At 49.6% G+C, this 144,179-nt stretch overlaps 2 protein-coding genes and 2 long non-coding RNA genes across 4 annotated transcripts; 1 reads left to right on the top strand and 3 right to left on the bottom strand.

The window, feature by feature from the left end:
* Positions 1-41,316: 41,316 nt before the first annotated feature.
* LOC144341491 (uncharacterized) lies at positions 41,317-43,434 on the bottom strand. The gene is made up of 2 exons (XM_078005049.1): positions 43,275-43,434; positions 41,317-42,238 (listed from the first exon to the last, which is right to left on the bottom strand). The coding sequence occupies exons 1-2, from the start codon at positions 43,384-43,386 to the stop codon at positions 42,042-42,044; spliced, it is 309 nt and encodes a 102-aa protein (XP_077861175.1). The 5' UTR covers positions 43,387-43,434; the 3' UTR covers positions 41,317-42,041.
* A 35,049-nt stretch (positions 43,435-78,483) lies between these two features.
* LOC144341488 (SH3 domain and tetratricopeptide repeat-containing protein 1-like) lies at positions 78,484-87,919 on the bottom strand. Its single transcript, XM_078005048.1, has 5 exons — positions 87,769-87,919; positions 83,729-83,851; positions 82,867-83,023; positions 81,710-81,906; positions 78,484-78,882 (listed from the first exon to the last, which is right to left on the bottom strand). Exons 3-4 carry the CDS (start codon positions 83,000-83,002, stop codon positions 81,803-81,805), a joined length of 240 nt encoding a protein of 79 aa, XP_077861174.1. The 5' UTR covers positions 83,003-83,023; positions 83,729-83,851; positions 87,769-87,919; the 3' UTR covers positions 78,484-78,882; positions 81,710-81,802.
* A 1,214-nt stretch (positions 87,920-89,133) lies between these two features.
* LOC144341490 (uncharacterized) lies at positions 89,134-130,499 on the bottom strand. The gene is made up of 3 exons (XR_013418458.1): positions 130,277-130,499; positions 127,125-127,259; positions 89,134-89,275 (listed from the first exon to the last, which is right to left on the bottom strand). It is a non-coding gene; the product is annotated as an uncharacterized LOC144341490 (long non-coding RNA).
* On the top strand, positions 129,600-142,198 carry LOC144341489 (uncharacterized). Its single transcript, XR_013418457.1, has 3 exons — positions 129,600-129,837; positions 138,608-138,734; positions 139,410-142,198. It is a non-coding gene; the product is annotated as an uncharacterized LOC144341489 (long non-coding RNA).
* The last annotated feature ends 1,981 nt before the right edge of the window (positions 142,199-144,179 follow it).

Genomic DNA, 144,179 nt, shown 5'->3' with positions numbered 1-144,179 from the left:
TGCCTGCAACAGGGAAGGCTTTTCCAACCCAACACAACCCAGCGGCCCTGAGACACGCCCCTAATGAATCGTCTGCAAACTCCATCTTCCATAAAAACAGTATTGAAAATGAGCTTACTCCAACCCAATCCGGGTACCGAGACAGGCTTGCCTTAACGAATTGTCTGCAAACTCCATCTTCCATTAAAAACAGTACTGAAAATGAGCATATTACCACTTTTTAAAAATTACTGTAAAGTGGACAGTGTTCAGTTCTGTGGATTTCGGCACAAATATTCCCATCATCATCATCATCACACAAGCAGAACAGTCCCACAGCCCCAGACCCACTCACGAGACCTCATAAGCACACCCGCCCATTCCCAGCAATCACCGTCTCCATGTTCTCCATTCCCACTGGTCTGTCTTTTGTGAGTATTGTCGGAGGGGCAGGTCACAGCACAGCAGGCTCAGCCTGTCTCTTTCCTGGGCATCGTGCCTGGAGGTGCACCCAGGGTGTCCTGTTATCAGCAGCCCCCGGCCTCGGGGCTGCTGGGTGTTTATTATTCCATGTATGGCTGCGGCACATTGTAACCTGTTTTGGGCAACTATAGACAGTGCTATTAACATCTGGGCAGTTTTTCTTGAACATCAGCTTCTGTTTCTCGAGGGTAAATACCCAGGAGTGGGGTCACCAGGCCCCACGTTTATGTGAGATCAGTTTTGTAAGAAACCGCCAAGTTGTCTGCACCGTGCTGAACCCCAGCATCGCACAGGAGTCCCGACTGCCTGTCCTCACCAGCACCTGGGGCTGTCGGAAGACCTTAGGTGCTCCAGCAGGGGTGTGAACAAATTCACTGCGGCTTCGGTGCACATCTCGGTGCAACCAGTCATGCTGAAGGTCATTTCAGATGCTTTCGGGCCATCCTCCCATCCTTCTCAGTGAAGCATCTGTTCAGGTCTCTGCCCACTTTTAAGTCAGGTGGTTTGTTCTCTGTCATGAGCCATGGGAGTCCTGTGCATTCTGGATACAAGTCCTTTGCTGGCTGCATGGTTCATAGACATCTTTTCCCCCTCTATAGAAAATGTGTCTCTTCAATACCCTAGGGGTGTCTTTTACATTAAAAGTTTAATTTTGATGAGTCTTACCCTACTTGTTTTCTTCCTTGATTATGGATAATGGTATCATGGCTAAGAGCTCTAACCCTAGGTGTTGACAATTTCCGTTTCTTCTACAGGTTTTGTAGTTTGGCATTTTACATTCAGGGCTATGGTCTACCTTAATTTTCATACAGGAATTTCTCCTTGTTTTCACTCTTTTGCATATGGCTGTCCCATAATTCCAGCAAAATTTGTTGAAAAGACTCAAATTCCACTGAATTGCTTTTGCGTCTTTGGGTCTGTTCTGGACTCCACTCTGTCAGCTGACCCGTGTGTCTTCCTGAGCATAATTTACAACTTTAGTGGCCATCTCTGTGAAAAAAGTAATTCTGTCTGGAAGCAAAAACCACATCAGAAATGCTCTAAATAAGATTCTTCCTCTTGTCAGGAGAGCAAAGCCACTGCCCTAAGCAGAGGTGAGGCCTCAACAGCTCCCAGACAAAACCTTAACACACAATGGGGAACGCAATTCATTTCAAGATAGTTACCAAGGGCCACAACCTGAGACCAGCGTAGCCATGAAAACTGCAATAATTTCACAACAGAATGAAATTCATAAAGAACCACTGAGAAGCGTGTGATAAGTTACATAAATCACCGTACCTTAAATTCTGACGGTTGACTAGAACAGAAGTAGCTTCACGGTACAGTTCAAACAGGAGAAAGGTAGGTAGGGGTGGTTTCCACACCACACAGGGCCTGCAGGAAAGGGACTCTCTTCCTCTAAACGGGAGATCCCGGGAGTGGTGTGATAAACCACGGTGACAGGCATGGAACTGTGCAAGCCGGAGTCGCGGCCTGGGCCCCACCACGGAGCCTGTGTCCATGAACGATGAGGCTCGACTGTGAGGCTGGAGGCAACTGAGGCAGTTATCAGGGGACAAGAAAATGAGCGCACGGTGTGAGGCAAAGGTCTGAAACTGGGCAGCAACTTCGAGTCAAGTTGGACAAACGGACTCAAAATACAGGTTCTAAAAACACCACAGCGAACTGTTCCTCGGCCCTGGAAAGGCTAAGTGACTAATGTCCAACACTGAGCATCTGCTACCAGAGACGACCCTGGTGATGCAAGGCCCAGCTCCTCCGAACCCGCGCAGAACCTCAGCGAGGAACTTTGCTGGTATCTTACGGCATATCGACATGTTCCTTTAAAATCTGGTATTTCATCAACAATGCAGGTGCCAGCTTTGACTCATTCACATTTCAATTAAACAAATGTGACCACGCCAGGTAAGAGTTTACTACAATCTTTAAACAGAGCCAGAAGCTACAGTTTGCTCCTACACAACACCACGTCTCTGCAAGTTTGATGGGTTTATTACTTTCCATGTCTTCACTTGCCTAGTGCTAGAAAGCAGATTAAAAACAGAAGGAACCCAGAAACACTACTGAATGAGACTCAAATATCTTGCAATCATCCTGATGAGATGTTTATTAAACAGAAATGTTCTTACCTGTAGAAAGCAGCACACATATCAACACGCACCTAGAACTGTCGCCAGCATTCCAGATCATCTTCCCTTCCACGGCCACAGTGCAGGGCGATGGACCACGCACACCTGCAGACCCACGGAAAGCGGGGTGACACAGCCGATTCTTGTAGCGAGCAGGCCAGGGTGCACTCAAAGTGCATCTCTTTCCAGAGGGCCGCCACAGAAAGTTACACATTTATTCCACGGTTTAGCGGCGCTGCACCAAACATTTCTGTAAGATTCTCTAAGCAAGCCTTTCCTTCTGCCTAAAATGGCCCAACAAACTGAAAAAGCTCTTGGAGCTGGCAAAGACTTCAATATCTCCTTAACTACTGTCATGCGCGTCCATGTGAAGAGAGCACCAAACAGGCTTTGTGAGCGCAACATGGCTGTTTATTTCACCTGGGTGCAGGCGGGCTGAGTCTGAAAAGAGTCAGCGAAGGGACGTAAGTGTGGGGCCGTTTTATAGGATTTGGATAGGTAAAGGAAAATTACAGTCAAAGGGGGGTTGTTCTCTGGCGGGCAGGAGTGGGGGTCACAAGGTGCTCAGTGGGGGAGCTTTTTGAGCCAGGATGAGCCAGGAAAAGGAATTTCACAAAATATCATCGCTTAAGGCAAGGACTGGCCATTTTCACTTCCTTTGTGGTGGAATGTCATCAGTTAAGTCGAGGCTGGGCATTTGCACTTCTTTTGTGATTCTTCAGTTACTTCAGGCCATCTGGGCACATATACGTGCAAGTCACAGGGGATGCGATGGCTTGGCTTGGGCTCAGAGGCCTGACAATTAGAGTCTTCAGTTTTAAGGTGTGGGGTAAGATCATATAATCCCCAACTAGGCTCCTGATGTTGTGTGTGGCATCCAGCAACAGCACGTTCCATTCCTGGATTAAATTTGAGTCAAGAGTCCACAATGAGAACGATTTCTGGTGAATGAAACACCAGGCAGGAGGGCGATTCCGCTGGGCAGCTCTTCACACACAGCCCAGGAGCTGGGGGGAGACGAAGAGGCCGACTCGCGTCCACCGTGCTCATGCCCCCTTCTAATGCCCCCAACTCCTAGAGGCCAGGACCCAAGGGAAATCTGACCTGAAAATGGGCAAACCCTCACTTTGGCAGAGGGACAGGGATTCGGGGCCACACCTTGACCTCAGAGCAACACAAGTGCAGACACAGCACCCCAGAACACCCTCCCCACCCAAATTCAAGGAAGAAAACCATCGCCCCGCCCCCTTGCGGAAACCCCCAGCTGCTTGAGCAGATGCCTGCCGCGCACCGTGTGCAGCCTCTCCCGTCCACGTTCCGGTCTCAGCACCTGTGCCTCAGCCCTGGCACTGCTCGCCACACCCACAGGTGTGTCAGGAGAGGCAGGTCCGAAGGTCTCCACTACACCAAAGCCTGTAAAGCCAGGGGACCGCTCCCTCCAGCAGGAGTCCAGAAGCAGTGACTGCAATAGCATCACGGCATGAGAATTCTCCCCTCGGTCTCCGAGTCTCCAGTCTGTTGCCCACCAGGGTCTTCTGCCAACGGCGAGGCCCAAGCTGGGCGTCACATTTGGTTCTGACCATTTCCCTTGTCAAGATCAATACTGCAAATATATCCAATTCATCCTGTCACTAAAAATGAAATAATCCGCTATCTCCATCACAGATGACACAGTCAGGTTTCCATCACTGGGGTGGTTTTTTTGTTTTTTGTTTTTTTTGACATGGAGTTTCTGCTCTGTCACCCAGGGTGGAGTGCAGTGGTGCGATCTGGGCTCACTGCAACCTCTGCCTCCCGGGTACAAGTGATTCTCCTGCCTCAGCCTCCCAAGTAGCTGGGATTATAGGTGCCTGTCACCATGCCCGGATAATTTTCATATTTTCAGTACAGACGGGGTTTCACCATGTTGTCCAGGCTGGTCTCGAACTCCTGACCTCAGGTGATCCACCTGCCTCATCCTCTCAAAGTGCTGGAATTACAGGCCTAAGCCACCATGGCCTGCCGTTACTGGTGTAATTTCTAAGCCGCTCTCTCACACCCACTCCCTTTTTTTTTTCTTTTTTTAAACCAGCTCTATGGCTATATTTTTTCCAAGAGAACCCGTTACCCATTTGAAGTACAAATAAGACACCATGTTTAAAAACCAAAAATGCCAATTTACGTAGAAGTCTCCAAATACCCAGTCTATTTGAGCCTTGAGAATAAGATCAAGCTGTTGGCTGAATACAACTTCCCTTTCCATCTGTCTGCCTATTAGACACAAGGACAAAGCCACGAGCTAGGGACATAAAGGCAGCAACCACCAAGGCAGCCGAGACTCCAAATAATAGCTCGAAGGACCAACACAAAGGTACCACACCCTGCACGCCCTCCTCTCCTTCCGTTTCAGAACTTCCAGAGGATGAAACAGGGACCTCCTCAGACATCCCACGGTGCAGGCGGCCAGAGGGGAAGGCGGCGGCAGCCTGAATGAGGCCACCGGGAAATCACATTCCACAAACAGAAATTCTCCATGTGCTTTACATCCTCTGTCTCTGAAGAGCTATGCCAGTCTAACAGTCGCTAGAAAACCTTATTCAAGTGTCATTTCACATTTCAAGCAAAAAAAACAGTGGTGGGGCATGAGGGAAAAACATAGCCATGTGTTCTGGGGTATTAAAAATAAGTTTTCTTCTGTTATAAATGTATAATTATACATTCTCAGATTTCTGTATAATTGATATGCTTCCTAATTAGCAGACATAGTAATAAAAAGTGAATTCCCGAGTGTAAGATCGGAGGACCCATTCACATGGCTTCAGGTTCTGCTACTGTGTTTCAACTTAAGAAAATGGTTCTGTGTATTGGTAACAAGGTGTGAGTGTCTGTGTGGCTGTAATCAGGGTTCATGTTGGCTCCCTAGCAGAGGATGTTATACTGTTACATTATCTTCTACAAAAAATCCTGAAAAAATGAAGGCTGAATAGACATACACACCCTCCCAAAATAATCCAAATGTCCATCGATATGACAAACAGATGAATTACAGTTTCCATCATGGAATATTCCTCAGCAGTCAAAACAAAGTATAGCCACAGGTTCCAACTAGGATAAAGAAAACCTTTTAAACACGTTTAAAGTGAACTGACGAGGCGGAATTCCTCAATTACAGACATCGGCTCCAAAAGGGTACAGTTCTGAATCCTGTGATGTAGAATTAGTTAGCAACCCTGTTTAGGGACACATCTAGAAAAAAGCAAAATAATGACTACACAATTTTACATTCTTTGTAAATTATAACTACCATGAAAATTCTAAAAATGTGAAAATCTTCCCAACTTTCCTTTGACAAGCTTCAAAATAAATACCCTGGCATTGCTTGCGACACTCACAGGTGTGCCAAAATAATTGAAAATATACCCAAGTTAATAGAATCAAAACTTGAAGATGTATGAGTGGTCCCTGCCTCGCTATCTCTACATCGTGTAGAAATTTAAGAGCACGTAGTGGCACTGCAATGCAAGGCTCAAACCAACTGGGTATTTGGAAACTTCTGTGCAAAATGACCTTTTTTGGTTTTTAAACATCGTGTTATTTGTACTTCAAACAGGTAACTGTTTGGTTCCCTTGCAAAAAATACAGCCATAAACCTGGTTTAAAAAAAAAAAATACGAGAGTGGGTATGAGAGACAGTAGCTTAGAAATTTTACCAGTAACGGTAGGGAGCAGTGGTTCATGCCTGTAATCCCAGCACTTTGAGAGGCAGGACCCACAGGGTCTTTGAGGGCACCAGTCTCCTCTGTTGCCTTCCTGCCCGACTGACCCCAGGATATTCACTGGGTTTCCATCCTTGTCTCATTCAACATCCCCCCCAAGGGTAGCCTTCATCCTCATCTGGGGCTCAACTCTGCCCAATTTCCTAAATCTCTGCCTTCAGAGCCTGAAAACACCCACGCCCAAGGTAACCCTAGGTCCACTTTTACCCTAGAGAGTCCTGATTTTATCTGTTTCCCCAGCATCACTTTAGTGATAATTTATCCTGTAAATTCCAACTGCCTTCACACCTCACTCCCGCTGTCTCCCAGCAGACCCCACTCAGACGCACCTGCCCCAGACCCCACACCCACGTCTGTGCATGCTGCCCTGCTCTGCCCCTGTGGGAACCACCTCTCTTTCTTGAGGAATCAGCTGGCGATCATCTCCTTGTGGAGGACTTCCCTGACTCCAACCCTCTCCAGCAAAGGCAGAAGCCGTCCTCGGTACTTCCCCCAAAATTCAGGTCAAGTACGAAGATGGTGCAGATGCTAGCTGTGCCTGGGATGCCATGGGCAGGGTCCCCAGATGCTCTGCACATGGACCGGGGCACAGCCTGAACACAGCAAGTGCTACAGAAATAAAACCGACATGCGCTGACCTCGATAGGGCCTCCTTCACCATCTACATCTGTCTCCCCTCTGGACAGTAAAATCCACAAGACAGGGAGGGCTTGTCTCACTCATCTTCAAACTCCCAGGGTCACCCTGGCAGGTAAAGGGGACTCAAATGTCTTCTGAAGGAAGCCGCTGGTTAGCTGCCAAGTTAAAGGGCCTCTGAAAATCAGAGCTCTGCATAGGAGTCCAGCACACTTTATGATGAATGACTCCAACCACGGCAGAACTCGCCGTGGAACCAGTGCTGACCAATTCAGGGTTTGTTCACTGTTTCTCAGTTCATTAGCATAACTCACTCTAACAGAGCAGCCACGCACAGATCCTCGGACATCTACACAGAGTGGGATGATGGAGCCGAGTCACGTGAACGTCCCGTTGTAGACTGGGAGACACCGGTCAGACACGGACCCAGGGAGAGTGCAGACCTCGCGTTAAATGGGCTCCGTGTAAACAGCACTCCCTGCCAGGTCCTTTCCTATCTGCACAGCTTCTACAAATTCAACTCTCGCACCTGACACCTAAGAATACTGCATACCCCCATGTGAACCCCCCACTTACCTCCCAAAATGACCCGGCATGGCCGAGTACAAACCATTTCAACATAAGGGAACTGGAGGGCATGTGGGGCTTTCCCGAGTCCCAGCTGCCTCCTGACTGGAGGGTCCAATGCTTCAGTGAAGGGGGGGTCTCTTCGGCCCCCTCAGCGTCAAGAAAACCCATGTTCACTTTCTCAAGACCACACACAACCGAGTCACAAAGCAGGGCGGAACCTCGACTATCCGGATTCAGGTCATGTCGAGTTTACGAGCTGCTGCTGTGAACACTGCAGGAAATGATGAGCCTGATTCCGGCTTTGACCTCGAGAAAGTGAAACTAATTTCACTTTCCGGGCCCAACTTCAAAGGCCCGCAAAGCCAGAGAAGGCAGAGGAGATGGAACACGCTCTCACCCCAGACCTGCTGCAAGGACGCACTTCTCAGATGTGTTCCAAGGTGCACAGCGTGTCCGGTGCCTGTTCAACTCCACTGACCTGCAGGTCTTCTATGTGGCATCAGCCTCCTGGGCACTGGGGGCAAGAGGTATAATGGCAAGTCCCCTCTGCAGCAAAGATGAGGTCCAGGAACCCAACACAATAGAACTGACCTTTTTCTGACAGTCTTAAAACAGAAGGAAAATACTGTACAGCCAACGTCCCCTCAGGCAGGTTTATTTACCTGTGACTCACAGGCCATGACAGACAATTTCAGGTTCTTACCGATTCCTATTTTCCCCATCCAGGAAGCCTTTCTTTTTCAGCTGAGGCTTGTGGCTACGGACACTAACGACACCAAAATCAGAGTACGCAGGTGCAGTCAAGTCATATGAATTCTCCACTAGAATATGCACAAATGTTCATCAGCAAATCTGATCTTTGCTTTACCTCCTCCTCCCATGATCTAAAAAGGAGTTCACCACACACACCCCACTTCGAAAACATAATTCATACTCGCATTCAATTCTGGGCATTCGGAATAGACCTAATGGGGAATTAAACCTCTCCTCCAACCCATTACTTAGTCTCCTTAGAGGATGAAGGATTTTGCATAACACAAGGCAGCATATAAAATATCTTGTATAGAAACATACTTTCAAGTGGTCCTCATTATAATAATTCAACTAATATACAAAGGACCCAACACACAGCACAATGTCTATTAGAAGAATGATTAATTTGTTTCCCTAAAAATCCTAATATCTACACAGAGAAAATGCCCTATACACATTTTATCATTCTTTACAAGTATAGTCATACAAACAAAGGAGTATCACAAAAGCAAAAGAACACATTTGGTTTGACTTGCAGTTCTAAATTTAATATAAAATTGCTAAAACCACCAAGACAAACATGACTATGAAATATTTAACGATCTTCACCTAAATTCAAGTCATCATTCAACCACCAATACCTCTGCTCTCCTTACAGGAACTTTCCAAAAGTAAATTCTGGAATTAACAGGACAAATTTTTCTGGTGATATAAATTAGGAATAAATTGGTGGAAGGCTGTTTCCTTGGCTGTCAAACTTTTCCTCAATATTTTGTAAAATAAAAGCATCAAACCAATCTTTACTTTAACTTACAATCTATCAAGCAATACTGGAGCAAGCTTTAAATATTAGCCACATTCTGTCAGGGCTGACTAACGTTAAATCAGCATCAGTCTCATGTTTTGCAGCATCCGCAGCTCGTCTTCTCAAAACCACTTAAGATTTCATAATTAACTCAATTAAACAATGGAATTCATCCCCTTGATCTTTGACATGAAGGGACAATTTTCCCCCAAAATAGTACCTCTTTCCTTTACATGATTTAATCTGTGGTTAGAGTATTTAACAGGATTTCTTTCCTTCTTAGAAAATAAAATATACACCTTTCCAATAGGAAAAACACTAAATTATAATGCTATATCTTAATCAGGTCCATAGTTTTTTTTTTTCTTTTTTTTTTTTTTAAGTTAAAAAAAGAACCTAACAGCATCTTTGGACCTTATGTGAGGTAGTGTCCAGGGTCACTGGGACCCCTGCTTGGTCAGTGCAGCCGGGTACCAATTAAAGACAGAAACCAAGCGTTCAAATCCACTTTCCAACGGTTCATCCTAGTGGAAGCCAAGGGCACAAAGGAATGCGGCATTCCACAGAGGGCTTTGGGGATAGGCTGCTTGAGAACATCAAAGTGGCTCATGTCCCCTGAATATGAAGCCAGTGACTGCTCCCAGCTTCAATGCAGCACCATCCACAGAAGCCAAGGTCCGGAATCACCTGAGTGCCTGTCAACAGGGGATGAAGGGAACATGGCCCGAACATACACAGGAGCAATACTCCACCACACAGCGGAGAGCCCTGTCATCCGAGACAGCATGGATGGAGCTGGAGGACACTGCGTTAAGCAAACGAGCCAAGCAAAGAAACGGTGCATGTTCTCACTCATAAGCAGGAGTTGAGAGCAGATCTCATGGAGGCCAAGAGTAGGTGGTCAACAGGGCCCAGCAGAGCTCACTCATAAGCAGGATGGGCAGAGGCTGGCAACGGGCACAAACACACAGCCTAATGGGAGCACAAGACCTACTATTGGTAAATCAGCAGGGGGATGGCAGTGGGTCATCTACTGTGTATTATCAAAACAGCTAGGAGAGAATAACTTGAACATTACCAGCACAAGGAAAAGAAAATATTTCAAGTGAAAGACATCCCAAGTACCCAGATTTGATTAATATAGGGATGAATCAAGATATCACATACACTCAGAAAATACGTACATATATTATGTATCAACAAAAACAAAAACCAATGACAGAACCATTTGGGAAGCACATGCAGGAGAAGAATGGGAAGCCTGACGTGGTGTGGCTGTGTGTCCCCACCCAAATCTCATGCTGAACTCTAACCCTGTGTTGGAGGTGGGCCCTGGTGGGAGGTGATTGACTTATGGGGGTGGTTTCTTATGGTTGAGCACAATCCCCCAAGTGTTGTCCTCATGATAGTTCTCCTGAGATCTGGTTGTTTGGAGGTGCATGACACCTTCCCCTTCACTCTCTCTCCTCTTCCAGCCATGTGAAGACATGCCTGCCTCCCCTTCACCTTCCACCATGATTGTAAGTTTCCCCAGATGTAGAAGCCTGTACAGCCCACAGAACTGTATGCCGATTAAACCTTTTTTCCTTATTACCCAGCCTCAGGTAGTTCTTTATAGCAGTGGAAGAACGGTACAGTCCTCAGGACCAGCAATGTTTTCCTTCTACCCAGTGGCCAACAAGGGTCCCACACCCTAGCGGGTTTTCCAACGCCTTTGCCAGAATGCTGAGGCTGTTTTGGGGATACTAACTTTCCCCATCTCTGGCAAACCAGATGGGCCATCCTATTTGCCTCTTACCTTTCTCAGAGAAACCCCACCTCTGAAACAGCCTCCGCCAGGGGCCTCCTTCAGCAGCAGCAAAGCTGAGTATTCCTTGCACTTCCCTTCTTCTGAACAACTAAACATCTTAAGCTTGTTTTTCCATCTTTCCAGCTCATTGAAAAAAAAAATATTCTTGTGCTTTCTATTTTCCTCACACACACACACATAGAAGAGAAGAGGTGTGAAGTCAGGGGCTCTGGTTTTCCCGGATCTGAGCCTGGCCCTCAAACACTAGTCGAATTCATACTAACACGATAACCAGAGGCAGAAATGCAAATATCCCCACCACTTCAAATACCCTAAGGATCTAACAGGCCGAATGGCCCATGTAAATATGGTTTGTGCTGGGCCATTCAACTGGTGTCCAAATGCCTGTCCAAGCGGGCTCTTTAATTTTGGGACTTTTCAGACAGCTGTTTTGTTGTTGTTGTTGTTCTGTTTTGTTTTTATTAAAGGGATCTATTACAGTTACAATCAAGAATATCCCAGGCCGAGTGTGGTGGCTCATGCCTGTAATCCCAGCACATTGGGAGGCCAAGGTGAGCAAATCACCTGAGGTGAGGAGTTCAAGACCAGCCTGGTCAACATGTTGAAACCCTGTCTCTACTAATAGAAAAATGAACAAGCCATGGTGGCAGGCACTTATAATCCCAGCTACTCAGGAGGCTGAGGCAGGAGAATGGTGTGAACCAGGAGGTGAGGCTGTAGTGAGCCAAGATCATGCCACTGCATTCCAGCCTGGGCAACACAGCAAGACTGTCTCAAAAAAATAAAAGTGAACCAACACGCCCACTTAGTTCTTCACCAACGTCAGATACATCAGTTAAAAGAAAAATAGTATGAAAGCATGTTTTTAAATTTCAGTGTTCAATTTAACCATATCTTTTAAGAAGATATGAAGACAGAATTTCCCCAAGGATCTGTGGAGAAAAAAGGAGTTAAGAAAATTTTAAAACCTCAGGAGAAAAACAAGTATGGGGTAAGACCTCGAGGCAAAACTTTTTCTTTGCACTTTGATTTCAAAAGAACAGAGATGCCCAAAATATGAACTCTCTCATCTGCATTTTATATTCCTCTATGTCCTCTGAAAGGCTGGAGATGGGATCCCAGGTTCCAAAGTGCCTGGCCACGGCTCACATCAGGCGGCATCTTTCACAGCCTTTTACCCCCCGACTGTGTCTGGAGAGCTCTGTGGCCCAATTTACACAAATAGGTCCTAATTTACACACGTTCATCACTTTGAACAAAGTCTCAAGAAATGAGACAAATATTGACACTCCACAGAAGCAAGTATTCTCTTCCAAAAAGTCAATTGTCAGGTTCCCATGAGCCAGATAACTTGGTTACAGAAAGCACTGGCTGATTACTGGTTTAGTGTTAAATGCGTTTAAAATGTTAAGTGATCCGGCGCCCCTCCCAGTGGGTGGGCGCGTTGAGCTGGCTGCAGTAGTGATGCACACTGACCACGTTCTTTCCTTTGGTTTTACTTCAAGCAGCGCACCCTACACTCAGGAAGAAATCATAGGATGGCATCGAGGTCTAGGACAGTTCTAAGGAGAGCTGCAGGCCAACCTCCTTGTCTGCAAATAGTCTCTCATTTCAGAGGAAATCACTCAACAGAGTTCATAACACGTGAATTTCAAAAATTTGTTTTTCCAATTTCATCCCATTAGAACTTTTGAAGAACAGATGTACAGCTGCTCCAAGTCAATGAGAGGACACTCGGACAGTCCCTCACAGGTCCCACGGCCTCCGCCTCCCACCTAGAAAACGTCAGCTCAAGCCGATCACAGCACAGTGCGATTTTCTGTAAATAATGTGCACGCCTGCATCTGAGCTGAGATGTGAATGTCTGGAATGTGCCTGCCAGACCCAGGAGAAACTGCAGCAGCTGTGGGGACACAAGCCTCTAAGCATCCGATTTGGAGGGAACTCAAGGCAACTAAAACTAGTTCCACTGGTTTTTCTTGGCAAGGCTTGACCAGGCAAACTGTTGTCACTGTTGCTAATTCATGGTAATTGGGATGGGGACTTAACAGGAAGTAATTAGAGCAATTACAGAATTTGCTACTCAATTACAATGGCACAGATTCCTGAGAATGGAAGAACTGTTGCCCAGGAATAGAGCTCAACAGGTCCTCCCCATGCCCCGGGAAACATGGCATTTCCACCCACCCCTGCTTTGTTCCCCTGGCCACCACCCTCCTGATCTTGGCCATCTGATGGCATCACTCCCCACAGCTGGAAACACCTGACTTCTTGTCACCCTCCCATCTGCCCTGCCTTCCTCCAGCCCAGCACACTCAGGGATGCCCACATACAGGACCAGGAAACCAGGGTTACCCTAAACCAGTGCCTGCATTCAAAGTCCTCCACAGCAGGACAATCAGCAATGGCCAATACTCCCAGAACCTTCCACCTCAAAACGGGAGCACATTTGGATTCAAGTTGACAACACTGCATTCTCTTTGCAATGTACACACGGAGGCATGTCAGGTTCCACCTAAAGCTATCATCAGGTTCCACGCTGGCCAGGAGCCCAAGCCTAGTCACTCTGCATGATCTCAATTCACCACCCACAGAGAAGCCTGCAGTTTTCTTCTGGTGCACGGTGTGGATGGTGGATGCATTTCCCCTAAAGACTTGGAGACGGGAGCCTGGCCAAGGAGGCCAGTCAGCAAGGCCCGGACGTGCCCCTCTGCTGTCTACACACAGTACCCAAGTCTAGCAGTGCTGACTCCGTGGTGGGATCCATCTGGGCCTGCAGAGGACCCGGGGCACAGAAACCATGCAGCCTGGCTGCCACCAGAGGCCTAAGGCATCCCCACAAGGCTCTCCAGCCAAGGTGTCCTCACCACAGGCAGAACCATGCAAGAGAACTGCCTGCTGAACCGGAAACGTCCCAATCTGCTCAGCCAACACAGAAAGACAACAGCCACCTACAGCTGCTGAGCCCCAACATGTGGCCACTGGGCCTGAAGGGCTGAATCTGGAATTCAATCTGTGATGTTCTTTTCAAATGTGTTTAGCTATGTAATCAAATCTTTATTCTAATTAAATTTAAAGGATCCACTGGCTATGGGCTCCCTTGTTGGGCATCACAGCTCCAGGGAGTAAGAATGGGAAGGAGAGGCCCAGAGCCTCTCTGCATTCTCCACGCTAATTCAACACGTCATCATAAGGAAAGGCACTCCAGCAGGAGAGGTGTACACGGGAAGAACTGGGTTGGCCCCGACACAAGTATGACCCCCATGGCATCACAGCTGCCTCAGCCAACAGGCAAAAGACAATGATGCCCACCTGGACAGGCCACCGGATGTGATGACGCACCCCAAGCCCTAGTCCCACAGCAGCCAGAGACCACCCGCTGCTCGTCCCAGGTAAAACAGGCAGAGCTGCCCGAGCCCTCAAAATGTGGATTAAGGGAATTCCCGTGATTCCCACGACACACATGACACTCCTCGCAGACAGACACAGGCTTTGCTGTGAAAATGCAGAGGACGGTGCAGTCCCTAGGTAGGCTGCTTCTTCCAATGATCGGGGAAGAAACCAGATCCATTTCCTTGTAGGAGAATCATTTGTACCATGATTAGACAGAAGACAGAAGGTGGCTGATGTTACCAAATCACCAAGCACCACACGGCTGCTTCTTCAAGGAGGACCTGGAAACTTGCAGCCACCCGTGTAGAGGCCGCCGTGTTTATAATGGAGACACGGGTGACTGAGGTCTGGCTTCCTCAGGGAAGCTAAATTTGAACTTTCACCACTGAGGAATCGGTTATTTACAGTCATTCATCCTCAATGCAGAAGAGGGCTCAAGAAACTGTGCCACACTTCAACACTCAGGGTTAGGGTCAGGGCCAAATTCACAAGTTTTACAAAATGTATTTACTTGGGATGTCAGAAGAGATGTAGCTTCACAAACCCCCCCAACCAAGGGATTGCTTAGCCCCTTCACCAGTGGATCTCACCAACGGATGACACATCCACACCTCGTCCATGGCAGCACAGAAAACCACTTGGAAGACAGCCACTCCCACCAAGCTTCCTGGCTTTGGTGTTTTAAATCTACATCTCATACATGAGATTACACTCCTCCAAACAACAGACATTGCGACTGTCATTTCACCCAAAAGGGCTTCAGGAAATGACACGTGGCCCAGGCGCCAGAGGTCGCCGGCCGCCTTACTCTAGCCTAATTTCTTTGTGCCTGTATGGAGGCTTCACAGATACAGCCCAGTCACATTAATGAGCCTATGAGAAGCTCAGGGCATAGACGAACTCAGTGCTGAATTTTTCCACATTTATCACTCTTTTGTTTTATCCAGAAGACAGCTGAGAAAAGCTGGGGCAGATCATCTCCTCGAGTGTAATGACTCCAGCCACTTTTCTTCACCCCAGGTCACCTCTGTCACACACTTTTGAGAAACCAAAGCAATTCTGTTCTCTTCACTCTGGGTTCCAAGAACCAAATTCCTCCGTTTTATCAATCAGATTATCAAGCAGCCATTTGTAATCTGGAATGCAATCTGATACAAAATTTAAAATTAATTTAGGTTGCCGTAATAGCTCCTATTTACGTTATAGACAAGGCATGAATGAAAACTAATCTGTTTGTTCATAGGACCAATTTTGTAAACAAACCAATTACTCAAGCAATGATTGTCTTCAGTCAGATGCAAATTTGCTCATAAAAGATTTTCCAGTAGGAATTTTTAAATCCATGGTCTGTATTTCCTGAGCGTGTCTCTGTACCTCCCTGAGTGCACAGCAGGACTTCCCAGGGCATCCCATCAGCAGGCCCATTGAACAGAGTAAGCCCGCAGCCCCCAGCCCAGGAATCAAGTCCGAGCCCCAGCAGCCCCTCATCCAGGCGGGGCTTCCTCACCCAGCACAGCACCCAGAGGTCTTCCAGGTTTAATGCCACATGTGCATGGAAAATAGAGTCCTGGAAGGAGCACAGTGGACATTCTACAAATGCAAATTCCCTCCTGGAACAGCCCAGCAACCCTCTGTACCTTCCTCAAAGTACCCACACCAGGCAGGCGTAGAGAGTCTAATGAAGTGCCTAGGAATCAGCTTTTAACATGATTCTGATGAATAAAAAAGTTTGAGAGGCCGGTCAGCTAGAGGCTACCATGGCCTCCACTCATTTGCAGGCTCTGAAGAGACACAGATTCAGGTAACAGGCCAGACAGGACAAGGATGGGGGTGGAGGGCAAATTCCATGGACCACCAACCACCCCACCATCCCCACTGAAACTGATTTAAGGAGAGGCAAAGCCACGGAGAAAAGATGGCCGCACCACGCGAGGAACTGAGATTTCACCTAAAGCGCGCAGTATGTGGCTGAGGGTGAAGGTTGGACAAGCCAGGAGCACAGAACGGGGTTCACAGGCCCAGAGGCGCCCCCCACACACAGACCCCGCGCAGATCTCCCAAGCACTGCCTGTGTCTCCTGCCTGGTTTATTTCCTGCCCCCCTTCTACTGTGTTGGTTTCTCAGCCGTCCCCTGAAATGCACGACTTCCACCCCCCACCACCACACACCCCTCTCTACAAACTTGGTGGACTGAAAACAGCAGGGGTGGGTTAAGAGGTGGGCTCTGGGGCCAATGTCCTGCCTGAGACATTAGTTCCACCCCACCCAGCTGCGATGTGAGCCCCGGAGATTTCTCAAATGAGATGGGAAGGTAACTGAACCCACTTCCCAGGGCGGCTGTGGAGACTGAGATCACATATAGCCACACCTCAGCGTCCAGCACACGTGGGACCCCAGCCGTGTTGCTCCTGATGGGACTCCCTCTATGCCCCCTCTGCTACCAGAGCCAACTCCCAGCAGTAGCTGTGGAGGGTGCGTCCTCTATTCTCACTCCACTCACCTCCCATCGCTCCACGCAGTGACCTGTCACGCAGCGGCCACCAGCAAACCTGGCCCCACTGGAAAACCGACCCCCACCCCCCCACACTTTTGGAGTCTTCCACTTGCAGTTCCAAAGCAGGCAGAGAAACTGCCCTCAAGGGCGCTCACCTGTTCCTTATTGCACGTAATGACCTGCCACGCAGGACCACCAGCAAACCTAGCTCCACCATCCAGGCTCCAGTGGATAACCGAACCCCTACCCCCCACCTTGGGGTGTCTTCCACTTGCGGTTCTGAAGGGAGCTGAGAAACCGCCCTCAAGGGCAGTCACCTATTCCTTATTGCACGTAATTACCTGCCACCCAGGGCCACCAGCAATCCTGGCTCCACCATCCAGGTTCTGGTGGGTAACTGCCCCCCTCCCCCGCTTCTTCCTGCGATGTCTGGGAGGCTCAAACTGCCCTCCAAGGGCACTCATCTGTTCCTTATTGCACTAATACCTCGTTTACAGAAATCCACTTTGACTTCCAGCACTGCAGGTGTGACAATTTAGGAATCCTGCTTGCTTGCAAGCTCCAAGAACTTGAGGTCACGTCCACCCCACCAGCATCCCAGAGACCCAGCACTGTCCCACTGTGTTTAAAATTCCAAAATACTCCTTCAAAATGCTGTTGGCATTTGGTTTGCACATAAATTGCTAAAATCCATCAAGTGAAATATCTTCAACGGTTTGATTCAGTCCTAACATGTGAGTTACACATCTGTCAAGTTGTAAAGCCTCGTGCATTTATAACATTTTACGTATGGTCAAATGGTTCATTAATATAAATTATGAGAATCTCTAAGAAACAGGTTTTTTTTCTGGCATTAGATGACCAAAGGAAAACTGGGTTCTGGCTGGCTTGCGGGCCTGTAGGGGCAGACATATCTGCTGACACAACCAAGCTCCTTCCCACTGATGTGGCCTCATCCCAGGCCCCTGACCCACATCCCCACAGCCCCCTGGAGGAGCAAGCTGACCTGCCCACATTTCTCAAATGCACAGCTGTTGCTCACACTGCAGATGGAGCTCAAGGCACGAGCAGGCCACCACGCTAAAAATACCACGCAGCGTCCACGCCAGGTGACGGTGGTTTTCACTCCATCCCAAAGCCCCATGTATGAGTTTACAGCCGTGACTACTAAATGGATTTTTAGAACCTTAACATACTTTGTTTGCTTTTATGCAACAAAGTTAAAAGACTATCACTCAGATATAAGCTCTGAAACTGTGGAATAATTATTTGGGAACAGAGCCTCTGCCACATCAGGATAAGTACTTGGGACAACACCCTGTGACCTTGGTCCACACAAACCCATCCAGACCAGAGGCCTCCCGCACTGCTCTGGAATTTCTGGAATTTCTGTAAAGGAGGTATTAGTGCAGAAAGGAACCGATGGGTGCCCTTGGAGGGCAGTTTCTGAGCCTCCCAGCCACACGGCCACATTAAGGCTGAAGCCGCCCCACCTCCAGAAACACTGTCACTCACTGAGGTGTGCCTGGCTTCTCCCTTTTTCCAGAACTCAACAAAATCTGAAAGGACAGGTCTGTGTAGAAAAACACAAACTACTTGCGATTCCTCTTCCCAGTTCAGGCTTCAGGAAGCTCATTTCAGCTCTCACCGTGTTCTGACTGTGGCTTGGTTGACATAATAAAGTCAGAATTCTAGTCCCCGTGTCCTGGGCGGTGTGGCAGGCATACATACCTTCAGTCACATGAGGAAAGGCGAGGTGAGCTCCCTTCCTTCAGTAAAACTGCACAGTTCCCCGAACCCTGATATCATCCCCCTCACGCCACTGTGAACACCTGGACAGAGCACATTTCAATGCGTGCACCTTCCTGGGCTAGTTTTCTATTTCTCCACTAAATCACCCCAAATTTAGCGCCCTAAACACTGACTTATTTTGTCCCATTTCTGGAAGCTGGAGTCCAAAACAGGTCCCACCAGCTAACTTCGAGGTGTCGACAGGGCTGGCTCTGGGGGAGCGACTGTCTCTTTGCCTCCCATAGCCTCTAGAGTCTTCTTCATCCCCTTGTCCATAGGGCATCCACTGTCTTCAGGACCCACAGGGGCCCTGGTGGCCCCTCAACAGGAAGACGCAGAAATGTCAGGAGCCCGGGCTCCAGTGCTAGGGCCAAGCCTCCCCCACCCTCCCAGCTCCTCACGCACTCCCATGCGAGCTAATATAGATTCCACTTTAGTGTCACCAGTGTAAGTGCCCAGCTGTGAACTGGTTAACCTTGCCCACACAGACCCCGGGAATAAACTCACAGGCCATGGACCATTCCACAAGCAATGACTGACCACCTGCTCGGGGACAGCCATGGCCCAGCAGAGCCCTCTGGTGCCTCCCCGTGGGCTCAAGGACCGGTGGCCAGTGTCTGCAGCACCAGAGGGCCCTGGATAAAAAAGACAGCTCCCATGTCGGGAGGCACCCGCCCGCAGTTGGGTTCCCGGTACTTTAAGTAGCCCAGGTGGACAAGCCGCGCCGCGTGCAACTCCATCACCAGAATAACGACTGCACGTGGTGAGTGCACGGGTGGCCACCCTTCAGTCCAGCTGGCCGTTCTAAGCACATCACCGCCATGATGCCCAATCAGACTCAGCTGCTGGCACAGTCCAGGCATTGGCCCCCCAAGAACATTCTGGATCACAATTCACAGTAGTGATTGTGATCAGGGCCACACGTGGCTGAATGTATTTACAAGAGGACGCCATACCAATCTGGCTGGACTAAGAGCATTTCCAACTGTATATTCTTACAACACCATTTTATTTGTACTTTATTAAATTGTTGTGGTTTTTTCTGCCTATCTACTTTATGGGAGTGTTTCTTGTTCTTATGACTGCAGTGATACTTCAAGCTACAACTCTGAATGTGTAAAATTAGTTTGGAAGGCACCTTATCGTTAAACATTTCACAAGCAAGCAGTCAGGGGCACCTAACCCGGAGGTCTGTTTTCTTCTCTGAGCCAAACCTACATTGGACTCACAGAAAATGGCAAACAGAGAGCGGCTGGATCTCCAGTACCCATTCCTAGGGGGCCTCCTGGGGAGCAGATATGGAAGGAGAAGCCCTGGGCAATGGCATCGTCATACTAAAGAAAAGTGCCTTTGGGTAAACGTAAGCACCAGACTTAAGAGATTAAGCAAACCATGAAAAGAAACCACTAACCACAGCTTTTCCAAAACAGAACTAAACTCCCTTTAGTTTCAATTGGAAAAGCAGAAGTGATGATCAGGATACAAAAAAAATGACAAAGTATGTGAACACAGGAGAATGAACAAGGAAGGGCCACTGTCTCTTCCTGTGTCAGTGGGAGCATCGAATCTAAGCTGGATTTAGAAGGTTGTTACTTTGGACTGAAAGTTATCTCCAACCCCAGTTAGTAAGCAAGTGGAGCAGAACGCTTCAATTATTTCAAAGTTTAGCAGCAAAGCTCTGCAACTCTCAAAACCTTTTTAATCGGTGTGAATGTTAAAGTGACTCAATCTGTTGGCTGGAGTATCTAATGGCTTAGCCACGGGGTCATGTTGGAAAATTATTCCAATTGCTTTTGTTTTTCCTACTGAAGATGGATTTGAACATTCTTGTAGTTTGCAGTTGGCTCGTTCTGATGTTTGGTCCTGAGGAGGCCCAAGTACCTGGAGAAGAAGAATCTGAAACCTCAAGACACTCGAGTGCTGTCTGGGGAGATGGAGACCCCAACCCGAGGTCCACTGACAGACTCAGCACGGGCGCAGGGCCACCCGACGCAAGGGCTACGTATTTGCCACTTACAAAACAACATAAGCACCCACCCTCAGGTGTGCACACACGTTCTGTACACGCTCACGTCTGTCCGTGCCAACACCAGCACACACCCCCAGGTGTGCACACACGCTCTGTACACGCTCACGTCTGTCCGTGCCAATACCAACACACAACCCCGAGGTGTACACACACGCTCTGTACACATCTGTCCCAGCCAACACCAGCACACATCCCCAGGGGTACATACATGCTCTGTACACGCTCACGTCTGTCCATGTCAACAACAGCACACACCCCCGATGTGTGCACACATGCTCTGTACACATCTGTCCCTGCCAATGCCAGCACACACTCTGTATGCACTCACATCTATCCCTACCAATGCCAGCATACACCACCGAGGTGTGCACACACGCTCTGTACACGCTCACATCCCTCCCTGCCAATATGAGCACACACCCCCAGGGGAGCACACACGCTCTGCACATACTCATGTCTGTCCCTGCAGCCTGAGTCAAATAGTCACAGAGAGGCAGAAGAGGAGGAAGAAGGATGCGATGCGCACTGAGGTCCTGGGCCGGTTCCCCTCCCTACCTCGGGAGACACCCCTCACGTGATCCTGCCATCACTCACCCTTCCGCCTCCATCATCCCACATGGATCAGGAGGACGCCCACTGCACAGAGCTGTGATGAGCATGAACAGAAGATGGCAAGAGCTCATGCCAAGGTGCTGAGCACGGGGCCTATGGAGTGCTTCTTTCTGCTGTGGCTGACATCATCAAACAAGAGGCTGATACGGCTTCCAGACAGAAAGTCACTCGCTGAGACACTGAAACGTGTGACCTAGGAGCCTGTGAAGGTCGAAGAACAAACTAACAAACCAAACGGTTTTGTTTGTTTTTCAAACACCACAGCCTGTTTTTTCTTTTTTTTTCTTTTTCTTTTTTTTTTTTTTAGACGGAGTCTCGCTCTGTGGCCCGGGCTGGAGTGCAGTGGTCGGATCTCAGCTCACTGCAAGCCCCGCCTCCTGGGTTTACGCCATTCTCCTGCCTCAGCCTCCAGAGTAGCTGGGACTACAGTCACCCGCCACTTGCCCGGCTAGTTTTTTTTGTATTTTTTAGTAAAGGCGTGGTTTCACCGTGTTAGCCAGGATGGTCTCGATCTCCTGACCTCATGATCCGCCTGTCACGGCCTCCCAAAGTGCTGGGATTACAGGATGGAGCCACCGTGCCCGGCCCTTTTTTCTTCCAAGAGGAGGGGCTGCGCTGCCGGGAGGCAGTGCTTTGAGCTCTAATGGATGGAACACTGCTAACCAGAGAAGGTGGAGAGAGGGCACCCGTCTGAGAGGATGAAGAGGCAGCAAAGCACAGCTGGCCTCGGGGAACCGGAAGCCACAGAGACATCAGGCTGGGTGCTGCTGTCTGCGGGCCACTGTCTGGGGGACTGTACTGGGCCTGGAGGGACATCCCTGACACTCTCCACCGGATGCCAGGGGCACCCCCAGCCCCAGGTGAGAACCACGGATCCCATGGTGAATGAGGCCAGCCTGTGGGAAGTGGGGCTGGGACAGCTCTGCACAGCTTAATAGAAAAGTTGGGTTCTATTTTGTGGGGCTTTGGTGACACCAATGGCTGGTCAGTGCTGTCCGTCAGGAAGTGATTTGATGACAGGCTAGAGAAGCGGCTGCCAAGGCCAGCGGGGCACTCGCTGCCTGGGTCCAAGGAAAAGGAAATAAAGGCTGGCGATGTGACAGTGTGAGGAACACAGAGGGAAGGAACTGGTGGAGACACAGGGCTGGCCCTGCACAGGGCTACGAGCAGTTACCCGGGGGTTGTCCTATTAATTCTTCTCACGGCACCACGAGGCAGCTGTGAGGATCCCTCTCCTGAGGACAGAACTGCTCCAGAACCACACAGCGAGGATCCACAGAAGCAAGATCCAGGCCAGCTCCACAGCGGGCGATCTTGACCCCTCACCCGTGGTCCTGAGGCAGGGATCAGAGCCCCCTGGACACACAGACCCTCCCAGGAACTGCAGGAAGGGGAAGCAGAAGCCCTGGACCAGCGGCAGGACCCAGGGTTTCTGCCCTCCAGGTCACATGGGGACCAGCCACTGCACAGGTGAACACACGGTGCTTTAACCTGCGCTGGGGAAAGGAGCCCTCGCTCTCAGGGTGGAGACCGCAGCTCGATCGGGCCGCCCTCCCTGCTGGGCACAGCCTGAGCCACAGGACCAAGGCCAGAGAGGATTACCAAGGTTCACCTGGCCAGCTTCCAGCAGCCCCCTACGAGGCCACTACCCTTACCTGAACAGCCCTGTCCATCACCAAGCCCCACCCTCTTCTGCCAGCCCTGCCCCCACAAGGCCCCGCCTCTCGCATGCAAGCCCCGCCCCCAAGACCCAGCTTGCCTGCAGCACCACCCCACTGGCTCCACCCCATCTCCTGCAAGCCCCGTCCCCAAGCCCCAGCTCACCTGCATCCCCACCTACTAGGCTCCACTCCTCACCTCCAAAGAGCCACCCCTCACTAAGCTCCTCCCATCACTTGCACAGCCCCGCCCAACATAGCACGCCCTTCTAGAAACCCTAGACACACTAGGGTTTCTGCGGCCAAACCTGATGATTCGCTGAGTGTGAGCACGAAGACTCAGTGCCCTGATCTGTTCAGTCAGGTTTTGCCATCAAATAGTTTGCTGTAAACTTCTGCAGAATCATTCAGTTTTCTGAGCCACTTGGGTTTCAAAATTATAAAGAAGAAATTGTGGACCTATACTTACTTGGGTTTATATTAAAATGGATTCATTTGTTTTTTGTTTTGTTATTTGCTTAAACCTTTTCCTTTTTTTTTTTTTTTTTTTTTTTTTTAGCATAGTAACTAAAAATGACAACACTTCACATATTTGGCCAGCTGTTGGCTCTGTGCTATGCTTGATGTTGTAGCAAGTGTAAAAGACAAACAGCTTACTGTCTACAAAGACTGACGTGGCTGTGACTGGAGGCACATGGTGGATGCCATGGGGAGGGCCAAGGACAAGGGCGGGAGGAGGAGTGGGAGCTGCTGCTGCTGGGGGGAAGAGGGAAGAGCTGGACAGGGTGGTGTGAGAAAGCAGCTGCCTCTGGACAGGGCTCCAGAAAGGGAGCCAGGCAAGTGACTAGGGGGTTCCAGGCAAGGTCCAGGCATGGGAGTCCTGACAACAGACTTAGTGCATTTGTGAAATCCTGCAAAGGTCAGGCAAACAGACACCTGAGTTTATAGTACTGGCTACTATTAATAAGGGCCTCACCCAGAGTGGTAGATTCTTCTCCTTTATTTTTCAAATTTTATACAAATGTACTTATTTTTGAGACTGGGACTCACCCTGTCGCGCAGGCTGGAGTGCAGTGGTGTGATCTTGGCTCACTGCAGCCTCGAACTCCTGGGCTCAAGCGATCCTCTCACCTCAGTCTCCCAAGCAACTGGGACAAGGTGCCAGCACGCCTGGCTCATTTTGTGTGTGTGTGTGTGTGTGTGTGTGTGTGTGTGTGTGTGTGTGTGTAGGTGTAGGTATAGGTGTAGGTGGAAACTTTGTTGTCTAGGCTGGTCTCAAACTCCTGAGTTCAAGCAATCCTCTTGTCTTGTGTATTAGTCTAATCTCACACTGCTATGAAGAAATACCTAAGACTGGGTAATTTATAATGAATGAGCCAAAAAGTAAGGAATTTTAATTGACTCACAGTTCTGCATGGCTGGGGAAGCCTCAGGAAACTTACAATCATGGTGGAAGGCAGCTCTTCACAGGGTGGAATGGAAGAGAATGACAAGTGAAGGGGGAAGCCCCTTATAAAACCATCAGATCTCGTGAGAACATATTCTCTGTCATGAGAATAACATGGGGGTACTGCCCTCATGATTCAATTACCTCCTACCAGGTCCGTCCCACAACATGTGGGGATTATGGGAACTACAATTCAAGATGAGATTTGGGTGGGGACGAGGCCAAACCATATCACCTTGGCCTTCCAAAGTGCTGGGATTAAAGGTGTGAGCCACTGTGTCCAGCCATAGAAACTTACGATAAGTCATGTTTCTTGTTTGAGAAATAGCTACCATGAACGCTATTATTATTAAAGCTATATATTATTAGAAAGCAGACATCTCACTGTATCTGCTGATTTTAAATGCATTGATCATCTGATACAAAGTACGGTAAGCTTGGAAACAAGTAATTTAACAGCGGTAGATGATGCAGGTCGTAGTGGGCCGCTTTATGCATGACTGTTGGATGGCAGGCTCCCTAGATTGGGCTGAGGAGACCCGAGGTCTCACCTCTGTCAGCGACTTGCTGTGTGCGCTTGGCCAGGTGACTCATGGCACCTGGACGGAGACAGTGGCAAGTGGTGTGGTGATCACAGGGACGTGGTATGTGATTGAGGGAGAGAGCCGGCTGGCATGACTGGAAGAGAAGACAGTTTCTTTCATACCGAGGAGTATGGACACTTACCAGGAGGCTTGCCTAAGATAGGAGAAGATCTTCCACCCTTCCCCAGGAGTGGGGAGTCTTTCATCTTTTTGGGGGGCATTTCTATCCTCCCAGCCCCTCCAGCTGTTCTGGAAGCCCCAGCTTTGTGCTTACAGCTACCATCGAGAATCCATCCCAAACTAGGAGAAGCAAAGACTGATCCCGGACCCTCTCCCCACTGTCGCCGGCTAGCCCACTCCAGCATTGCCCCTCCTGCAGGCCCGTGCATCGCACTACAGGAGATTATATGCACAGAAACAGGAGGCACATAGCCGATGTTGGAAGGGGTGCTGTGTTACTGAGGTGCAGTACACAAAAGCAGGAGGCACTCAGCAGGCGTTGGAAAGGGTGCTGTGTTATTTAGGTGCAGCACAGTACCGTGGGAAGGGCAGACACCAGGGTGAATCCTGGCTCTGATTCGGGCAGCTTGTTTCATCACCCTGAGCCTCAGTTTTTTCATCTGTAAATGAGGATGAGAATACCTCCCTCACAGGATTCTATGTGACATGATTAGAAAATGCCTAGCCAAAACAGAATAAAAAATTTAAAAATAAAAAAATGGAAAATACCTAGGCAGTAATAAGCACTCAAAAATATACATATATACACACACATTCTCATTTGCCTTCTTTAGGTCTTACTTTCCTTGTTTGTAGGATAAGGGACTTGGACAGGACAGTTCTGTTCTCTCCAGCTCTGAAATACTGGCTTCCCGGTATCATCTAACTTCAGGCAGAAAAGCCAGCTTTCTCAGTGTGTCGAAGATCACCATTTCACAGGCTATTTTGTCTACATTTAACTGCTCGTGTTTTTCTGGTTAACTCAGGTGACATCTGTTCCCGAGCTGTTCCTGACGGCCATGAAGCTCAGCCACGATGACAGAGGAGCCAGGTATTTACACCTGGCCAGAGAAGACACGAATAATCTGTTCAGGTACGTGGTGCATTGTAAGAACATGGTCTTGAATGTTTTATTTAAATCAAGGATGTCCAATCTTTCGGCTTCCCTGTGCCACATTAGAAGAACAACTGTCTTAAGCCACACACTAAATACACTAACACTAAGGACAGTTGACGAGCTAAAAAAAAATAAATAGAGGACCTCAATGTTTTAAGAAAGTGTAGGGATTGTGTTGGGATGCATTCCAAGCCATCCTGAGCATGCGGACTGCAGGCTGTGGGTTAGACAAGCTTGGTTTAAAGCACTGACTGTATGTTATGTGGTTTAAATATCATCTCACTAATATTTTTATTGACAGAGCATCTTGAAAAATAAGGAAAAGCTTACACGGACTTACAATCTCATCAAAATATAATTTTATATTCTGAATCAATGATTTACATTAAAGTTGGGAAACCCTGGGTTGGAGGATTGTGGTGTCAGAATGATTTCTAGTAGCCCAAGGTGATGATGCATCTGGGAACTGTGTCCACAGCACTAAGATGAACGTTTTGTATTCTAGTCATTCTCCTTCCCTAGCGTTCTGTTTCTCCCCGTCGCTGGCCTTCTGTTCCTTGTTCCTCCCCCTTCCTGGCGTGCCGTTCCTTCTTCCCTAGCGTGCAGTTCCGCACCACTCCCATGGACAGTACCGGTGTTCCTCACATTCTTGAGCATACCATCCTTTGTGGGTCTCGGAAATACCCATGCAGAGACCCTTTCTTCAAAATGTTGAGCCGGTCCCTCTCCACGTTCATGAACGCCTTCACAGGTAAGACCAGCATCCTGAACAGAAAACCGTGTTTGGGTTTGCCAGGCACACTCACTGGAATTCAGTTAGTTTCTGAGAAGGGATGAGAGGAGTGGGCAATTAATGTTCTAGAATACTTTTTACCTCTCTCTACCTGAAGGACATTAGAAATTTCATCCTTCAGGAAAGCCACATGGTAGCGAGATTATAAAAACTAGCGTTTGAATAAAACGTACATGAACTTTTCCCAGAAAGGTTCAAAACAATTTTCTCTTGGGGATATCGCTACAATGCCAGGCCTCCAGAGTTACCACTAACGTTGATGTTTGACTTTTAGTAAGACTGACGCTAATGGATAGGGTGACGATGAACAGTGCACTCTGTGAAGGAGTGACATCGAAGAGCAAGTTAAATCCATGCTGCTACAGAATGAGGTCATCTTTGTAGACATGTAAAAGTCTCTGGAGACACTTGAGAGAGTTTAGATGTTCGCTGAAGAAAGACCTGGTGCCCGTCCAGTGCAGATCCTGAGATGAGATGGGAAAGCTGGCACTCAGGGTGATGAGCTGGGACAGCTGCTGAGGTCGGGGGCCAGAGCATGGAGCCACTGCCCCATCTCAAGAATAGCTACAACTTGCTGTCCTAGGACAAAGGGGAAATGAGCCTTGAGATTCAATAATTTTAGTAGAAATCTGTTAAATTTTACAATTTCACTTTTCATTTTTAACCCAGCTAGTGATTATACTCTGTATGCATTTTCCACACAAAATCCCAAGGACTTTCAGGATCTCCTCTCAGTGTATTTGGATGCCACCTTTTTCCCAGGTTTAGGTGAGCTGGATTTCTGGTATGTCATAAGTGATTAACTAGTTGATACAGACTTTAGTGTTTAAGTCACTGTCAGCTTATAATTATTTGTCCTCAGGCAAGAAGGATGGCGGCTGGAACATGAGAATCCTAGCGACCCCCAGATGCCCCTTAATGGAGTCATCTTTAATGAGTCTTTAAAGGAGACATCTTTAATGAGATGAAGGGAGCGTTTGTAAGTTTTCTTTTTTATGTTGTGTTCAGTTTACCTTACCCATGTACCGTATCATGATATAGACACATCTGGAAGATGGTTGATTTTTCTTCATTATTCTCATTATAGGTGACATGTTCTTGGATTAGCTGGGGTCAGTGCTGTGAGCAGAAGCCAGGGGGTAGCAGGGCTACTGTTCTTCCCAGCAGGTCTCAGACCATGTCTGACGACCCCCGTGTATGATCTACAGTGAGAGAAAAGCTATTTTCACACCACTATCAACACATTGTCTTTTTCACTCATTCTTGCCCAAGTACATGGTGTACTTTCTAGAGGCTGCGTGGTGACGTGTGTGATACACAGCAAGCTGGATACAGAGCAGATGGGGGAGTCCAGCTTCACCTCTGAGCCAGACACTACAGAGATTCGCAAAAAAGGCAACACAGCATCACTCTAAGTAGTCAGTGTTTTACTTTGTTATGACAAGTATTTTTCAAACATATTTATATTAACATGTAATGATGGCTTACCTTAATGCATAAGTATTTTTTAATGCTTTAATTTTTTAATCAACTTTAATTTAGAATATAGAAAAATTATATAAACACACACAGGTACCTACACAGGCAAAAAAAAAAGCCCACATAATCAAAAGCTATTTGGGTCCTCATTAAAACCCAACTGTGCCTAGTGTTCCATTACCGGAATCCTAAGCTTGTAGGAGTCATTTATATCCTACAGCTCAAGGTTATTGCCAAGGTCTGATTTTTACAAAAAAAATTGCAACCTCAGGCATAAATGGGTTAATTTTTCAGAGTGTAAAGGAGTCTTGAGACCATTTTGGATTAAGAGCTGCTGTCCTGCGTCTGTGTCTTCATGTCCCCTTGTGACTTTGACAACCTGCCTGTGCTGGTGTCCCTGAGGCTCATGGGTGGCCTGCTCTCTGATTTCCATAGCCCCCCTCAGCTGGTGAACTATTTCTTACCTTTTCATTCTCAATTTGGTGGTCTCTTCTTCCAAGGAGTCTTCTTGAAACTCAAGTTGGGGTGACAGCTTCTCACCACTTCCCTCGTGGCTGGTAGGCAGACCTGGTGATCCCTCCGATTTACAGCCCTCGGCTATGAGTTTGTTGCAACACACATCAAAAAGTCCATTGTTCTCAATCCTTGCGTCCTGTGCAAGGGTGATGGTGATTGAATACAGTGTTAAACAATGCCTGCAGGGTGTCTCTTTTTTTTAATTTTAATACCATTAGAACAGTTTTATTTGCAAAGTATTACAGGCATATGCAACAGAATGTGATCAATTGGCTATATTGTAAGTAATGTAGCGTGTGTGTATTATTCTATATGTATATATTCTTATTTATTTACTTCACATTTCAAGACAAACGATGAGAGGATATTCTCCCAGCACCTTCAGAACAGACTTCTTCCCCTCCACACGTACTCAGTGGTCTCTGGGGATGACCCACTCTGCATCCTGGAGCTTACATGGGAGCAGCTTAAGCAATTTCATGTCACTCACTATCACCCAAGCAATGCTAGGTAATATTTTGTTGGAAAAGTTTGATGGTGGATTGTGAAAAGTTGACTTGTTTGTGTTCTTACATTTTCATGACATGGCTTCTCTCACATTTAGCGATGCTTAAGAAATGTCTAAGTGTAGGTAAAATTCTTGGCCTAAGTTTGCCTATCTTACTTGGACATTGATTTTGGACATTTACAATGATAGTCTTCAGTGGGCTCAGCATGGTGGTTACAAACACGGTGTTTAGAGAACCCCAGAGAAGGGTCCTGGTCCCCAGCTTCTTGCCTCACTTCCAGCTTTGTTGCATGGAGAGTGGGGGTGCATGGATAGTGCCCACCCCGACCCAGGGTGTGTGAAGCTTCGAGTCTGTCCTTGGCACGGAGAAGTGCTCTTCCGATAGTGGATGCAGTCACAGAACCTTAATTACATCCTCACTTTCTGATACATCGCTTGTTTCTTATGTCACTAATATAAGGTCATTATCATAATAATATAGTAATATGTATTATATAAAATACTAATAATTTCCATATAAATGCTAATGTAAAAACATATTTGCAAGATTATTTTACGTAAAAAGAATTATGAAAACTTTCAAGCATACAGAAAATTAGACTAGGATAATGAGCCCCTAAACACTTATCACATAATAGATATCCTTTTCCTTGTGAAGTTTTTGGAAGTAAATTATAAACGTCATCATCTACCCCTAAATATTTGAATTTGTGACCCTAAAACATGAGGATTATTTCTTACATGAGCTAATGCCATTTTCAGTTTTAATAGAATAAAACATACTTTCTTAAAACTGCCTATTTCTTATTCCATATTCAAATTTTCTAGTTGGCCTCAAAGTGTTTGTGGCACAGGGTCCCACAGATCACAGCTGATCAGCCCGGGTCTCTCCTGGGCACCCTCTCAGACGGCAGCGGAGTGTGCAGGCCGGGTTTCCTCCGGGCGCTCTCACTTTCCAGGTGACCTGGCTGCTTCTGTGTGGTGTTGGGTGCCATGTTCCTGTGTTTCCTGAGAACTGGAACTTAGATCCAAAGACTTAGTTTGAGTCAGGCTGTGCCTTTTGAAGCAGAGTCCCTCGTGGGGAGTTCTGCATAGATGGCCACATTCTACCATCCTGTGAGGCCTGCTTGCCTCCACTGGGGGGTCTCACGCCAGCGGGGTGCATGCTGAGACTCGGCCACTGTCTTGTGAAGATCTGCTTTCTCCCTTCAGCCACGGAGCAGCTGGTGCACTTGAGTTTCTGGTGTCCTGTGATAATGAGTTTCTCATCAACCTATTAATGGTTTTCATATTCATTGAGGATTATTGTCTGAATCATTTATTAGAGTTTGTGAAGTTTTCAAATTCTGTAATTCTTCATTCGTTTGCTGGACTTCTTCAAAGAAGAGCTCCACATCAGCTGGGGCTGTCGGGTTATCTTGAAATATGGTTCTGTGGAAAAGGCAGGGGCGGCTGCTCTCCCTGGGAATTCCAGTTTGAGGAGGAGGGGTGGTGCAGGAACTACCTCTAATGATGACAGAAGAGGCTGTCTTTTGTTTTTTTTTTTTTTTTTTTTTTTTTAAAGACAGGGTCTGGTTCTGTCCCCCAGGCTGGAGTACAGTGGCATGGTCTTAGCTTACTGCAGCCTCAGCCTCCTGGGCCACCTCAGCCTCCTGAGTAGCTGGGACTACAGGTGTGCACCACCATGCCCAGCTAGTGCTTATATTTTTTTTGTAGAGACAGAGTCTCGCCGTGGTGCCCAGGCTGGTGTCGATCTCCTGAGTTCAAACAATTTGCCCACCTTGACCTCCCAAAGTGCTGAGATTACAGGCGTGACTCATTGCGCCCAACATGGAGAAGAGAGTTCTTTCTTTTCTTCTTTTCCCCCCCAGTCTTTTGTTTTGTTTTTTATTACCCCTGTGACCTCACAGAAATATTTCTGTATATGTACATATTTGAGACTATGCGATCAGATGGAATTTAGTTTTATTCCCACATTTGCCACAGCTGTTGGCCCATTTTGGTCTCACTCCTTTGGTTTCTATGCCCCCACTCCCACCTCCCTAAAGCATGCACAGCCAGGCCCTCCCTGCTCCAGAGGCTCAACTGTCTGTTTCCCAGGGAGCTCTGATTTCTGTGGCTAGTGGGGAAGGGCCTTTGGAGAGTAGCATCTGGAAACTAGGGGTGGTGACTGCTTCTGGATTCTGTCAACCCCGAGAGTGTAAAGTTTGTTTCTAAATTCTAGAATGAGAAATTTCTGAAGGTTCTTTAAGATACCAGTTCCCCAAACCTTAACCATAGCTCAGGCAACATAGTAAAGAAAAAGATAAATTCTATCATTGTAACCTTTTTCCTCTGGTTGAATAAATGTTATCTTTATTAACATGTATAACCTTGAACTTGTTGCCAAAAATTGAGTTTTGTGAAATTGTCAGTTGGATTACTCTATTACTGTACAAGGGTTATAAAGTATTTCAACAAATACCCCATTTGGTTTTTGTCACATCTCTAGATGAAGTTTAAAATGAAAGATCAATTTTTGTCTAGGTGTGGTAGCTCATGCTTGCAAATCCAAGCACTTTGGGACACCAATATGGGAGGATTGCTAGAGGCCAGGAGTTTGAGACTAGCATGGGTAACAGTGAGAACCCATCTCTAAAACTTAAAAATTAGCCCAGGGGGCATGGTAGCTCATGCCTTTAATTTCAACACTTTCGGAGGCCGAGGTGGGGAGATCATCTGAGGTTAGGAGTTCAAGACCAGCTTAACCAACATGGTGAAACTCTACCTCTACTAAAAATACAAAATTAGCTGGGCATGGTGGCAGGCACCTGCAGTCCCAGCTACTCAGGAGGCTGAGGCAGGAGAATGGAGTGAACCCGGGAGGAGGAGCTGGCAGTGAGTGGAGATTGCACCACCTGCCCTTCAGCCTGGGTGACAGAGCGAGACACTGTCTCAGAAAAAAAAAAAAAAAAAAAAAGGCTGGACATGATACACAAGGTGACCCCAGGAGACTCTTGTGCAGAGTAAAAATGAATCCCAGCACTAAACTCAGTCCCTGAAGTCCCTGTGGGATTCGCCCCACCTCCCACCCCTGGGTCCACCTGCACCCTCCCGGAAAGAACAGTGACATCACCCCACAGCAGGAGATCACCAGCGGTGGCCGCCGCACCCTAGGTAGCTGGGCCACCCCCAGGGTTTCACAGGTGGAGAGGGAGCCTGGGAACTTGCATTTCTAGCAATTTCCAGGTGACAGGACACCACACTTAAAAATACACAATACTAGGTCCTGAAAGGACTTCTATTCACTTGCACATTGGTGGGATGGAGCCCTACATTGCGAAGGGCTTTTCTTCACGTGTCATCCTTGAGCTCAGGGGCTGGCAGCACTTGGTGGGACCTAGTAGGGCGTCCCTTGCTGACTGCACACCCACAGCCAGAGCCCTCACCGGGATAATTCTCACAGGAAGCCCGCAGAGCTCCTGACACCTCGCTGGAGGGATGAGAAAGCTGAGGCTCTGAGGGGGATAAACTGATTACTGGAAGGTAACGACCTTAGTGAAGTGGTGAAGCTGCAGTGTAAACCCTAGTCTTATTTCATTTTAACTTTCAAGACTTCCTGATTTCCTCTATTACAATGCCTGTGCCTTAGAGTCACCAATGGGAACTTGAAGGAAAATAATGCCTGCTGAGGCCAGATGCTCACTTTATTGCCTGGGGGTGGAGCCTGTGTGGTTCTAAGCCCTCCTTCTGAAATTCTGAATGGTGAGGACTGCAAATCAGCTGCCTCCTGCTGGGCCCTGCAGGGTGAAACCTGAGGAAGCCCCAGGAACATTCAGTGAGGGGTTAGGTTGGAGGAGAACATGGTTGGATGAAAAGTAAGAAGGAAATGCACCAACATTTACTGGCAGGCTCTGTCACCCACAGGACAGGGAGGAAGACATGCACACTTGCAGTGCGGGCTTTCACAGCCTGGCAATGAGTGCTTTCAGCCTCACAGGTAAACGTCACCTGTTTCACCATCTCCTTAGGGCTCTCTAGAGCCCCAGCACACAGCTATTTGGGACAAAGGGCAGTTTCAGTGTCTTTCACTCCACACTCAAGCTACAGATTGTCCTTATAGCTCAGGTATCCTGGGGATAATCCATCTCGTTTCGTTTTGGCTTTGGGAGCCCAACCCAAGAACCGAATAACTTTCCTAAGGATTTCCAGGAGAAAACATCTTCCCACCAAAGAAGAACCTTACCATTTGGAAAAACACCTCTTCGTCATTTGCAAAAACCCCAGTTTTCAGGGAAGTGATAATCTTGTCATGAGAACCAAAGATAAAGTTGGAGATAACGAGGGAGTGGTTACATAGGAAATACGTGGTCATTACTCTGACCAATTATTAAATCACTTTCTTCACATGACACACTTTTTAACAGCTTCTTACTAAACCACAGTGAGGGTAAGAGAGTCACAAGACCGCTTCTTCCTTGAGTCAGAGTCATTCACGGCCCACACCAGGGTCTAGCAAGAATGACTGAGGTCACCCTTATTTCCTGGCTACTTGGAGGAGCTGGATATCCCAGTTTACAAATCTCAGTTTCCTGGGATTCGGCTCTGATAAAATCTAAACTGTATTTAAAAAAAAAAAAAAAAAAAAGGAAGGAATAGGCTGGCTGCGATGGTTCATGCCTGTAATCCCAGGGCTTTGGGAGGCCAAGGCAGGCAGATCACGAGGTCAGGAGATTGAGACCATCCTGGCTAAGAGGGTGAAACTCATCTCTACTAAAAATACAAAGAAAATTGAGCCGGGCGTGGTGGCATGCGCCTGTAGTCCCAGCTACTTGGGAGGCTTAGGCAAGAGAATCCCTTGAACCCAGGAGGCGGAGGTTACAGTGAGCCGAGATTCCACCACTGCACTCCAGCTTGGGTAACACAGCGAGATTCCGTCTAAAAAAAAAAAAAAAAAAAAAAAAAAAAACCGAATAGATGAAATCTAATGAAATAATCCAGTTCTATCCTTTTACCTCCTCCGTTGTCTGGAGTAATAAAGCTCCCTGCCTCGCCCTCTCTCACAGCACTGAACTGCTTTTCCTGAATTTTCCCACACTACTGATCACTCACTTGTTAATTTCGATGATACATTCTTTTTGAGAAATAAAGTCAGTTTGCTGACTGCTGCCACTGGTTTGTCAGAAAATGAACTTACACTGCGCTGATCTCACTCCTGCTGCCAAAGCTCCTTCTAGGGGTCTCTCCTTTGACAATGTAGGGATTATGTAGGCATGGGGAGGTGGGATACCAAGGGGGGATTCTGTCAACGTGCTCTTCCCCCCTCCCCACCCCCGCCGGGTCAAAGTTACCCAGCCGGGGGCCTCTCTGACTATCTGGACTGTGCAGACCACCGTGTCTTCCGGTAGGGTCAGGGGAAGGCTTGAGATAAATCTGTAGTGCCCTTCACTCAACCACCGGCTCACTGTCCACCTCAGGTGTCCCCAGCGCCACCGCTGCCAGGCGCTATGTGGATGTGTAAGTGACAAAATGGAAAGTCTCTGGTCCTGGCGGAGCTTGTTCCAATCAGGAGACACCCGAAAGCAAGAAACACAGTGAACAAATGCATGATGCCCAGTGGTGGATGGCCATAAGCACTAAGGAGAAAAATAACAAGTGGGGTGAGGGTGTTAAGAGGGTGGGGATGAGGAAGGGCTGCCATTGACAATCGGAGAGCCTGCAGACTTGCCTGAGAGTGACGTTTGGGGAAAGAAGGAAAGGGAAGAAGGGGAGGGAGGTTAGTTAAGTGGACATCTGGGAAAGAGCTCAGGCAGCAGAGGGTCTGGGGCAGGGGCGCGCTGGCAGCGTGCTGCATTCCAGGGTCCTCTGCGTGGCTGGGACGGTGTCGGCCCTCCCCTGCACATCCCTCAGGGCCTTCGCAGAAACACCCACATGGGGACCTTCTACATACAGGCAGGACACGCCACCCATCGCCGTGACCACACTGTCCCTCAGAGGAGTCGCTGGCCAAGTGCATCCCGTCCACATGGAGATGAACTTTAAGATTCTTTACACAATGGATTTCAAAGACTTAGTATGGAAAACGGTGTAAAATATTAATCAACACAATAACTGATTGTTATCAAAATAGTGGGCTGAATGCTGAATATAAAACAGTTTTGTTTTTTTTTTTACTTTTTTTCCTTTAGATAGGGTCTCACTCTGTTGCCCAGGCTGGAGTGAACCTGTGCAGTCACAGCTCACTGCAGCCTCCAACTCCTGGGCTCAGGCAATCCTCTCACCTCAATCTCCCACGGGGCTGGGACTGTAGGTGTGCAACGCCACATCCGACTAATTGTTTTGTATTTTTGGTAGCGACTGGGTCTCTCCATGTTGCCCAGGCTGGCCTCAAACTCCTGGGCTCAAGTGATCCACCTGCCTTGGGCTCCCAAAGTGCTGGGATTACAGGCATGAGTCATGGCACCCAGTGTCCCCCCGTCCCGGCCCGCCTTTCTTTAATGTGGCAACTAGATCATTTAAAATGGCATATATAACACAAGCCACCCACGCAGGCCCCAATCCTGGGAGATGCTCCCGTTGGAGAAATCTCCAAGAAGGGGATCTGCTTGGATTTGCAAACGGCCCCTCTGGCCCCAGGGGGATCTGCTGTGCAGAGCTGCTCTGGATTCGGCTCTTCAATACTGCCCTTGAGTGTACTGTGCATCTCTTGACTTTCGACCAGCACAAAGCTCCTTATTAAACGCTGACAATAATTCCTTCCATTCCAGGTGCCATAATGGATTCATTAATCTCCTGTTGATAGTTTTTTGCTGGTTTTCCCAGTTCCTGCTATTCTAAGCACTGCTGGGAAGACTCTCCTTTTACCCCCATCTGCCCGTGTCTGTCGCAGCTCACACGCTCTGCCTTCCGGCTGTAGTAGCTGAGTGCCCATTTACCCCACGCCCTGATACACTCAAGTCCCTGGGTCTCCTCGGCAGGGTATGTCTGTGGGCACAGGGCTGCCCTGCCACATGCCCCACCCCATAAGCTTCCATCTGTGGCCGCTCCTTGTGAGACCCTAAACTCACAACCTCCCCTCCTGTCCTCTCCTCTCTACAGAACCACCATTATCGGAGACAGTCAGTCTGCTTCCCAGTCAGTCTGCTTCCCTCCACCTGCTTCCCAGTTTCCTGAAGGCAAATCCAAAGTCCTCCTCTGGGTCACCCTCCTCTACCGACTCCTCTCTCACCATGGGGTCAGGTCAAAGGGCCCCAACTAGAGGCTCCCCTGGGCCCTTTCATAAGACAGGAGTTTTTCTTCTCAGGTCCAGCTACAGGCACATTGTACCCACGCCTCGATGCAGGAGTGAGAGCTCCAGGGGCATAAAGGGCTTGGTTCTTTTGCCTAAAGCCTGCCCTGACTCACCGAAAGCACTCCGTTAATGTGTGAAATGATTACAGAAACACAGAAATAAGGCTAGGTGTGGTGCCTCAAGCCTGTAATCCCAGCATTTTGGGAGGCCAAGGCGGGTGGATCACTTGAGGTCAGGAGTTCGAGACCAGCCTGACCAACATGGTGAAACCCCATCTCTACTAAAGATACACACACACACACACACACACACACACACACACACACAAAACCCAGGTGGGCATGGTGGCGCAAGTCTGTAATCCCAACTACTTTGGAGGCTGGGACAGAAACATCGCTTGAACCCGAGAGGCACAGGTTGCAGTGAGCCCAGATCAAGCCACTGCACTCCAGGCTGGGCAACAGAGGGAGACTCCATCTCAAAAAAAATCCCTCACACACAGAAACAAAATCTTAATTGTAGTAAGACACAGCTGAAAAGATATGAAGGAATGACTCCCCAAGTCTACTGCATGCCAACCTTTCAATCATTTTCCATTCAGAAAACTTCACATCAGATCATTTACATATGTACGTTAAGACAAGGGGTCCTATATTAATGAATCTTCTCCGTCAAAATCCTGGTCAAAGTCAGAAAACAATCCCACAGGACTCCTGGGAGCATCTCACGTTGGAGAAACCTGGAGAAGTGGAGAAGCTGATCTGCACGATTTGCAAACCACCCCTTTGGCCCCAGGGGGACCCGCAGCACCGGCGCCCTCCCCCTACCGGTGAGAGTCGGAGCCTCACTCAGACCCACACAGTCAGGATCTGTACCTCCGAAGGCTCCCCCAGGTGGCTCTGGGCACATGGAAGCTGGGAAGACAGCAAATGGGCCCTGGGGTTGGGGTCCCAGCACAGTCTAGCCTTTTCTCTTTTGCCTCCTGAAGACTTGCACTGTGGATGTGTGTTAGGGAAGAGGGGAGTGAAGAAAGAGACAGGGAGAGAAGACAGAGACCGAGTGATGCCTCCATTCTGCAGAGGAAAACACCGAGACCCTATCTCAGCACTCCAGACTGCAGGGCCAGGGCAGGACTTATAAGTCTCTGCCTCTCAGTGCTCTGGTCTGCCATGTGTCTGGCTGCCTCTTCCATCCTGACAAGCACAATGACTAATTCCAAACAAAGGACTGGGAATTGGGGGTGAAGATGGAGAGAACCGAGGAGTGGAGAGGGAAACGGCAGCCTCTGGCAGCTACTCTCTAATACTCTCTAATAAACACAAACACAACAGCAGAAAGGGCTTGTAGAAAAGAAACACAAAAAGCAACCCAACTACTGACACATGGCCCTCTGTTCCATATTCACCCGCACGTTCTTAGCAGAAAGGCAACTGTGAACGTGCAATCTGGTATCCTGACGTTTGCCCTGACCACGTTGTTACTGTATCTTCATCTTTCTAATTTTAATTGTTTCTGATGGCCCATCCGATTGGTAGAGCTTATTTAAAGAGCCCTGATTCTCCCTGATAAAAGGTTGGAGTCCTGTATCAAAAGCTTTTAGTTTTCTGTAACCAAGAGGGAAAGCTGCTTCTTTTGAAAGATGACAAAATGTCTAGTTTCGAAGGATCCTCCGAGAATGGCACACAAAGCGGTCTGCATTCATAGAAAATGATGCCATCACATAAATCTCCCACTGTGCCATGGGGTGACACCATCACTCATCGTCTGCCTCCCAGATCCAGTAATTTCTGCAAAATCAATTACTGCACTTTACACTGAAAAGATCCCATCAAAGAATGTGTGTGCACAGGATGGTGAGGGGCGCCGTAGCTGTGTGAGGCGAAACGGCACTGTTCTCAGTTTCCCCTTCCATCCGACTGGGCTCCGAAGCATTGCTTCAGAGATTTCCATTTTATCTTATAATTAAATAATATGAACTCTACTGGGGGAAGAAAAGCAGCCCATCACATTGGTACTAAGCCTTGATATCATTTTTGCCATCTTGACTCCTATCGCTATAAAAAGTCATTTTCCGTTGCCCTCACAAAACCACCCAAGGAATATTGCTTCAGACACCAAAGGTGCCCATGTGGGGATCAAGCCTGGTGTCCAATAAATATGTATGTCATTGACCTAATGCATGTCCAGTCAATTGAAACCTCACACTTCTGACTTCGGTTTTAAGGTACTAATCTTGAAGTCTTAACAGTGTATACATATTGACCTGAGGATGTTGGGTACTTTTGATTAGAGAGGGTTGAATTCCTCTAAAGGACTTCATGAATGAGGAAGACAGCTAGAAGCCCTGGTTTCCTGCTCCTCACTGGAGATTCCAGGCGGGAGGCAGGCAGCAAACATTTGTGTTCCTGTCAAGCGCCAGGCGTGGTGCTGGGCACGGGAAAGTCACAGCGAAGACACAGCTACACGCAGCACTGAACATCCCTGCTGCAGCCACAGGGCCTGGCCACACCACGGAGCTCTGTGAACTCAGGGAAGCTGGAACACCTCGGGCATCCCTTGCTCATGTGTAAAGTGGGGATAAGTCAGTGCCCAGCACCACTGAGGGCCTGCCACATAACAGAGAGTCACTAAACGCTAGCTATTCTCACTAGGATTGGAAAGGTTGATACTCAATTTATATGAACTTTCTATAAATACTGTATTGATGTTCCTGTCACCACAGGCAAAAAGGATGCTGCTTTCGCATCCAGCCCACCCTAAGGATGCACCTGGACTTCCCAGTACACTCAGCTCCACCAGGCATCAGGCCCTGCAGAAGCCACAACCTGTGACTAAGACAATGAGTCACTCTTGGTGTGTGGCACAGCGTGACGTGGCGGTGGGCACTTAGTCATGATCAGTCCGTGATCAAGAGCTGGGGAGCTTATTTTAGATTGAGTGAAAATCAATTTAAGTTTCCAGACATGTCTTGGGACAACAGAAGATACCCAAAGAAGCAGGGGGAAACAAAAAACAAAAAATCCCACAGCCTGAGACAGAAGATACCCAAAGAAGTAGGAAAAACAAAACAAAACAAAACAACAAAAAAAAAACCAAGCCTGAGAAATACTTTCTTCATTCAAGGCCTGGGGAGTCAGGAATACAGGAAAGAGATTTTCAATTTTACCTTATAATTAAATAATATGAACTCTACTGGGGGAAGGAAAGCAGCCCATCGCGTTGGTATTAAGCCTTAATATGATTTTTTGCCACCTTGACTCCTATCGCTATAAAAAGTTATTTTCCATTCCCCTCACAAAACCACCCAAAGAATATCTGTGTAATTTTGAGCAAGTTGGGTTTTGTTCACTTTTGAGCATTAACTAGATTAAGGAGCTTCGCCAAGAAAGTCCCATGAAAAGTATGGTGGAGGCCTGACATGATGGCTCATGTCTGTAATTCCAGCTCTTTGGGAGGCCAAGGCAGGAGGCTCACTAGAGGAGGCCAGGAGTTCAAGGCCAGTCTCAGCAGCATAGTGAGATCCTGTCTCTACAGAAATCATCATCATCATCATCATCATCATCATAACAATTAGCTGGTCATGATGGTGCATTCCTGTCTTCCTTGCTACTCAGAAGGCTGAGGCAGGAGGATCACTTGAGCCCAGGAGTTTGAGGCTGCAGTGAGCTATGATGGCACCACTACACTCCAGCCTGGGTGACAGAGCCAGACATAAGCACTCTTCATGGTCTAAGGGAGAGTACAATATTTGGAATTAGGATCTGTTTTGCTCCTACCACAATCACGTATGCCCCTCATGCCCTTACCTAAGTTATTTTTCTTTGTGAGTCTTTCTCCCCACTTCCAAAATGAGGGCATGCCTCTCTTGGGATCATGTATCTAGGCTTGGAGATAAGAATTGTAAAGCTCCTAGTATACAAAATATTTTCAACAAATGGTAGCTATGGTCATTTTAATATATGGAATTTTACCATAATTTCACATCTGACAGATAATTCCCCTGAAATTAATACTTGAATGTGAATATGTTCTCTGATCTCTAGCTACAGGCAAGTCTTCTATGTCAGGGAAAATCAAGTACTAATATAGAATCAGAATAAAATGGCAAAAAGAATGGGGGCACAACAGATAAATTCTCGAGGAATAACCTACTTACTGTAAGAATTTGTAAATCTGTGGCAGCTAAGACCAGGCCGTCTGAGCACATCTGGAGGTGAACTTCCTTAAAAGAAATGCGTCCAAATGCTCCAAAAGATTCAAGATCATATCTCGGAAGGGTAAAGCTCTTTAGAGTCTACAAAAAAATTGTGACTTCGGCTCTGCCAGGGAAAGAATGCCCAGGTGACCCGCCGTGGCGGGCTTCCCCAGGGACAGCCCAGGTGTGACCCATGTGGGCTCGAGGCCACCGTATTTGATGCCACCTGCAGAGCTGAGGGCAGCTGTCTCCCATTAAGCCAAGGCTGTACCAACCAAGCCACGTTCCCACATAATATTGGTTTCCAAAGTACCTTTTTCCCCAGAAGAGAAGAGGCGTGGACTTACTAACCTTCAATATGTGTAACTCCTCCCGGGTGGCAAAACCAGGATAACAGAGAACACCGCGATTCTGCCAATGTATCCTAATCTCACATGCCTGTACACAAACTCCCAAGCATTTTAGCAAGCTTTTGGACATGAAGCTCAAAAGAATGACCCATAAATATTTTCCAATACATACAGCATCTTAATGTGTTTTTCTTTCGTGTTTTTTTTTTTTTTTTTGTAGACACAGAGTCTCACTATGTTGTCCAGGCTGCTCTGGAACTCCTGGGCTCAAGCGATCCTCCTGCCTTGGCCTCCCAATGCACTGGAATGACAAGCATGAGCCACCGTGCAGGAACCACAGCACCTAAATTCCAAAATAACCTTGAACCCCTGACCTTCCACCCGCCCTGGTGACTTCCAGAGATCGGTTCCTCTTCCCGTGCCAAAGGTTTCTTGTCTTTCGCGGCCCGGGTAAAGTCACTCAAGATGTTCCCTCTGCTTCTGAAGGCCTTTGACTGAGAAGCCACTCTGGGTCCTATCCCGACCCCAGGCGGTTCCACTGGTACTTGCACATCTCCGGGCCGGTTTAAGTCACGCTGGCCAGACTATTTCCACTTCACTCTGGTAATTTCTCCAATCCCAGCGTCTGCTGCATCACCTTTTCTTTCTCTGAGAATCCAACCCTACAGGAGGAATGCTGAGGCTGGGGGGTCCTTTTACTAGAACGCTAACGCCAGAGCACTTCCCAGGGGCGCTGGGGGTCGGGCTGCAGGGCGGAGTCTGGCGCTGCCACTGGGGTCTCCCGCGGGGGGTGCTGGGCCTGGGGAGGCTACGCTGCGGGCTCGGGGAGTGCCTGGCAGACGGATGTCCCGGCCTGGGCGCAAGGAGACTACGGGCCCGGCATCACGTAGGCGCCCGCGGCGGGCCGGGCGGGGCCCACAGCGCCCCAACCTGCAGCACCCGCGCCCGCCCCGCGCGCTCAAGGGCGAAGGGAAGGTCACCGGGGCCGTGGGCTGGGGGCCCATCCCGGCTCCATCCTTGTTCAGTGCGCGGTCCCGAAACGGGAGGAAATCCGCCATCCGGGCCTTTCCACGCATCTGCTGCAGGAGGAACCGGGAAAATAAAAATCAAAACCCAGCTCCGGGCGCGTCGCGTCTCCAGCCCGCGCGATCGCTAAGGCTCCCAGGTAGCGTTCGCCTGGGAAGCGCGGATCTACCATCCAGCGGCTGCAAGGATCGGGACGCTCCACCGTCGGGGCACTGGCGCCCCCACGTGCACCCGGGGCCTGAGGCGCACAGTCTCCACCACCTCCGGCTCGTCATTGTTAAATGTCCTCCCGGCGCGCCCGCGTCGTGGGCCCAGACTCGGGCCCCTCCTGGAGAGCCGCTTCTACATTGCAGGGAAGGGGAAGCCCAGAGCCCGCGCCCCGGCTCCGCTGACGTCCCCGAGTCCCCGCTTCCTGGTCCTTCCCGTCCGCAGAGGCTGGCGGGGAGGGCCTGGGACCCATTTTAGTTTTCGGTATCGTCACTAGCCGAAAAGCAACTAGTGCAGGAAACCCTTTTTTTTTTTTTTTTTTTTTTTTTTTTAAATCCTTTTAGGAAACCCTTTTTTAAACTCTTCCAACGGAAAAGCGACATGCTGGGGGATGACGTGGGGCGGAGTTAGGGGGCGGGGGGCCACTTAGCAAGTGATCGCGCTGTACTCACGCTTCGGAGGGGAAGCCCGGCCCTGTCCTACAGCTCTGAGGGAGAACGTCCCCCAAGGGCGCTCCAGGCGACCCCCTCTGCCAGGCTCAATTTAAAACATAAACCGGAGGGGGTGGAAACCTCACTCTCTTCCGGACGGAGGTTCCTACCGCCGTGTCCCTTCCTCCTCCGCCCCACCCGGCAAGGACCCCGGGGCTGCCTTGCCGGCTCACGCCGCCCCGCAGGTACCCCTGCCGCTCCGGGTCACGGGCTTCTCTCCAGTTCTCCCCATCGCTTCCCCGCTCGTCTCCCCGGTTCTTCCCATCGCTTCCCCACCTTTCCCCGGGTCCTCCCATCGCTTCCCCCTCTTCTGCCCCGTCGCCCCATCCACTTCGCCCTGTTCTCCCTCCTCCGACCGTCACTCCCTCGCCGCCGGGAGGGGGGCGCGCACCTTGAGCATCCCCGCCGCTGGTCAGCACGCCGATGGCCTTGCGGGCCCCGAAGAGGTGCTCCAGGAACTTCCGCAAGGAGCCCTTGGGGGCCCGGGAGTCGTCCGCGTCCATGGCGAGAAGGCGGAGGGCAGCCCCTAGTCTGGCTGCGCCGCTGGCAATGGGAACCCTGCCGGCACGCGCCCGACTCGGAACCGCCGCCAGGCCGGCGCCCCTGAGCGGACCCAGGGCCAATGGGCGGTGACGGGATGGGCCCGAGCGCACGGGAGGGGCTGCGGGGCGGGGGCGGGGGGGGGCTAGGGGCGGGGTCACGGCTAGGGGCTGGGGCAGGGGCTGGCGAGGGGGCGGGTGTGGGCAGGAGGACCTACGCGGGGGTCGTCCTAGGTGGGGGCCGCGCTAGCGGTGGGGGAGGCCGCAGAGGCGGGGGTAGAGCCACAGGTGGGCGGGGTCCCTGCGGGCGGGGCCGCGTTGCTGGTGCGCGAGCCTCGCGGGTGGGTTGGAGGACTCTGGTTGGGGGCTTTAGAGATGCCCCGAGCACCACAAGTGGGGACGGGGGCAGTGTCCTGGGGAGGGGAGACCGCAGCGGGGCGGGGTCACATCGTTTACCGGGCGCGCCAGAGCGGGGCGGGATAGAAAGCGGGGAGCATCTCCCGGGGGGTCGAGGGAGACCCTGAGTGTGCGGGAACGCCGGGGCGTGTGGAAACCCCTCACTTGCGGGGAGCGCCGATGCGGGGCGGGGTGGAATTGGGGCGCGGAGACCCCACCTGGACGCGGAGGCTCGCGCCCGGCCGCGCGCACAGCTTTTTGTTGCCGGCAGGATTCCTCTTGGGGCTGTGCTGGGAGCCTCGGGGCGCGGCTTCCTCGACCGCCGCCCCCAAGTTTTCTCTGCAGCCTGAGGTCGGGAAGGACGGACGGAGAGTGGATCCCCAAGGTGGTGAGAAAAGCTGATCGCGGCAGGCTTAGCTTTGACCAAGTTGCGATTTCCGGGGCCTACGGAGGCTGTGACGCTCCTGGGTCCCCAGCCCGGCCCTTGGGGAGAAGAAGCCTTGGGGTAGAGGAGGGTATCGGGCGCGACCCTCAGAGACCCCTGGGCGCGCGAAAGTCAGAGTGGGGCAGGAGGAGGCGCAACAGGACTGGCCTGGAGGGGAGGCGGGACGACCCTTCCTCCCCACGGACAGGCGCGCTGCTGTACGCTGTGCCGACATCGGCCGGCTTCACTGGCCAACTCCACGTGCTGAAATACGCACACCCAATGGGATGTGCGGTTGCCTATCCACAGCTTAACAGCCTGGTGCCAGGTACCCTGAGATGGGAGAGGGGGCAGCCCCGACAAAAGCACGGGCTTATGGGGCCCCGGTTCCTTCAGTGCTCACCCCACGAAGAAGGGCTCCCAAACGGCCCCACTGGACGGCTTACTGGAGGATGGTCCTGCGCAGTGGGTGTTTGTTGAACAGATAAGAGACAACAAAAGAGACGAAGAAGAGGTTTGTTCTGTGAACCGGGGAAAGTGAAGCAGTCGCAAAAGAGAGTCTCACCAAAGGGCAATCCTGGGGAAAAGATGGAGAGGCATGGATTTTTCTTTCATGTGTGCCTCATCCTGGGGCTCATCCCGCTGAGCATCAAATATTCATTGCAAAAGAGGAAAAAGAAATATGCTGCAGACAATGCTGGATGGTCTGATCTCTCCATTGGCCGGAATTAACGGGGCAGTCCCTAACCCCTCGTGGTCCTCAGAATCACCTGGCCTATGCACACCCCCACTAAACCACTGAAGTCCAGTTTCTTCGAGCGCAGCCAGGGAATGTGTATTTTTAAACAAGCCATCTAGGTTACTCTGATGAATGCAAAGTCGAAGAGCGCTGCTCTCATGCACTGAGCCTGAGCTTTATTCTATTAATAAAAAAGAAGAGGAGAATCCTGGGTGTCTTAAGGTGGCAGTTGAGTGGCCTTTGCCTTTTGGCGGGTAGGAGAGCAGACCGGGGCTCTAAGCACCCGCACCCACCGCTGGGCTCAGGATCTGTGCTGGAGAATAGAAGGGCTAATTTAATTATTCATGCATTTTTAGAGCATATTACATGTGGAGAAGGTGGGGCACGCTGAATTGTATTTTAGCCAAATACCCCTTATCTCCTTATACACTAGATATTTGTATATTGAACATTAGGGGATGGGTCATTTGTCGTCAAATTGCCTGTCATACAGAAAACGAGAGATACAACCGAACAGTTCAACCATGACGAGTTAAATAAATGATGATAAAAATAGATGCTGCAATAATATTTAATTGCTGTTACCGCTACGAGGATAAGTGTCTACTGACATGGAAATATGTTCAGGACATACCAATAAGTGAAAAGGCAGTCCTAGACACAGTGCGAGCCTGTGCGTGTGTGTGTGTGTGTGTGTGTGTGTGTGTGTGTGTGTGAGTCTGCATACATATGTAAATGTTTCTGAGCATTTTATTTCCTTTCTTTTGCTTAGTACAGGTAATGCTATTTTTCTCTCCAATGAACAGGTATTGTTTAGGGAAAAGAAATAGTTAATTAAAAACAATAAAATTTAGAGTGTCAACACCCCCAAGGTTACGGATTATGTTGAAAAGTTTGTCTGTATGTAAGGGCTGGGGTCAGGGTGGTCACTGACAGTCCTCACACATCTGTTCTCATGAGTTTGGCCCATTGCTCAGTCAGTCAAGGAATTAGCATATATTAATATATGCCTGTAGCTAAGATGGAAGAGAATAGCTAGAGCTCTTTTTTTTTTTTTTTTTTTTTTTTTTTTTGCACGTCATGTATTTTAATGGTGCTACAACTAGAGGTATTTTTTTTTTAATCGTTAGCCTTAGCAATGAATCTTCTAATTCAAGAGGAAGATATTACATGCCGTGCTGACCGTACAGCTTCCACCCAGTAGGACCTGAGGTGTGTGTTTGTTCTTTATTGTCCTTTAACAGGTTAGTCTAAACTGTGGCCCACACCAGCACACAGTTAAACCACAGGTATGATTACTCCTTGGGCCAGGAGTGCAGGCTTCACTGGGCCCTCTACCCCAGGGGCTCTCCGCGGCTGCAGCAGGTGTCTGCCCAGGGCTGCCGTGTCTTCTGAAGGCTCAGGCTCATCAGCGGAGGAGATGCTTCCATGCTCGCTTCTGTGTTGCTGGCAGGATTCTGTTGCTTACAAACTTGGACTGAAGGCCCCAGTCTCTCCGTGGCATCAGCTTCAGGCCGCCCTCTGCCCTGGGCGGGTGACTGGCTTTGCCAGAACTAGCACCTATCAAGAGCCAGAGGGAGAGTTCCAGTGGACGGAACCTGCAGCCCCTCCCAATCCAATCTCAGGAGAGACCGCCACCTCTTTTGCCTGGTTCTATTCATTAGAAGTGAGCCACTGAGTCCAGCCCTCTTCGAGGGTCTGGCTGTGAACACTAGGGGCAGGGGCCAAGGGGAGCCACTTGGGAGGGGAGGTGCTGCCTGGGACCTGCCTAGGACAAAGTGAAAGAGAACATGCATAGGGACAGATGCCCTTCCCACTTCCCCTCTGTGGTGAGCGCAGGAGCTGCCGATGTGCCCTAAAGGAGTTGTGGCATCCCAGGAGGGAAGCATCCTCCCAGCCATGAGGGCGCCATGACCCAGTGCCCCAGCATGCGGGGCTGCACATTCCAGGGCTACCTGAGCTGCAACCTCTTCCCCTTCCCTGCCGTCTCTGCCTGTGCATGGAGTGGGCGTCTCAAATCTGCAGGGACCGAACTGAGCTCAGGCCTCTGCACCGCCGCACAACCCCCCACCACTCAGTCTTCCTCACCTCAGCTCCTGGTGACTCCATCCTCCCAGGGACTCAGGCTGAAACCTTGCAGTGCTCCTCCACCCCGGCATCTAAGTCCCTCAGGAAAGTCCCTCTTGGCTCTTCATTGCATCTGGAGCCACAGGGGCCAAGCCACCACCTCTGACCTGGACTGGCACAGGCTCCCTCCCCATGCCCTGCTCTGCCCCCACATCCACCCCACTTCCATGCCTCGGGTGTCCTCAGCTTCAAAGTCAGGGTGCACCTATCAGGATGTAATTCAGGCATATTCTCTGCTGGCTCGGAGTCACAGGCCCCACACATGGCCCACTGGCCTGTCCTTTGGTGCCATCAGATCCTGGTGCTGCCCAGAGGCCCATGCGGGTACCCAACAACCTCAGGCCCAGCCTGCTCTTTCTTGAGGCCACGCCCTCCTCTCCCTACCCATTCTGCCCACCTTCCTCAGGTCTGTCCTGAAAGGTCTCCTGCATGGTGAGGCCTCCCCCGATCACCCTCGCAGAAATTTTGGGCTCCATGCACACTCCTGTTCCCTCCCTGCTTCTCTTAAAACATCCTCCTCAGTGTCACACATGGGGCATTTCACCTATCTGCTGAGCTTCTCGACAGGTCCCCCTGCTGAACTCTGAATGCCGTGGATTCAGAGCTCTTTGACTATTCCCTGCTGCAGGCCCAGGGCAACAGCAGAGCCCAGGACAGAGTGAACCTGTCATGGGTGCTGCTGAATGAATGAATGAAGGAGTGAGTGAGTGAGTAAAGGAGTAAATGAGTGAGTAATAGACTGAATGGGTGAGTGAGTGAGTCAGTGAATGAGTGAGTGGATAAGTGAAGGAGTAAATGAGTTAGTGAGTGGGTAAATGAATGAATGAGAGAAGGTTAGTGAGTGAGTGAATTGCTGAGTGAGTGAATGAGTGAATGAATGAATGAGTGAGTGAGTGAATGGGTTAGTGAATGAGTGAGTGAATGAGTGAGTGAATGAGTGAGTGAATGAGTGAGTGAACGAGTGAATGGCTGAGTGAGTGAATAAGGGAGTGAATGAGTGAGTGAATGGGTGAGTGAATGAGTGAGTGAATGGCTTAGTGAATGAGTGAATGAGTAAGTGAGTGAGTGAGTGAATGGGTGAGTGAATGAGTGAGTGTGTGAGTGAGTGAATGTGTTAGTGAATGAGTGAGTGAATAGTAAATGAATGAGTGAGTGAGTAAAAGGGTGAGTGAATGAGTAAACGACTGAGTGAATGAGTGAGTGAGCGAGTGACGGAGTGAATGAGTAAGTGAGTGAATGAGTTAACGAGTGAGTGAATGAGTCAGTGAATGACTGAGTGGGTCTCTCAGAGGAGATGAGGACCGGAGCTGCCCTCTGACTGCTACAGTAGACAGGAGCTGAGGGAGGAGTCTGAAGGGTGGGATGTGCCCACTCGGTACATATACCCTGCTCGACACATCCCCAAAGAAACCTAATCTCACCAGAGTGGTCTCTTGAGAATTATTAGTAACAACCTTTTTTTCCAATATTTCACATATGCAGGATGATTTCTTACTTTCCTTTAAAATGCCAATCGTTTTTTGGACTTGGAATTCTCCACTGCTGGTCCACGCCACTGTATTCTCCCATAGGGGCATCCCCCGAGTTGGAGAAAGAGTCATTCCCAGGAATGGATAAAAGCCAGAAGGGCATCATCAGGTGGGGAAGCTTCTCCTATCATCCTCCCCTTCCTGCTTGGGTTACCCTGAGTGACTTTGTTTGGAGGTCTACAAAATGTGGACGCATCAAATTTGGATAAAAACCTAAGCAGTTTAAGAGGTTGCAGTGCTAGCAGGAAGGTCTTTGGCTCCCAGCACCCTCCTCCCCTCCAGTCTCTGCTGGACCCAGTACTCTGACTCCACCTTCGTCCTTGGGGGTTTCCTTCCTTCCTTCCCAGCCACTGAGCCGCCTTGGGCTAATCTGCAACCTCAGAGGCGCAGCCCTCCCCCTTTCCTCCTGCCTCTTCCTCCCTTCTCACTTTCCTTCTGCTTCTTTCGGGACTTTGGAAAGTCCAAGAATAAGCAAAACCGTAGACCAGAAAACGCTGCCTTCAGCCCATTCCCCTCCCACCAGCTTCCCTTCAGACTCCTTGATCTTTCAAAATTATTTTGCTTTGTATCTAGATGCTAAACTTTATATAGAAAACAGGTGGGGTTGGATTCTTGGCCGGGTACAGTGGCTCACACCTATAATCCCAGCGCTTTGGAGGCCAAGGCGGAAGGATTGCTTGAGATTACATGTTTGAGACTAGCCTGAGCAACACGGGGAGACCTCGTCTCTACAAAATTCAAAAAAAAGAAATTAGCCTGGAGCGATGGCACATCTGTAGTCCCAGCTACTTGGGAGGCTGAGGCAGGAGGATCACTTGAACTCAGGAGTTTGAGATTACAGCGAGATACGATTATATCACTGCACTCCATTTCGAGCAAGAGAGTGAGACACTATCTCTTAAAAAAATAAAAATAAAAAGGGCTGGAGTCCATATCCAAGCCCACCGCCAATTGCGACATGCGGATCTTTTATTTTTATCATCCGCCTCTCTTGTCTAAGTGCCAAATGACACTCACATCGTGTGTAACTCCTTCCACCTTTGTCTGGCTTCTCTTTCCTTATGTATTAAGAATCAGGTTGCATAGAGTTCTGAGAAAATAAAATAATAAATCAGCTGTGTGCCATGCTCATGTGTATAATCTCAGTGCTTTAGGAGGCTGACACAAGGACAGCTTGAGACCAGGAGTTTGAGACCGGCTTTGGCCACATAGCGAGATCCTGTCTCTACAAAAAATAAGAAAATAAAAATAAAACACTTGCAGGACATGGTGGCACACCTGTAGTCTCTATATACACTATACAACACATATAACACAAAAAATGTGCGTTAACCGACTCTCTGCGTGATCACTGAGGCTTCCACCCAAGAATAGGCTATTAGTAAATTCTTTTTAGTGTAGTCAAAAGTTATTGTACGAATTTCAACTGTGTGGCGAGTTGGTGCCCCTAATATCTGCATTGTTCATGGGTCAATTGTATTGCTTAAGAGGTGGCCATTGGAACACTCCTTAGGGGCTTTTTTTTTTTTTTTTTTTTTGAGATGGAGTCTCGCTCTGTCGCCCAGGTTGGAGTGCAGTGGCCGGATCTCAGCTCACTGCAAGCTCCGCCTCCCGGGTTTACGCCATTCTCCTGGCTCAGCCTCCCGAGTAGCTGCGACTACAGTCGCCCGCCACCTCACCCGGCTAGTTTTTTGAATTTTTTTAGTAGAGACGGGGTTTCACCGTGTTAGGCAGCATGGTCTCGATCTTTTGACCTCGTGATCTGGCCGTCTCGGCCTCCCAAAGTGCTGGGATTAGAGGCTTGAGCCACCACGCCCGGCCCAAGGGGCTATTTTTTTGTTAAAAATTTTTTGCCACAATGGGCGACTCATTTAAGGCCCTAGGATTCCTCACTTCTGAGCTCCTGCTGCCATAGACCAAGTGCTGATCATTTTTGGTGCTCAACATACTTGTGGCTTCCATCCATCACAGGTCTCACTCTGACCTTCCAGGAGCTGCTCCTTCCACTGCCTGTGATCCTGAGGGTCAGCACGTCCAGCCAGGCCAAGTAGCGAGATCAGTCCTCTCCTCTGCCCCAGTTCATGGATGGGCACAGGATGCGGGTGGTGGGGGTAGTCCACCCGGTTCCTGCTAATCCCACTGGATCATCAGGTGGGGAGAGTCAGCTTGCATAGTGAAACCAAAGAGAGCTGCGAGATGGAGAGTGGGAGTGAGATGCCAAGAAAGTGGGACACACACACACACACACACACACACACACACACACACACAAAGAAAAAAAGAAAAAGAAAGAAAGAAAGAAAGAAAGAAAGAAAGAAAGAAAGAAAGAAAGAAAGAAAGAAAGAAAGAAAGAAAGAAGGAAAGAAAGAAAGAAAGGAAGAGGGAGAGTGAGAGAGACAGAGAGAGAGACAGAAAAAGTCAGAGAAGCAGAGACACAGAGAGACATAGAAAGATGGAGAAAGAGATGAGGGGAAGAGAGAGACAGAGACACACACAGAGTCTTAAAAAGAGACAGAGAGAGACAGAGCAACCAGGAGAGAGACACAGAGAGGGAGAAACAGAGACAGACAAAGTCAGAGGCAGAGAGAGATGGAAAGAGAGATGGGGAGAGGGACAGAAAGAGAGAAGCAAAACACAACATTCCTTGAATTGCTTCTCCCTGAAGTCACCATTCTATTTCTGCACTTCCAGTTGCCACCAAGAATCTTTCTAAGTCACCTGTCCTCCTTCCTTCCCCATCTTCCTCATGCACTCTTACTGAAGCCTCCTGAAATCTGCCTTCCCAATGACAACTCCTCCTTGAAATGTCACCACTGACTTCCAAACAACCAGCAAATAAAAAAGATTTTTAAAACAATTACTTCCACCAGTTCCTCAGTTTCACTAAAAGTTATGGTGCTCTTTCTTAATACCTCTCTCGAAAATCTTTCTCTTTGTTTTTTATTTCTTTGCATGAATTAACATGAAAATAGAGCACAACATATTATAGTGAATATAGACTATAAATGATGTTTTGTGCATACCTTATTATCAGTGATAAACACTGTATAAGTAATTTATTTTTGCCATTGTTTTCTTACTATGGTTTGAAATTGTCCCCCAAATTTCAAGTGTTGGAAACTGAATCCCCCATGCAGTAGTGCTGAGGGGAGGGATCTTTAAGGAGTGATCAGGTCATGAGGGTTTCGCCCTGGTGAGTGGACTAATGTTGTTATTGGGGGAGTGGGTTCCTTATCACAAGAGTTGGTCTGTTACAAAAGTGAGTAACAATGTAGTCCAGCTCAAGACACTCTCCTGGAAAAGTTTTCAGAACACAGCCATTCCTGGGGAGCATCACAGCTTTTAGACTTCACAACAGGCACCAGAGAGCAGTCAGAAGACCATGGAATATTTTGCCTGAATTCCTTCCAGCATTGTGTTCCAGGAACCTTGAAACTCCCACCCCTGCACGCGGGTCTTAGGTTTCTCTTTCCAAACCCAAACAGACTTGTTTTTAAACAATCCCCAAGGAGACGATGTCTTACCATTACATATAATTGAATTGTAAATCTTCTAAATTCAGAAAGAAAAAGTATGGAAATAATTCAGAAGCCCTTGAGTTTTTAGCCAGAAGAATCTGCAGTGAGGGGGAGACTCTCTTTATCCTGCGAATTCCCAGCATGCTTCTTCCACACACGATCCTTGCTTGTGTCTCTCTCCAAGCCTGTCTGTAAATAACCCACTCATCCTTCCAAGCTCAACTAACACGCCATGTGAGAGAAACAGTTGGTTCAACATCCATTTCCTCCTCCGCTTCTGACCAAGGCTCTGCACTAAATGCTTCATTCCCCAGCTGTCTTTGTGCACCCACGTGGCCATGTGGGTCCATTCTGGCCTATGTGATATAAGTGGAATTGTTGAGCAGGACGTCCAAAAGGACTCCTTAAAAGGAGCCAAACTACTGAGTATGGGGTTGTTTTATTTTTTCTTTTTCCTGCTGCTTTGAATGCAGCGGTGATTGCAGGAACAAAGCTGCTATCTTGGGGCATGAGGTGATCTAGAAGATACAACCACCTTCAGTCAAAGTGCCTGAGGCAATGATAAGAGAAGCTGGGCTCTCTGATAAGATCACAGATCCAGTGCACAGGGGAGGATTGCCTGCCTTCAGATTCATTTCATGTGAAAAGACAGACCTTTATATGTGTGAGCCTCTGTTAGCTTGAATCTTCTGTTTTATGCAGCCAAACTTAACCCTAACTGCCATACACCGTCTACTTCTATTTTATGATGCTCTCTCTAATCTCTTAGGTAATTGTGGCCCCCCAGAAACCTATGGAGAGCTGAAGGGGTTTTAGGATCATGGAATTCACCCTCCTCCTTTGGTAAAAGAAGACAAAGGCCAGAGAGCTGTGTGATGGCTGAGGCATGCGATTGTAAACCAAAAGGTACCTGAGACCGATCTCAATCCATTTAAAAGTTAATTCTGCCAAGGTTAAGGACGTGCTTGGAAGGAAAAAACACAGGATCGTGAAACACTCTGTGGTCTATGCCTTCCTCCCAAGATGATTTTGAGGGCTTCAGTAGTTAAAGGGGAAGGGTGGGCTGAAGAGGAAGGGTGGGCTGGAGGGAAGGGTGGGCTGGAGGGGAAGGGTGGGCTGGAGAGGAAGGGTGGGCTGGAGGGGAAAGAGGGAATCTGTGGTGGTCCTCAGGTTGCAAGAGAAAGAGAGCAGATGGGGAATGATCAGTTATGTCTTCATCTCGCATGCGGTAAATCAGTCCTTTACATAAGATAAGGTGAACATAGACCAGCTTCCTGTGGAGATATGTAACCCTTTATCTGAGCTATCTGCTTAGGAACAAAAGGAAAGGCAGTTTCTTGCATGATTCAGCTTCAGTTTAATGTTTTTTTCCTTTTTGGCTGTAAATTGGGGTCCTGAGGCTTTATTTTTCCCTGCACACTATATTGTATGTGAAAATTGTTGTTCAGGACCTAAAGTTGTTTACTTACTCCAGCTACGTCCCTTAGCTCAATTTCCATTTAGAGTGGCTTCTGGAAGGCTGGAATTGAAATCCACCAGTGCCCATTTCAAGGTGTTCCCAACATCACCTAGGAAAAAGGAGCCCGGATATGCTTCCCTATGGATGCAGGTCAGTCATCATAATGCGCAGAAACAGCATGGACCTCAGCCTGGAGCCATTGTCCTGAAAGGGGATTCTTCCCAGCTTCGGCCTGCGACTGATCCCTGAGAAGCGACCGCTCCATCCCTGAACCCTTCCTGCTTGTGTCTCCTCACTTCCTAGTGATCACGGCATTCAGCCTCAGAATGCCGCAGGCCTATCCCACTGGAAGCTGCCGAGGTGCCTCCTGCCACACAGGACGCCCGGCACAGCAGCAGGATCAAGGGACCAGCAGGGAAGAAGCTGCAGTGATTTGGGGGAACAGCCTGAAAATCACCTGGAGCCTGGTGGCAGGTGGTCCCACCTCCTCCCCAATATTAGGGGAAGATGAGAAAATGACAATATGAGCAGCTCATGTCACCATTATTAGTAGAGTCTTTTTATTCTTTCCTTAATTTTTTGCCATGAAATTGAGCACTATAGGCCCATTTCCTTTTTTCTTTTTTTTTTTTTTTTTCTTTTTTTTCTTTTTTCTTTTTTTAGACAGAGTCTTGCTCTGCTGCCAGGCTGGAGTGCAGTGACACAATCTCGGCTCACTGCAAGCTCCGCATCCCAGGTTCACGCCATTCTCCTGCCTCAGCCTCCTGAATACCTGGGACTGCAGGCGCCCTTCACTATGCCTGGCTAATTTTTTGTATTTTTAGTAGAGACGGGGTTTCACTGTGTTAGCCAGGATGGTCTCGATCTCCTGACCCCGTGATCTGCCCGCCTCGGCCTCCCAAAGTGATGAGATTACTGGCGTGAGCCTCCCCACCAGGCCTATAGGCTCATTTTCTGCTTTTAATGCCACCAATACATGAAATTCCAGAGCTGCTTCAGTTAAAAAGTTTCATTTTCATTATTCTATTATTCATTACATTAATTCTATTATTTTATTCTCTTTGTTTTTTTTAGAGGAACTTCAGCATGAGAGGGGCTATCCCTGCTGCCTTGTGGCTGCAGAAGGAGAGAGAAGGACCTTCTCCAAAAAGGGGTTTCATGAAAGCCCTGAGGCGAGATACTCACTTCAGAAGGTTCAGGACAAGGACACTCACTTTGTTCTGTGCGGTGTGGAGACACGGGTGAGCGTTCCTCAGTGGCACCAACTGTTTCCCTCTTGTTCTCAGCTGCCAGTGCCCTGGGATATGTCATTTGGACAGAACACTTTTCCATGTCCTGCCATCCATTCCACGGAGGCAGGAGAAAGGGGTCTGGAGGCAGGAACATAAGGCCGATTCACCCTGACTTCGGAGAACTAATCAAATGGAAACTCTTGGGCTATGACAGGAAATATCCTCTCCATTTACACAGGGCGTACACTGAGTACATGACTTTGTAATTGTACTTCCTCCTCTTCATTTACATAGGGTGCACACCAAGTAACCAATGGAAACCTCTAGAGGGGATTTAAACCCCAGAAACTTCAGTAACGGGCTCCCTGTGCTCAGGCGTTCCCACCCTGTAGAGTGTGCTTTCATTTTCCGTCAATCTCTGGTTTGCTGCTTCATTCTTTCCTTGCTCCATTTTTGCATTGTGTCCAAGTCTTGGTTCAAGGCACCAAGAAGCTGGACACCTTTAACCAGTAACATTATCTTAATATCTTGTTTCAAAACTGAATTCAGTTTTTCATCTGTTCACCTAGCTTTTAGAAAATTACAGTGAAATACAACTTGGAACTTCCACAGCTTAATGCGAGGGTCACTGTGAGCTATACAACAGGTTTGATGTTTAAAAGTTTGTAACATTTTTTGTTGCTCTTTCATTTACAAACTACAGTAAATATTTTATTTCTTATGTTTAATTATGAAATATATGACACGTAAGAGTCTACAAAATTTGGGTGGGCACGGTGGTTCATGCCTGTAATCCCAGCACTTTCGGAGGCTGAGGCAGGTGGATCATTTGAGGTCAGGTGTTCAAGACCAGCCTGGCCAACATGGTGAAAACCGTCTCTACTAAAAAAATACAAAAAGTTGTCTGAGCATCATGGCAGGCACCTGTGATCCCAGCTACTCGGGAGGCTGAGGTGAGAGAGTTGTTTGAACCCAGGAGACAGAAGTTGCAGTGAGCCGAGATCATGCCATTACACTCTAGCCTGGGCTACATGAGCAAAACTCTGCCTCAAAAACAAACAAACAAACAAAATTGAATGTATAATCCGATAGATTAATAATTGCACTGATGTCATCATCCATTAGCATCGAGTGTCTTGAAAGGCTACAATATGCCCTTCCTTGATCACCTGGGTCTCCCTTCTTCACCCAGACATAGGACTGATGTGTTAATGTTTGTCTTGCTTTTCATAAGGTTTATCATTTCTGTGTATATTATTAAGCAATGTCATACATTATGGTTTGTGAACTGTATATGGAATAGCAGCGTATTTTTCAGTAATTTCCTTTGTTCACTGTAATTTTTCATTGTTGATACTTCTAACTGCAGTTCATTTTCACAGCTGTATCATATTCCACAATGTGACTGTGCCAGCTTTTTTCCTTGATAGAGGTATGTTCGGATGGCTTTCAGGTGTTTTCTATTTCTTCAATCACTGCCTAAATATTCTTGCCCCGTATGTGTCTCTTGAAGACATTGCAAGGGCATTTCTGGGGCAGACATGCCTGAGAAGGCAAGTGTGAGGCCACAGAGGGGCGTGTCTAGCTTTTTGTGAAATACAGTCTCTTAACAGGAGCAACAGCAGTGCATACTTTGCCAGCAGTTGATCTTTTCCACCTTTTGGATTTTTGTGGCTCTACTGAATGTGTTTCTTGAATTATTGGATGTATCCGCAGTACTTTGTTTACTTAAGTTTTGTAACTTTTTGCACGTGGACTTATCTTCCTTGGAATTTTATGTGGGGAGATATTTTGAGGACAGGGTTGCATTGTTTCAGCAAAGATGTTCACTCACATGGGGTAGAGGTGAAGTGAGCAGCCGCCTGGTGCCACGTCGATTTCACCCATGCTCTCAAGGTCTTCCAGCACAAACTCCTGGAGGACTGTTTCTCATCGGTTCCCAGGGTCAGTGGTTTTCCCTCCACCCAGCACCAATGCAGGGACAGCTGCTCTCCTTGCTGCTCCTGCTCTGAGGTGGGCTTTTATTTTAAGTCTAAGATGTCAGATTTCTGGCCTCATTTTGGAGAGACATACAGTTTTGTTTCTGATGCCACATCCTCTGTGCAACTGTCTAAAATGAAAAAAAAATTCCACTTTGGTTCCCGCCAATTCTTTATTGACTGCTGTGGATTCCATCCTTCAATGCGAGCTCAGTAATGCACTTACAAAGATGCATTTTTGTAGGTTTTACCCAACATCTCAGTTTTTGTTGGGAAAGCTATTTAGTGTCCCTTATGTTGAAAGTTGGAAGTGCCTGGCTGACACCATAGGTGAGAGAGCGGCTCTTATCCCTTTTCATCATCTTCCTGCTGGGTCCAGGCCTTCTTTTCCTCTGTGATTAAGCTGCCACAATGGGCCGGGTACGGTGGCTCATGCCTGTAATCTTAGCACTTTAGGAGGGCAAGGTGGGTGAATCATCCGAGGCCAGAGGTTCAGGACCAACCTTGCCAACATTGTGAAACTCCGTCTCTACTAAAAGTACAAAAAATTAGCCCAGCATGGTGGTGCATGCCTGTAATCTCAGCTATTCGGGAGGCTGAGGCAGGAGAATTTCTTGAACCAGGACCCGGCAGGTGGAGGTTGCAGTGAGCCGAGATCATGCCGCTGTACTCCAGTGCGGGCTACAGAGTGAGACTTCGTCTCAAAAAAAATAAATAAATTTTATATATACATATATATATATGTATATGTATATGTATATTTGAAGTATTATCCAATGAGAGCAGGTGTTCCGGAAGACCTTATCTAAATACAGAATCTGAATGGGGGTCCATGTCACACCTGCCATTTTTTCATCTTCGCAGCTGGGCTTTTCGCCTCTTCTCTGCTGGACTGTGCTGTTTCCCACAAGGTGTTCAGAGAGTCTGCCCTGAATCGTACAACCAGGAGATGAGAAGCCCAGAGTGACACCAGCAGGAGAACATAAAGATGCGGTGACAGTTATCCTCCTCCTGCAGAGTCCATAGCAGTGCACTCCTACCGCTGGTGCCCTAGCTAAGCCTGGGGGCCAGCATGCCCGATGATAGTCTGGGAGTGCTGCAGTCAGGGTCCCCACAATGGGCACCCAGCCTGTGCCCTTGCAGTCTGCATGAGCGTGGCCATTGTCACCTCAGAGCCCCTGGGTACAGATCAATGCATCCTACCAGAGCTGCATGTGAGGAAGGACCATGTGAGTCCCGGGAAAGAGCTGAGGCCCTGCAGGGGGAGGTGGCCATGACCGAGACCTGATGCCTGTCTGGAGAATTGTCTGTGGGTGTGAGTGGCACTGTGGGGTCAGTGCCCAGGTTCTGCTGCTCCCCCTTCTCAAAGATCAGGGCCTGAGCAGGGGCTGGGGTGTGTGTGGCACCCGGAACTGCAGGGCCACCACCCATGTGTGAGGCCGTCATGGGGACCTGAACACGGTGTCGTGTGCAGACCCCACCCATCCATTGGCCCCAATTCCTGGCCAGCTTCTACCAAGGTGAGAGGGTGGAATTTGGAAGGTGGGTGTAAGCTGAAGCCTGTCCCCCAGTGGCTGACATACAGTGGTGACACTCTGTGTGGGGGAAAGAAAGAGAGATCAGACTGTTATTGTGTCTGTGGAGAAAGACGAAGACATAAGAAAGTCCATTTTGATCTCTGTACTAGGAAAAATTCTTCTGCCTTGAGATGCTGTTAATCTGTAACCCCAGCCCCAACCCTGTGCTCACAGAGCATGTGCTGTATTGCCTCAAGTTTTAATGGATTTAGGGCTGTGCAGGATGTGTCTTAGTAAAAATGTTTGCACCTCCTGGGCTCCAGGCTGCCAGCTGCCTGCCCAGGGTCTGAATGTCCTATTGTGACCTGTTTCCTCACCTGGCCCAGAGGACAGATAGGGAAGGCTTGTTTTGAGGATTGGGCAGGGTAATCCCAGTCAGCCCTCATTAGCTTGCCTATCCTCCAGGTCTTTTTGATTTCTTTTTACTCTTCTTTGTTATGAAACTCTGGAGAACTGTCCTCCAGCATGTCTTCAGCTGGGGAGGTGGAAAGGCTGGACCATGCCCTTGGCTTCAGGACCCCTTCTGGGTGCCCTCTCCTTCTAGGGTTTTTAAAAGCATATACTTAGCAACATACCCTGTACCTTAGGGAGCTGCAGAGAATGTCCTGCGTGTCATAACCAGTTCCCTGACCCCAGGCCATCATCACACCCCAAAGCCCAAATAATATCAGGTGGCCAGCTTCAGATGAGAGTCTGAACTCAATGCTTGTTTTCTGGGGTCTACACAGCCCCGTAAGATGGGGCTACCTGCATTCTACCCCGTGGCTGCCCCAATCCATTAGGGACCTCAACTCCAGTGATTCCTAACTGGGAGTAAGGTTCCCCAGGCAAGGAATGCAGCCCTCCCCAGGATGCTGGCCTGGCCAAGTCCCAATGGACATCAGTCCTGGAGCAAGAGGTCCAAGGCAGGGAGTTTCACCCACCATTTCAGCAGGTGTGGTGATCTTCCTGGGTTCCTAGCCTTCAAGATGGAATTTTTACACTGTGCCACAGTGGGGGTAACAGAGGCACAGGGCCGGTGAGCAGTAAAGAAAGAAAACCTCTGTGACTAGGAAACGTGTTCCTTGCCCAGCACAGCCGCTCCAGGATAGCACCCTTTGGGATGTACCGCTGAGCTGTTCCTGGCACATGGCATGGCACTGGGGTGGAGGTCAGCAGCTTGTGGAGTTGGGGGAGGGGGTGCTGGCAGGAGCGGATAATTTTGGTCCCACCATGGGGAGGAAGGGGACATTGCCCCTTTCCCCACACCTTGGGCACAGCAGCAATTTTCTTCTCTGATGTGTGTGGGCACCAATGCCTATGTGGGTGTGGGTGCGTCCTCCCGTTTTGTTGATGAAGAACCTTCTTGCAGCCATCGGTGTGGGTATGGGCACCACACGTGCCTGGCAGCAGGGTGGTGTCTGCGGAGACTTGGCTACTATATGTCTCACTGCCACCTCCCCAGGGGAAGCAGACCCTGTGCCCTAGTGCCCCTCATACCCAGTCCCTCACATTCTTCACTTGGCATCTCCTTGCCAGATTCTCCCAACTCAGCCCCTGCCAGGTTTCTCCAGGCACTGTGGGCCCTGGGATGGGCTCAAAGGAGGCAGCAACTGTGCTGTCTGCCTCTACCTGAAGTCAGGGATCCCTGGCCGCTACTGGCCTCTGGTGAGCAGGGTAGGTGGGGAGGTCAGGGGTCAGCTTTTCCACTCCCTAGCCTGCACTGGTGAAGTCACCACGTGTAACTGGCCTGGAGGCTGCTCTGTGTCCTCCACAGTCCCTTGATGCATTATATTGAAGCCAATCCTTGTGTGAATGACTTGACCTGTTGTTACTGCCCAGATCAAACCAGAACCGAAAGACTCTTGCACTCGGGCCCAGAGCCTGGGGCTGAGGCCGCCATGACCACCCTGTTCTCTTCCTTCTGGGGTCCCTAGGAACTGAATGATCTCCACAGAACACAGTGGCCAGGATGGGAGGGCTGGAGGTCAACTCCCCCCCACCTCTACCACCACAACCAAGAGGCCCCATGGAGGTTGGCCCTGAGCTGTGGGTCCCTGTCGGATGCAGGTTCCCACGGATACTTCAGGGGGTGAGCATGGGTCCTCCTGGCTGACAGGAGTCTGGTGGGCACTGGGTGTGTGGGGCCTGTGTAGGTGGGTTGGACAGCACTGGGCCTAGCCAGGGAGCCGGGGACTGGTGTGGCCAAAGTGGGCAGCAATATGTTGCCAGAACAAAACTACAGTGCAACCAGCACAGCTGATAGGGAGAAGGAGGCCTGCCTAGCAGGACCATCCACCCCTGTCCTGGCCCCAAGCCCAGACTGCCTGCCTGTACTGGACATTGCGTGGTCCAGGAGGCCTGGGCATGAGGGTCAGGTGGTGTGTCCCTGGGTTCCAGACTTTGGTGGTCTCTTGGGAGCTGAGCATCCTCTGGACAGGAGGAGGACTCGCGGTCCACTGTTTGTATCGGCCCCTGGGGGTGTGCCCCCACCCCAGCTTCTGAGCCTACACAGGGACGTGGCCAGCGCTCCTCCCCTGCTCTGTGGCTCCAGCTCGAAAGAGCTCACTGGTGACTCTGACAGCTTTCTCCCCAAAGCTTGGGTCCTCGTCTGTGGGAATGGGGTGTCCCAGGCCCCCTGCAGGCAGGAACCCACCCCCAACTCCTTTGGTGGGCCCTCCTGGGCTTTCTTACCTACTGGCTTGTGAGACCCGGTTGACCAAACTTGGTGTCCTATTTTTATTTTGGCCTTTTTCTTAGTGTGTGTTTTCTTTAACTACTGCTGTGTAGATCTTCTATTGGAGTTTTAGGTAGAGAATCTTGCCCATCCAGAGGGCCTCCACCCCAGAGACCCTCCACTACGGCTCCCCCATCGGCTGGTCCTGCCTGTGCTCCGCTTGGTGTGAATGTTGAGTGTGATGGAACCACACGGCTGCTTGACCCTGCATCTCCTTACTTCTTGTTGCTGAGGCCAGTTCTGTTCTCTCTTTCAATAATGTTATCCTCTACCCCCGGCTATTAGGAATAACATCATAGAGGGGTGTACACTTTCTTCGAAGTTAGGAGTAATATCCTCTCCCCGCTGGATATCAGGAACAAGTCTATTAATTACCAATATTAATAAATATAATAAAATTAATAATCATCATCAATATTAATAATCATAATAAAGACAGTAAAAATTAATATTGGTTAAAAATGTTAACGATTAGTATTAATAATGAATTGTAATATCACTATTAATAATAAAATAATGATATCAGCAATTAATGTTGTTTAAGTCAATACTAAGAGATGTTGGTAATAAAAAAAGATTAATATTAAGAATTAATAATATTGTTAAATGACATTAATATTAATAATTGATTTTAAATGTGCATAATACTATATGTAAAATAATTATCCATAATTAATAAAGTATCCTATTAATTGTCATTAATAATTATTAAAATCGATCATTGATGTTTAATAATTAACCATATTATTACTCCTAATACCACAAGGGGTGTACACCTACCTGTGATGTCGTTCCTAATATCCAGGGACAGAGAGCATGATATTAGTTTTAATATCGTAGCTGGTGTACACTCCCGCTGTGACACTGATCCTGATATCTAGGGGGATAGAATATGACAAGACTCCCAACATAGCAACGAATGGACAGCCACCTGGTGATATTGCTCCTAATATTCACGGAAGAAGCGTATGATATCACTCCCCATATCGCAGGGAGGGTACAGCTCTTCTGTGATATGGATCCTAGTATCCGGAGGGGGAGAGGATGATAATAATTCCAGTATCGCAGGCTGTGTTCACCCGCCCTGTGATAGTGTTATTAATATCCTGGAAGGGAGAGGATGATATGACTCCCCATAGAGCAGGAAGCGTACACCCAGCCTGGGATATTGTTCCCAATATGCATGGAGGGGAGAGGCTGATATTACTCCCAATGTGGCAGGGGGTGTACATCCACCCTGTGATATTCTCCTTAATATCTCAAGGCCGAGAGGTTCATATTACTCCCAGTATGGCAGACACTGTACACTCCCGCGTGATACCCTTCCTGATATCAGGAAGAGGAGAAGTTGGTATTAATCCCCATATCGCAGGAGGTGAACACCCACTTGTGATATCTTTCCTAATTTGCAGGGGGAGAGAGGATCATTTCATTCCCAATATTGCAAAAGATGTACACGCTCACCGCGTGATATTGTCATTAATATTCCAAGGCACAGAAGATTATGTTACTCCAAAAATCGCAGAAAGTGTACACCCCCCAGTGATGTTGTTCCCATGATCCGGGAGGGAAGAGGATGATATTACTTTCAATGTCGCCGAGGGTGTACATGCCACCGGTGATACTTTTCCTAAATTCCACCTGGGAGAGGATGATACTACTCAGATATCTCAGGGGTTATAAACACTCCTTTGATATGGTTCCTAATATCCAGGCGGGAAGTGGATGATATTCCTCCCTACATTGGAGAGGGTGAACACCCGTCTATGATACTGCTCGTAATGTCTAGAGGGGGAGATGATATTACTCGCAAAATCTTAAACACGCTGTGTGTACATCGTGGATCCTAATACACAGGAATAGATATAACACCTCAAGTCGCGGGGAGTGTCTACCCTGACTGTCACATTGTTTCCTATACCTAGTAAGGAGAGGATGATTTGGCAACCAATATCCAGGAAGTTAACACGCCCCCTGTGATATGGTTCCTAATATCCACGTTGGCAGAGGATGATAATACTGTCAATATGAAAGTGGTTGTCCAACTCGCCTGAGATATTTTTTCTACTATCCAGAAGAAGAGAGAATGATAATACTCCCAATAGTGCTGGGTGTGTCTTCCGCCATGTGACATTGTTCTCAACAGCTAAAGTGAGAGAAGATAATAACATGCATTGTACTGCAGGGGGTGTAAACAAACAGTGACGTTGTCTCGCAGGGGGGTGAGCCACCCCCCGCGAGGTGGGGACCAATAGCCACCCCCTCTCCCCCCCTTGGCTATTGGGAGCCACCTCGCAGGGGGGTGAGCCACCCCCCGCGAGGTGGGGACCAATAGCCACCCCCTCTCCCCCCCTTGGCTATTGGGAGCCACCTCGCAGGGGGGTGAGCCACCCCCCGCGAGGTGGGGACCAATAGCCACCCCCTCTCCCCCCCTTGGCTATTGGGAGCCACCTCGCAGGGGGGTGAGCCACCCCCCGCGAGGTGGGGACCAATAGCCACCCCCTCTCCCCCCCTTGGCTATTGGGAGCCACCTCGCAGGGGGGTGAGCCACCCCCCGCGAGGTGGGGACCAATAGCCACCCCCTCTCCCCCCCTTGGCTATTGGGAGCCACCTCGCAGGGGGGTGAGCCACCCCCCGCGAGGTGGGGACCAATAGCCACCCCCTCTCCCCCCCTTGGCTATTGGGAGCCACCTCGCAGGGGGGTGAGCCACCCCCCGCGAGGTGGGGACCAATAGCCACCCCCTCTCCCCCCCTTGGCTATTGGGAGCCACCTCGCAGGGGGGTGAGCCACCCCCCGCGAGGTGGGGACCAATAGCCACCCCCTCTCCCCCCCTTGGCTATTGGGAGCCACCTCGCAGGGGGGTGAGCCACCCCCCGCGAGGTGGGGACCAATAGCCACCCCCTCTCCCCCCCTTGGCTATTGGGAGCCACCTCGCAGGGGGGTGAGCCACCCCCCGCGAGGTGGGGACCAATAGCCACCCCCTCTCCCCCCCTTGGCTATTGGGAGCCACCTCGCAGGGGGGTGAGCCACCCCCCGCGAGGTGGGGACCAATAGCCACCCCCTCTCCCCCCCTTGGCTATTGGGAGCCACCTCGCAGGGGGGTGAGCCACCCCCCGCGAGGTGGGGACCAATAGCCACCCCCTCTCCCCCCCTTGGCTATTGGGAGCCACCTCGCAGGGGGGTGAGCCACCCCCCGCGAGGTGGGGACCAATAGCCACCCCCTCTCCCCCCCTTGGCTATTGGGAGCCACCTCGCAGGGGGGTGAGCCACCCCCCGCGAGGTGGGGACCAATAGCCACCCCCTCTCCCCCCCTTGGCTATTGGGAGCCACCTCGCAGGGGGGTGAGCCACCCCCCGCGAGGTGGGGACCAATAGCCACCCCCTCTCCCCCCCTTGGCTATTGGGAGCCACCTCGCAGGGGGGTGAGCCACCCCCCGCGAGGTGGGGACCAATAGCCACCCCCTCTCCCCCCCTTGGCTATTGGGAGCCACCTCGCAGGGGGGTGAGCCACCCCCCGCGAGGTGGGGACCAATAGCCACCCCCTCTCCCCCCCTTGGCTATTGGGAGCCACCTCGCAGGGGGGTGAGCCACCCCCCGCGAGGTGGGGACCAATAGCCACCCCCTCTCCCCCCCTTGGCTATTGGGAGCCACCTCGCAGGGGGGTGAGCCACCCCCCGCGAGGTGGGGACCAATAGCCACCCCCTCTCCCCCCCTTGGCTATTGGGAGCCACCTCGCAGGGGGGTGAGCCACCCCCCGCGAGGTGGGGACCAATAGCCACCCCCTCTCCCCCCCTTGGCTATTGGGAGCCACCTCGCAGGGGGGTGAGCCACCCCCCGCGAGGTGGGGACCAATAGCCACCCCCTCTCCCCCCCTTGGCTATTGGGAGCCACCTCGCAGGGGGGTGAGCCACCCCCCGCGAGGTGGGGACCAATAGCCACCCCCTCTCCCCCCCTTGGCTATTGGGAGCCACCTCGCAGGGGGGTGAGCCACCCCCCGCGAGGTGGGGACCAATAGCCACCCCCTCTCCCCCCCTTGGCTATTGGGAGCCACCTCGCAGGGGGGTGAGCCACCCCCCGCGAGGTGGGGACCAATAGCCACCCCCTCTCCCCCCCTTGGCTATTGGGAGCCACCTCGCAGGGGGGTGAGCCACCCCCCGCGAGGTGGGGACCAATAGCCACCCCCTCTCCCCCCCTTGGCTATTGGGAGCCACCTCGCAGGGGGGTGAGCCACCCCCCGCGAGGTGGGGACCAATAGCCACCCCCTCTCCCCCCCTTGGCTATTGGGAGCCACCTCGCAGGGGGGTGAGCCACCCCCCGCGAGGTGGGGACCAATAGCCACCCCCTCTCCCCCCCTTGGCTATTGGGAGCCACCTCGCAGGGGGGTGAGCCACCCCCCGCGAGGTGGGGACCAATAGCCACCCCCTCTCCCCCCCTTGGCTATTGGGAGCCACCTCGCAGGGGGGTGAGCCACCCCCCGCGAGGTGGGGACCAATAGCCACCCCCTCTCCCCCCCTTGGCTATTGGGAGCCACCTCGCAGGGGGGTGAGCCACCCCCCGCGAGGTGGGGACCAATAGCCACCCCCTCTCCCCCCCTTGGCTATTGGGAGCCACCTCGCAGGGGGGTGAGCCACCCCCCGCGAGGTGGGGACCAATAGCCACCCCCTCTCCCCCCCTTGGCTATTGGGAGCCACCTCGCAGGGGGGTGAGCCACCCCCCGCGAGGTGGGGACCAATAGCCACCCCCTCTCCCCCCCTTGGCTATTGGGAGCCACCTCGCAGGGGGGTGAGCCACCCCCCGCGAGGTGGGGACCAATAGCCACCCCCTCTCCCCCCCTTGGCTATTGGGAGCCACCTCGCAGGGGGGTGAGCCACCCCCCGCGAGGTGGGGACCAATAGCCACCCCCTCTCCCCCCCTTGGCTATTGGGAGCCACCTCGCAGGGGGGTGAGCCACCCCCCGCGAGGTGGGGACCAATAGCCACCCCCTCTCCCCCCCTTGGCTATTGGGAGCCACCTCGCAGGGGGGTGAGCCACCCCCCGCGAGGTGGGGACCAATAGCCACCCCCTCTCCCCCCCTTGGCTATTGGGAGCCACCTCGCAGGGGGGTGAGCCACCCCCCGCGAGGTGGGGACCAATAGCCACCCCCTCTCCCCCCCTTGGCTATTGGGAGCCACCTCGCAGGGGGGTGAGCCACCCCCCGCGAGGTGGGGACCAATAGCCACCCCCTCTCCCCCCCTTGGCTATTGGGAGCCACCTCGCAGGGGGGTGAGCCACCCCCCGCGAGGTGGGGACCAATAGCCACCCCCTCTCCCCCCCTTGGCTATTGGGAGCCACCTCGCAGGGGGGTGAGCCACCCCCCGCGAGGTGGGGACCAATAGCCACCCCCTCTCCCCCCCTTGGCTATTGGGAGCCACCTCGCAGGGGGGTGAGCCACCCCCCGCGAGGTGGGGACCAATAGCCACCCCCTCTCCCCCCCTTGGCTATTGGGAGCCACCTCGCAGGGGGGTGAGCCACCCCCCGCGAGGTGGGGACCAATAGCCACCCCCTCTCCCCCCCTTGGCTATTGGGAGCCACCTCGCAGGGGGGTGAGCCACCCCCCGCGAGGTGGGGACCAATAGCCACCCCCTCTCCCCCCCTTGGCTATTGGGAGCCACCTCGCAGGGGGGTGAGCCACCCCCCGCGAGGTGGGGACCAATAGCCACCCCCTCTCCCCCCCTTGGCTATTGGGAGCCACCTCGCAGGGGGGTGAGCCACCCCCCGCGAGGTGGGGACCAATAGCCACCCCCTCTCCCCCCCTTGGCTATTGGGAGCCACCTCGCAGGGGGGTGAGCCACCCCCCGCGAGGTGGGGACCAATAGCCACCCCCTCTCCCCCCCTTGGCTATTGGGAGCCACCTCGCAGGGGGGTGAGCCACCCCCCGCGAGGTGGGGACCAATAGCCACCCCCTCTCCCCCCCTTGGCTATTGGGAGCCACCTCGCAGGGGGGTGAGCCACCCCCCGCGAGGTGGGGACCAATAGCCACCCCCTCTCCCCCCCTTGGCTATTGGGAGCCACCTCGCAGGGGGGTGAGCCACCCCCCGCGAGGTGGGGACCAATAGCCACCCCCTCTCCCCCCCTTGGCTATTGGGAGCCACCTCGCAGGGGGGTGAGCCACCCCCCGCGAGGTGGGGACCAATAGCCACCCCCTCTCCCCCCCTTGGCTATTGGGAGCCACCTCGCAGGGGGGTGAGCCACCCCCCGCGAGGTGGGGACCAATAGCCACCCCCTCTCCCCCCCTTGGCTATTGGGAGCCACCTCGCAGGGGGGTGAGCCACCCCCCGCGAGGTGGGGACCAATAGCCACCCCCTCTCCCCCCCTTGGCTATTGGGAGCCACCTCGCAGGGGGGTGAGCCACCCCCCGCGAGGTGGGGACCAATAGCCACCCCCTCTCCCCCCTTGGCTATTGGGAGCCACCTCGCAGGGGGGTGAGCCACCCCCCGCGAGGTGGGGACCAATAGCCACCCCCTCTCCCCCCCTTGGCTATTGGGAGCCACCTCGCAGGGGGGTGAGCCACCCCCCGCGAGGTGGGGACCAATAGCCACCCCCTCTCCCCCCCTTGGCTATTGGGAGCCACCTCGCAGGGGGGTGAGCCACCCCCCGCGAGGTGGGGACCAATAGCCACCCCCTCTCCCCCCTTGGCTATTGGGAGCCACCTCGCAGGGGGGTGAGCCACCCCCCGCGAGGTGGGGACCAATAGCCACCCCCTCTCCCCCCTTGGCTATTGGGAGCCACCTCGCAGGGGGGTGAGCCACCCCCCGCGAGGTGGGGACCAATAGCCACCCCCTCTCCCCCCCTTGGCTATTGGGAGCCACCTCGCAGGGGGGTGAGCCACCCCCCGCGAGGTGGGGACCAATAGCCACCCCCTCTCCCCCCCTTGGCTATTGGGAGCCACCTCGCAGGGGGGTGAGCCACCCCCCGCGAGGTGGGGACCAATAGCCACCCCCTCTCCCCCCCTTGGCTATTGGGAGCCACCTCGCAGGGGGGTGAGCCACCCCCCGCGAGGTGGGGACCAATAGCCACCCCCTCTCCCCCCCTTGGCTATTGGGAGCCACCTCGCAGGGGGGTGAGCCACCCCCCGCGAGGTGGGGACCAATAGCCACCCCCTCTCCCCCCCTTGGCTATTGGGAGCCACCTCGCAGGGGGGTGAGCCACCCCCCGCGAGGTGGGGACCAATAGCCACCCCCTCTCCCCCCCTTGGCTATTGGGAGCCACCTCGCAGGGGGGTGAGCCACCCCCCGCGAGGTGGGGACCAATAGCCACCCCCTCTCCCCCCTTGGCTATTGGGAGCCACCTCGCAGGGGGGTGAGCCACCCCCCGCGAGGTGGGGACCAATAGCCACCCCCTCTCCCCCCTTGGCTATTGGGAGCCACCTCGCAGGGGGGTGAGCCACCCCCCGCGAGGTGGGGACCAATAGCCACCCCCTCTCCCCCCCTTGGCTATTGGGAGCCACCTCGCAGGGGGGTGAGCCACCCCCCGCGAGGTGGGGACCAATAGCCACCCCCTCTCCCCCCCTTGGCTATTGGGAGCCACCTCGCAGGGGGGTGAGCCACCCCCCGCGAGGTGGGGACCAATAGCCACCCCCTCTCCCCCCCTTGGCTATTGGGAGCCACCTCGCAGGGGGGTGAGCCACCCCCCGCGAGGTGGGGACCAATAGCCACCCCCTCTCCCCCCCTTGGCTATTGGGAGCCACCTCGCAGGGGGGTGAGCCACCCCCCGCGAGGTGGGGACCAATAGCCACCCCCTCTCCCCCCCTTGGCTATTGGGAGCCACCTCGCAGGGGGGTGAGCCACCCCCCGCGAGGTGGGGACCAATAGCCACCCCCTCTCCCCCCCTTGGCTATTGGGAGCCACCTCGCAGGGGGGTGAGCCACCCCCCGCGAGGTGGGGACCAATAGCCACCCCCTCTCCCCCCCTTGGCTATTGGGAGCCACCTCGCAGGGGGGTGAGCCACCCCCCGCGAGGTGGGGACCAATAGCCACCCCCTCTCCCCCCCTTGGCTATTGGGAGCCACCTCGCAGGGGGGTGAGCCACCCCCCGCGAGGTGGGGACCAATAGCCACCCCCTCTCCCCCCCTTGGCTATTGGGAGCCACCTCGCAGGGGGGTGAGCCACCCCCCGCGAGGTGGGGACCAATAGCCACCCCCTCTCCCCCCCTTGGCTATTGGGAGCCACCTCGCAGGGGGGTGAGCCACCCCCCGCGAGGTGGGGACCAATAGCCACCCCCTCTCCCCCCCTTGGCTATTGGGAGCCACCTCGCAGGGGGGTGAGCCACCCCCCGCGAGGTGGGGACCAATAGCCACCCCCTCTCCCCCCTTGGCTATTGGGAGCCACCTCGCAGGGGGGTGAGCCACCCCCCGCGAGGTGGGGACCAATAGCCACCCCCTCTCCCCCCCTTGGCTATTGGGAGCCACCTCGCAGGGGGGTGAGCCACCCCCCGCGAGGTGGGGACCAATAGCCACCCCCTCTCCCCCCTTGGCTATTGGGAGCCACCTCGCAGGGGGGTGAGCCACCCCCCGCGAGGTGGGGACCAATAGCCACCCCCTCTCCCCCCCTTGGCTATTGGGAGCCACCTCGCAGGGGGGTGAGCCACCCCCCGCGAGGTGGGGACCAATAGCCACCCCCTCTCCCCCCCTTGGCTATTGGGAGCCACCTCGCAGGGGGGTGAGCCACCCCCCGCGAGGTGGGGACCAATAGCCACCCCCTCTCCCCCCCTTGGCTATTGGGAGCCACCTCGCAGGGGGGTGAGCCACCCCCCGCGAGGTGGGGACCAATAGCCACCCCCTCTCCCCCCCTTGGCTATTGGGAGCCACCTCGCAGGGGGGTGAGCCACCCCCCGCGAGGTGGGGACCAATAGCCACCCCCTCTCCCCCCCTTGGCTATTGGGAGCCACCTCGCAGGGGGGTGAGCCACCCCCCGCGAGGTGGGGACCAATAGCCACCCCCTCTCCCCCCCTTGGCTATTGGGAGCCACCTCGCAGGGGGGTGAGCCACCCCCCGCGAGGTGGGGACCAATAGCCACCCCCTCTCCCCCCCTTGGCTATTGGGAGCCACCTCGCAGGGGGGTGAGCCACCCCCCGCGAGGTGGGGACCAATAGCCACCCCCTCTCCCCCCCTTGGCTATTGGGAGCCACCTCGCAGGGGGGTGAGCCACCCCCCGCGAGGTGGGGACCAATAGCCACCCCCTCTCCCCCCCTTGGCTATTGGGAGCCACCTCGCAGGGGGGTGAGCCACCCCCCGCGAGGTGGGGACCAATAGCCACCCCCTCTCCCCCCCTTGGCTATTGGGAGCCACCTCGCAGGGGGGTGAGCCACCCCCCGCGAGGTGGGGACCAATAGCCACCCCCTCTCCCCCCTTGGCTATTGGGAGCCACCTCGCAGGGGGGTGAGCCACCCCCCGCGAGGTGGGGACCAATAGCCACCCCCTCTCCCCCCTTGGCTATTGGGAGCCACCTCGCAGGGGGGTGAGCCACCCCCCGCGAGGTGGGGACCAATAGCCACCCCCTCTCCCCCCCTTGGCTATTGGGAGCCACCTCGCAGGGGGGTGAGCCACCCCCCGCGAGGTGGGGACCAATAGCCACCCCCTCTCCCCCCCTTGGCTATTGGGAGCCACCTCGCAGGGGGGTGAGCCACCCCCCGCGAGGTGGGGACCAATAGCCACCCCCTCTCCCCCCCTTGGCTATTGGGAGCCACCTCGCAGGGGGGTGAGCCACCCCCCGCGAGGTGGGGACCAATAGCCACCCCCTCTCCCCCCCTTGGCTATTGGGAGCCACCTCGCAGGGGGGTGAGCCACCCCCCGCGAGGTGGGGACCAATAGCCACCCCCTCTCCCCCCCTTGGCTATTGGGAGCCACCTCGCAGGGGGGTGAGCCACCCCCCGCGAGGTGGGGACCAATAGCCACCCCCTCTCCCCCCCTTGGCTATTGGGAGCCACCTCGCAGGGGGGTGAGCCACCCCCCGCGAGGTGGGGACCAATAGCCACCCCCTCTCCCCCCCTTGGCTATTGGGAGCCACCTCGCAGGGGGGTGAGCCACCCCCCGCGAGGTGGGGACCAATAGCCACCCCCTCTCCCCCCCTTGGCTATTGGGAGCCACCTCGCAGGGGGGTGAGCCACCCCCCGCGAGGTGGGGACCAATAGCCACCCCCTCTCCCCCCCTTGGCTATTGGGAGCCACCTCGCAGGGGGGTGAGCCACCCCCCGCGAGGTGGGGACCAATAGCCACCCCCTCTCCCCCCCTTGGCTATTGGGAGCCACCTCGCAGGGGGGTGAGCCACCCCCCGCGAGGTGGGGACCAATAGCCACCCCCTCTCCCCCCCTTGGCTATTGGGAGCCACCTCGCAGGGGGGTGAGCCACCCCCCGCGAGGTGGGGACCAATAGCCACCCCCTCTCCCCCCCTTGGCTATTGGGAGCCACCTCGCAGGGGGGTGAGCCACCCCCCGCGAGGTGGGGACCAATAGCCACCCCCTCTCCCCCCCTTGGCTATTGGGAGCCACCTCGCAGGGGGGTGAGCCACCCCCCGCGAGGTGGGGACCAATAGCCACCCCCTCTCCCCCCCTTGGCTATTGGGAGCCACCTCGCAGGGGGGTGAGCCACCCCCCGCGAGGTGGGGACCAATAGCCACCCCCTCTCCCCCCCTTGGCTATTGGGAGCCACCTCGCAGGGGGGTGAGCCACCCCCCGCGAGGTGGGGACCAATAGCCACCCCCTCTCCCCCCCTTGGCTATTGGGAGCCACCTCGCAGGGGGGTGAGCCACCCCCCGCGAGGTGGGGACCAATAGCCACCCCCTCTCCCCCCCTTGGCTATTGGGAGCCACCTCGCAGGGGGGTGAGCCACCCCCCGCGAGGTGGGGACCAATAGCCACCCCCTCTCCCCCCCTTGGCTATTGGGAGCCACCTCGCAGGGGGGTGAGCCACCCCCCGCGAGGTGGGGACCAATAGCCACCCCCTCTCCCCCCCTTGGCTATTGGGAGCCACCTCGCAGGGGGGTGAGCCACCCCCCGCGAGGTGGGGACCAATAGCCACCCCCTCTCCCCCCCTTGGCTATTGGGAGCCACCTCGCAGGGGGGTGAGCCACCCCCCGCGAGGTGGGGACCAATAGCCACCCCCTCTCCCCCCCTTGGCTATTGGGAGCCACCTCGCAGGGGGGTGAGCCACCCCCCGCGAGGTGGGGACCAATAGCCACCCCCTCTCCCCCCCTTGGCTATTGGGAGCCACCTCGCAGGGGGGTGAGCCACCCCCCGCGAGGTGGGGACCAATAGCCACCCCCTCTCCCCCCCTTGGCTATTGGGAGCCACCTCGCAGGGGGGTGAGCCACCCCCCGCGAGGTGGGGACCAATAGCCACCCCCTCTCCCCCCCTTGGCTATTGGGAGCCACCTCGCAGGGGGGTGAGCCACCCCCCGCGAGGTGGGGACCAATAGCCACCCCCTCTCCCCCCCTTGGCTATTGGGAGCCACCTCGCAGGGGGGTGAGCCACCCCCCGCGAGGTGGGGACCAATAGCCACCCCCTCTCCCCCCCTTGGCTATTGGGAGCCACCTCGCAGGGGGGTGAGCCACCCCCCGCGAGGTGGGGACCAATAGCCACCCCCTCTCCCCCCCTTGGCTATTGGGAGCCACCTCGCAGGGGGGTGAGCCACCCCCCGCGAGGTGGGGACCAATAGCCACCCCCTCTCCCCCCCTTGGCTATTGGGAGCCACCTCGCAGGGGGGTGAGCCATGGTGGACTCACAGCCTGGTTCCTATATTTTGAGTAGTATCATCTGCCTCTCTGGAAATAATGTACTGTTTCACAGACGGGTGTACACCCTCAGTGTATTGCTCTAGGAGCAATAATATAATTAATTATTATGCATCAATGATCGATTTTAATAATTATCAGTAATACTATCAATTAATAATTTTCTATTAATTACTGATAAATGTTTGAAATAGATTATGATCTACTCCAAGAATTATTGTTTAATATTAATGTCATTTATCAATATTATTATTTCTTAATATTAATTATTAATTTTTTGCCAACATCCCTTAGTATTGATTTAAGTCACATTAGTTGTTGATATCATTATTTTATTATTAATTGTGTTAATATTATTAATTATTAATACTAATCGTTAACATTTTTCACCAGTGTTTATAGTATCCTAATTGTGATTTTAAATATCTGTGATTAATATTAATTTTTATATTTATTAATATTAATAATTAATAATCTTGTTTCTGATATCCTGCCAGGAGAGGATTATATTACTCCCAGTGTCGCAGAAATTGTAAACCCCTCTATGATGTTATTCCTAGTAGCCAGGGGGTAAAGCATGACATTATTGAAACTACCGCAGTGTGTGTACATGCCGTCGGTCAGCTTTTTCCTTCTATCCAGGGTGGGAGAGGTTTATATGACTCCCAATATCACCGTGGGCGTGGACCTCCACCGTGTTATTTTCCCTGACATCCAAATGTGGAGAGGGTGATGTTTCTTCCGATTTCGCTTGGGTTGTACACCACCCCTGTTATATGATTCCTACTATCCAGCTGGCGAGAGGATGATATCAGTCTCAATATTGCAGGAGGTGTACACTCCTTGGTGATATTGTTCCTAATATCCAGGGACGGAGAGGATGATATCACTCCCATTAAAGCAGGGGGTGTACACCTCTTCTGTGACATTGTTCCTAATAGCCAGCCAGGGAGAGGAAGATATTACCGCCAATATCGCAGGGGTGTACACCCCCTTATGATATTGTTCCTTATATCCTGGGAGAGAGACGATGATACTAGTGGCAATGTCGCAGGGGTTGTACACACCCACTGTGCTATTGTTCCGAATAACACGATATGACTCCCAATATCACAGGGGGGAGGTACATCCTCCTGTGATATTGTTTCTTATATTCAGGGGGAGAGGATGATATGACTCCCAATATCACAGGGGTTGTACACACCTCCTGCAATATTGTTCCTAATATCCCGAAGGGGAGAGCATAATATTACTCTCAATATCTCAGGGGGTGTACACCTCCTTTGTAATATTTTTCTTCATATCCATGATAGGAGAGGATGATAAGACTCCCAGTATGGCAAGAAGTGTACAGCCGGCTGTGATATAGTTCCTTACATCCAGGTAGGGAGAGGATGTTGTTACTGCCCATATCGTACAAAGTGTAAAACCCCTTCGATATTTTGCCTACAATCCTGAGGGGAGAGGATGATATTACTCCCAAAATCGAAGAAGGTGTACACCCCCCTGGGACACTGCACCCAATATTCACGTTGGGAGACGATGACAATATGCCCAATATCGCAGGGGATGTACACCCACCCTAGGATATTGTTCCTATATCGAGTGTGGGAGAAGACGCTATTACTCCCAATAACGGAGGGGCTGTGGCTGTACACCCCTCCTGTGATATTGTTCTTTATATCCTAGGGAAAAGAGGATGATATTACACCCAATACCGCAGGGGGTGTACACCCACTCAGTGATGTTGTTCTTAATGTACTCCACCTCCCACCACCAGGGATATCGTTCCTAATATCCAGGGGAAGAGAGGATAACATTATGCCCAATATTGCTGGGGAGTATACACAACCTCTGTGATGTTGTTCCTAGGATCCAAAGGTAGAGACGATGATATTACTGGCCATATCGCAGGGGGTGTACACCCTTCTGTGATATCGTTTTTGACATTCAGTTGGGGGAGAGGATCACATTAATCCCAATATCGCAGAAGGTGTACAGACTCCTGTGATGTGGTTCCTAATGTACAGGGGAAAGAGAAGAATATTATTCTCAATATCGCAGGGTGTGTAACCACCCTGTCCCCTGTATATTGTCCCTAATATGCAGAGGGGTGGAGGCTGACAGTACTCCCAATATCCCAGAAGGTGCACACACACCTGTGATATAGTTTCTAATATCCAGCGGGAAAGAGGCTGATTTTACTTTCGATATCACAGTGGGTGTACACCGCCCCCAACCCCGGGGTATCGTTCCTAATATCCAGGCGGGAAGAAGATGACATTGCTGACAATATCGAAGGGGGTGGACAACTCTTCTGTGATATGGTTCCTGATATCCAGGGGGTGAGTGGATGATGTGTACACCCCGCCTGTGATATGAATCCTAAAACCTAGAAGAAGAGAGAATGACATTGCTTCCAAAAACACACGGGGTGTACACACCCCGCTGTGATATTGTTCCTCATAACTTGTAGGGGAGAGCGTGATATTACTTCCAATATGACAGTGGCTTGACACCCAGTCTGTGATATTGGTTCTGCACACCAACTCTGTGCCCCTCTTTTCCATGCGTTCTCTCCTCACTGTTGGAACCTCGGGGGAGGCTTTATCTCTGGTTACAGATGAAGAGACGAGGGGTCTGAGAGGTTAAGCAAGTTTGTTACTGGAAAGGGGTCCCGATCCAGACTCCAAGAGAGGTTTCTTGGATCTCACAGAAGAAAGAATTCGGGGCGAGTCCATCAAGTGAAAGCAACTTTATGAGGAAAGAAAAGGAAGAAAAGAATGGCTACTCTGGCCGGGCGCAGCGGCTCACTCCTGTAATCCTAGAACTTTGGGATGCCGAGGCAGGTGGATCACCTGAGGTGAGAAGTTCGAGACCAGCCTGGTCCAACATGGCAAAACCCTGTCTCCACTAAAATACAAAACATTAACGGTGTGGTGGCAGGTGCCTGTAATCCCAGCTACTAGGAAGGCTGAGGCAGGAGAATCGTTTAACCCAGGAGGCGGAGGTTGTAGTGAGCCAAGATCATGCCATTGCATTCTAGTTCGGCCAACAGAGCAAGACTCCATCTCAAAAAAAAAAAAAAAAAGAAAAAAAAAGAATGGCTGCTCCACAGGCAGAGTGGCCCCAAAAGCTGCTGGTTGCCCATTTTCATGGTTATTTCTTGATCATACGCTAAACAAGGGTTGGACGATTCATGAGTGTTCCAGGAAAGGGGTGGGCAATTCCCAGAACTGAGAGTTTCTGCCTTCCCTTCTGAGACCGTGTAGGGTAACCTCCAGATGTTGCCATGGCATCTGTAAACTGTCGTGGCGCTGGTGGGAGTGTCTTGTAGCAGTTAAGGCATTATAATTAGCACATAATGAGCTGTGAGGGCAATCAGAGGTCACTCTCGTGGCCATCTTGGGTTTGGGGCTTTGACCGACTTCTTTACTGCAACCTGCTTTATCAGCAAGGTCTTTATGACCTGTATCTTGTGGGGACCTCCTATCTCATCCTGTGACGAAGAATGCCTAGCCTACTGGGAATGCGGCCCAGCAGGTCTCAGCCTCCTTTTACCCAGCCCCCATTCAAGATGGAGTCGCTCTGGTTCACGTGCCTCTGACAAGCTGGCCTGGGTTGAGTGTCCCCTAGTGTGTGGTTGTTGGAGCTGTTCCTAGGAGTAAGAGGGATTGTCAGTAGGAAACAGGCCTCGGTTAGCCCTGGGGCTGGCACTCTGCCCCAGTATGTCGGTCTCATTTTAGTGGTGACAAAACTGGGGCTCAGAGACATCAACTCCCTCACCCCGAACCCCCAGACTGTGCGTGGTGGGCTGGGGTTTGAATGTGGGGCTTGAAGACCCATCATCTCCTCTGGTCCCCCAGTCTCTGCTGCCCAGGAGAAACAGGATCCCAGGATCCAGGCCCCTCATGGCACCAGCCAGGGTGGGTGGAGATGAGGAGGCACAGTTCCAAAGACCCCCGGACTCTGAGGCAGGTCGGGGGCCGAGAGCAACCCGGACCTGCGGACCCCACCCCGAGAAGAATAGCTGCAGGCCCGGCCCAGCGGGCAGGAGGTCTGTGTCCTCAGTCAACTTGACGGCGCTTCCCGCTCCTCCAGCCAGGCCGTGCCGTCTTCACGTTTCCAGTCATGCGGCCTCCTCTCCAATTCCCAAGCCCAACCCACAGAGACAACGATCTGGGGTCAACGTGAGGTTTGTCAGCAGCTCTGACCCGCTGCTTCCCGCCAGCCCCGCGGCCCGTTCTGGAAAACTCTCTGCTGTCCCCTGGTGGGGAGGCTCGGGGCAGGGCTCTGGTTGCAAGCATGGGGTCCCAGAACCTCCTGGCTCTGTCACCTCTGCTGGGTGGCAAACCAACCCAGGACTGAACCAGTGACACCTGTGGCGCTCCCAGAACCTCCTGGCTCTGTCACCTCTGCTCGGTGGAACACCAACCCAGGACTGAAGCAGCAGATGGGTGCCTGATTCCTTATTATCAGAGCTCCGCCCACTGGCAAGTCCCTCTCCGGGCCTCAGTTTCCCCTTCCATTAAACAAGGGGCTTGGGGGATACAAAGGAGAGGTAACAGCTTAGTGAGGATGGGAGGTTTCTTCTGGGGAGATGAATACATTTATGAAACTTGATGGCGTGAGTGGTTGCACAGGACTGTGAATGCACAAATGCCACATTATTTGCGTTGAAATAGTTCATTGCATGCGATGTGAAAGTCACCTCATTTAAAGTGTTTAAAAGAGGGGCCTGGGAGAGTGCAGTGTATGTGAGAATCACGTGGGACACCCACAGTCTCTAACCTCGGTTTCCTTGCCGTAAACTGGCAGAGACCGTGTGAGCTGTGTTCCTTGGGCCAAGATTCCAAGAAGGAAAACCTGGGTTTCCAGGGACTGGGATGAGGGCCGGAGGCTGGAAGGGGAGGGGTATGTGGGGACGGCTGGGGGGCAGCCCAGATAAGGCTTTCAATACTGGGTAGCAGCGTCTACACAGGCGGAGATCCCCGCATCTCACTTCCCGCAGGGCTGACCAGTGGTCAGAGGTGGGACTGGCCAGGCCCGGCCCAACCAAGTCTGGGAGCAGAGGACACTGAGTGAGGGATCCCTGGGGCCACCCTCACTGGCCTGTGGCTCTCCTGACACCACAAGAGAGGTCCAGGAGCTGACCTTGGGTCCTAATGGGGGACATCTTCCTGGCTGCAGGCTGGCAGGGTGGTGTGGTGGTCAGTGTACTGGGCTCTGCGTCTCCGCCCCTACCTGCTGTGTGACGGTGGGCCAGACACCTAACCTCTCTGTGCCTCTATTTCTTCAATGGCGAACAGGGACACTAGCAGCCCCCACATCCAGGCACAGTGGCCTGAAGGTTAAAGGCAAGGGCGGCACGAGACCTACAGCAAGAGCTCTGAGCAGGGAGAGCAAGGAGCTGCCCAGAGTTCCACCACCATCTCCCCTCTGGCCGCCGAGGAAACCGAGGCTCATGATGACCTGGCCCAGGTCTGTTGGACTCACAGTTGTTCTCATCCCCAAGATCAGCGGGCTGCCACCAGGGAAGGAGATGGCCCCCAGACACAGCCCAGGAAGCACACAGGGAAGGATGCCCTGGGGACTTCGGTATGTTATTGCAAAAAAAAAACCATTTATTGCTATTTGAACCCTGCTTTCATGCCTCCATTTCCCAGAAAATGAGCCACGGGAGACACCAGGAGAGGGAGGAGACCATCCTCCTTGCACAAAACCCACTCCCTCGGATGCTGTCCTCAGCGAGGGTGGCTGGGGGCCAACCAGGGGGCCCACCCGCAGAGTGGCAGAGGAGGCAGGTTGACCCTGCGGATGTTGAGCTCTGTGGCGAAGGTCCTGGCCTTCTGGTAGAAGAGGAGCGACTTCTCACGGTCCAGGAGGAAGTTGTGGGAGATGGTGGCCGGCCGCGTGTAGATCTTCAGCTGTGCCTTCTTGTTGCCCAGGTCCACGGCGGCTGCCAGTGCCAGCTGGTAGTACCCGGCTGCATCAAACGGGTCCTGAAGGGGACAGGTCATGCTCAGCAAAAGGGGGACTCGGAGCCCGTCTTCCCAGAGGCCGTTCCTGTCTCCAGGTCATTCCACATGTCCAGCCAATGCTGGCTCACCCCATGATCCCTGAAGCCTGTGACACTGCTGTGGTCTCAGCTGCAGGAGGTGGGGATGACTCTGACACCCCTGGAAGCCTTCCTGACTGCCCCTACGCCCCACTCACCCCAAGTCTCCTGCCCCAGTGCCACCCTCTCTGCAGGCAGTGGCTGCTTTCCCCATGGGCTGAGGTCAGGGCAGATCCTGCCTGCTCTGAGAGTTCCATGCAGGGCCCGTGGCTCCAAGCCACAGCAGGGGCACAGCGTTGAGTGACCCAGGCTCCCCTCTGGCCCCTGTCCATGCTGACCATTTCCAGGCCCTCCACGGGACAGGCCAGGTACAAAACCATCTCACAGGTGTTCTCTCTGGCAATGTTCCCTGAAATATTGACGGAGTGTGACTCCCCAGACATCCACTCCCATTTTCAATGCATCTTTGGCTCAAACTCACCATCCCTGGGTTGGGATGCCGTCTCCCAGACCTCCTCCTTGACCCTCCCATCCCCCACCCGGCTTCTCCCCAGGCGCCTCCTCCACATGGGGTCACCCAAGGGACCTCTCTAAGACCCATGCCTAGCCTGTCCCTCTTTACCATCTCAAGATGACTCCCAGGGCCAAGGACAAAGTCCAAGATGCAGCAGTCCATTCCCCCACTGCCCCGCCCCACACACGGCGCAGGGGCGTGAGAAGGCCCCGAGTCACCGCCACTGCTCATCCAATGCCCCCCGGCCCAGCCGAACACTGGACTCTGTGCTGGGTACGTGGCTGAGCCTAATGTCCTTGCTCCCAGTCTGAGGGACCTGGGAGTGAACACTGACCACACAGGGTGGCCCGGGCTGTGGCAGAGGGAAGCCCAGGAGCCTGTGGGGGGCCCAGGAGGCCCCAGACTCAGCCAGGGGTGGAAGGCAAAGGCTTCCTGAAGGGGTGGGGGCATCCCAACTAAACAGGAAGGAGCCAGCCAATGCATATGTCTCTGCGTGTGCCTGTGCATGTGTCTGTGCATATTTGGGTGCCTGTGTGTCTGTGCGTGTTTGTGTGCCTGTGTGCATGCCTGTGTGTGTGTGCGTGTCTGTGTGTGCGCGCCTGTGTGTGCGTGTGCCTGTGCCCGTGTGCATTTGCGTGTGCATTTCCATGTGCCTGTAGTGTGTGCAGCAGCTAGTGAGTGGCAGGCTGAGCCAGGACACACCTAATCCTACCTATTCCAGGGCTCGCTCTCACGTGTAGACTAAAGGGGACCCCTTTTTAGAGGCAATCGGCAAAGATGCCCATTTACCCCTGCCTCTCTGCCAGCCTTCCAGGCCCCATGCAGCCCGGCTTTTTCTCCTACTCCTCTGGGCCCTGGGTCCAGAGCCTACTACACAAGGAGGAGGGTGTAGCCTTGGAAAGACAGCCGCCCTTGGGGAATTCCAAGGGGGCCTCCCTGTGGGAAGCTGGCCTGCGCTGACAGCATAGTCACGATGAGGCCCAGAGGGCTGTGCATGGGAAGGAAGACTGTGCATGGGAAGGAGGGCTGTGCATGGGAAGGAGGTGAAGGAGGCCTCTGCCCCTCAACCCCAACCGTGGACTTTGGCCTCTCAGGTACTACTTGGCCCTTTCCTTCCTCCTGGGCAGGCGGAGTGGGCGGCAGGCTTGACCAAAACAGAGAAAGGCCTCTTCTGGGAGGCCCGTCCACCTGGGTCCCAGGCGAGCCCCTGAGCGGTGAGCAGCGTCCCTCTAGGTCTGACACTTGGCACCTCCCTGTCTGGCTGGGACTTGGGAGGCCACAGGGACCACTTCTGACCACCAGGTGTCGTCAGCACTGGGCGGGGGCCTTCCGGGCAGCCCCAGGCCTGCGGTGGGGGATATGCGGCGGGGTCTTAGGGCTGCCCCAGCTCCTCATGTTGTTCTAAGGCCCCCAAGATCTCGGCCGCAGGACTGGAGTGCCCTGGCCCCTCAGCCCATAAGGAGCACTGACGCGGTGCCGGTGCGATGCTGAGGAGGGGCGGTGCCTGCTGGGCAGAGGGGTGGAGACACCCCAGGTCTGAGTCTGACAGTCCCAGCTCTCCACCCCTGCAGGGCTGGGGGCAGAGGGAGCACAGCACCTCCCCTCGAGACAGACCCGACCCAGCAAGGCCTCAGCCTGGCTGGCTGGGGCCCCGCCCCACCGCACCTGCCCTGAGCTGGGGTTTCCCTGTCTGTGAACCCAATGGTAAGACACTGGTCCCACCCCACCCTTCCTGGGTGATGTGAAAATTCAAGGTGTCTTGGAACTCCAGGAAGGAGTTGCCCAGTGCAGGCTGGCACCCTGGGCAGGCTTCCTAGACGAGGCGCCAGGATTTGGGTTGGATCTTGCAACGTTGATTCAATGTGAGGATGATGCCGTCCTCCGAAATGTCCTTCTCCCGACCCTGTTTTCTTTGTTAAATGCAACTTGACACTTGACTGTCAAGAATCAGCTTTGGTGTCATCTCCTCCAGGAGGGCCCCCCGACTGCAATCCTCCTTCTTTATCCAGAGGACACCATTGCCTACTCATGTGTCAGCCTCCCTGGCTGAGACTGAGTTCTTGAGGGTGGGGCCTGGCCAGCTTGGGAGCTAGGTTGTATCTGCTGACCTTGCCGGCTCCTCCAGCCACTTGCAGAGCTCCATGGAGGCCACTGGGCCATTCCTAAGGAAGGCTGGAACCCAGGCCTCTGGGGTCTGGGTGGAGATCCCACTCCAAGGGGGCCGGGAACACCCCAAGCCCTGCCCCTCCCCACCCACCTTCAGGTCGTAGAAGATGATGTCACCGAGCACCTGGTACACATTCACGTAGTGGAGGGTCTCCTCGTCGAACTCCAGCGGCGAGTTGCAGAGCTATAGGGCCTTGAGGTAGAAGTGCTCTGCCAGCTTGCCATGACCCAGCTGATGGTGCAGGGCGGCCAGCCGGTGGTAGGCCATGCGCTCATTCAGCTGGTCCCCTGGGGTGGAGGCCAAAGGGGCAGGTGTGAGGATGTGGCTCCCTGGGGCAGGGAGGGCACAGGCCCCTCTGGAGCAGGTATGCAGACCCCAGGCAGTACACCTGGCTTGCCTGCAGGCACCTGCGGTCACCTGGGCAGCTCTGGCCGGTCCCTTCTGGGTTCCCAGACTCACTTTCCCATCTGCAAAGCAGAATTAATAAGGCCTGCCCCTGTCTACTGTGAGGCTTTGGCAAAGTCGGACTTGGATGGCCCAGCTCTGTGCCTACACATAGCCACCTGCCTATGCTCACTGGTTTTAACCAGGGGAGCCCAAAAGCCATGCAGTCCAGGTGCTCCCAGGCACCCCGGCTCCAGGCAACCCACAGACATAACATCCGACTCCTCCTGGGTGTGTCACAATCGGAGCCCCCTACTTTGGGGAGTCAGCTGCACACCTACTGTGTACTGGGCCACAGGGCACAAGGCGCTGGGGCATGCGGCCTGCCTAGGGTTCCCTGTCTCTGGAGGGGGACAGACGACCCTGGCACAGCACCAGGGGATGCCCGGCCTTAAGGGGCAGACTGTTGGAAGGGGAATTGGGATTTTATCAGCCAGAGAGCTGGGTGGTTGATGAGGGTGGGAAGGGTACAAGAGAAAGGGAATATGCCACTCAGCCTGGCACATACAGGGACCAACGAGATGCCTGGCATGTCTGGAAGGCAGAGGGCACACTGGGCGGCCCTTGTGGTCAGCAGCGGGAACAGGCAGAGGAAACAGAGCTCAGTCAGGCAGGGAGCTCTGCACTGCGTGAGACCTCGGGCTGTGCCGCACAGCTGGACGGGGAAGCCAGTTGGGCAGATCTGCCTGCCTGGACAGGAGACCAGGAAAATCCAGCAGCTGTTTCAGCTCCTGCCCTGCAGTCCTGGAGGCTGGGCTCTGGCAAAGTGTGGGTCCTGGCAGGGTAGGGCTCAGGGGACTTACCCAGAGTGATGCTGAGTGCTAGGGCCACGTAGGCAAACTCCAAGCACTCCTGGGGATTTTCCAGTGTGGCCAGCAGTGCCACCAGCTTGTTGCACAGCTGTAGCTGCAGCTCCGCCTTGCGGTTGCCTGTAGTCATTGCCAGGGCCAGGACCCGGTCCTACCACACAGGCAGGTGGGGTCAGGTTTCCCGTAGCACCCACCTTGCCCAGCGCCCTCCTCAGAGCTCAAACATGTGCTTGGAGCTTCCCACACCCCAGCTACACCTGCACCTCCACACAGCTCTGTGCTCTGGGATAACACACAGTTCAGACACCCAAGTTGGGGGCTGAAGAGTCACCTGAGGCCCATCCAGCTACACCCGGCAGCCTCAGACCCGTATTTCCCACCTGGCCACCGGGGGTCTGACTCGGGGGAGCCAGCACTCCTCTCTGCTCTAAAAACACCACATTTATCTGTGCCCAGGGCTGAGCCACACCGTGAGCTCAGAGGAAGGGAGAAGCCGTCCCACTTCGGGGTGCATGCAGACCCGGGCCTCCCACTGACATGCTGTGTGTCCTCTGACATGTCCCTGTGCCTCTCTGAGCCTCAGTTTCCTCATCTGAAAGATGGGGACAGAACTTCCCGCTCATGGTTGCTTGAGATCATCAGGTACAAGGGTAGAGCCATTGTCACATCCAGGCCCCGAGCGTTTGTCCCGGGCAGGGGCACGGTCAATATCATGCCCGGTGAGACCACTTGGAAACTAGCATGTGCATGGGTGGCCCTGCCTCCAGGTGGGAGGCCTCTGCCCTGCCACACCTGTGCCTCAGCCCTCCAGGTGCCCCCCTGAGGCCCACCCACATCAGCCCACAGGCCAGCTCACCCAGTAGAAGGACACAGCTTTCTCCTGCTCCCAGGCCCCACTGAAGAAGATGTCTCCAGCTGCCTCAAACAGCTCCGGCCCCAGGTTGGGGTCACCTGTGTACAGGACCACATTCTGTGCCACCTGAAAGGAGACAGAAGTTCCCTCAAGACCCACACCTGGTGAGGTGGCCATGCCCACCTTTTCCAGCCTCCTTCCTCTCACACACTACAGGTACACCTGAGCATTTTTCAGACCCTGTGCATTAGGGCTGCCCCCACCACTGGCATGAGGACAATGAACTGATGCACCTGAGTGCCAGGAGATGACTGAGCAGCTGCAGCCCAGGAGCCCGACACCTGTGAATCCTACCACCAGGGCTAGCCCTAGCCCACTCCCCCTGCACTCAAACCAGTCTCCGTGGCCCCCAGATTGCTGGGAGCCCATCCCCTGGCTCCTTTCTGCGTTGCCACATCCCTGCCACATCAAGAGTGTTTGTGGGTGGGCCTGGTCCCCTCTTGGCCATGAGCTCTTGATCCCTCTCCTCAGCTCAAGGAGGTATACAGCAGGTGCTCAGTAATGAAAGCTTCACCAGGCTCGTGGGCTTCACAATTTGTTCCGGATCACACTGTGTTTGGGAAAGCCTCTGAAAACAGCCACTATGATAGATTCATTTTGTAAGGAGATGTGCCACGTGTTGCTTGGAGCAAGTTCTTCTGTGTGTTAACTGAGTGGTCACATTATTTGAGCATGTGCTGTATTTGAGCAGGTGCTGGGCACTGTGAGGGGCTGCGCCTCTGCCCTCAGGGAGAAGATGCTGGCCACTGGGGGAGGATATGAGGGAACCAGTTGGAGGGAGGAAAAAGGCACACAACAGGTGCTCAGCAGTGGCTTAGGAATGAGTGGATGGATGGATGAATGGATGAGGAGATGTAGACACATGGATGGATGGATGAGTGTGTGGATAGATTAATGCTGGGATGGATGGATGGACGGATGGATGGATGGATGGATGAATGGATGGATGGATGGATGGATGGATGGATGGATGGATGGATGGATGGATGGATGGACGGACGGATGGACGGACGGGTGGGTGGATGGATGGGTGGATGGATGGATGGATGGATGGATGGCTGGCTGGCTGGCTGGGTGGAATGATGTGTGTATGTCTGTATGTATGTATGGGTGGGTAGATAATGTATGGATGGGTGGAGGGTAGATGATGTATGTGCATATGGATGGATAGATGGTAGATGAATGTATGGATAAACAAATTGACAGATAGATGAATGGAGGGATGGATTAATAGGTAGATTGGTGGGTGGATGGATGAATGATGGATGGATGGACGAACAGTGAATGGATGGATGGGAGAAAGGATGGATGGAAGGATGGATGGATGGATGAATGGATGGGTGAATGGATGATGGATGGATGGAAGGATGAACAGGAGGATGGATGGATGATGGAAGCATGGATGGATGATGGAAGCATGGATGGATGATGGATGGATGGATGAATGGATAAAAGGATATGTGGATGGATGATGGATGGATGGAAGGATAAACTGGTGATTGGATGGATGATGGAAGGATGAACGGACAGATGGATGGAACAACAGGTGAATGGATGGATAGACGGGTGAATGGATGGATAAAAGGATGGGTGAATGATGGATGGGTGAATGATGGATGGATGAATGGACAGATGGATGAATGGACAGATGGATGGATGAATGGACAGATGGATGGATGATGGATGGATGGATGGATGGATGGATGGATGGATGATGGATGGATGGATGAACAAATGAATGGATGGATGATGGAAGGATGGATGGATGAATGGATAAATGGATAGATGGATGAATGATGGATGGATGGATGAACAGGAGGTGAGTGGATGGTCGATGGAAGGATGGATGGATGACAGATGGATATATGGATGAATGGATAAATGGATGAATGGATGAATGATGGATGGATGAATGGTGGATGGATGAATGATAGATGGATGGAAGGATGAACAGGTGGATGGATGGAAGGATGGAAGGATGAACAGGTGAATGGATGGTTGATGGAAGGATGAATGGACGGATGGATGGATGAACAGGTGAATGGATGGATAGACGGGTAAATGGATGTATGATAAAAGGATGGATGATAAAAGGATGGATGGATGAATGGACAGATGGATGGATGAATGGACAGATGGATGGATGATGGATGGATGGATGGATGGATGGATGATGGATGGATGGATGAACAGATGAATGGATGGATGATGGAAGGATGGATGGATGAATGGATAAATGGATAGATGGATGAATGATGGATGGATGGATGAACAGGAGGTGAGTGGATGGTTGATGGAAGGATGAATGGATGACAGATGGATATATGGATGAATGGATAAATGGATGAATGGATAAATGGATGAATGGATGAATGATGGATGGATGAATGGTAGATGGATGGAAGGATGAACAGGTGGGTGGATGGAAGGATGAACAGGTGAATGGATGGTTGATGGAAGGATGAATGGACGGATGGATGGATGAACAGGTGAATGGATGGATAGACGGGTGAATGGATGGATGATAAATGGATGTATGATAAAAGGATGGATGATAAAAGGATGGATAGATGAATGGACAGATGGATGGATGATGGCTGGATGGATGATGGATGGATGGATAAATGGATGGATGGATGGATGATGGATAGATGGAAGGATGAACAGATGAATGGATGGATGATGGAAGGATAGATGATGGAAAGATGGGTGGATGATGGAAGGATGGATGGATGGATGAATGGATAAATGGATGGATGGAAGGATGAACAGGAGGTGAGTGGATGGATGATGGAAGGATAGATGGATGATAGATGGATGGATGAATAAATGGATGAATGGATAAAATGGATGGATGGATGGATGAATGATGGATGGATGGAAGGACGAACAGGTGAATGGATGGATGATGGAAGGATGGATGGATGAATGGACGAACAGGTGGATGGATGGTGGCTGAATGAATGGATGATAAAAGAATGGATGAATGATGGATGGATGAATGGATGGATGGATGGACGATACATGGATGAATGGAAGGATGAACAGGTGAATGGAAGGATGAACAGGTGAATGGATGTATGATAGAAGGATGGATGGATGGATGGATGGAAGGATGAGCAGGCGAGTGGATGAATGATGGAAGGATGGATGGATGATGGATGGATGGAAGAATGAACAGGTGAATGGATGATGGAAGGATGGAAGAATGGACAGAGAGATGGATGAACAGCTCAATGGATGGATGGATGATAAAAGGATGGATGATGAATGAATGGATGGATGGATGGACAGCTGAATGAAAGCATCATGGATGGATGGAAGATGGTTGGATGGATAATGGAAAGATGGATGGAAGGATGGATGGAAGGATGGACGAACAGGTGAATGGATGGACGAAGAGGTGAACAGAAGCATGATGGATGGACGGATGGATAGAAGGATGAACAGTTGGATGGATGATGGAAAGATAGATGGAAGGATGGATGGATGGACGAACAGGTGAATGGATGGATGGACAGGTGAATGGATGGATGATAAAAGGATGGATGGATGATAGATGGATGGATGGACGGAGGGATGGATGGATGGACGGAGGGATGGATGATGGATGGATGGATGGATGCGTGGAAAGACAAACAGGTGAATGGATGGATGATGGAAGGATGGAAGGATGGATGGATGGATGATAGATGGATAGATGGAAGGACCCACAGGTATATGGGAAGATGATGGAAGAATGGATGGATGATGGATGGATGGATGGAAGGATGAGCAGGTAAACAGATAGATGATGGAAGGATGAATGGATGGGTGGATGGACAGGTGAATGGATGGATAGATGGGTGAATAGATGGATGAGAAAAGGATGGATGAATGATGGATGGATGGATGGACAGATGGATGGATGGACAGATGAATGGATGGGTGGATGGACAGAGAGTGAACAGCACAGGGGTCCTCCTGCATCCCTTGCCACTCACCTGGATGTACAGGTCCACCAGCTCGCTCTGCTGCAGGCTGTAGTAGATCTTCCCTGCTTGCAGGCAGGCACGCGCCTCCTTCTCTTTCTTCTGAAGATCAATGAAAATCCCCAGACTTCATTTAGTGTATTCCAGAGTGGATTTGTAGGCCCTGGAATCAGACACAGGTGTCAGAACAAGGGCTTTCATCCTCCTGGAACCAGTCTGCCTCCTCCTGTGGGTCTGGTGACAGATGAATCTGGAATGTGCGGACTGGGAACGGCCCTCTTGTGTGTGCAGTGTTCTGCCCTTCCCAGGCTACTGGGAGGGCCAGGGTGAACACACACAGCATGGAAAAGATGAAGGATATCCTTCTGAGGGAATTGAGCATCATGCTGCCCTGTGGCAGGAGGAGTGTGCTAGTCCATCTCCCCTGCCTTCCAGACATGGCCTGTGTCTTCTCCAGACGCACCAGGAGCCGTTAGTGTTCAGAGGCTATCTGGGCCGATGGTTCTCAAGGTGTGCAGGTATCACAGTCACCCGGAGGCCTGTCCCTATAGCTTGCTGGCCCTGCCCACAGAGCTTCCGGCTCCACAGGCCTGGGGCAGGCCCTAGAACTCCCACTTGCCACAGGCTCCTAGGTGACATGGATCCTGCTCTGCTGGTCCAGGGACTACACTTTGAGAAGCATGGCTCTAGCACACTGGCCCATTTTCCTTCTGTGAACCTGAGGCCAAGACTGGAGCCAGTCTCCCAGGTCCCCATGGAATCTGGCTCCTTCCCTGCTCTCTCAGTAAGTCTGACACTCGACGGGGTGTGACTGCAGCAATGTCACTGGGCCCTGTGGGTGGAGTGGCCAGGGCCATGGTTACCCCACCAGGTCAGGATGCTTGGGGGAAGCCGAGTAGGCCACATATGGGATGTGAGACCTTGAAACCCTGCCCCAGGGAAGCAGGTGACACAACTGGCTCTGTCTTCTGTGGGAGAGAAGCCACAGGTGGCTGCTGTGGTCACATTTAAGGGGACAGATGAAGGCCAGGAGTAAAGATTCGGGGCAGTCAGAGGTCAGATGACAAAAGCCACCATAGTAGGAAGAACAGCCCGAGTGCACGTACTGCCTCTGCTGGGGTGGAGATGACCTTTGACCCAACAAGGGAGGCTCAAGCTGGGACTCACGGGCCAGCAGCAGCCCTGGAACGACCCCAGGCCCACCAGCTCAAAGCATCTGATGCCAAGGAACCAAATGATCAAAAGGAGAGGGGCTGCTGGGGTCCTGGGCCAGATTTCTTGTGCCCCCCTCCCTGCCCTGCCCGTCCCCACCTCCACCACTGCAAAGCCAGCCCTTACCGCTCGGTACCCAGGGACAGGTAGAGCTGACTGATGGTCTCCAGGAGCTGCCCCTCCAGCACCTTGTCGGCCACCTTGCGGGCCAGGGAGAGCTGGAGCTCATGGTAGATGACACACTGGGCCTCACTGGGCATGACAGTGCCGTAGAAGTAGCACAGCCGCTGGAAGGACCGCAGCTGGCCTGGGCAGAAGACAAAATGGAAGACGTTAGTCTCCCAGCATTGAAGCGAGGCTGGCTGGGCTCGGAGGACCCTGCGCCATGCTTGCCTCTTTCACACCTCTGTGAGCCTGGGCCCCATAGGTGGGGAGACTGAGCACAGACAGGCCATGCACCCATTTCAGGACAGATTCCGAACACACAGTTACATGGGCACACCTTGGTGCAGATGCTCATGGTAGAGGCCGGCCTTCTTTACAACTCCCAGGGCTGAGGTCCTGGCCAGGCTCGGCCCCTGCACCAGGCCATCTATTTCTGCTTCACAAAGCCTCTCTGGCCAGGACCAGGGCCGCCTTCAGCCTGAGCTGATGAGGCCAGGGGCACAAGTAGCCCCTGTCGCAGATGGAACCCTGAGAGAGCAAAGCCAAGCATCATGTCTGCCACATACGGCATCATGTTGGGGGAACGGGGTTCAAAGCTGGGCCCTGGCGTTCCCACACATGCTTCTCTCATGCAACCAGGCTCCCAAGCCACAGGCTCACTGACCTCTCCCAAAGCCAGGGCGCTGGGGACAGTGGAAAGCTTCTGATTTTCTAGTGCCAGAAACATTCCGGAGATTAACACAGGAAACCAGGTACGCCAAATGGACAGCTGTTACACACACCACCCAACAACAGCTGAATACACAGTCCTCTCGAGCACCCATGGGACATTCCCCATGACAGACCATGTGCCAGGCCACAAAATGAGCCTCAGTGAATGGAGAAGGTCTGAGACCAAAGCAGAGGTGTTCTTCAGCTGTACTGGCATGAAACTGGAAATCAACAGTGAAGGAAATGTGAGAAATTCAAAAATATGTGGAAATTACACACTCCTAAACAACCAGTGAGTCAAAGAGACCATCAGGGAAACTGAAAACTAATTTGAGAAGAATGCAAACAAATGCACAGCCCGGGCCAGCGCGGTGGCTCACGCCTGTCATCCCAGCACTGTGGGAGGCCGAGGCGGGAGGATCGCTTGAGTCCAGGAGTTTGAGAACAGCCTGGGAAACATGGTGAAATCCCGTCTCTATAAAAAAATAAAATATAAAAATTAGCCGGGTAGGGTGGTGCATGTCTGTAATCCCAGCTACTCGGGAGGCTGAGGCATGAGAATGGCTTGAACCTGGGTAGAAGCTGCAGTGAGCCAAGATTACACCACTGCACCCCACCCTGGGCAATAGAGCAAAACTCTGTCTTTAAAAAAAAAAAAAAAAAAAAAAAGCACAGTGTATCAAAAATTCCAACATGCAGCTAAGGCAGTGCTGAAAGGGAAATTTATAACTGTAAATGTCTACATTCAAAGACGAAGAAAAATCTCAAATCAAAAACCTAACCTTCCACCTTGAGAAACTAGAAAAAGAATGAACTAAACCCAAAGCAAATAAAAGGAAGAAAATAATAAATATGAGAGTGGAAATGGGAAGTAAAAATACAGAGAATGGAAAAACAAAAGAGATAATCAACAGAACCAAAAGTGGGTTTTTTGAAAATAATAACAAAATTGACAAATCTTTCACCAGACTGACCAAGAAAAGAAAGAGGGACACAAATGACCGAAATCAGAGACTGAGCACCATGGCTCACGCCTGTCATCCCAGCGCTTTGTGAGGCCGAGGTGGAAGGATCGCTGAGGCCAGCATTCAAGACTAGCCTGGGGGAACATGATGAGACCCCATCTCTAATAAAAAGAAATAAATAAAAAATTAAAAACCCAAGTTTCTAAAATGAGAAATGAAAGAGGAAACATTATTGCCAACCTGACAGAAATAAAAGGATTCCATGAAAACACTACGAACAACTCTACACCAACAAATCAGACCATCTAGACACAACAGCCAAACTCCTAAAATGACACAAACTACCAAAAGTGACTCAAAAATGACCCCAAGTAAGCATGTGGGGTATCAGCGCCGCCCTCGGTCTCCTTGACCATTCAGGGCAGGGTAGGGAGATAGGGAGGCATGATCCCCGTTCCCTGGCCTGCATTTCCAAGTCTGAATCCCCCAGCACCCTGGGGAGGGCCTCGTAGGAGGAGGTGCCACAGGCTATTGTGCCAGGAGCCACGGGAGGCTGCAGTGGGGGTTGGGGCGCTGGATTCCTGGAGGGTCTCCTTCCAGTCAGAGAATGCCCCTGGGGAAGAAGCCTGGGTCTGAACCCCCCACCCCTCCTTGGGCAGATATGTGGGACCGGGGCCCCTTCACATGGTCCTTCCCAAAATCTCATCCCTCCTAGGGCCAGGAGTGGGTGCCAGGCCTGTGCTGGGAAATGGGCAGATTTGGCCACAGCCCCTGGGGCTCTGGTCCAGGCCACAGGAGGCAGCTCTGAGTGCTCTCACTATGCCATGACAAAGCACTGCAAGGCAGAGGGGACCCACAACAGTATCCCTTGTCTCGGCCATTTCCCTGGACTCAACTTCCTCATCTATCCTCTGCGGCCTAGATTTCGGACAGCCCTGCCCACCTACTGTCCATTCACTGCTCAGTCTGCAGTGACTGTTGGATAGCACTCCATGGCTCCCCAGTGCTCTTGGGGAAAAGGCCAAGCCACAGCCTGAGGCCCCAGGCCCTGCTTAGCTCTCCAGAAGAGCTTCTCACCATCCAGCACCCAACCCACGCACTCCTAACTCTGCACCTCCCTGCATAAGCCCTGCTCACTCACCCCCGCTCACACCCCACTTATCCCCGCTCACACTTCCGCTCACTCACCCCAATCACACCTCCGCTCACTCACCCCCACTCAGTCATCCCCGCTCACACTCCCACTCACTCACCCCATCACACCTCCGCTCACTCACCCCCACTCACTCATCTCCACTCACACTCCCGCTCACTCATCCCCACTCACTCACCACCGCACCCCACTCATCCCGGCTCACACTCCTGATCACTCACTCCCATCACACCTCTGCTCACTCACCCCCACTCATCCCCGCTCACTGACCATCACACCTCCGCTCACTCACCACCACTCACTCATCCCCGCTCACTCACCCCCACTCAATCACCCCCACTCACTCACCGCCCCTCACACCCCCTTTGTCCCCGCTCACTCACCCCCACTCGCTCACCCCTGCTCACACCCCACTCATCCCCGCTCACACTCCCACTCACCCCCATCACACCTCCACTCACTCACCCCCACTCACTCATCCCCGCTCACTCACCCCCACTAGCTTATCCCTGGTCCTTCACACAGGCTACACCACCAGCCCCTCCACCACCACCTATTACTTGACTAAATCCTCTCAACCCTCTGGTCCCAGACTAAGAGGCTTCCCTAACCCGGGGCCAAGTGCTGCCCCGCCATCACGCCACTCACCCTTTTGTGGCTTCTCTGGCCTAAAACTCACATTCCCACGCTCAGTCCCTGCCACCCGAGGACCCCACAAGCCCCATTTATGGGTGGGGCCTGGCACACACTGCACAACGAGCTGCTTTTGCATGAACTGCTCTGCGGCTTCGGGCAATCACCCGCCCCGTGTCCTTTGTGAAGTGGGATGACAGGTGCGCAGCCTGCCAACACACCAAGCAGATAAGACGGGCACAAGAACCGGCGTTCAGGGCCTGGCTCATGGAGGGGCCCCAAGTCCCAGCTCAGCAGAGCCTGTCTTGATCCCAGGGTTATGGCTAGGGATTCCCAGCACGCAGGACTTTCCGTGCTCAAGGCAGCATGGTCCCTGGGCAAACTGGGAAGAGCTGGCTGCCCCAGTAGGGCAGAGGGCCTGGCCTTGCATGGGAACCGCCTGTCTCCAGGGCGCTTGCCAACATCTGCTGCTGGCCATGACTCAGCACTTTCGATGGTGGAAAAACCACCACTTGTTTCTGAATCACAAACCCCAGGTGTGCCCTGATGCGAGTGGCCCCGGAAGGTGAACAGGAGGAACCGGGGCACTCACTCTCCACATGGCCCATCTCCACAGCGACTGGAAGGGCCCACTCATAGTAGCCCTTGCCCTGCTGGGCCGGACCCTGGTGGGTGCAGAGGTGGCCCAGCTGCAGGAGCACGTGGGTGAAGTCCCGGCCACACTCCCTGCAGGGCAGCCTTGAGAACAGCCGCACGGCCTCCAGGAGGTGGTGCTGGGCCAGCCTGCTGGCACCCGCGTGCAGGCACAGGGTCCCGAAGTTGGCCAGCACCACTGCCTGGTTCCTCCGCTGGCCCAGGTCCTGAGCCGCCCGCAGGGTGCGGTAGTAGCCCTAGGCTGCCTGTCTCATCCGGCCCAGCAGGGCAAGGGCTACTATGCCTTCAGAGCCACGTCTCTCTCTTGTCATCTAACCCATTTAAACTCTCCTTTCAAACTATATGCCAGACCTAACCACTTCTCACCTTTCTCATCATTTCCAACCAGGTCCAGCCCTCATCACAGCGCTCTGGGTTACTGCAAAAGCCTCCCAATCGCCAGGCACAGTGGCTCATGCTTGTAATCCCAGTACTTTGGTAGGCCAAGGCAGGTGGATCATCAGAGGTCAGGAGTTCAAGACCAGCCTGGCCAACATGGTGAAACCCCTCTACTAAAAATACAAAAAATTAGCCAAGCATGGTGGTGGGTGCCTGTAATCCCAGCTATTCGGGAGGCTGAAGCAGGAGAATCACTTGAACACACAAGGCAGAGGTTACAGTGAGCCGAGATCGTGCCATTGCACTCCAGCCTGGGTGACAAGAGCGAAACTCCATCTCAGAAGGTTTTAAAAAAAAAAAAAAAGCCTCCCAACCTACCTCTCTCCTTCCACCTTTCACCCTACCCTGCATTCTACCTTCCACTCTCAAACATTTCAGAAAAAAAAAAAAAGTTATATCCACAGAGAGAGAAAGAGAAAGTACAAATGGGGTGAAATGTTTGGGGAATCTGAGGGAAGAGTATATGGGAATTCTCTGTACTATTTTTGCAACTTTTCCATAAGTCTGGATTATTTTGAATTCAAGAGTTAAACAAAGAAAAAACAAAAACCAAAACAAAAACAAAACACTATCTCCATTTGTGAATCCATCCTGTCTTTCCCCTGGCAACTGAAGGATGCTCTCAACTAAGCACATCTATTTTTTCATGAACACTAAAAGAATCCTTGCCTAGTTTTGACTTTCTGTGCTTGGCAGTAGAATTTCATATATGTGTGTGTGTACATATATGTGTGTGGTGTGTGTGTATATACAGAAAGGGAGAAATATATATGTGTGTATATATATAAATATATTGTAAATTTATAATGGTAATGTGTATATATATAAATATATGTGTGTGTTTAGATATATATAATACATACCCCATAGGCTGTCCTTAACCAGTTCTAAACTTAGTCAGAAAAACACATACCTAAGCAGAGAATTTCAAAATAATAAGATGAATATTTTGATAGAGGGATGTGTTGCTATGGAACATGCTGCTAAGACACAAAACCTCCTAGATGGGGCAAAGAATGAACGAAGTTTTGCACCTATAGGCACCCCCTCTGATATCCCCTCAAACGTTTATATTTATATGCATTTGCTTCCCCCAGGACCCCCGTTTCATAAGGGTTAGTCCTAGAGCCTAGCAAGTTCCTACTACAGCTGGCACACATATGCCATTCAAGAAACAGTGGCTGAGTGAATGACGAGTTAAGAACCATTTGTCAGCCAGTGCTCAGTAATACAAAATGCACTGGTATGCAAACTATATTTTTGTTGAAAGCAAGGGCAGGATCACAAATTATCTTTCCAGAGAAACCAAACCTCAAAAGCTTCTTTACCCTACTAAAGCACGTTATAAGAAGCTCCCCTTACATAAAAGAAAACCTCCTCATTCGTTATCAATGGCATGGAAACCTAATAAGCCTTCACCTCTGATGACATCTCTTCCATCCCCAGGGCTAGAAGAAGGAGGTTCTGGAAACCCTGGTAGTTGTGAAGGTGGCTCCCAGCTCTGACAGTCTTGAACCCTGCGGGTGCGGAGGTCACACAGCAGAAGAACAACAGAGGGAAGCATCATCAGGCTTTGAATATGTTTGAACCAGAGATGGCAAATAGGCTGCAGCCAACTGAAAACACCAGAGATTCATGGTGGCCACCTGAGGGGTTGTGCTCTTAAAAAACAAAAATAAAAATTAAAAATTAAAAAATTAAAAAAGGAAGGGGTCAAGAATCCATCAGGTCTGACTGAGATGTGTATCAGTGACTAACACCTCATATGGCAAAAGTACTCCGGTGCGCTTTGGGTACTCACAGCTTCAGCAGTATTCAAAGGCGTGTGCTTCCCTAAGACTAAGCCACGGGAATACCCCCAGCAACAATGCCAGGAGAAACGTCTAACATGGATTTGGCTAGAAATACAGTTGTCTTTAACAAATTAACACTGAATAAATCCTGACTTATTAGAGCCTGCGAGAATGACATTCTCAATAACAGTTATCACTACAATCTCCAAACATCTGCAATCCTGCAAGGAGGAACTGTGACAGCGCAGGCCACGTGTCCAGACGGCTTCCCAGACTGCCTGTCACAGAATAAAAGAAATGAAACCCCCCCTAAGAATGTCTTCACTCACATTTAGCCAGTTGTTCCTTTGTGTGCATCTCTTTGCTAAAATGGCCATTCTTCCCCACAGCCTGAAGTCATACACTAAAATAAATGAGACTCACATGAAGCCAGAAACGTGCAGATGCCAAGGAAACCAACACAAACGAAATGGGCTGGAGAGTGTGGCCAGGAGGATGGTACTTCCCAGGAAGCAATTACTTCATCTCTGCCCATGAAGCAGGCAGCTGTCACTGTCCCCCAGGCCCACGCCAGCCACTCGAAGTAGGTTCTAACCAAACTACCTCCAACAATCAACATAAATACACCACACAATTGGCTTCTGAAAGGACACCTTGCAACCAACAAGAAACTGCTAGCACAGCTTTGAAAAACTGTGCAACTAAAATCCTTGGAAAGGGATCAACACTGCCACATTTTGACTCAAATACTGTTTCGTGGTAGCACTGCAATAATTCACTGAAACAAAAGAATGAATGAGGAACATTATATAAATGAATATAAAAGAATGAATGAAGAATGAACATTATATAAATGAATGTTTATATAGGAATCAGAGGAAGCATGACTAATCATTTAAAGAAATAGGTCAAGAAACTGCTAGGTTCAGATGCTACCGTGAGACACTGTCAGGGCCTTAGGCAAATTCACTTCTCTTGGTCCTGTTTCTAGGTTCATCAAAAATCAGCTTCGGATTAGGGAATCTGTTGCTTTCCAATGCCTTCCTTCTGCGATTCCAGCCCAGATTTTAGGACTGCTCTCCCACTTGGTATATGAAAGCACTTTCTATGTACAATAGCAAGAGTACATTTCTGTGTTGAATGCGGTTTGGGACCTACTCTATGAGGCAGAATATCATCATGTAATTTTAAGCATGACAACAAGGCACACTCTAGATAAGGATAACACATAAGGCATGGCCATACACCTGTGTGTGCCTGGCAGGGAGATGGGGAAGTCTCATTTAATGAAGCCGGGGTGCCTGTTGCACCTTAACATCCTCAGTCCACATCAAGTTCACAACGTCCTTCTGACATCAAACCACAGGTATCACATACTTTTCCATACTTTCCACCCAAGATTAAAATATGCAGAGCACACCGTGATAAAGACGCCTCCATCCCCAGCATGTGGGCTCACATTCTGTAGAATTACATACTTTCAGGGCAAAATGGTGACCAGGTTGTAGTGGCAAGCAAGACTGGGCTCCGTGGGGACAGCAGGCCCTGCAGCAGCCACCACTCCAGTTGCCACAGTCTGATGCAGCTGCAGAGAAGCTGTGGCTGAGGCCATTCACTTTGTGAGAGAACCGCACAGGAGGGAAAAGGTAGGGAAGGTAGGGAAGAGGGCAATGTCAGGCTTCTGAGCCCAAGCCAAGCCATCGCATCCCCTGTGACTTGCACATATATGCCCAGATGGCCTGAAGTAACTGAAGAATCACAAAAGAAGTGCAAATGCCCTGTCCGGCCTTAACTGATGACATTCCACCACAAAAGAAGTGAAAATGGCCGGTTCTTGCCTTAAGTGATGATATTATCTTGTGAAATTCCTTTTCCTGGCTCATCCTGGCTCAAAAAGCTCCCACACTGAGCACCTTGTGACCCCCACTCCTGCCCACCAGAGAACAACCCCCCTTTGACTGTAATTTTCCTTTACCTACCCAAATCCTATAAAATGGCCCCACCCTTATCTCCCTCCACTGACTCTCTTTTAGGACTCAGCCCGCCTGCACCCAGGTGATTAAAAAGCTTTATTGCTCACACAAAGCCTGTTTGGTGGTCTCTTCACACGGACGTACATGACAGGCAGGTGCAGAGCCAGGGAAGGATCTGTGATGAGACCAGAAAGGAATGCGCCTCCCTGTACACACACTCGGAGTTTATGACAATGTGGGTAGGGGGCTGAACTGGATGCCTGAGAACATTCCTCCAAGTTCCTTTGCTGATTTTCTAAATATTGGTGTAAACTCTGAACTCAGAAAATTTTTTTAAATCACTTCAATCAACATCTTTGTCTGGTGCTCAGCATCATCATGTCTACATGATTATCTAGAAAACCAACTTCAGTTCTAAGGCTCACGTCCTCCTACAGTGTCCCAGGGATTTTACAAGGGAATGCACCTCTCATTCGCATCAAGAACACACACAACTACCATTAAATAAATGCTTAATTTGCTTACACAATTTTTTAAACACCCAGATTTGAAATACAATAGAGAAGACAACTTTTTGATAGCTCTGCTTGCCAACTGGAGAAAATAACCTGCCATGATTTCTAACCAGTCAACCACCTGTCTTCCCTGGCTGCAGTAGGAGCAATCTTTCTGAGCTCAGGATTAAAAAGAACCTAGCTGGTTAAGGGACAGATAATCATCAGTTCTCAGCAGGCCTCCTGGGTCCCAAATCCCCATGTGATACGTGGAAGTAAAAAGCTATCAATGACCAAGCATCTGGACGCTTATCCCACCTTGCCATCTGCTTCTCCTGCCATGCAAATATAAAATTAATAAGCCTGCTATTAGAGAACAGAGTTGGTGCTGCATCTGTCTTCCTAAAATTACGGATAATTACCAGCCCACAATGGCTTCTAATCAGATTTGAGTGGTCCCTTAGACAGGAAGCTAAAGTGCCTCAGCCCTAAACTGAGAAGAAAACAGAAACTGGAATGTTCTAGGTTTGATTTTTTTCGCCCTTGTTCTAAAGTTGCTGTCCCCAAATCTCCTTCTACTGTCTTGTTTATAAAATGTATGAGAAACAGGGAAATTTAAAGACACTATAGAAATGGCCACTTTTTCTAGGTACAAACTTCGTCAACATGATTTTCAGCTGCTGGGCTTTTTCTCCACAAACTGTGAGCCTGGAGTACATTTTTCTCCCTCGTGGTTACACATTCAGAGTCAGGGAAAGTGGCTTTAGCAGTAAAGAGGGGAGTGCAGTGAGAAGTGACCGGGCACTGAGAAGGGCAGACAGGGACTCTACCTCGGTGGCCTGCAGCATTCCTGGGCCTCGGCCTTTACTTTTCTATCTGTACAAGGGATCTAAAGGCCCGTGATTCTAGGCCACGACAGCTCTTCATACACACATACGCAAATATCACACGCCTATGTGAAAAGCTGTGACACTTGGCTGATTTCCTGAAGAAGTTATCTTGTATCATTTCTACTCAAGTACTCCACCTCCTTCCAGACAAGTATCTGAGGATGATGGGCGATCCCACAGCAATGTGTGTAACCTCTCCTGCTTATGATCCCTGTTCACATAGCATTTTCCAAAAGCATTTGGTGTGAAGTGCCAGAAGAAAGAAGAAGAAGGTTCTTTTAGCCCATTCATTCATTCAACAAATATTGACTGACTAACTACGTGCCAGGCACTGGTGATATAACAAGGAACATACATATTTTTGTAGGTAGAGACAGACAACCAAAAAGTATGTTAAAGAGTGATCAATGCTGTAGAGGAAAATACACCAGGAAACAGGAAAGAAGAATACCCCTAGCCACCCTACACTGGGGTGATGCTAGCGTTACAAAATGGAAACAGCGGCCGGGCACGGTGGCTCACACCTGTAATCTCAGCTCTTTGGGAGACTGAGGCAGGCAGATCATCTGAGTTCAGGAGTTCAAGATCAGCCTGACCAATACGGCGAAACTCTGTCTCTACTAAAAACATAAAAATTAGCTGGACGTGGTGGCACACACCTGTAATCCCAGTTACTCAGGAAGATGAGGCACAAGAATCACTTGAACCTGGGAGGCAGAGGTTGGAGTGAGCCGAGGTCGTGCCACTGCACTCCAGCCTGGGTGACAGAGCAAGACTCTGTCTCAAAAAAAGTAAAAATAAAAATAAAATGTAAACAGAGAATAAGATACCAAAAGAAAGAACGTGAACGATTAATTGTAACAAAAGCCTTTGTAAGCTGATACTTTCCTTCCTGGATCCTTTTACCTTACAAATGGAAAAAAACGGTGGGTAGGGGTAGCATCAAAATTATGGTGATGTTTTAAGATGGCTTTGGGTTTCAGATATCTGACAGCCATACTCATGTACTTCAAGGAGAAAGCTCTAGCTCTGTAAGCCATCTGGGCAATGGTTTAATGTCTTTTTTTTTTTTTTTTTTTTTTTTTCCCAGAGGATTTTTAAAGTACAGGAAAACGTGTGTGTTTATTTGGCTGCTCTGTGCCCGCACACGTGCAAACTGTGCTAACAGGTTTTTCCATGTTTTGCTGAATTTGCCAGCTTGCCATAAACAGGCTTCCATGTCTTAATTGTCTATAAATAGCACGAACACACAAAAATGCAAATCAAGACAAGCTGTCCCTTCAACTGCTGCTGCCATGATGACAGCGAGCGACAATTGGCCAAATCAATACATGGAGACTGAAGCTGTCCGGCAGAGAGCACAGGGCCGACTGCTTTTCCCATAGCATTTAAAGAAACAAGCGGAAACAGCTCTCCACACAGGACAGACACGTCCTTTGTTCTTTGAATAAATGCTGCCAATGCCCAAAATACTTTCTCCATCACACTATCTATATGGAATTCAAGTTCCTTCCAATACCATGAGTAACACCAGTGATAGACTATGTTTAGCCATAATGACCCATTAGCATTCTTTTTCCTCTAAAATGTTGAAATAATAACATTGAGTGTGCACTCACGAGGTGCCAGGCTCTGAGTTTGATCTCGTTTAGTTCTCATTGAAATCCGGTAAGATCAGTACCATATTCTCTCATTTTTCATAGATGAGGAAACTGAGTCATAGAAAGGCTAAGTAAGTTGTCCATGGTCACAGGTTATTTAGGAACTTTTCTCCAAACTTTCAAAAGTTAACTACTGCCACTATTACTAATGGGTTTCTGTTTGTTTGTTTTTCTTTTTTTTTTTTTTGAGACAGGGTCTTGCTCTGACCAGACTGGAGTGCAGTGGCGTAATGATGTTTCACTGCAGCCTCGACTTCCCGGGCTCAAGTGATTCTCGCACCTCAGCCTCTCCAGTAGCTGGGATTACAGGCATGAGCCACCACACCTGGCTAATTTTTTAATTTTTATTTTTTGTAGGGATGGGGTTTCACCATGTTGCCCAGACTGGTTCCGAACTCTGGGCTCAAGAGATCCTCCCAGGTCGGCCTCCCAAAGTGCTGGGATTACAGGTGTAAACCACTGTGCACAGCCCTACAAATGCGACTTGTACAAAGTCAGAGCAGTGAGCAGGAAGAGAACAGAGACTTCAGTGAGTCTCCTGGCTGTTGCAACACCATATCCCTCCTCCATACCGTAATGTGTCTACACCCACCAAGCTCCTAGATGTTGAAGGCAGGCCAGCTCAGAGCCGAAACAGCAGTAAAGAAAGAGAAGATGCAGACATGCGTCTTGATTTCAGTTCGAGCGTGCGTCTCTCCCCTGCAGCTGCACAGGCAGAAACCAGGGGCCTGAGTCTGAGGCAGTGTGTTTGGTTCCTGGCAGGTAATCTTTTGGGAGACCATCCCATACAATTAGTGTTACACTTCTCAAAAAGGAAGTGAGACTTTTATAGAAAAATCGATTCCATTTGGGAGAAAGGTCTAATAAAACTACAAAAGGATAATACAACAACAAATTAAATTCATCTGTCCAAACTGAAATCCCAAAGCCCTCTGGGCACACAGCTGCTTTTCTGAGCTGAAATTCAGCTCCAGCTAAGAAACAGGTCAACTTTTCTAAAAAGATTCTTTTTCACAAGCCTTCAATAAAAATTCCTTTCCCTCACTTGTCATTTTCCAGATTTAATGGCTCCGTTGGCCTTCCTCTTATTTAGGCCATGAGCACTGACTGCATGTCTGCTATGGCTGGGACTCCAAGGGAGGCACCCTAGGGAACACAGATGACGGCAGCACAGCGACACCCTCAAGGAGCACACACGGGGAAGGCAAGATGATACCATGGCAGCCTTCAAACAGAAAAGAACTTGGCCTCCATACCCCGTCTCACTTCTAGAAAACAACGATGCTGAGTCAGTAACATTTACCGAACAGCCTGCAGTGTGAAGGCAGGCACGAGGGGGCTCCATGCGGGGAAGAGCACCTTCAGAAGGGGGCATGCAAGCAACGTGCAGGCAGGAGACACTCCCACTCACAAGGGCCAGCCTGGGGGCCTGCAGAAATGCCCATGCATCTGGGAGGAGGGAGAGAGGACAAGATACTTAAATGCTCCAAAATGAATAGAAGCATCCCAAGAACCTCCCCCAAAATGGGGCAGGGATTTACGAAAGACCAAACCGAGCATGCGCAGTTACCTGAGCATAGCGCCACCAGAGCGAGCTATCAAGGAAGAAACAGGGTCACTAGAAGCCTGAGCCTCTACTCCCAGCTCTGCAACTCATTCACCCTATGACCTTGGTGAAGGCTCTTAGCTTCTGTGAGCCACAAGAGAATCACGGGAAAACAGAAGATATGAAAACTGCTCTGCCTTTTTCACAGAACTGCTGAGGGAATAAAATCAGATAATGGATTTTTAAATTCTCTGTGAATTACGAAGCAAAATACAAACGTATGAAATCATTCTTACCATTAATAACAGCACTGTAAAATTAAGAGCAGAGTTAAGACAACAGCATTTTCCACCCCCCGACTCCCGAGAGAAATAGTGAGTCCAGCTGATGTATTTGGGCAACCCCAGTATCTAGGCTTTGAGAGCCTCAAACAGCTCAGGAACTCTGACAGTATCACTCCAGCCCAGTGCTCATTAAGTTCTCCAAGACAGCCACTGACATAAAATACTACAGCTTTTTCAGCTGGGCTTGAAGCCCTCCTCCAAGCTCACAGCACAGCTAAACAATGAAGAAGAGGTTTTCTGCTACTAGGCTCAAAAGCTGGCTTTTGTAGATTCCCATAGAAAGAACATTCAAGGCCAGGCGTGGTGGCTCATGCCTGTAATCCCAGCAATTTGGGAAGCCGAGGCAGGAGGATCACCTGAGGTCAGAAGATCAAGAACAGCCTGGCCAATATGGCGAAGCCCCGTCTGTACTAAAAATACAAAAATTAGCCGGGCATGCTGGCGGGCACCTGTAATCCCAGCTACTCGGGAGGCTGAGGCAGGAAAATCGCTTGAACTCAGGAGGCCGAGGTTGCAGTGAGCTGAGATCACGCCACTGCACTCCAGCCTGAGGGACAAGAGCGAAACTCCATCTCTAAGAAAAAAAAAATAAAGAAAGAGCATTCTTTTTTGCTGATGTTTAATTTCCTGTGCTTAATACAGAGAAATCATACAACACTGAAATCCTGAAAAACATATCATAAAAAGCATTTAGTGACTGAAAAGACATTCAATATAACCTGTAACAGTGAGTTCCCCTCCTCTTTCCAGCGAGCTCCACTAATGCTGTGACCCTTAACAATGCTTTCACTAACACAGAGAAAATTTAATAGGACCGCTTACCCCTCTCAGCTGACAGCTAAACCAGTGCTTCTCCCTGGGCTCACTAAAGATTGCCTTTACCTAAAACCAGGCTGCAATGACCCTGTAGATGTTGACTAACAATTTCAAAATTCCCATATTCTTTGTCCACTCCTAAGGAAGGTGAACTGAAGCCAGGTGTCTCCAAGTCAGAACTAACAGAGGCCTTAAACATCAATGGCCCATCCCCTTCTTTGACAACCAGGGGATCTAAAGCTGAGATTATGGAAGAAAACAGCCTGCTTAGGAACAAAGCGGAAACCAAAGCCTAGTCACTTAACCTCTGGTCCAGAAATCCTGTGACAATCCAGCACCCATATAGGATGAGTCTCCCTAACCAGAAACTCCGAAATCCCCAACTTTTTGAGTGCCGACGTGACGCTCAAAGAAATGTTCATTGGAGCAGCTCAGATTCTGGATTTTTGAATTCAGGATGCTCAACCAGCAAGTGCAATACAAATATTCAAAAATCCAAAAATGCAAAAAAATCTGAGACACTTCTGATTCCAAGCAGTTTGGATGAGGGATATTCAACCTGCATTTTTTTTTTTCCTCTAATGAAGGAAATTAAAAATGAGGACCGAGCAAAGTCATTCAACCCATACTAAAGTCATTCAATAGTTTAATTAGTACCCATTTAAAGTTAAGTGCTACCCGCAGATATTTAAAAGGATGAACACATACATGCCTATAATCCCAGAACTTTGGAAGGCCGAGATGGGAGGATCACCTGATGTCAGGAGTTCAAGACCAGCACGGCTAGCATGGTGAAACTCCATCTCTACTAAAAATGCAAAAATTAACCAGGCATGGTGGTGCACACCTGTTATCCCAGCTACTCGGGGGGCTGAAGCACGAGAATCGCTTGAACCTGGGGGGAGCACGTTGCAGTGAGCCAAGATCACACCACTGTACTCCAGCTTGGATGACAAAGCAAGACTCTGTCCAAAAAAAAAAAAAGAAAAAAGAAAATTAATTTAAATTGTGTTTTCACATGCAGCCCATGTTCCCATAACACAAGCCCTGCTCTGTGCTCCAAGGGCACACAGGGTGCCCCTTTATCTTAATACTCACCATATTCCATGGCAGCCATTGGCACATGTCTGTCCATCACACTAGACTTCCTGTGCATGAGGCAGGGATCATATATTATTACCTTTCTGTCCCCAATGTCTGGCCTAGAAGACACTCAGTAAATGATTACTGAACTAAGTCAGTTACTAAGACATGTTAAACTTGTATTAACAAAAATGTCTGGCCTAGAAGACACTCAGTAAATGATTACTGAACTGAGTCAGTTACTGAGACATGTTAAACTTGTATTAACAAAAATGTCTGGCCTAGAAGACACTCAGTAAATGATTACTGAACTAAGTCAGTTACTAAGACATGTTAAACTTGTATTAACAAAATTAATTCAATAAGTTTGCCAATGCAGCGTTCATACCACACAGCTTAAATCTCAACCTGCGGATTTATCTTGTGTTCTGCTAGATTATCACCTATTAACATTCAGGAGGCACCTAGTATGTGCTAGGCATTACTAATTGCTGGGGACCTAGCAGTGACAAAACAACATTCCTTGTTCGAAGAGGAGTTCTAATAGAAAGAGGAATAGAAGGAACAGGCTAGATTGATGAGAGAGCTAAGAAAAGGACAGGCTGCCATGGGAAGCACCTGGTCTTGTCTGGATGGTACATAGTTAACGAAGTCTGAGTGCTTCATATGGCATAAGATCATCTCCTCCAAAGAAGCGAATGAAGCTTTGATTCCCCAGTACCGGAAGTCACCATAAAGATGCACACAGCCACATGCTTAGTGTAGGAAGTGAAACCAACCAACCAAACAAAGCTCCAACTTCCAGAGGCAACAGTCCAATTATGAAATCCTCTGGCTACGTTCAATTGAAATTCAAGGTATTCAAGAGGCTAATATTTAAGTGATAAATTAACCCAACCACTTAAAACTAAACTAGTCTTTGGTTCAAGGCGTAAGGGTATATACTACCTTTACAAATTTATTAGCTCTTAATATTTACATTTAAATATGATGATGATGGTGTAATAATAACTTTACTGAGTAGTTACTATGTGTTAGGCACCAAACTAAGCACTTTACACACACATTTGCACAATCCTGTGAGATGATAATGACTCCTTGTCATCCCATTTCATAGCTGAAAGTCAGGTTTATATAAGCTTAAAAACTTGCCCCAGATGACACAGCTAGTTAGCAAGACGCAGGCAGCCTGACTCCATAGGCCTTGTTTAAAGAAGGAATATTTATAAACTGTCCAGCACAGCAGTGGTACAAACAAGAGTTCAATAAATGCCTAAAGAGTACTTCATACCCAAAATTGTTTCCCGCCAATCAAACTACACTTACTCTGGTTCTGCATAACCAACTGTCAAATCATTGTTCCATGAAGAAAAGGTGGAACGGGTAGAGATCAGAATAGAGTGAATAACTGGTAAATATACTTCATGGCAGGTAGTAACAGGAGGTGGCATTTAGGCTATTTCCACATTTGTTTGCATAACACTTTTTTTCACAGTTCTAAAGCACAAGAACCATTCTAAGCTGGTGAAAGCATAAGGCATGTCTATGATCCAGGACTCCAATTCACTGTGGATCAGTGGATCTCAACCTTTATGGTATATCAGTTTTTAACAGCACTATAGCTGTCCAGGCTCCATTCCTGCAGATTCTATTTCAACTGGTCTGGAGTAAGCACGCATGCTTTTTTCACAGCCCCCCAGATGCAGCTAGGTTTGCAAACCACTATCCAAGATGTTCTCACACTTCCGCTCAGTTCAACACACACTCACTGAGATTCTAAGCACTACGAATCGGGCTAAGTTAACAAGTCAGGCTCGACTCCCTAATAATATTGGCAAAGAAACCAATATCAGAGATTTATTCCAGTCCAAACCAAATAAATTGCCGGGTGAAAAAAATGCCCAGGCAAAGTTTGCCACACAAAACAACTTCCTGTATCTTCCCGGTCCGTAGCCTAGAGACTGACTCTGAGCCATGAGAATTCAGAATCAGGGGAAAATGCCAGTCTGAGGCATCTGCCACACTCCTAACACACCCCCAAAAGTGCCCAGCTACATTTCACATCCACTGTCCTAACAGGGGTCGAAATAGGGAAGAGCAGTGCAATACAGAAAACAGAGCCTGTTGGGTGCCAAAAGGCTGAGGAATTCCAGTCCTAGCCCTGCTACCAATCGGTCTGGTCACTTCTCTCTGGTCCTGGTGTGGCCAACAGTTACGCGAGAGGGTGAGGCATAAAACCACAGATGTCAGGCAAGCTCCAGCATCCAAAATACATAGAAATTAAAAAGCATTAAGGTGATATCAAGGAATATATGCCATCAACCAGAAAAGTAACTGAAGTATTCCTTTTCCCATTCATAAGAAATCAAATGTGGAAGCAGAAAACTGAGCAATCAGCCTACCAAGTTGACTGGGGCAACAGAATACACTCACGGATTCTGTTCAAAACAGCGGGGGTGACAGGCCAAAAGGAGAATGGCAGAGCGTCCCTCTCTCCTCTGTCCACCCATGCCACCAGCACGTGAGTGCGTCCACACGCAGCGCCCAGTCTCCTGTTGCACTGACGCCAGCGTCCACTCATCGCAAGCCTACTAAGTGCCACATCTGCTATGATGCTCCCTCATCTCATCACCATAGACATCCCTGCTGGAGGTGAGTATGTGACAGACGAAAATCACGGAGGCCTAGGGAGGTTGAGACCTGCATTCCCACTGCGGTGAGGGCGTGCTTGAGAGGGACCCCACGGCTGGGCTCTCCATGCTGCTCTCCTCAGTAACCACTCCCAGAGCAGAGCAGCGAGGGGGAATTTTCTTCCTCTCACTATTTTCAGCCCCTTGGCTGACCCAGCATTCCCCAGAAAGCTATCGAGTCCTGACAGCTCTGAGGCCACAAAGCCATAAACGCAGGGGACACACAGCCCATCTGTCTCTAACGGGTCTTTTACTTGTCATGCTGGTCATTTCTAAGAGCAGATGGGTTAAGAAAGACGTGGCAGGTTACCACGAAATGACCCCTCCACTCCTCCCTGGGGGAAGGCTGACTAGCGAGCAGTCAGGCCGGCTTTCTCCCCCCCACTCCCTGCATTCCTGTCCCTAAGGAACCACAGACAATTCCACCAAATATAGGCAGGAGACAGCCACCTCCTTCCTACAGCTGGAGGGGGGAAGGGTCCTCTCGGGCCTTTCTAACTGCATGAAAACCAAACTGTGAGCCGTACTGACCCGGGCCTCACTCATGTTGCAGGCATGTACAACACAGGTGCCCAGTGGTATCATCAGGCAGAAATATGAATGTGCTTTCCATCGTTTTCATACAGTGATTCCAGAACCGCTATTCACACAGCTCCACTTCTCACACATATAACGGGCTTCATGGATTACACAGCATTTTCACCAAGCCCCTCATCCGCTCCTCCCAGCAGCCTTGTGTGATCCCTTCAGTAAGCTTCCTCATCTCCATTTCTTAAGAAATGGAGTTTCTGAGGTTATGAAACCAAAACTTTCCCAAGAACATCCAGCTGGTGTTAGAACCAGGATATGAGGGCTTCTGATTCTACAACCAGTATTTGTGCCAATATTCCACATGGGCCCCTCCAGGGATTTCTGCCTGATCTTAAAATGCAGACAGCAAATCCGTCTCTCTAGAGTTCTGGGGTTCCCTATAGACAAGAAGTAAAACTTCTAACAGAAAGCTTATACTTATTTGGAAGGCTACGTGGGATATTCCTTTAAGTTAGTTTGTTCATGTTTTGGAAAGATTGTTCCAATGACAATGCGGGGCATCAAGTGTAGAAAGGATTCCATGATGAGGCAGAGAAACAATTCAGTGGCTCTTACAATAGTTCAAATGAGGCATGAGGCGCAACCAGAAAGGACAGAGGGAAAATGCATTGGAAAGAAATGCAAAATGAAGTCCACTCAGACCCAGGATGGAAAAAAGGGGATTAAGCATGATAGTGGTTTGTAGTTTGAAAGACTGATGAACAACGATGTCATTAACTACTGCAGAGTGGTATCTGGGGCCTGGGTGCACCAGTTTGTTTAACCATTCACCTGCTGAGCAGTTTCCAGGCTGTTTCCAGTTTCTAGCCTTTATAAATAATGCTGCTATGAACAGATACATAAAGGCTTTTGTGTGAACATAAGTCTTCGTTTCTCTGGGATAACTGCCCATGAATGTGACTGCTGCATCCTATGGCAATTGCACATTTAGTTTTTTCAGAAACTGTCAGCTGTTTTCCAGAATGGCTGTACCATCTTCCATTCCCACCAGCCAAGTGTGAGTGATCCCATTTCCTTGCATCCTCACCAGCATTGGTCTTGTTACTACCTTTTATTTTAGGCATTCTGATAGGTGTATAGTGATGTGGCTTTAGTGTGCATTTTTCTGATGGCTCATGATGTTGAACATCTTTTCCTGTGCTTATATGTTATCTGAAATGCCTCTTCAGGTCTTTTATTCATTTTCAAAGTAGATGATTTGGTTTCACTGCTGAATTTTGATAGTTCTTTATATATTATAGATATGAGTCCTTTATCAGACATCTGGTTTGCAAATAGTTTCTCCCAGTCTCTAGCTCCTCTTTTCATCTTTATTTTGCACTGTACATTTTAGTCCATGATCCATTTTGAGTTAATTTTTGTACGAGGTATAAGGTTTAGATCAGAGTTCAGGTTTTTTTCCTATGAATAATCAGGTAGCCATTAACATTTTTTAAGAGACAAGGTCTCACTCTGTCACCCAGGCTGGAATGCAATGACAAGAACAGAGCTCACTGCAGCTTTGACTCCTGGGCTCAAGTTATCCTCCTGCCTCAGCCTCCTGGAGTAGCTGGGACCACAGGCAGGTACCACCACGACCAGTTAATTTTTTTAGTTCTTGTAGAGACAGGGTCTTGAGCCATGTTCCCAGGCTGGTGTGGAACTCCTAGGCTAAAGTCATCATCCCACTTATATGCGGCCAGGCAGTGGCACATGACTGTAATCACAACACTTTGGGAGAATGAAGCAGGAGAATCACTTGAACCCAGGAATTCCAGACCAGCCTGAGCAACAGAGGGAGGCCCTGTCTCTGCAAAAAATTTTAAACATTAGCTGGGCATGGTGTTGTACACCTGTGGTCCCAGCTACTTGAGAAGCTGAGGTGGGAGGATCTCTCGAGCCTATGAGGCTGAGGCTGTAGTGAGCCATGATTGCACCACTACATTCCAGCCTGGGAGAAAGTGGAACACAAAAAAAAAAAAAAAAAAAGAAAAGAAAGAAACAAACAAACAAAACATGCTAGAGCATCACCCATATGAGACAGGTATTGTCTTTTTGAAAATTTAATTACAGTTATATAATAGACATGTAAAATGTCCACTTTGAAAGCTTGAAAAATATATAACTCTAAGTATTCTTACCTTAAAATTCTGATTCCTACCTAAGATATCACATACTGTTTACATAAGTATCACAATGCCTGGACAACAACTAAAAATGTGTACGAGGGAGAAAAATGAGCATGTATGCCTATTAATTAAGGTATATTTCCCCCTCATTACACAAAAAGTCATCACGGCAAACCCCTGTGACTGTATCTAAAGCAAGCCTACAGTTTTACTTCTCTGTATAATAAAATGCAAGGCTAAAATTCAAATACTAAACATTTCCTGAAGCCAAGGGTAGTTTACTTAAAATAAATGCCCCGGGTCTATATCAAAAATATGAAAAAGCTAGCTACTTAGCCATTGCAATCTAAGTTCAGCTTTTTCTTTTTAAATTGACACATAATTGTGCACTCTACATATGTATGGAGTACACATAGTGATGTTATATTACATGTAATTTATGTGATCAGCGTAATTAGCATATCCACCATCTCAAACATTTATCATTTCTTTGTGTTGGTAACGTTCAATACCCTTCCTCCAATTATCTGGAACTATATATTCTTTTTTTTTGTGTGTGAGACAAAGTCTTGCTCTGTTGCCCAGGCTGGAGTGCAGTGGTGTGATCTCAGCTTACTGCAACATCTGCTTCCCAGGTTCAAGCTATTCTCCTGCCTCGGCCTCCCTGGTAGCTGGGGTTACAGGAACCCACCACTATGCCCGGCTAATTTTTGTATTTTTAGTAGAGATGGGGTTTCACCACATTGGCCAGGCTGCTCTCAAACTCCTGACTTCAGGTGATCCACCCACCTCAGCCTCCCAAAGTGCTAGGATTACATACATGAGCCATGGTGCCCAGCCTGAAACTATATATTCTTGTTAACTATAGTCGTCCTATGTTATAAAACACTAGAACTTACTCCTATCCAGCTATAATTTTGCATCCTTTAACAAATTTCTCCCTATCTCCCTCTTCCCCCACCCTTCCAACGCTCTAGGATCCTCTGTCTACTTTCAACTTCCATGAGATCCACTCCTTTTGCCTTCCACATAAGAGAATATATGCTGTGTAACTTTCTGTCCCTGGCTTATTTCACATAATATCTTCCAGTTCCATCCACATTGTTGAGAATAACAGGACTTCATCCTGTGTTATGGCTGACTAGTACTCCACTGTGTATAAAGACCACATTTTCTCTATCCATCATCTGCTGTTGGACACCGAGGCTGATTCCATACCTTGGCTATGGTGAACAGTGCTGCAGGAAACACAGAGGTGTGGATGCCCCTCCAACACTGATTTCCTTTTCTTTGGGTATCTACACTGTAGTGGGACTGCTGGATCACACTGTAATTTCATTTGCAGTTTTCTGAGGGACTTCCATACTGTTTGCCATAGTGGGTGCCCTAGCTTACTCTTACTCTTTTTCATTTTTCTCTTTGAGACAGAGTCTCACTGTTGCCCAAGCTGGAGTATAGTGGTGCAATCTCGGCTCGCTCACTGTAGCATCCGCTTCCCGGGTTCCAGTGGTTCTCATGCCTCGGCCTCCTGAGTAGCGGGCATTACAGGCGCCTGCCACTGCACCTGGCAAATTTTTGTATTTTTTAGTAGAGATGCGGTTTCACCACGTTGGCCAGGCTGGTCTTGAACTCCTGGCCTCAAGTGATCCGCCCACCTCAGTCGCCCAACAGTGCTGGGATTACAGGTGTGATCCACCATGCCCAGATAATTTTTGTGTTTTTAGTAGAGACGGGGTTTCACCATGTTGGCCAAGCTGGTTTCAAACTCCTGACATCAGGTGATCTGCCCATCTCGGCCTCCCAAAGTGCTGGGATGTCCGCGTGCACCCCGCGCCCAGCCAGCTGCTCTAGTTTACACCCCCCTACACCCTGTAAGAGCTCCCTTGTCTCCATATCCTTGCCAGCACTTGTTATTTTTTGTCTTTTTGATAATACCCATCCTAATCGGTGAGATGATACCTCACTGCGGTTTTGATTTGCATTTCTCTGATTGTAAGTGATACTGAACATTTTTTTCACATATTTTTTGGCCATTTGTATGTCTTCTTTCAAGAAATGTCTGTTCGGTTGGGTGTGGTGACACAAACCTGTAAGCCCAGCACTCAGAACGCTAAGGCAGGAGGACAGCTTGAGCCTAGACCAGCCTAGGCAGCAGAGCAAAACCCTAGCTCAAAAAGAAAAAAAAAAAAAAAAAAAAAAAAGAAATATCTGTGTCTGTTCAGCTTTTTGACCTCCAAAAATTAAGAGCCCATTTTGGAATCGGACGACCTGCCTGATTCAGAGACAATCTGTGTTTGGTTCTACTCTGCTACTTCCTATGTGACTTTGGGAAGTTCCCTTAGCCACTTTGAGCTCAACTTCCTCAACATTAACCAGGAATAAGTACCACCTGCCTCTGCTGGTTAACGCTGAGGACTGAAAGGAGAACCTCAACGCCACTTGACGATGCTGCCTGGCGGAAGCCCCTCAATGCGGGACTGGTAGGATCATCTGAAGCTAAGTACAACTTTCCTTTCCACTGTCCTAGGCTCACTCTGCATGCGATTAGAAAGGAATAGCGAATAAAGGAAACCAAAATAATTGCTTAATTTTTAATAAGAAATTTTTAAAAAGTGGGGGTGGTGGCAAAATAGGAGGGAGAGGAGGGGAAGGAAAAAGCAGCCAGTCCCAAATTCTAGTCCAGGGCTCATCCCCGGCCTCCTCACTCAGGCAATCACCAGTCCCCACCTCCTGGGGAGGGGTACTTTCTCCGCTGGATTCACCTACAGGGAAGGCACTGCCACAGGTGTTCAGAAACCAGGAGCACCTTGAAATGGGCAATGTGCTTTGGGTAGGAGACCTACAATTTACCCAAAGAAACCACGGCACAAAAGTGACCCACATAGGAGGGACCAATGGCTGTAAATACTTGGTGGCAAAAACTGATGTCATACCGTCTGTAAAGGAGACACACACCCAAATAAAATTTGCCAAAATAGCATGAAAAAAATTCAGCAGACATCCAGTGCCATTCTGTTACTGAAATATGTATATCCCAAAGCCAGGGACCTCTCTGGAACACTGTCTTTATTTCCACGTTTCATGGAAGATGTTTGAGTGCACTCACGTGTGTCTCAACAAACCTCCAGTCCCTGCTCTAAACCCTGTGACTCCTCAGCAAAACCCAAAAACAAGTATCAGTTTTCCTTCCAAATGGGAAATTTCCTGACCTAGCGAAACCAGCATCAAATCCACTTATTATGAGATAGCTGATTACAGGCAAAGCCCTCTAGTCCAGGATGACTCCCCTCCTGCAGGAGCGGGAAGGATGGGCATAGCACTGGCCTTCCAGACCACATCTCCAGGCAGTTTGAAACCATGGCTGCTCAGGTGAGCCATGATAAAAATCAAAACCAAGTATCTCTGAAAAGTGTACATGTCAAGACCCAGACCTCGGACCAGACTCAGCAGAAATGGATGTTGCAAGGTTTGTTCAGAGACCTCCTCTCCATACCCCCTCTCCCCGGGACCTCCCTCCTTGCACTAGCGGTCCAGGGCCAATGGACCGCTCCCTTACCTCTAGCCCAGTGCATTTTCAGGACCAGCTCCCAGACTGTACCAGACCCTGAAATGTATTCGCTGAATGCACTATTTCTTGAAATGATCATAAATCACCTGATTATAGCAACAATTGTTTTAAAAGTGTTCTCTCTCTCTCAGGAATCATGCCATGAGTTTGAGCAAGCAGCTTTGCTTCTCTCTACTGCAATTCTATCATTTGCAAAATGTTAACAATTACTGTGTTCACCCATAGCATTGTTGTAAAAAGCCTTAAGACCCACTTCATGTAGCCTGCCCGGAGCACAGACCCTGTCACATGGTAAATGCCCACTGAAGGTGAGTTATCTGTAGCTATTATTACCTGCCCCTCCAGCGAACAAAAGGAGTCGATCAGGTCTCATCGTATCACCATGAAAGGATGTCCATGTAGACTGTGCAGTGGGAGTAGGGGAACTCAATGTTTATCAGGTACTATTTTGTTTTTTACAAAGTGTACATATATATTTGTAGGTACACTGGAAAAGATCTGGAAGGAAATACACCCAGTGTTAATAGTGACTACCCCAAAGACACATTCATCCAAACACACAACAGAAAAACACTCACTATCTTTCTGTCTTCCATATCATTTGAACTATTTTCAATAAGCATCTATGGCTTTTGTAAAGTTTTTGAAAGCAATTTATTGCATTTTTTTCTGGAGAAACAAGCAGGAGCACGAAAAAGGTGGAAACAGAAGGTAAAATGGAATGGGACTCAATGGAATTGAGTCCCAGCCAGGCTCAGCAGGCACACGAACCACACACCTCTCACTACAACTCAACACCAGCTCTCTCTTCTCTTGGTCCAATGGCCCAAGACTTAGAGATAAAATGTTTATTGTGATCACATCAATCACACCAAGGAACTTGGAACCACCCTTTCAAACTCCTCTCGTTGTGTGTACCTGCCCAGGGCTGTTAGCTTTCCTCCTGTGTCTTTGGCTGGCCTGTAATCCCCTAGCAGTGGAAATGCATCCTGACACTTAGCCATCATCCCCACAACACTCAGCACCGCATAGAGACCAGGGCAGTGATGCCCACTCGGACTGCGATTCACTTATAAAGCAAAGGACCAGGGGCCAGATGCGACTTGTCTTTGGTAACTCACCAGCTGTTGCTTGAACCAGAACAAAGCCAGGTCTCCTGATGCCCAGAAAAGAGCTAGTGCCTGTACCGCTAGAAAAGTGGTGAAAATGTTTTGCTTGCTGTGAAAAGACGCACTACTGGAGAAGATGGGTGCAACTTCTCATGGAGCCACTCAGCCCAGATCACCAGGAAACAGGGCTGCCGGATGACACACTAAGCCCAGATCACCAGGAAACAGGACTGCCATATGAGACACTAAGCCCATCCACTGGAAAGGAAATCTGGCTGGGCAGTAGAAGGAAATTCACACAGGTTACCCCAGCCCAACGGCAGGAACAACATGAAGAAAGCAAAAAATAACTGACTGGAAAGCCATAGCCTGGCTAGCAAATTCAAAACAGAGCCACAATCCTAGCAGCACATATCACTGCAACACAGAGCTTCAGTCAGTGTGCTCACACTTTAAGTAGAAAGGTAAAAATGTCCATGTTTTTGGAACAAAGGGCTATTTTTATGTGTGTGTGTGATGTCAGAACAAACTGTTGGCAAGGAAATAGAAATAGGCGCCCTTACACATTGACAGTGAGATAACAGTATGGCCCTAACAGAAGGGAATCGAGCAACACCCATCAACATTTAAAATGTGCAGAACCCTGAATCCCACAATTCCATTTCTAGCAATGCATCCTATGAACATATTGATGCAAATATGGAAGAATTACGTACAACTCAGCATTGATTAATCCAAACGGTTGGGAATAACCTAAATATTTACCAGTGGGGAACTGATGGAGAACACTGTTTATCTTATGCCAACATCTGTGTTTTAAAAAGAAGATACATAGGCTGGGTGCAGTCGCTCACACATGTAATCCCAGCACCTTGAGAGGCTGAGGCAGGTGGATCAAGAAGCCAAGATATCCAGACCATCCTGGCCAACACGGTGAAACCCCGTCTCTACTAAAAATACAAAAATAATCTGGGCATAGTGGCGCGCGCCTGTAGTCCCAGCCACTCAGGAGGTTGAGGCAGGAGAATCGCTTGAACCCAGGAGGTGGAGGTTGCAGTGAGCTGAGATCACGCCAGCCTGGTGACAGAGCAAGACTCCATCTTGGAAAAACAAACAAGCAAACAAACAAACAAAACTGGCAACAGTGGTCACAGAGCAGTGATGGGAGTAGGACTGCCTTTCACTCTCCAGGACCTTTTGAATGTCGCTCATATTACATACTCAAAATATATGACTACAGTAAATATTTTCAGAGTAACTATGAAAAACTGGGGAAATAATAATATCTAACACACAGGACTGCTGCATAATTAAAGGATGAAAAACATTAATCACTATCAGAGTTCAAAGGAAGAAAGATTAATTCTAGCTTGGATGTCAGAGCGGGGATCATGTAAAGGAAGTGAGTATTTCAAGTCTTGAAGGATGGAGAAGATTTAAAGAGGCAGAAGTGTGGAGATGATGTCCCAGATGGAGATAAGAACATAGGCGAAGACGATGTCCCAGACGGAAATAAGAACACAGGTGAAGACGATGTCCCAGATGGAGATAAGTACATAGGCAAAGACGATGTCCCAGACGGAAATAAGAACACAGGTGAAGACGATGTCCCAGATGGAGATAAGAACATAGGCAAAGAAGATGAAGAGATGAGAAGGTATAAATTCTAAATGCAGCTCTCAGGCTGGGCTTCAGAACAGCGCTTAGGCAACAAGTTGGAATGCAAGGCTGATGGCGGGAATGGAAACACTGAAACCCAACTTGCATATCACGCCCAGATCATGAGCCTTGAATGCCAAGCCAGGGAACCCGTCCTTGATCTTAACAACAAAAAATCACTGGGCTGGGCGTGTGGCTCACGCCTGTAATCCAGTGCTTTGAGAGGCTGAGGTGAGAGGACTGCTTGAGGCCAGGAGTTTGAAACCACTCTGGACAACACAGCAAGACTCTGACCTTACAAAAAATTTAAAAATTAGCTAGGCAGTGCTGGGATTACAGGTGTGAGCCACCACACCCGGCCTGGTTTCTCTACTTCTAAGGGCACTAATCCTGTCAGACCAGGGCCCACGCTCATGACCTCATCTAACCCTAATCACCTCTCAAAGGTCCTATCCCCTAATACCATCACACTGGCAGTTAGGGTTCCAGTACAAGAATCTGGAGGGGACATTAACATTCAGTTTATAACAATGTCTTTTCAATCCTGTTGAAAAAAACAACCAAATGAGTAGGCAAAGAAGTACCTTATATGTAAACAAGTCAGAACTTTTCATATTTCTGCGAACACATTAAGGTCAATTTAAAATGTCTGATAACAAGAGTCAGAAGCAGAGATAAATGAAAGTTAGTTACTCTGCATTTTAGGCCCACCTTGAGTTGTCTTCCAATGACATTGTGGCACAAAGAACACTGCTTTCTATTCCTGGTTTTGCCACCAAAGAAGCTGGAACATTTCCCTGTATTTCTGTTTATCTTGAAAATCACTGGGCTGACCTAGCAGACCTCCAAGGTCCCTTCCATTCACAAATTCCACAAATAACTTCCTACCAACAGAGGCTACACAAATAAACTACACTGACGAAGGGGAAAGCTAACACTAGCAAACAATGAGATGCACACAAGACAAGACGTATAGAGAAGTGGATCAACCACAAACTGGTGGACGATGAGCCGGCGGGGGATAAAAACACATTCCCTAACGATGGACAGACAGGAAATGGCGCTGAGGTAGTATTGTTGAAGATTTCCTATTTTACAACTTCAAGATAAATGGCCCAATTGTTTATATTCATTCTGATTAAATGTGAACGTGAAAACTTCCTCCAGGGGACACAGACATCTAAAAAGTTCCCAATGTATCCAATTTGTCATTTGATATTTTTACTGACAAGAAAAATGAGGGACTGAATATACAAACAGAACATGCCTGATCATATGTATAAAGACAGAACTCAGACCACAACCTGTAGCTGCCCACCCAGGAAACCAATCCCCTATCTACAGTAAACAGCTAGGAGGCCAGCCAGGCTAGCACATGAGACAGGAAGCCAGACTGCTCTCTCTCCACAACCCAGAAACTAAACCACGATTCTGTCCGTGGCCAGGACTTGACTCAAAACTGACAGCCACCCTAATTTTGGCCCCTATTTCCATTTAGGATAATTCAAAGAAAGCCAAATACACCCCTAACGAATCACATAGGACACCCCACTTCTGCACAGCCGCCTCCAGCCCCCACAACAGCCTCCACTGAGAGCCATTCTTTTCCATCCTGAAGCTTCCCCACTCCTCATCTGCCACTCACTTGCATGTCAGTCTCTGCCACACGCAAGTGATGGTGCCGACTCCCTTGCCACAGCAGCTCTGAGAAAGTCATCTCTGCCTGTCTCATGTGGGCGGCCTTCCTTTATTTCCCCCAAAGAATAAGTCTTAAATGAGGGGCTTCTCTCTATATGGCCCAGCTACACAATTCAGAAGCCCAGCATGGCAATTCCAAGCCTGGAAAGACCATACACCCCTCAGGTCTTCTTTCCACAAAACACAACTTCCTTGAGTTCTTCAGTCACTCCCCACTAACCGGGGAAGGAACCATGTGTTATGGAAAGATCAAGGGCTTTGAAGTCAAACTTCTGAGTTCATCAAGTACTTCATCTTTCCACTTAAATTACATGGCCCTGCCCAGGCGTGGTGGCTCACACCTGTAATCCCAGCACTTTGGGAGGCCGAGTTGGGCGGATCACCCAAGGTTGGGAGTTCAAGACCAGCCTAACCAACATGGAAAAACCCCGTCCCTACTAAAAATATGAAATCAGCCTGGTGTGGTGGCTCATGCCTGTCATCCCAGCTACTCGGGAGGCTGAGGCAGGAGAATCACTTGAACTTGGGAAGCAGAGGTTGTGGTGAGCCAAGATCACGCCATTGCACTCCAGCCTAGACAAGAAGAGCAAAACTCTGTCTCAAAAAAAAAAAAAAAAAAAAAAAAAAAAAACAAATGACGTGACCTTGAACAATTTTCTTAACTTCTCTAAGCTTCTATCTTCATCTTCAATAAAATAATTTTACCTCTAAGATTGCATTAAATGGAATCCCACATGTAAAACAGCTGACAAATATTAGGGGCCCAACAGCTGTGTGCTCCTACTGCCGCCCCACTTTACCCCAAGGGAGAAGTGCAAGATGTCCAGAAAAAGCCTGTTGATCCCTACACCTCAGCATCCTGTGTTCACACAAGGCGCAGTGGCATCCAGACTTACCTGGGTCACCCAAAGACAAGCCATGTTTTGATTTGTCAACTTAGGTACACATGGCTTCTAACGTTCACCATATATGATCCATAATTTAGAAGAGATTTTCCTACACTACCCCGCGGTTCTATTTTAGCAGACTTAGATGTGCCATAATAGCTCACTCTCTTAAGCCCTCTTCAGTATCAAAAACAAAACTTTAATCTGTAACACAGTTATCAGCCGTGAAAGTGGAAAAGGTACCTATGAGTCAAAATGACCCTCTGCCCCGCTCCACCCCACCCTACAAAAAGCTGTTCAGGAGTATTTGGGCTGCTTATGAGAATGCTGTCTGTATTCCCAGGAACAGACAAACGCCTACCCTGGTTAGAAGCTGCACTGCTCAGCCTCCAGGGTAGAAAGCTCCCCACACCCTCTACCCAAGGAGAAGAGAAGCAAATGGGGTGGCCAGGCTCCAGGACGTGGACTGTTTAGTGTGGTTTCTGCAGTCCAGGTCACCGCCATGGGTGAAGCTTTTCCTTCCTTCTTTTCCAACCAAGTGGCCAAGGTCCTACGGCTGCTGTAGGGCCTCTTCCCCAGGATGAGACAGCCCAGCCATTCCCCTTCCCTCTTTTTTTTTTTTTTTTTTTTTTTTTTTTTGAGATGGAGTCTCACTCTGTCACCCAATCTGCACTGCAGTGGTGCAATCTTAGCTCACTGCCACCTCTGCCTCCCGGGTTCAAACAATTCTGCCTCAGCCTCCCTGGTAGCTGGAGTTACAGGCGCCCAGCACCACGCCCAGTTAATTTTTATATTTTTAGTACAGATGGAGTTTCAACTTGTTGGCCAGGCTGCTCTCGAACTCCCGACCTCAGGTGATCCACCTGCCTCGGCCTCCCAAAGTGCTGGGATTACAGGCATGAGCCACCGCATCTGGCCGAGTCAGCCCAGCCATCTTGACTTTTTGTTCTGGCAAAATTACTCTCTTCCACGTCTGCCTTCCAAGTAGCTAAATCAGAGATCTGGCCTTGGGGCAGGCTTGAAGAACCCCTGTTTTTTGGTCCTCAAGAGCTCCTACCAGGGTCTGGGACAATTCCAAGACTTGTGTTCTTAAAGAGGAAAGAAACCTCACATACACGGCTCTCGCAGAGCTCAGGCAGAGCTCAGGCAAGGCTTGGGAGGTGGCCCTAAGGTTTGGGTGTGCCATCTATGATCACAGCTAAGAGATCTGAAGGCAGCTGTCTGGGTTCCAACCTCAATTCCAACAGCACTGGCTGTGTGATGTTAGACAACGTCCCCAGCCTCTCTGTGGTTCAGTTTCCTCACTGTAAAAGGGACACAACAATAGAGCTTCTCTAAAAATTAAGTGAATTGGTGCATATAAGGTATTCAGAACAATGCTTGGCACATGGGGGAGTTCAATAGACACGTAATGAACAGAGTAACTTAGCAATTAGTAAATATACTCATCCAGGACAGGCGCGGTGGCTCACGCCTGTAATTCCAAAACTTTGGGAGGCTGAGGCGAGAGGATCACTTGAGCCCAGGAGTTTGAGACTAGCATGGGCAACACAGCAATATTCCATCTCTAAAAATGTGTTTCTGTAACATATATGTATATATAGACTCATATATTCACAGTGTATTTATAATACACAAAATAGCGGAATACAGACTTAACTATTCACAATGGTTACTTCTAGAGAAGGGGAAATGCAAATTTCAGCTTTTTATGCTACACATATATTCTTGTATCATCTGAAATATTTAAGCAAATTGTATGTATAAATTTGCCCCAAAACACATAGCAGAACAATGTAGTTTTGACTCAAAAATCTTCAAATCATGATGGAATTGTCCTGTGAAAGTAAAGTTATAGAGATGAAAAGTCTCCCTCCAGCCTAAATGCTCTTTCATATGACCTATATTACACACACCAATGCAGACGCCCCAATCCTTTCCCCACGGTCATAAGAATTTTTCAGTGAACTGTATTCCCCTTTACAAACTAGATGATAGTTAGAGTTACCAGGCAAGAACGTGGATCCAGTTCTGCTTTTTCAAAGCCCAATGTTCCTCACATAATAGCAATGCATTCTTCAACCGGTCAACTGCCCCCAACACCTGAGCTCTCTGTTGTACACAACTCAGCGAGGCCTGGGAGAAAGCAGGTGCAAATTTCACTTACTCAGTAACAACACATCCCACCTGATTCCTCTGCTGGGCTAGTTCTCAAGTCATCTTTTTCTAAGCTTTCATTCGGCTCTACCACATGTACCTAGGCTGGGTAAAATACTTTACCAGGTTTTTTTTTTTTTGAGATGGAGTTTCACTCTCTAGCCCAGGCTGGAGTGCAGTGACACCATCTCGGCTCACTGTAACCTCCACCTCCCGGGTTCAAACGATTCTCCTGCTTCAGCCTCTCAAGTAGCTGGGACTACAGGCACACCCAGGACTACCACCACACCCAGCTAATTTTTGTATTTTTAGCAAAGATGGGGTTTCGCCATATTGGCCAGGCTGGTCTCAAACTCCTGACCTCATGATCCGTCCGCCTTGGCCTCCCAAAGTGCTGGGAATACAGGCGTAAGTCACCGCACCTGGCCTACTTTACCAGTTTTATTCCTGAATTAAACCTGTTATTACTATCAATAACGTCAATCAGTGCCATTTCATTCACCGTATGACACACACACACAAAGCACTCCATACTCGCTCCACCTATCTGCTTTTCTGCAATGGCCACAGTGTTCCCCATCTTACATGAGAGGCACACACAAAGACAATGACTTCTCCAAGGTTTTGTAATTCACAATCAGTGGCAGAACCAACATGACCAACCACGTCTGGCCGAGGCCTGTGTTTCAGCCACACCATCTGGTTGCTGCCCCAAGGCTCAATGGGCAAGTAACAGATCACTCCGATTGCAGAGGCTTCAGAAATGCCTTCCACCATGGTACAATGGACGGTTCGCTCTCAGAAGGGGAGGCAGGGGTGGAATCAGCACACAGTTCTGCTAGGTTTCTCATGCAGGGCACAGACTATGTGTATTTTGTGCCTTGCTTTGCAGTTGAAATGTCTCCTGCCCCCTGTACAACAGCTTTCTTTGTCCTCTCCACATAAAAGTACAACTGAGGTCCTCAGGGGAAGGCAGTGATCACTGCCCTGTGCCACACCTGACTGATGTCCAAACAAGTGGACACACAGGCTCTTCTCTTATGGCCCAGGCTGCCCCCATCTGCTAAGCATCAACAACTACACATAGGATTTGCAGAACATGAATGACATGGAGGTGACTGCTTTATCTCTGTTGAAAACTTACTGCACTCTCTTAAAAAAGGGAATTCAGGAAAAACTGAACATTTGAGGCTGGCTGGCTGTAATCTTCAGCTGCTGAGAAAGCCTCAGCTGCTCGGTTCCACTGTGGAAATCCAACTCCTCCCTCAAAGTCCAACTCAAGTACACCTCCTCTGCGGTGACTGCCCCTTCCTCCCTTTCACAAGCATGTGTTCTCTCTGCAGTCCCAGAGCATTCTATCCCCACCTCTGGAGCCACACTGTCCCAGCCTACAGCCAGCTCAGCGCACAGCTGCCTCTCCCTTTGTGTACCTGCAGGCCCCACCTGGGCTGGAAGGCTGCCTCCTTCTCCTCCGCACAGAGGCGGCACTCAGGAACTACTGAATGAGGGAGGGAGTGGATGAGCAAGATCAGCCAAGGGCTACAGGGAGTGACCTGCAGCTCCCAGCAGGAACAGCCCCTGCCCTGCCAATCCGGAGGTGCTGGCTCTGTTCTCAGCAGGGCCGCTAAAAGCTCCCTTATAACAGCTCTAGGCCACAACGGTCAACTTGGTGTCAGGCCCTAGAGACACCGAAACTCCTAACAAATAAAGAGGCCGCGTATGCAGCATGCTCGTTAAAAGCACAGGCTTCGGAGTCAGAGCTTGAATTCCGCTTATTATGTGACCTTGAGCAAGTTACTCAATGCATCAGTCTCATTTTGTCACCGGCAAAATGAGGACATTATCTGCCACACAGTGTTGCTGAAAAAGTAAGAGAGGTGACAGACGCAAAGTGCTTGGCACTTACTTACTCTTATTGGTTTATTACAAAGAAGAGAACACGGGAACGGCCAAATGCAAGAGAGGCACAGGGCACACCACGGGGCAGAGAGGTCGAGGCTCCCATGCCTGGAAGTGCCACCTCCCCAGCACCAAATGAGTTCACCAAACCAGAAGCTCCCCAAACCCAGTATTTAGAGGGTTTTATGGAGTTTTAATAACATCAACATGATTAAGTCACTGGCTACCCGTGACTAGCTCAATCTCCAGCCTGTCTCATCTCCCCTCCCAGAGGTAGGTGTGGGGCTGACATGTCCAACTCTATAATCATGACTCATCTTTCTGGCAACCAGCCCTGATCCTGAACCTGTCTAGGGGCCGAAGCCCCCTGTCATCTCATTATCATACAAAAGACACTCCTATCGCCCCAGAGATTCCCAAAGTCTTAGAAGCTCTTGTGTCAGGTATTGAAACCTAAGACCAAATATTATAACCAATGATGTTCCTATCACTCAGGAAATTACAAGGGTTTTAGAAGCTGTGGGCCAAAAACCAGGAAGAATACTAAATATATACACTATTATACTATGTATCCCACTATCACAATAATTTTTTTTGAGACAGAGTCTACCTCTGTTGCCCAGGTTGGAGTGCAGTGGTGCAATCTCAGCTTATGGTGCGATCTCAGCTCACTGCAACCTCCACCTCTCAGGTTCAAGCAATTCTTGTGCCTTATCCTCCTGAGTAGCTGGAACTACAGGTGTGCAACACTACAACTGACTAATTTTTGTATTTTTTAGTAGAGACGGGGTTTCACTGTGTTGGCCAGGCTGGCCTTCAACTCCTGGCCTCAAGTGATCTGCCCACCTCGGCCTCCCAAAAATCTGGGATAAGTCAAGAGCCACCGTGCCTGGCCTCACTAGCACAATAATTATACTGAGAGGATGGGGGAGAAAAACGTGGGCAACAGGAGGAGCGGGGAAGGTAAGCAGCCTGAATCCTTGTCTTCCATAGTAGGACACCTCCCTGTCTTTCACACAATCTAGAAGAACGAGCTAAAACATAAACACAGTAACCTCCAAGGAGCAGGGATCAGAGTGGAGAAGGGTAAGGTGGGGGATTGCTGGGTTTTGTCCTAAGCCTTGTTAATTTCTGACTCTTAGAACTGTAGGCCTGTACAACTTTGCTAAAAATGAGTATTTACCTGTAATCCCAGCACTTTGGGAAGCCAACGTGGGCGGATCACGAGGTCAGGAGATCGAGACCATCCTGGCTAACACGGTGAAACCCCGTCTCTACTAAAAATACAAAATACTAGCCAGGCGTGCTGGCAGGCGCCTGTAGTCCCAGCTACTCAGGAGGTTGAGGCAGGAGAATGGTGTGAACCCAGGAGGCGGAGCTTGCAGTGAGCTGAGACTATGCCACTGCACTCCAGCCTGGGCGACAGAGCGAGACTCCATCTCAAAAAAAAAAAAAAAAAGAGTATTTAGTTTTTAAACAAAATCTGATATTTGACCAACAACAATAGTATATTAAGTGATATGGTTTTTTGTTTTTGTTTGAGAGAGGGTCTTGCTCTGTTGCCTGGGCTGGAGTGCGGTGGTATAATTCTAACTTACTACAGCCTCAAATTATTGGGATCAGGTGATCAACCTCTCGAGCAGCTAGAACCACAGGTGTGCACCACCATGCCCAGCATTCTTTCTCTCTTTTTTTTTTTTTTTTGGTAGAGGTGGAGGTCTTGCTATGTTGCTGGTCTTAAATTGCTGACCTCAGTGGATCCTACTGCCTCAGCCTCCCTAAGTTCTGGGATTACAGGTGTGAGCCACCACACCAGGCCAAAGTGGTGTATTCTAAAATTTTTTGGAATCCAACCACTTTGAAAAAGTATGGAGAGCTATAAATCATCTCCCCATAAACACACATGGATGCAGATACACAAAATTGTTGCACAGGATTTTGGGGACTTCATAAAGTCCTGAAAGCCAGGTTAAAAACCTTAGGACTATACATTCTGGTTTCTTTTTTTTTCTTTTTTTTTTTTTTTGAGACAGTCTTGCTTTGTCATTCAGGCTGGAGTGCAGTGGCATGATCTCCGCTCACTGCAAGGTCTGCCTCCCAGGTTCACGCCATTCTCCTGCCTCAGCCTCCCGAGGACCTGGGACTACAGGCGCCCGCCACCATGCCCGGCTAATTTTTTGTATTTTTAGTAGAGGCAGGGTTTCACCATAGCCAGGATGGTCTCAATCTCCTGACCTCGTGATCCACCCTCCTCGGTCTCCCAAAGTCTGGGATTACAGGCGTGAACCACCGCGCCCGGCCCTAGATTCTGGTTTATTAAAGGAAATGCATTTCAAGTCAGAGTTTGTCATTTATTGCACAGGAAAATAAAAACTTAGTTAAGAAAATCAAAAACACCCACATGATAAAATGAGGTCCTACTTGGTTTTAAACTACTTGGTGACCACCATCAGTTGTTTGCTTGACCACAGGATGCACCTAATTCCTAACTATGAATAAAGGTACAAACATTGTTTATTGGGCTTTTGGCTTCAGCCTTGAAACAATCAGATTCTCTCAAACTCAGGAATGTGAATCGCTGTTGGGTTGATGCAGCTGTTTCCATTCTAGAAATGGACCTGGAATCATGTACTTTTCGCCCATGAAGAGTCCTTTGTGCAAAACTTGAAAAGGGAAGGTCCCAAATTCCCCATATGGTATTTCTTCCAGTAGAGGAATTACTCTAATGACTTCTTAGCAAAACTTACATGATCAGGGCAGGCCATCAAAATACTCCAGAAAACAAAGTTTAGCTCCATTTCTGATGGACCTGTCTCCACTGCTATCAGTCTCACCAACAGCCTCACATCAAGTCAGAGGAACGGTTTTTTCATTTAAGAAGGATCTTCATGGCTGGGTGTGGTCGCTCACGCCTGTAATCCCAGCACTTTGGGAGGCCAAGTTGGGTGGATCACGAGGTCAGGATTTTGTGACCAGCCTGGCCAACATACTGAAACCCCGTCTGTACTAAAAATACAAAAATTAGCCAGGCTTGGTGGCACGTGCCTGTGGTCCCAGCTACTTAGGAGGCTGAGGCAGGAGAACTGCTTGAACCTGGGAGGTGGAAGTTGTGGTGAGCCAAGACTGCACCACTGCACTTCAGCCCGGGCAAGAGAATGAGACTCCGTCTCAAAAGAAAAAAAAAAAAAAAAAGGACCTTCATGTTCCTGCCAATTTGCAAAAAAATTAAATAAATAAATAAATAAATAATTGATATCTGTTAACCAGAGGTGACAAAAAGCACCTCCCAGGCTGCTGTAGTAAGTGGATCCGTAACTGTGGTGGGAGATTCCAACCCCCGAGACCTGTGACTATGTCGTGCAGCAAAAGGGCTTGGCCACAGGCCTTAGGAAGAGTATCCTGGGCTATCCAGGGAGGTCCAATCTAATCCCATGAGCCTCTAAGAGCATAGAACTGGCCAGGCGCGGTGGCTCACACCCGTAATCTCCACACTTTGGAAGGCTAAGGCAGGCAGATCACGAGATCAAGAGATGGAGACCATCCTGGCTAAAATGGTGAAACCCATCTCTACTAAAAATACAAAAATTAGTTGGGTGTCATCGCGGGCAACTGTAGTCCCAGCTACTCAGGAGGCTGAAGCAGGGGAATCACTTGAACCCAGGAGGTAGAGGTTGCAGTGAGCTGAGTTCATGCTACTGCACTCCAGCCTGGGCAACAGTGCGAGATTCCATCTCAAAAAAATATTTTAAAATAGGGAATAGAACTTTCTCCGAGTGCAAGAAGAGAAATGCACAAAGGGGAACGGGAGAGCCTGACCAGGTCCCTGGCCTACCTAGTCCTGAGCTGATGGGACCACGTACAAAGACCAGATAGAGGCCTCAGGAGCTGAGGGCAGCTCCCAACAGATGGAGAGCAAGGGAACAGACACCTCAGTCCTGCAACCACAAGGAACTATATTTGGCCAAAAGCACTTGGAAACAATTCTCCAGTGAGGAATGCAGCCCAGCCCACATGGTGATTTTTGCCCAGTCACATCCACGTCAGTCTTCTGCCCCATAGAACTGTGAGATGATACAATTTCAATTGTTTTAAGCCACTAAATTTGTGGAAATGTGGTAAAGCAGCAACAGAAATGAATACAGTGATTCACGTGGAAACCCCTAGAAGAGTTCCTGGCACAGTGTTGACACCTGACAAGCGTTTCCTGATTTCCTTACATCGCAAGGCAGGGCTGGCCACACTCCATCCAAAACAATAAATGATAGACTTGTTCTGACAAACCAGATTCAGTGAATTATAAATGGCCCAGAACACCTACAAATTTTAGGTTTCAGGTAAGTGATTGCCTTTCTTTTCACTTAGAAGCCTCCCAATGCTCATCTTACTGATAAACTCTAAGTACCAGGCAGGAGACTAAACACCAGACAAACCCAGCCCCAGATGCCCCAAGGGAGCCCATCCCAGCACTCACTCTCCGCTGCACTGAAATGATGTCCAGGTCAGTTTATCCCACTAGACCAAGAACTCCAGCTCTCCACGTGTGAGTCACCAGTGCTGCCTCTGCATCTCTGCTTCTAGGATGGTGCTTCTGCACTTCACAGGAAATCTGTATCAATGTTTGTCAACACTATATATGACAGTGTCACTTAATATCTGCACAGAAAACATAAATTCTTTGAGGACCAGGGCTGGGTTTATTAGCCTTTGTAATCCCACTGCCACTGTCTGAGACATCAGAGGCACTCGGTAGAAGTTGGTGAAGAGAAAGAAAAGGCAGAGGAGAGACAGGAAAGCAGGACCAACACCGCAGACACAGATTCTGAGGTGGCCGGAGGAGAGGCAGGGCAGAGAAACTTCCTGGATGCTGGAATGGGGTTCACTGTGATATCTGCTGCTGGATTTCAAATGTCAAAGGTGACGCTTTGCTGACCTGGACCTCTGACTGCCCTTTAGCTTTCCCAACCTCAACACAGGGCACTTAGAAACTGCAATGTCAAGAAATTATGCTTCATTAAAGCATGGGAATGTTATTTACATGGACGTTCATTACTGAATTTTTTACATGGGAATGTAAATAATTGAAGAGATTGTTAAAGATTAAATCATGCACATTCAATAACTTTGTAAAATATTAATGATAACTGAAACACAAATTTTGATGTTCCCCAAAAATGCTAAAATATAAAAAAATACTGGCCAATTAAAGATAGAAAACAATCCTAATGCAGCTCCCCAACAGACACATTAAAACTTCTCTATACATTAAATATTTCGGATTTCAAAGGAAAACCCAGATTCATTCCATTCTTAATATGGCGTTAAAAAAAAAAAAAAAATCTTAGGTAATACAATATTTCATTTAAAATTTACAAAATTCCATTACATTCATTATTTCATTTGATCCTCAAAACAATCTCCTGAGTTAGGCAGAACAGGTATTATTAACAACTAACTCCATTTTACAGGTAAGGGAACTGAAGTTCAGCAAGTACTTGGGCTTAACAAAAGCTTTAATAGGGCCACATATCAAAACCAAATCCTCTGCTCAAAAGAACTAGAATAAGTTATCTTTTACATATTATTCATACTTATATCCTGTCAATATCCAAAAATGTTTTCAGGTAGCCTGCAATAATAGACACCTATCCAATAAAAACATTAAAACGAAAAACAGGGGGAAAAAAAACAGCAGGTGACATGGGAGACAGACGAAGGTAGATAGCAAAGACTGAGACTTATAATCTAAGAAAACTTCATCTCTGACCTTCCAGTTCCAGGGAGATAACGCTAAAGGAAACAAGATGGTTTATAGACTCATAAACTGACAAAAGAGAGGTTGCATCAGTTCTTAACTCTGAAACACTCCTAGCAGCCACAGCAAATCTCTAGGACAACATACCAATGGCATCAAAGCAAGAGTATACTTCGGGATAGAGTGAATTAAGTTCCCTGTTTGGGACCCAGGCCAGGGCTAGAGAAAAGAACTCTGAAATGTAGAGCTCAAAAATACATCCTCTGTCGGCCAGGCGCAGTGGCTCACACCTGTAATCCCCAGCACTCTGGAAGGCCGAGGCGGGCAGATCACGAAGTCAGGAGATGGAGACCATCCTGCCTAGCACAGTGAAATCCTGTTTCTACTAAAAATACAAAAAATTAGCCGGGCATGGTGGCAGGCGCCTATAGTCCCAGCTGCTTGGGAGGCTGAGGTAGGAGAATGGAGTGAAGCCAGGAGGCGGAGCTTGCAGTGGGCCAAGATCCTGCCACTGCACTCCAGCATGGGCAACAGAGCAAAACTCCGTCACCAAAAAAAAAAAAAAAAAAAAAAAAAAAAAAAAAAAAAAAAAAAAACATATATATATATATATATACCCTCTGTCTTCTCCATACCCATGTGTCCCCTTCTGTGAGAGACTTCCTTACACCATTGCGGGGAAGAGAATTTTTCTCTGCTATATTTGCTTGAAAGAATTAAAGGTGTAGGGCAAAAATTCTTGGAAATTATGTAGTTTACGATCCTCAAAAGTGAGAAAAATGAAGCCCAGAAGAGAAGGCCTTCCAGGAAAATTCCAGAGCCAGAGGTAGACCCAGTACATTGTTTTTGTTTTTGTTTTGAGAGGAAGTCTCACTCTATGGCCCAGGCTGGAGTGCAGTGCAGCCATTTCACTCACTGCCACCTCCGCCTCCTGGGTTCAAGCTATTCTCCTGCCTCAGCCTCCTGAGGAGCTGCGATTACAGGCGCCCACCACCACACCCAACTAATTTTTGTATTTTTAGTAGAGACAGGGTTTCACCATGTTGGCCAGGTTGGTCTCCAACTCCTGACCTCAAGTGATCCGCCTGCCTAGACCTCCCAAAGTCCTCGGATTACAGGCGTGAGCCACCGTACCAGGCAGACCTGTTAAGTTTTAATCAAGTACTCTGAACTATGCAACAAACGCTAGGAAGTAATAGAAAAAAATTAATCTAAAAACCCTCTGGAGAGTCAAAGAATTGCAGATTTAAAATAGCACGAATACTTGGATTCACGGTATTGAAAAAGGACCTCGCATTTACCCACGCGCGCGGGTCCACGCAGCCACCTATATAGGTGACAAAACACTCAGGAAGCCCTCATGCGGGGCCGGGAAAGAGCCCCCACGCAGAGTCACGGACTCCCTCGTCCGAAGGTCCGCGCAGTCCCCTCGGTGAGTCTAGGGAAGCAGTCTCGCTGCGAGGGAGGGCGAGGAGGGCGGCGGAGTCTCCCTCTCGCGGTGGCCCGGACCCCGCCCCACGAGTGGGCCCTCGCAGGGCCCCCTCTGCTGCACGCGGGGACCAGCCACGCTGCGGGGAACCGGGCAGAAGCCAGCGCCTGGGTCCATGCAGTCCCCTCCGCGGCAGACGCGGGGAGCCGGGAAGCAGTAGGGACCGGCCCTCACCCGCAGGGCGACCAGGACACCCCGCGGGCCCACGAGGTACCGCAGCAGGCGCTAAGCCCCCGGTGCCGCCCAAGGCCGAGACAAAGCCCTGGAGCAAGGACCCCGGATCCCAACCTCAGACCCTGCGGAGCCCAGCTCGGAGCCGCCAGGCGCGGGGCAGAGACCCACGCCCGGTCCGGAGACCCCGTCGCCCGTCGCGCCCTCTCACCTCAGGCTGCCGCCTCGCAGCGCTCGCTCCTCGCCGCGGCGCCTGGGCCGACTGGAGCGCAGCTGAGCAGCCGACAGAGCCGCGGCAGCCTCAACAATGGAGCCCCGGGGCGGGGCCGCCGCCGCCGCTTCAGCCCGTGTTCCCCGCTCAGGATCCGGCTCGGATCAAGGAGCTGCAGCTGGCGCGGGGTTGCGGCCGGGAAACACACCGCGCAGGTGCACACGGCCCAGCCCGCCGCCCGCAGCCCCGCCCCCAGCGGAGCCGGGCGCCCAGGGCCCGCCCGCCGGGCAATGGGGAGCGAGCTGCGCGGAGAGGGCGGGGCCTGGGGGAACAAAGGCAGGTTGGGCGGGGCGGCGCTGGGACTGGGCGTGCGGTGTCCCGCGGGAGGACCGGACCCAAGAGCTGGCCGGATCCTGGCCTCCTAGAAGACCCAGCTCAACGTCCACCTGCAGTCTGCCCTACAGGACGCGCTCATCTCAAGCCCAGAACTCAGGCTTTTAGGGCAGAGAGCGAGAGACAGGCTTGCTTTACAAAAAAGGAAACTGAGGTTCAAGGAATAGGATTGCCTGCTGCCCGAAGTCACGTAGTCCCATTCACTCGTTCACCTTGTCATTCAGCAAACATTTGGAAGCACGTATGGTGGGCGTTAGGAGTGAAGTAGGGCCAGGCGCGGTGGCTCGCTCCTGTAATCCCAGCAGTTTGTGGGACGGAGGCAGGTGGATCACTTGAGGCCAGGAGTTCGAAACCAGCCTGGCCAACAAGATGAAACCCCATCTCTGCTAAAAATAAAAAAACTTAGCCGATCGTGGTGACGCGTCCCTATGGTCCCAGTTACTGGGAAGACTGAGGCAGGAGAATCGTTTGAGCCCGGGAGGTGGAGGTTGCAGTGAGCTGAGATGGTGCCACTGCATGCGCTCCAGCCTGGGCGACAGAATGAGACTCTGTCTCCAAAAAAAAAAAAAAAAAAAAAAAAAATTAATAGAGGGGAAGTAAAAACGAACTTAGGCCTTCCCTGAAGGAGCTCGGCCAAGGAGTACCTGAAATGTCTCTGCATCTCTTTAAGGTCTGATAAAGGAACCAGGAGCAAGCGCTAATCACTTCCCTTTCCTACCTCAGAACTTTCATGTGTTTGCTGTTCCCCGCCTGAAATGCCAAGTACCAATGGTATTTATTTATTTATTTATAGAAATGAGGTCTCCCTATGTTGCCCAGGCTGGTCTCAAACTCCTGGCCTCAAGCTATCCTCTCGTCTCAGCCTCCCAAAGTATTGGGATTGCAGGCATGAACCACTGTCCCAGCCCTGATCGTCTTTAAAACGTCTTTCCTCATCTTATTTGAGTTTCCTGCTCCATGTGACCCCACACCCTTGGTTTCCCTGTACTTCCATAGCTGCTCCTCGGTGGGTCCTGGGGACCCACCCCCTTCTCTGCCCAACTTGTATATGTCTGGACTCAGGCCAAATGCCCTTCCATTTGCAGTGGGCACTGCCACAAGAAATCTCATGCCTTTCCAGGCTTCACAAACCATCCACATGCTCTGCTGCCTGCCAGAGACATCCATCCCAGTCAGATGCCCAGCCCTGACCTTTCCCAAAGGCCCAGCTGGACACAGGGAAACATCTCAAATTTTCCGCGGGCCAAACAGAGTGCTTTATTAGTGCCCTAACCTGCTCATCCACATTCTTGTGATTCTCAGTGAACAGCCCCTCCATCCACCCAGCTGCTCAGGTGAAAATCTCAAATCCTCCTCCAGTCCTTCCTCCTGGAACCTCTCATGCAGCCCTCTGCCTTCCTAGGACACTGAGCACGCCTCACTCCCAGTGCCAGCTGGGGTGCTGTCTGAGTGGCTGCCACCCACTTGGCATGAAGTGTGACCTCTCGCCCGGTGTGGTGGCTTATGCCTGTAGTCACAGCACTTTGGGAGGCTGATGTGGGCAGATCGCTTGAGGCCAGGAGACTGGGACCAGCCGGGCCAATATGGTGAAACTAAAATACAACAATTAGCCAGGCATGGTAATGTATGCCTATCATCCCAGCTACCCTACCCAGGAGGCTGAGGCAGGAAAATTGCTTGAACCTGGGAGGCAGAGGTTGCAGTGAGCCAAGGTCACACCACAGCACTCCAGCCTGGGCAACAGAGCGGGACTCTGTCACAAATTTTAAAAAAGAAGAAGGAGGAGAAGAAGAAGAAGGAGAAGAAGTGTGACCTCTCTAAGGCAAGGCAGTGTCCCACTCTGATTCACTTCCATGTGTAAAACAGGACCTGCGCCCTGAAGGCACTCACTCAGGAAGGCTGCTGGGATGGGTGGATGCACAGTTAAGGTCTTCATGGTGGCTGGGGCTGACCCCATCCCCATCGCTCTTCGCACACACACCTGCACACTCATCACTCCCACGCTCACACCCACCACTGAAAGCCTGGCCCCTAATCTGATTTGCCTAACAAGGTCCCTGGATGAACAACACATGCTTCCCTACCTCTCCCCTGCTAGGGCCCCACCGTGTTCTGGGATGTACTCAGGGATCAGGAGAACAAAACCTCAGGGAGTGAAAGGACATTCCAGGGTGCAGGCCTCTGCATCCCCCTCCATGCCCTCACCCCTGCCTGACACACCCTCACCCCTGTACCTGGCCAGCTCCTACCAACCCTTAAAGTCTCACCAAGTTCAGTGGTGGCAGCCACACCCTAAAGTGACTGACCCCCCCAATGACCTATGCCGTTGCATAGTCTTCCTGACCTTGGGTACGAGCAAAACCGGTGACTGGCTTCTAACCCATAGAGCCTGGCAAAAGCAATGGGATGTCATTGTCACAGTGCATCACCTTCGCACACTAGAGAGAAAGGTTCCGCCTGCAGGCGCTACAGGAGGGAGATGCTGTGCTGAGAAAGGACCTTCGGAGGGGCCCTGTAGGCAAGGAAGCAAAAAACTGGGTCCTTGCCAAGCGGGTCCGAGGAAATGAATTATGCCAGTAACCTCGGCGGACCTGGAAATGGATTCTGCCCTGGTGGAGCCTCAGATGAGGATGCAGCCCAGCTGCTTAGCGTGAGATCCCAAGCACAGGACCCGCTAAAATGAGCTCAACTCCTAGCTTGCCAAAATTGGCTTAAAGGTGTGTGTTGTTTTAAGCTTCTAAGTGTTTAGTTATTGCCTATGAAAGTGGTAAAATATGAGACAATAACTTAGGTCCCCTCCCCATCACACACATTCTTCTTTCTGGCATTCATCACAATTATACTTATTGATTTAAAATCTCCCTTTTGACTGGGTGCAGTGGCTCAGGATTTCCAGACCAGCCTGGCCAACATGGTGAATCCCCATCTCTACTAAAAATACAAAAATTAGCTAGATGTGGTGGTGCAATCCTGTAATCCCAGCTACTCAGAAGGCTGAGGCAGGAGAATTGCTTGAATCCAGGAGGCAGAGGTTGCAGTGAGCCGAGATTACACCATTGCACTACAGCCTGAGTGACAAGAACAAAACTGTCTCAAAAAAAAAAAAGAATTGTCTCTTGCCACTAGCATGAAGGTCCCATGAGAAGAAAAATGGAAACTCTTGCTGATAACAGTGCCCCAAATGCCCAGCACGGTGTAGCTCTAGGGCAGTTAGTCGATGGTGGACGCTGCTGGTTGGAGGGCCCTGCTGGCCCTCCCAACTGCCTTCTCTCTGGTCACATTCCATTAGAGAGAACAGAATAGTTTCTTGCCTTTCCAGAGTCCCTCTTAGTGGGGATTGGCCAAGTGACATTGTCCTGCCCCGGGAGACATAAGTGGAAGTTGGCCGAAAGGTTTCTAGCCTTGGTGTGCTGGGACAATTTGAACCAGGACATGACAGCTGACCGTCCATTGTTCGGGAATTCTGCAAGTTGGTTGTTCAACACATTCGGTACTTCAAAATATTAAATAATATAAACTTGCAAATTAAAAAATGCATTAGACCAGATGCAGTGGCCCACGTCTAACACATGGGAAGCCTGAAGCAGGGAGATCACTTGAGCCCAGGAGTTCAAGACCAGCTTAGGCAAAAAAGGAAGACCCTGTCTCTACAAAAAATTTTAAAATTAGCTAGGCATGGTGGTGTGTGCATGCAATCCTAGCCACTCAGGAGGCTGAGGTGGGAGGATCGCTTGAGCCATCTGTTCAAGGCTCCAATGAGCTATGATAGTGTCACTGCACTCCAGCCTGGGTGACAGAGCCAGACCCTGTCTCAGAAATAAATATATTTCATATATTAATAAATTTATAATAAATGTATATATATACACATTTATGTATTATAATTATATATTTTGACATAAATATCTATTTCTTGTTTTATTTATTTATTTATTTTGAGATGGAGTTTAACCCTTGTCACCCAGGCTGGAGTGCAATGACACAATCTGGGCTCACCGCAACCTCCACCTCTTGGGTTCAAGTGATTTTCCTGCTTCAATCTCCTGAGTAGCTGGGATTACAGGCACGCACCACCACGCCTGGCTAATTTTTGTATCTATAGTAGAGATGGGATTTCTCCAAGTTGGTCAGTCTAGTCTCGAACTCCTGACCTCAGGTGATCTGCCACCTCAGCCTCCCAAATTGCTGGGATTACAGGTGTAAGCCACTGTGCACAGCCTATATGATATATTTATATATTATAATTATGTATATTAATTTTATATAATATATACAAATATAAATATGAAAACTTTCCTTGCCTTCTCTTGTTTCTATCTACAGTCAGTCCCATGACTTCAAATACTATCTACATGTAATAATTTTAAATGTATATTTTATATATATTTATAATTTTGTTGTTGTTGTTGTTGTTGTTGAGACGGAGTCTCGCCCTGTCGCCAGGCTGGAGTGCAATGGCACAGTCTCAGTTCACTACAACCTCTGACTCCCAAGTTCAAGCGATTCTCCTGCTTCAGCCTCCCAAGTAGCTGGGCTTATAAGCGCCCACCACCACGTCCAGCTAATTTTTGTATTTTTAGTAGAGACACGGTTTTGCCATGTTGGTTAGGTTGGTTTCGAACTCCTGATCTTAACTGATCGCCCACCTCAGCCACCTAAAGCTCTGGGAATACAGGCGTGAGCCACCGTGGCCAAACTATTTTTCTGTTTCCAAACATTTTACATGAGAGGAAAGCAGAGAATAAATCATCTAACACTCTACTGTAAAAAAAATCTTTGTGCCTCTCTTCTTTTCATCTTTCCTAAGTGTACATATTACCAAAATGTCTTTAGGTTGAGGTCCCCCCGTGAAAACTCTACAGGGTGTTGTGTCCTCAGCCACCCTCCTGTCTTTTCCTAGTCCTGGCATTTTAGAACTGTCTGGGGATGACCCAGGATACGCATTGTGGCCATGTCTATTGGAGGGTCTAGTGAGTATCAGCCCCGGGATCATCTCATCCCCAAGGACAGCCTGAGGTAGGGGGTAGTGTCTCTCAGGAGAGCAGCTGGATGCTCTTGGCCTTAGAGGAATCTCCTGGTATAGTTTCATCTAAAATGGTGACCCCTTAGGGTTATTAAAATTTTAGGACATTAAAATGAATGGACAATACAACGTAATGTCATTAAAGCTAGGTCATTAAAGCTGTTCCTCCAGCCGGAGCTTTTATTCCTCGGAGACACATTGACGGTCTGCCAATGGAATACTGATATTGAGAGGAAAAGGCAGAAATGATTTCAGCTCTCTAGATTGTCTCAGACTTGTGAAGAGAGAAAAACTGTCCCAAAGAACAAGGAAAACCCACCCCAGAGAGGATGTGCAAGAACCTGAATATGAAGATGCTTTTAAGGCACACAGGAGGACAAAGAGCAGTGCCAGTGCCTCCTAGGTGGTGACTGAGTGCTTTACTGAACAGGATGGGTGTCCCGAGGGATAGAATGGAATGCCGTGACACTTAGAAAGGTCTGTGTTGGGGTCAGCACTGCCTCTCCCTGAGTTTGTTATCTTGAAAAGGCTTGTCCGCTTATTTGAGTTTCAGTTTTTCATTGACTGTAAGATACATTTTGTCAGTACAGCTTGAAAGATAAAAATACTATTTCCAAAGAGGCAAGCTAAAATGATGCATTTTATTTGCTAAAAATTCATATTTATTTCTTCCTCAGAGTGAGTGTAGTAGGTTTTAAAGGTCTGTTCTTTTTAAGGGTAATTTCAAACGGAATTGTAGGACTTAGCTTTGTCAGTGCTACTGGTGAAATAAAAGTGTGATAGATAAATTGATGATTTACAAAGATTCACCAAAATGTCAGTTCCCCTCTTGTAGCATGGTGAAGAATTTATGAAAGTGGACACATCTGCATCCTTTATCTGGATATCTGGGGTTTTCGTTTGTTTGTTTGTTTTTTCGGAGACACTGTCTTGCTCTGTAGCCCGGCTGGAGTGCAGTGGCGCCATCTCTGCTTACTGCAACCTCTGCCTCCCGGGTTCAAGTGATTCTCCTGTGTCAGCCTCAGAGTTACTGGGATTATAGGCCCACCACCACACCCAGCTAATTTTTGTATTTTTAGTAAACACGGGGTTTTAGGCCTGGCACGGTGGCTCATTCCTGTAATCCCAGCACTTTGGGAGGCCAAGGTGGGTGGATCACAAGGTCAGGAGTTCCAGAGCTGCCTGGCCAACACGGTGAAAAACTGTCTCTACCACAAATACAAAAAAATTAGCTGAGCCTGGTGGCAGGCACCTGTAATCCCAGCTACTCGGGAGGCTGAGGCAAGAGAATTGCTTGAACCAGGGAGGTGAAGTTTGCAGTGAGCCAAGATCTTGCCACTGCACCCCAGCCCAAACGACAATGGAAGACTTCATCTCAAAAAACAAACACCAGCAAAAAGGCGGGGTTTTGCCATGTTGGCCAGGCTGGTCTCAACCTCCGGACCTCAGGTGATCACCCGTCTCAGCCTCCCAAGGTGCTGGGATTACAGGCCTGAGCCACCACGCCTGGCCCACTCTATTTTCTTTTTAGTCCCTAAATTTTAACATGTTTGAGTTTGTCTGTTCCTTTATCACTGTTTTCTTACACAAAAGAAATTCTGCCTAATCCTTCGTAAAAAAAAAAATCTTCCTGTGACTTCTGAAAGTGTTCTGGTTTTGTCTTTCATATTTGAATATATAATAAGTTGATTATGGTTCATGGAATAGAGAAGAATGCAATGCATTTTCCCAAGTAGATGCCAGCCTGGTTTGCCTCATATTTTAAAGTGCATGTGATTTCTTTTTCTATTCTACAGTGCCTAGTCTATCATTCATCAACTTTCCATATTAATGCTGGGTCATTAAGACTTTTCTTCCCCTTGGTCTGCTTGCTCATCTCTCTGCTAATACTGTGCTGTCCTGAGTATTTTCATTTGAAAATCTTAGAAGTATGTCAGACAAGCTATCACTCTTTTTTTAAGTGACAAAAAAGCATTAGATATTTGTCATTTTTACTACGTATGAAAAAGTAGTTTTTCTTGCCTAAAACAACCTGATTTGGGAATTTATGTGATTTCATAGGAATAGCATCTGGAAGTGGTGACATTAATGTCATTTTAAAAACCATGTGTCATATTTCCTCTTATTCCTTTCTGCCTTGACATTGTGCAATAGAAATTTTAAAAATTGTTGTATTAATGTTGTTAAATACCAATTATTGGTTTTATTTATTACTCAATTAAATTTAATAAGCATACTCTGTCTTGGTGTAATCACATGGAATGGGCTCAACTCCCCAGTTAACAAGTGACAGCACATGTAAAATATTGTCTACCAGGGAAACTCATTGAACACTTAGTGTTCAGACTGTGTTTTGGTGTCTGGTTCCCTAAGCACCACTGCAGTGACACAAAATAATAGACCTTCAGCAGAAAAAGTTTTGGCAAATATATTGCATAAGCCATTTAGATGCAGTGGGTCATTCTTATTACTTGGGTTGGTGGAATCCCTTTCAAAATGTAAGTTACTAATACAAAGATGGAACTTTGCCAGCAGGTGTTTTTAAGAATCAGTAGTCTCAGGACTGATAATATTAACTCCCTTATGCACATCAGGTAGGACTTTATTATGACAGATACTAGAAATGTACAAAGTGAAGTTAAAAGGTAACTCCTAGCAGCACATCTTACTCCCTGGATTCTCTAATGAGATGGGTGTTTCTACTTTGCTGTTACCTTTTTGAATAGTTCAATTCCAGCATTAATACTGCTGTGTGGGAGGGAGTATGTGTGAACAGAGTAAGAGTTGTGACAATCACGTCATAGAAGAAATGCTTGAAAATTTTAGAATCATGTAAAGAGCTTATGGATTGAGTATAAATTCCCAGTGCTGTCAGTCTCACCCGTCCTTCTATCCACATGTGTGGAATGTTCTAGGACTCCATGGCTTTTGAGGATGTGGCTGTAAACTTTACCCAGGAGGAATGGGCTTTCTTAAATTCTTCTCAGAAGAATCTCTAGAGAGAAGTGATGCAGGAAACCTGCAGGAACCTGGCTTCTGTAGGTAAGAATGACAACACATTTCACTTAATTACAGAAGTATTTCCCTATCATCAGTGCTATTTGTGATTTGGAATGTGGCAAGGGAATGATTTGGTGAAGAAATCAGGCATGGGCACTGTGTACAATGAACATAAATCTAGTAACGTTTCTATAGTTTTTAATAATTCGTGATAATTTTGTGGGTCTGCATTTTAGGAAACTAATGGAAAGACCAGAATATTGAAGATCACTTTGAAAAACCTGGGAAAGATATAAGATAACTTGCACTGAGAAGAGGAAATAAAGTCCTTTGAAGGAATCTTAGCAAGTCATATGAACTTAAAAACAAGTAATCAAAACAAATAAGAGTCACTTGAAATTTATTTTGTTTTAGAAAAATTTCACCCAAATGTAACGTACTTCAGTGTAGCAGTCAGTGTTTGGAAAACAGTTTACTTGAAAATAGCACTACAAAATTGTGTATATGAATGTTACTAATTTCGTCATAGTCACGTAGGTGGTAGCTGTGTTTTCAGTGGTAACCCATTTACTTTCAAATAATTCAATCATGGCCAAAAAAAATAATAATAATTCATTTTCCTTGGTATTGGTAGCAGTGTAAGTCCAAGACCTATTAATAAGTAGAAAGTTATTAAACCAACCAATAATAATGTGCTTGTCATTTTTTTTTTTACAGAAATCATGTGTTACAGAGACTGTGTGAAAGCAAAAAAGGTAGACAGTATGGACAAGTTGTCAGCCAAATTCCAAATCTTGATCTGAATGAGAACGTTTCTACTGGATTAAAACAACGTGAATGCAGTGTTTGTGGAAAAGTCTTTATATATCATTCCCTCCTTAATAGGCACATCCTAGCTCACTCAGGATACAAACCATATGGAGAGAAGCAATATAAATGTGAACAATGTGGGAAATTCTTCGTTTCTGTTCCAGGTGTTAGAAGACACATGATAATGCACAGTGGAAATCCAGTTATAAATGTACGATATGTGAGAAAGCGTTTTATTTTCTCAATTCATTTGAAAGACATCAGAGAACTCACACAGGAGACAAACCCTGTAAATGTAAAGAATGTGGTGAAGCGTTCACTGTTTCCAGTTGTTGTGTAATACATGAACGAACTCACACTGGAGAGAAATCCTAGGAATGTAAGGAATGTGGGAAAACATTCAGATTTTCTTGTTATTTTAAGACGCGTGAAAGGACTCACACTGGAGAAAGACCCTATAAAGGTACCAAATGTGATAAAGCCTTTGGCTGTTCCACTTCCCTTCGTTGTCATGGAAGCATTCATACTGGAGAGAAACCCTATGAATGTAAACATTGTGGCAAAGTCTTTAGTCCTTTGAGTTCCCTTTGTAACCATACTGGAGAGAAACCCTATGAATGTAAACAATGTGACCAAGCCTTCAGTCGTCTCAGTTCCCTTCACCTCCACGAAAGAATTCATACTGGAGAAAAACCCTATGAATGTAAGAGATGCGGTAAAGGCTACACTCGTTCCAGTCACCTTACTCACCATGAAAGAAGTCATGATATAGAGGCTGGGTGTAGTGACTCAGCCTATAATCCCAGCACTTTGGGAGGCAAAAGTGTGTGTATTGCTTGAGCCCAGGAGTTCATAACTAGCCCGGATTAAAACAATGTGAAACAACCTGGGCAACATGGTGAAACCCTGTCTCTAGAAAAATAAAATAATGCCGGGCACGTTGGCTTACGCCAGCTACTCGGGAGGCTGAGGCAGGAGAAGGGTGTGAACCTGGGAGGCGGAGCTTGCAGTGAGCTGAGATAGCCCCACTGCATGCCAGCCTGGGCGACAGAGCGAGACTCCATCTCAAAAAAAAAAAAAAAAAAGAAAGAAAATAATTAACTGGGCATGGTGGCACATTTCAGTTGTCTTAGTTCTTTTTCAAGGACATAAAAAGCCACGGGGGATTGGGGGAAAGCCCTGTGCATGCGGATCACAAAGTCAGGAGATCGAGACCATCCTGGCCAACATGGTGAAACTTCGTCTCTACTAAAAATACAAAAATTAGCTGGGTGTGGTAGCATATGGTTGTAATCCTAGCTACTCAGGAGACTGAGGCAGGAGAATCGCTTGAACCCAGGACGTGGAAGTTGCAGTGAGCCGAGATTGTGCCACTACACTCCAGCCTGGTGACAGAGTGAGACTCCCTCTCAAAATTAAAGAAAATAAACAAACAAATAAATAAAGCCCCTTGAATGTAAGAAATGTGGTAAAACATTTACTCTTTCCCATTCCCTCATAAACATGAAAAGGCTCACACTGCATAGAAACCATAAGAATGTTAGGAAATGTGGTCAAGCCTTCAGATTTTCCTGTTTTTGAAGATTTGGGAGGACTCAGAGTGGAGAAAAGCCTTTTGAATCTAAATTTGTAGTAAGGCCTTCAGTTGTGTTAGTTCCATTTGAAGACATCAGCTCATTCCTGAGAAAAACCCTATGAATGTCCAGAATGTGGGAATGTTTCATTGCTCTCATACCCACTCAAGGACATATGAAAATGCACACTGTAGCTCCCTGGACCTTGTAAATACAAGAACGTACACAGGATTAAAACTCTAATAGTTTAGAAACTGCAAAAATATTTTCAGTTTTAACATTTATTTGAAAAGTCATGTTAAAATTCCCACAGGAAAGAAGTTCTGTAAGTGAAGCTTTTCTAATTTGAAAAGCCTGATGCCAATTAATTATGGTGCAGTGCTTGAAAAAAATGTATGAAATGTTACACAAGTTACAAGTATATTGTTTTTATCAGTGGCTCATTCTTAAAGAGTCTTGAGTATGCATTTCACCTTGTTTTGCAGGGAAACCTTGAGGTGAGAGTTCTGTAAATGCTCTTTAAGCAGTAGTACTTGAGTTTCATAGATAATGATACTAAGTTTGTTGGTAGAATTTTTGTCTATTCATTTGATAATGTGCTGGATTCATGGTTGAATTTTAATGTTTTTCTAAAATGTAGGTAAGTTTAATTTTTTTTATTTCATTATTATTATTTTTTTTTTGAGATGGAATCTCACTCTGTTGCCCAGGCTGGAGTGCAGTGGTGCAATCTCGGCTCACTGCAACCTCCGCCTCCTGGGTTTAAGTGATTCTCCTGCCTGAGCCTCCCGTGTAGCTGGGACTACAGGTGCCCACCACTACGTCCAGCTAATTCTTTGTATTTTTAGTAGAGACAGGTTTCGCCATGTTGGCTAGGCTGGTCTTGAACTCCTGGCCTCATGATTTGCCCACCTCAGCCTCCCAACGTGCTGGGATTACAGACATGAGCCACTGCACGCGGTCAGTAAGTTTCATTTGTATGTATTGTCCTGTGATTAACTGACCAGTGAATAATGATTGTGAATTGTTGGGATTGTCTTACCAGCCTCATTTGGCAAATTTTGATTATCCCTTGTTCATTATACACATTCCACCTTTCTTTATTAAAGGAAAAACTACTCTTGATATAAAGATGTTTATTTTTTGCTAATAATGAGTTGGTATTAATTCCTAAGTACATAAATTTTACCATAGAGTATCATCTCGTGAGTTCTTTGCATTTGTTGCCTTTATTCTTTATTATTTCTGTCTATTATTTGGATCATTCACTTTGAATGAAAGAGAGAGGACTGTGATAGGACAATATGTTGTAACTAATCTGAGGGAGGAAGCATTCAATCTCTCAGTCACGTATGATAGCGTTGGGCTTTTCATCGATGCCTTTCTTATTGTAGTAGATAGTATTGCACCATTATGATATGACAGCTTATATATTGTATTTTAGAGTATTACAGTCTTACCACTCAGTGTCACATGATTCAGTTCCCTACCAGCCAATAGACAAACCAATCACATACTCCTGTAGGAATAAAGGAACATCCTGGGCCGGGTGCAGTGGATCACGCCTGTAATCCCAGCACTTAGGGTGGCCGAGGCCGGTGAATCATGAGGTCGGGAGATCGAGACCATCCTGGCTAACACCGTGAAACCCCATCTCTACTAAAAATACAAAAAATTAGCCACGCGTGGTGGTGGGTGCCAGTAGTCCCAGCTTCTAGAGAGGCTGAGGCAGGAGAATGGTGTGAACCCGGGAGATGGAGCCTGCAGTGAGCCAAAATCACACCACTGCACTCCAGGAAGGGTGACAGAGCGAGATTCTGTCTCAAAAAAAAAAAAAAAAAAAAAAAAAAAAAGGAACATCCTCACCTTTTTAATGCTATACCACTCTCTGCTCCTAAATTAATCCCTGTTTGGGCCTGTGGGAGCTTACACCATCCTCCTATATGTAATTAATAACTGATGTCTGGCTTATCTGTTTAGTAATAGATGTTATGTGTTTCACGGTGCCAGTAAACGTAGGGTGCTCATTCCTTCCTTACCAGTGGGCTGCATGAGACGCTATTGAAACAATTGGCAACACAAGTGGAATGGACCAACCCTCATGAAGGACACCTGCTCAACTTGACCTACCTGCTGTCGGCTGACGGTTCCGTAACACATTAGCAGCCGCCTGAGTCAGAACCGTGAGCTGATGATGGGCCTTCCCTTTGGTCTACACAACGTTTTGTGGTCTTCAGGTGTTGTCATCTTCTCCCACACTAAACTGCTCTCATCTCCTACACATGAATATTTACTTGCACCCCCGCATGACATTTGGCCTGTGCTTAGCAGGCAGTTTTGAGGCCCTGGCTTATTAATGCACAAAAGGGCAGCACATAAGCCGACACTTAAGTCCTAATTAGCAAGGATCAGGCTGTATCTCTGTAGTCCCTGCATCTACTCTGGTCACCATCTCTGTATGCTCAGGGCAGCCATGTGAACATTATTAATTATTGTACACTCCAAGACAATAGTTATTATGTAGGCAGAAGTAGTGGCCTTGTCTGTTTCTTGTGCTGCTGCTCCCCTTGCCACTGTCCCCTACACCCTCCTGATGAGGTGTACATCTATGGTGCCTCATGGTTCAGTCACGGATGAGTAAAGAAAATGGGAAGAAAGAGTTGTTCTAATAATCACCATTCTGACGGATGTGAGAAGTATCTCATTGTAGTTTTTATTTGCATTTCTCTAGTGGTTAGACTCAGATAAATCCAAGATTCCATGGATTCTTTTCGATTTGACAACGGCTTCTCCGAAAAATAAGTATGTTCAAGACATTAGGAGTTATGTGTGAAGTCACAGCACAGTAGTTGTCACTGTTATCTCCGGAGGTTTATCTGTTATCTCTCTAAAACTCCATTTTTTTTCTGAGGTTTCCCAGAAAAGGCCTGGAAGAGAGCCTTCCTCTGCGGGTCTTGTTGCCTACAGAAGAGAAAAAGTTCAGGCCATGCACCCAGTTTTCCCCAGGAGACAGGAAGAATCCAGTCTCTGGCCCAGTCCTGTTCTCTGTTTTGTGGTAAATAAACGGAACTCTTGTGCCCTTTCCACCTCTGCACCTTCCCTC

The sequence above is a fragment of the Macaca mulatta genome, chromosome 6 (assembly GCF_049350105.2).
Source record: "Macaca mulatta isolate MMU2019108-1 chromosome 6, T2T-MMU8v2.0, whole genome shotgun sequence".
Classification (NCBI taxonomy): Eukaryota; Metazoa; Chordata; class Mammalia; order Primates; family Cercopithecidae; genus Macaca; species Macaca mulatta.
This window is presented reverse-complemented; position numbering and strand designations above follow the sequence as displayed.

Excerpts from the sequence above, each read along its gene's own strand:
- LOC144341491 (XM_078005049.1), bottom strand. The coding sequence starts at position 43,386 with ATGGACGCGGACGACTCCCGGGCCCCCAAGGGCTCCTTGCGGAAGTTC. Across the intron at positions 42,239-43,274 it reads CAGCGGCGGGGATGCTCAAG|CAGATGCGTGGAAAGGCCCG; the intron begins GTGCGCGCCCCC and ends TTCCTCCTGCAG.
- LOC144341488 (XM_078005048.1), bottom strand. The coding sequence starts at position 83,002 with ATGACTACAGGCAACCGCAAGGCGGAGCTGCAGCTACAGCTGTGCAAC. Across the intron at positions 81,907-82,866 it reads AGCACTCAGCATCACTCTGG|GGGACCAGCTGAATGAGCGC; the intron begins GTAAGTCCCCTG and ends CCTCCACCCCAG.